The sequence below is a fragment of the Plectropomus leopardus genome, chromosome 20 (assembly GCF_026936395.1).
Source record: "Plectropomus leopardus strain MGB_pleo_1.0 chromosome 20, ASM2693639v1, whole genome shotgun sequence".
Classification (NCBI taxonomy): domain Eukaryota; kingdom Metazoa; phylum Chordata; class Actinopteri; order Perciformes; family Serranidae; genus Plectropomus; species Plectropomus leopardus.
The window spans coordinates 18,978,478-19,108,812 of NC_142195.1; the positions used below are offsets into that span (position 1 = coordinate 18,978,478).

Here is a 130,335-nt window from a genome sequence, read left to right on the forward strand (position 1 = left end):
ATTATAAAACTATCTTTATAATCTTTCCGAACTTAAAATGACTGTATCCCCTGCAATGTTTACCCTCTGAATTTGTGATCACACACTGTAGGATTCTAAACTTTTTCAGATATTTTAAACTGATTTCCGTGTACATTCATCTCAGCCCGGAGCACTGAATGCTGGCCTTTAAAATTCTCTTTGCTGTCTGAGAGGATGTCACGTACTCATCATCGTCAGGGTAATTCTCACTTTTTTTCAAAATAATGTAGTATCTTGCACTTTCCGCTGCATAATCTACGCTATTGTCTTTTCAAGTGTTGTCATTACTTAAGGACTTTTGAATTCTATGCAGATCCATTTTGAATATTCATAACGGAAATTAATGGAGTTTTTGGATCCTGTTTGCCCTCATCCTGTTCTTCAAACTGATGAATTAATTTTGAGTATGCACTGCTGAATTTTAAGCGCTGTTTAAATAACACTTAAACATTCACACGTTCTATCTACTGTGTCTCTCATTTTTAGTTTAATTCAAACGGATGCGCTATTGGTCTGACACACAGATTATATAAGTACATTACCAAAGCTGAGAAAATGAAATATATTAACTACAGATGAGATCAGTTATGTGAAATGTAATTCATTCAGTGTTTCACCCATTCAAGTAATAACTTTCAACTCATTATACAGATAAAATTGCTAATTCATTCTTCTCACTACATAAATATTACATTTTGGAAGAAAGTAAATTGGTACACTCGGGGTATACTTTCTTCACTTTTTTTTTCACACTGTTATGGGTGGTTCAATTCTGTCTCTTTGCCTTTGTGGAGAGAAAAAAAATTACACAGCCTGGCAAGTTTGCGTTTGTCAGCAATGCGCATATTTAGCGGTGAAACCTTGTCAGAGGGAGAAAAGATAGCCGTGGTTGCCAACAAGAGCAACACACTGTCATCAGCGAAAAAAGTCACAAAGCATGTTTGTTAAATGTGGCGCGAAAGCTATGACAGACCTGCATATCTGTTTCATACCCTCATGATGGATAAAGAACCTGGTGCTTTTGTTTCTAAACATCATTCATCATTTCACTGTGTGCATTTTTAAGAAAATTTCAGAAGATCTCTAAATTGGCATTGCCAGACCAATTTGCAAATGCAAATTAGTCTGGAACCTCTCAGTTCATTTTCGATCACCAAGGGGCCTTATCACCACCCGTCATGAAGGTGATAGATGGACTTAAGGTTAAAGCTAATACTTTTAATTGTCACTGCAGTGTATAAAAAGTTAAGAAAAGTCTAAAGGGGCTTCAGTAGGTCTATACAATATGCATATTGCCAGTTAAGGTTAAGGCAACAGGTCACTGATACTGATCTTCAGAGATTTGCTCTTAACTTTTAAAAAACACTTTTTAAAAAACTGCTCCGAAAGTTGTTACAGAATGTCCGCAACACACAGGAACTGGTTTGATGTCAATTTATATTTATAAATGAGCAGGCTATCGAAATCACAAGTTTAAGATGTGCATATTTAGGGCAACATGTTACTGATGTTATGGGATTTTCTGAGGGCTCTCCTTTACACATTAACAGGTATGAAAGTTGGGACAGGATGTCCAACACAGACAAGAACTGGTTTGATGTCAACATATTCATAAAAAGTAAGCTACAGAAATCACAACCTTGTGTAATCAGACTAGCTGTCATCACAGCAAAGTAGAATCTTCTTCGTGTTTTCTTTTTCTCTAGTCTAAATGTTTCTTACTATTCTACCTTGATGGAGGAAAACGGCATAAAACAGGAGAGAAAAAAATATGAGGCAAGCTCATGTAATCAATACTGCAGTGCTGAGAACTTTTTATCATTCATGGTGTCAACATCATCATCAACATGCTCGAAAACTGGGTGGGTGAAAAGGGATAGATGAGAGAGAAAGGAAATATGTCTTTCAGTCGAGCAAACAGCGGAGTGCCAAATCGTGATCACCGTCTCTTTTTCTCTAAGGGGGTCATTTCAAAGCTTCTCCCTTTAGATACTGAAATTCGTTCTTTTGCTTCAGATCCAACGCCCAACTGCCACATCTATGGAGACTCGCCCTGGAGTGAATACTGACACCTTTCCCAGGTGTCTTGGCTGAGCAATAAGCTTATTGGAGAGAGCACCATTTCTTTGTGGATGCCAATTGTTTCCCGCTCACAGGTTATGGAGAACGCCGTGAGCCTTTTTCTGATCTGTCACACACTAAATCATGGCGGATCAACATAGATTGAAATCATTTTTTTTTGTATCACATTCACTCCAAGCAATTTATGAAGAATATCCATGTCACTGCCTTGGAAAATATGTGCAAATTTAATGCAACTGTTAAAAAATGAATTTGGTATCTCAAGAATCAGCAGCAGTGATGGAATATTTATTTTGTTGAGTTTTTTTTTTTTTTTTGTCAGGTTGTATTCATATTTAGTGTGACTGTTCACGAGCTATGCCCTGTAGGCTTTCTGAATACATTAGTGATTACTATCAGATATTATTATCACGAAATACAAGTTCTCTCTCTGCTGTTCAGATAAAAATGAGCAACTTAAAATTTTGCCCCCCCCTGCTAAGTTGTTTAAAAATACTGGCATGCGAGCCTTCCCTCTGCTGATTTCCCTCCAGTGTCCTAATGTGTCACACGAAAAAGATTAGATCTGACAAGTAGAGTACTTTTGAGGATAGTATTTAAAGGAGCAATCAGTAATATTTAACAGTCCTGGTGCATCATGACATTATCAGGGTTTTGGGCTTTTTGGCAATGACAGTCAATTACTTTCCCACTTTGTTTTGACAGAAATGCTCCACAGACTGATCACTGAAAGAAAAATTAAAAATCCCAGAATTAAATCAATTTGAACGCAGTGAAAAAAGAACAGACACATAGTATCACCCTCTCTCCCCCTCGATGGGATTCACTGAGAGAATCAGTGTGTATCACCCCCAGGGTTTGTACATCCATATAGCTTTGAAGAATTTGTTTACTCTCGAGATCAAATGATATTTTTGACCTTGACTTATTTTTCTTTCGTACCAGACCAAGTTTGTATTTTCGCGTTTGTATAATCCCTTAGGGGGTCAGAGAGCTTGACCAGCCTACAGGGTCCTTATCTATATGAGTTAGGGCACACTAAGCTGCATGGCCATGATCCAGGACCCCTGTGGTTGTTTGGACAGCGGGGGGTGCCTCAAAGTCAGCTGGCAGCAGCATTGCAAATAAGACAGTGGAAAAGAGCACAATGGCAAAAGAGATTCATGATTTCTGACCCACTGCAACCAATGACCTCCAGCTAACTCTCCAGACTTTACCTGTAACTACTCCGACGAGGAGCAACAATATCTGCTAGCTTTGATGCTGTGAGGTTTCAAGAAAACGGGCTTATTTTTTGTCACTTGTGTGACCTTGCATGTATGGATTACTAAATGGGCCAACAAAGTGTTAAGGCCCCTTTGGCCTTCACCTGCAAAATATCACTTGAAGACACATGGACTGGCCAGTGGCAATATATACGTATGCCCCGTTATGTCCAATTAAATAAAGCTTCTTTTTATGACATTTATGAAATTTGAATCGGTCACCTCCTTTGCCTGTGTGCCTTTAAAGGTGATACTTCGCCTGTCTAAGCCAAAATTAGGAGATGAACACACTGCAAAGACTACAACCAATGGCCAACTGCGCCTCCATGGGAAGATGTAACTCCATACCAACAGCTGGCTGTAGTCCATGATTGCCATTCAAAAAGGGAAACCAGAAGACCGTCTTGATGCTAGTTAGCCAGTTAAAACATTAACAATATAATCCAGTGTTAAAAGAACAAAGTACATTTACCGTGTGCCAGTGAACAACAACACAGACCATCAGAAACTGTTTCTGCTAAAGGGATCAATGGCTAAAGAAAAACAATCTTACCTTTTATAACAAGTTTCTTTCCATCTTATTCTCTCCTCTCTCTAGTTTTTCTTGTCTTGCGCTTAGCTTAACTGCCAGTCAGAGAGACAGGCGACCATCGGCTTTGTGTGTCAGGTCCTTAAACTGGATAAAATTAATTAGGCTGATGTTTAATTAACATGCACTACATGGTTAGTGGCACATTGCTGTAGTATAGTTCAGTGCATAGTAAAATATGAGGCAATGTAATAAACCTCAAATGTTGTTCTATGTATTCATATAATAATTTGGTAAATTTACTTTCTTGCAGACACATACACTGGATTTTGTAAAATCAAATATCAACTGACTTTGAGGTTTGTTTTTTTGCATAAAGCATGAGCAGAGTCATTTGGTGTTCCCAGTCTCATTGTCAGTGATGAGTTGTTTTAAACTCAATCATCCATTTCCAATTTCCAATCATCCTTGTATTTTCAGGCTAATCATCAAGAGTTTCTGTAGACTGCACCTGTGAAATTTATAAGCCCTCAGCAAACTCTGGATGTGAATTACAAGTAGATTTCTTTGCATTCGGGATCTGACACTGCAAATGGTGGTGCCTGCTTTCTGTTTTTAAATTGTAGCCAAAGTGCACACGGTATTTATCCATGACACTTGATTTACAAATTAGTATCAACAAATTATGATACACTGCATAAGTATAAGAGTGGAACATTAACTCAGTGCACATACTCAAATCAGTTTCCAAAGCAGTTCTCAAATATTTACTGAATACATAGATTTCAAGTTTTGATTCTGATCAGAATGCAGAGACTAATGCCAATGTAATGAAGCAAGGGGACATTTAAACCAACAAAAACAGATAAGCAAAATTACATGGTATCTTACAATCCACATCAGTGCTCTGTAATTTAAATCAGTGTAGGAATCACTGTCATCCCCAACAAGACTTGTGTGCCCGGACCATGCAGACAGTGACCAGATGTCTACTAACAACAGTCCAGTGAGACAAATGATTAAATAGTAAGAATACCCATTTTAACTCACAATCTTACAGACCATATAATTGGTGGTTAATCACCTAGTAATGATTACTGAACTTTTCAAATGTGTTTTTGTTTTAGCTTGTGTAAGGTTCTATTTAAGGCCACTTTCACTAATCCCTACGAAAGAACAAGAACTACAGGAATAAGTCTACACCTACAGCTTTAGAAAAGACACTTTTTACTATCCAATAATATCCACAATATACTGCAGCAGAGACAGTGCCCTTCTTGTGGCTTTTTAAAGCCGTTGTGAAAGATTGATTTTAGTTCTGTTAACCCTGGGTACAACATTTTACACCATCTATCATACAATGTTAATGGACTGCCTTCAGCAACGAGTTGGTGTGGATGGTTCAGCACTGAATTAGATGAGTTTGCTTATGTCAGATGTAACATTTTCAGTGAAAGCAGGCAATATCTCACCCTCCTCAGCACACAGTCATGACACTCCCTTTTTGCAATGGCATTCATAGGTCATATATACACAGACATAATGCCTTTTAAAAGAGTGTGACCCAAAACTCCATTTCCATGCTGACCTGAACTGTTGGATACTGGATCTAAAAGCAGTTATGAATCGACCAGTTTGCGCATACATGCTGGTAAACAATCAGATGTGTCTTTTAGCTCATCATGGAGACTGTGCCCTGCAGTGGTTTATGAGGGCGAATATTGAAAAGCAGGTAGAGAGAGTAGCAGAATCATGTCTTTGACAAATATGTCTAAGAGCAATTTTTTAAAGGTTATAGATCTCATTGTAAATAAAACTAAAAATAAGACACTTTTACTCATGATCCTCACATACAAAAAAATGTCATCTATGCTGTTGGTGGATCTGATTAGAACAGTTCAATTGTAAAAAGGCAGCTACAGACTGCGTCAGCCATTTTTTTTTTTTTTTATATAGATTTTGAGTTTCTGTTTATGTTTTTTAATCTCTTAATTGGTGCTTGTCTTGATTATTGCTACATGCCATTCAGCTGCTGCAGTGGGGCACTTGTTTAGGTCGGGATGTGTGGACAGTTGAATGATTCCCCAACCTGAAACATGGGCAATTATAACAACAATGTAAGACGTCACAAAAAAGAACCATATTTGCAGTGCCAGTGTTAACTGACCTGATGGGTTCACATTTCACTGGAGTAAAATCTTGTATAGTTCTATGTGACCAATGACTGATTGATTGAGTGATTGATTGAGGAGACATGCCATGGTGAATAAGGACTGGTGTGACAGTGGGAATGTGAGCTGCTGTCCTGTTCCTGCTTACCCTGCACCACAAGGAGAAAAACACTGTAGGGCATTGCTGTCCAGAGGCAGCTGCCACTCCACCACATCGGGGTGGAGTGGCCTTAAACAACAAATGCAACTATACCTAAAAACTACATATAAATTACACCGCAGTCAGAATCCATGGATTACTAGAACAATCCAGAAACATAATCAATTACAAAGCAGCAGCCTACATTGCAAGATGAAGTAAAAAGGATTTAACTGCAATGCACCCGTTTAAGGAGCTCACAGAGTGTGGCAAATAAATGACTGACTCATTGATCTTTAATCTTAGTATAATTTGTGAATATAAGGATAATGGTAAAACAGCAATTGAAATATGATGCAATGTAAAGGGACTGAGACTTTCTGGAGGATATAAAACTCTTTCTCTGAGAAAAATCTTTGCTATGCTCTGCTTGTGCACCTCATATGGAAATGCATAGCTGTGACGACTGGCAATTCATTGGAAAATTCACTCACACTAAAAATAAAGTTCAAAGTCTCTCTAATATAAACCTCCTCCCTACCTCCTTGTGGCTGTGCTACTTACTTGATACCTGTCTTGTGAGCAATGACGGATGCTCGAAGCCAATATCTCCTGTGGATCAACATATTTAAATATCGGCACTGCAATATGGATAAGCATCTTGGTCTATTATCGCCTCCAGGGATCCGTAAACAGACTTTTTGCTTTCGTCACGACAGTCAAGTCGACTAAAATTAGCACTGTTATTGCATATTTTGGATGTGCTTACAAACTTTGGAAGGCACTTAGAATTAATATTTTTCTGGAGGCGTCAATCACTGACATTTTGGGGTTGTCTTACAGGTCTTTCAGGCTTATTGCACGTCTGAAAATATGTTTATTCACCACAGAAGACCTTGTTCTGTGTTCTTGTAAACCCGACGCCTCCGCCATATTCGATGGCTGCCTCTTTCTTTTCCTCTTTCATCTTCATCACATCCCCCTCCCTCTTACCGTGGATGTGTCCTTGATGATTTCCACTGCCCCTCCTCTCGTGTGACTCCTGGAGTCTTTGCTGCTTGTCTAACCAAGTAAATTATAGGCAAATTCACAATGGTGGTTAGCAGGGGAGTCAGGATCTAGGCCCGCTTAAACACCCGGTGCACATAATTCATCAAAATTAACATCAGTTATAACTCAGGAGTACCTTAACATTCCTAAATTGTTTGCTCTCTCCCACTGTCACACGCATATGCAAACACACACTTTGTCCCTATTCTAGTTCGGGAAAAAAAGATTACTTGATATGAGGGAGTTTGCTAGAGTTGCAAGGAAATTTATAAGTTATAGTCTGGCTCTGACATTATGAGTCTCTCTCTTGCGAAATGTCAGATGAGCAGCTGATACCAGGCAGCCTCATACATCAATGTTTCAGTGTTTACTCACCAACTAAAACCTGAGGCTTTTACCTCAGATAAAAAGCATTACCTCATTATATTTAATGCTGTCTTTGAGCTATGAAGATGAGGCCTGGATATGACTTGCATTTCATGCCTTTACTAAAGTGATAAGGTTGCAGAGGTGTGTCATTGTTTATTTTTCTCAATATTTTAGCTTCATAAATTTCCTGGCTGTTGCCAAGCTATGTAATGCTGATGTAACTTTCAATTGGCTCTGTCAATCTTCCCCCCCATTCACACCATTAACATTTTTATTTGACATGCATATAGACTGATGCATGCCATGTTGATGTAACCTCATCCGAGTCAAATTCTGAACACGCACACTCATTTCAAGCAGCGGCTTAAAAAAAAGTGAAACTTCTCTCCATGTTTAAAGCATGACAGATGAAATATTCATGTGTCAGACAGCATCAAACTTCAATCATCGCAGTTCGTGATGGCATTTTTCAGAATATATTTTCCATTATGTTGTGTTCTTGATTGATATTAACAGGCAAAGGTATGGCATAGACGATGAAAAAGTCACCTAAACTCTTCTCCCTCCAGGATATAGATTTTAAGGGAGTGGTTAGCCTCATGGCTTTGATTTTAGAAACATTGTCAATAAATGGCACCAACCTGTCACCTACAATGCCCACCCTTACTTTAAGCCTTAATGATATATCAAAGGGAGTATACAGCTGTCATAAATAGGGGAAATTTCTAGACCAAAACTGTTTGGGCATTTTAAAATGGGGATCTATGAGAACTGACTTGCTTTTGGACCCAGCCTCAAGAGGCCATCTGGAGAACTGCATTTTTTGGTACTCGGTGCTGGCTTCATTTTTCAGCCCCGAAGGTTGCCGCTTGATGTTTGGCTTTTTCGATCTTATACTGAAGTGAGATGCAAGGTTAAGGGGTTTCCAAAGTATTTCATTCTGAAGGGGACATGAATGTCTGCACTAAATGTTAAGGAAAAAGAGTAAAATGAAAATTAAGATAAGGAAAACTAAAACATTAAAGAGGGGCAGTATAACTTTCAAATATGCTTTTACCCTCCCCTTCTGTTTCTAAACTTAACTTTTGAACATTTTCACCCTTATTTGGCAGAACAGTGAAGAAAACAGGAAATTTGAGGAGAGGGAAGGGGATGAAATGTAATTTGATGCTGAAAAGTTATAGTTACGTGGTCTGCATCTTAGATAACAAGCCACTATGACACTCCAGTAATGACTGTTATTTTATCTCACATTTTATGTTTCCTCTCAAAATGTGCTTTTTAAAAACCACTTGCCACTTGCCAAAGAAACTATTGCGCTATTTCCTTCATTCATTGGTTCTTACATAAGCAGACAGCCTCAATGTCCTGCCCTTCCTGTTTCATTTCACAGCTTTCTAATCCCACATGCAGTTAAGCCGCTCCGACAAAGTGCTGCCGTCATAAAAACCTTTTTATTACAGTACGCAGCTCTTGATAGCAAATGTGGTTTCCATGGGAGCCTGCACAGACTGAAATTTTCTAAAAAGGTGAAAGGCAGCGTTTGCTTTCATTTGCTGTTTGATCTTTGACAACCTTGTGAGATGTGAACTACCCTCATTCAAATGACAGTTAACCACTTTATGTCACTTCAGTCATGAGTGCCAGGTGATTTGTTTTATCAGGGCCCTCAAAAGGGACAGGTCGAGTATGTCTCTAAAATAACTTGATTCGGTCCTTAACAGCTTTTATAAGGAGAGTTAAGGGGAGCATTGTTGGTTCAGCAGGCTTTTTCAGCAAAGTGAATGAATCAAGGGTACATCCAGCGGCAGACCTCTCAGAGACATTTACTGTGTGAGCAAAGTTACGACCTTACTTTGTAAAAACATATCATCAAAAACAGGACCCTAATGCAGTCTTGTTGGCCCAACAAACCATCTTTCATAGGTGCTGATCAGCAGACTATGATATTTATGTCCTCGTTAAGATGTCCCTGCTGCACAGTGCAGACGATAGATATCCAGTAACTCCCTTTTTAGGAAGTCGCCCACTTTAGCTGTAGTTGAACATAAGACAGTATTCATCATGTGAAGGGACGTTTGAAGAAAAAGCCTCAGAATTTTCTCAGTAGATTTATATCAACTGGCCAATTGTCAAGATCCATTCTTGAAATGTTGGACCGCCCACCATCAACATCCTTACACCTGCCAGCAGCCGGACGAGAACAATGCTGGGCTTTTGATCCTCGTGTTTACATTATATAGCAGGGCTCCACAGCATGGGAACAAACCATGATAGTATCAAACAAATAATTTTGGATACATTTAGGAGAATAAGTGCTCAGAGTATGGTTAGGTTACTAAAGATAGACACACAGTAACTGCTGTCTTGTCAGTGTGGTTTCACCCTAATTAACAGCTCCCAGGAGCAAACAAATGATGTATAACCACCAACTTAAAACCATCTTTTCATAACCATAACCCAGTTATTTCTGTGCCTAAATCTAACCACACCTTCACCAGAGCATGTACATGTAAGTACCTGCTACAGCATAATTTACAAATGTAACATATCAGTGGTTTGCAGTTGGAACTTGCAGGTGGGCATTAAGTTTTCAGGACAGCGTTATCAGCAATAATCACTGTATGAGCACAGTGCGATGGGGAGCAATTAGCTAGCCAGTGGAATACAAACACAGAGACTCATTGCAATGCACAGAGAGTAAGGATGACCTTATTCTCTGCTCAGGATGCCATTACTCCACTTTATCTTTACATAGCAAATACTTGTCTGCTGCTCTATTAATGCTCTGAATGTTGCATACAGCTTCTTCAAGGGCCAGAATCAAAGACTTTTGGGGAATTATTTGGATGTGACAGCAGACTGCGGGCTTGTGGTTGGACATTTTGTGAATAGGTAACACTTTTCTTTTACATTTGAATCATGGATTGTGCCTTTAAACACATATAAAAACATGACATGTGCTCACCAAAGACTGATTTCCTTTGCAGTCTCCCTATTTGAAAGGTGAAGCGATTCCTCTCTAAATCATTTCATCTTGCTGGAGCCTTCATGACCACCTTTGATTTCCTCCTGGCATTTCTACCTCTTTCAGCCAGTCTATCAGTCTCTCTCCCTCTCTCTCTGTTTTGTATTCCCAGTGGCGGTGAAGATCCCAGCTGCTGACTGCTGGAGATGAGGAGTTCTTGTGCAGTAATAGCCTATTACAAGTAATTTCTCAGACACACTGACACTGGTTCCCAGCCAGTCCTGTCACTCCGTCACTCTGTGAATGAAGCCATACAATCAACAGTAAATGGCCAGTTCTTCTGTGGGGCACTGAGTCCAAGACACACATAACACATAAATACACACTTCCAAGCAAATCGTTGACACACACACACACACACACACACACACACACACACACACACACACACACACACACACACACACACACACACTTCTGCTGAATTTGTGAATTGGATTTCTATGATCTCTCTTGTGAGCCAAATAATCCTCTGAAAATTCATCCGCCTCACTGAGGAAGTAGAAAGAAATCTATTATTTGCGAAAAATGCAATCACAACTGGTCATTCTAGTTCTTCAGAAAGGTCTTGGATATTTACTTTGTAAAAATTCCACAAATCTTTTACACTTTTGCCAAGACTTAAATATCTAAAAAATGAAATATGTATCGAAAGCCCCCTCACATTTAGATTTTTATCAATTATTCAGTTGTTTTCCCCAGTGCAAATGGAAAAGCAATATAATCAAGGCTTACACAGATTTGTTTTATTTATTATTGAAACCCCATCTCAACTCTCTTTCCTCCTACTGCTCTTTCTATCCGTCTCCCACCCACTCGCTCTCCCTTATATTTATTTCTTCATATTTATTCTCTTTGTTTCCTGCGTACGACTCCTGCCCCCTCCCCCCCTCCTCCCATGCACACTATAGATGTAATTGGACCCTCATCAGCCCTCAGTTTAGTTCATTGTTAATAAATAATTCAAATATTTTTAATGGGTGACATCCTACTCTGGTTTCAATAACATCTCCACTGACTCTTTTCTTAGGGGATTAAAGGGAAAACAAACACAAGCAACTATTTAAAATGTTTACATTTCAACAAATCAAGCACCCCGGACCCCTTATAAATATATTCAGCAAAGCCTCCGGGCCACTACAGTGTCACATTAACTCAGCTCTTTAAAGATGGTTACAATTACTGTCATGCAGCACAGTTTCAAAGAACAAATAGCTGCAATACCAGAGCATCTTGTAAAATATCATCACCCATTTCGAATTAACATTATAAAAAACGCTGTGACCTATCTTAAATTAACATCACAAAGACCATTATCAGAGAATCAGCGTTACAGAATAAAATACAACTCAGCAGAAGTCATTGCATTTGAATTTAATTTCCTTCTCAGTTCTGCCTTTATCCCTCCCCCTCCTTTTGTTCTCATGATGACTATTATTAAATATACACCAGCCTGTCATTATACAGTCATGTCAGTGAAGGTGCATTGAGGCTTTATTAAACTTCCCTCCATACTCTCTCAGGTGCATTTTCTTTACAAATTAAAATCTGTTGTGGTGGAATACCATTAGACTTGGATGAATAATTGCCCTCACTTTTCAGCAGAACAGCTGAGTTTCAGATGAACTGTATGAGTAGTGACGACTGTCCTCAACATCGTGTTTGTCTTTCACTTGACACTTAAAAGGGGACTACATCCACTTTAAAAGCTCAGCCGTGTTATTCCTATAGTCTAACACAGTATGGAGTGGGCTTGGGTGGCAAGAGCCACCCCTGAAACCTGATCGGCCAACCCAAGGTGCCATCCCATTACAATTGGCTATCTGTCCATTCAGTTTGAACTGTTTAAGCAGTAAACATACTTTTTGTTTAAAGATGCAATTAACCACCCTGCAGCCAGAAATTACACTGTTTTCATCATATTTGGTCCAAGGACATACACATAGGTGTAATAATTGGCTCCCTAGGGAATAAACACTTAAAAGCTGCTACATCTAAACAAACAGTACATATATATATATATATATATATATATGTGTGTGTGTGTGTGTGTGTGTGTGTGTGTGTGTGTTTGTGAATTATGAACTAGAATTATGATGTGCTAAATGGTCTCAGAGATTGAAAAAAATATATACGTATATAAAAAAACGGACGATAAAGCACGGTATGTTTTATGGTGTGGCTATGCTTTGGTTAAGTCACTATCACGGCACTGTCCTGAGGTTCTCAGTCAGATCCACCCCTTGCTCCTCCACAGCTCCAGCTTCATGTTGTAAATGGAGCTTTACAATGCTATTCATGAATTCAAAAAACATTCTGAAACACTATATATTTGAAAGCATGTAAAATGTATTTCTTCATTATTAATACACCTTCTTGACATTTCTGGGTGGCCACTTTACCACTGTATGATTATAATCAAGAATGACAAAAGGGCAGGCAGGTCAAACTGACAGACTGCTGCTGAAAATGAAACAGAAATTGTCTATTACCTTTTTTTGTGGACAAGAGGATAAAATGTAATGTCGACACTTGCTTAGCCCTATAATTGAAAAAGGAAATACAGGGCATGCTGAATAGAACATTCAATCAATCATATGTCATGAATTATGGGAGGATTCATGTCTTGTGGTAAATACTTGAAATTATGTTTCGCTTTCATTGGGTGTGAACCATAGTTGTCTCTGCCTGTATTGTGACACAATGACAGTTACTTTTTTTGTAAATAAGGAATACCATTTACGCTCTGATTTTTTTATTCCATCACAGGTCTCTAAACACTTTTTGCATGTTCTGAAAATTTGACATGCTGTGTCATCCCACCAAGGGCATTTGTTGACATCAGGGTAACGGGCTGCATCATCCTACCATGTGCATTTGTTGATATCACGGTAGCGGCATCCTGGAGCGTAAACAGCTGACACAGAAGGATAATTAAAACATCCTAAGTAGTCTCAAAAGGTCCTGACAGAGCAGCACCATGTGATGAGTTAGGATGAAAACATGTTGGACTATGATATGCCGCCGGGCAGTGTCAGCTTGACAGAACCTTCTGTAGTGTTACATCCACTGCCGGTCAGCACCTGTTGTGGCTGTATGATACACAGCTGAATGGCAACAGGTTGAGAAGCTGCTGATAATGACGCAATGTAAGTTAACAGAAGGTCCCACAAACCCAGGAATGAATGTTGAGCCACACCATTTAGTTTTTTTTCTAAACCTAACCATGTGCTTTTTGGCCTAAACCTAACCACTATATTTACATTTGTTGCCTATTCCTAAGCATGTGCTTTTGTTGTCATTCTAGCATTGGTTGCGGCATCCTGGAATGCCAACAGCAGACGCAGGAGGATAAAGTGTAATATGTAGACACCAAAGTCCACTGACAAAGAGGCAGTATGTGATAAATTTGGATGAGAACATGATTGTTTACCACAGTGGATGCTGTTTGGTTTTATGAAGCCAAACATTGAAAAGATAAGACAAGACCCAGGTGTTGTGACAAGTGACAAGAACACAGAGAGCTGGCAAGGAAGATTCTTCACCAATGTCGCCAACAGTCGGCCTCACAGTGAGACTGTTGGAGAAAAACCAACAAATAATGCCAACTCCTTCAATCCTTGAAAATTATAAAGGGTATTTGAGAGATAGAAAACCAATAAAGAGCAAGTTGGATGACAAAGTGGGCACAAAGATTGTTCCATCTCACTGGCATACCAGTACACTTATGTTGTTTATCAAGAAAAAAACGATCCACCTGAGGGACCTTGCTGAAAGAGTAACTGATGCTTCTCAAACAACACAACTGAGATCATAGAGTCTATGATCTCAGAGAGTCTATGTTCTCAGGGAGTTGTCTATGGCATACACAAAGGCAGCTGACCGACCAGGCTTTGACACACATTTTCTCATTCACACTTCTGTCTTTCTCCATCTCCACTTTCCTCCTTTATCTCTCTGTCTATTCAGAGGTCTCACTACTGCTGCGAGAGCAACCTCTAATCTCTTCATCTCCTTTTCTTCAATGGTGGAACAATGTGTCCTGACAGTTGACAAGACTCCGTCCTCCTGGGGGCATAAACAGCTGTGACTGGTAACCTGATTAAGAGGTCTAAGATAGCATCGCATGTGGAGATTGAAAGAGAGAGAGAGATTGAAACAACAGAGAGAAAAGATAACCGCCACAATGATAAATGACCACCAGCGCCAGCCTTTAGTTGCTAAGTCCCTGCGAACACCAGATCAACATGGTCTCTTGGCATTGACAACCAGGCTAAAGGCTCTTAAACATGTACAGAGAACAGCACGTGTACTATCAAAGTTAGTATTTTTTAATTACATGGTTACACATATTTGCTATTATTCTTTTTGCTTGTGTTTGTTCTACCTTGAGTGACACTTTATTCTCAAGGTCATGCACTGAGCAACAACAAAGACACTTAAGAAATGCATTTTTTTCAGGTTGACCTGAAACTGGTGGTACACATGGTTTCAGGGGAGTTATGCAACTGATCTAGCCTAGTGTACATTTTGACTGTCTGTGTACTGTCTGGTGCACTACATAACTTTAAGGTCAAAACACTGTTTTCACTATCATCTCCTTTCTTCCTGTTGCTCTGTCAGCCCTTCCTTCTTGGCTCCCTTTGAGATTTAGCAAAGCCCCCTCTCTCTCTGTTTTTCATTCTTTCTCTGTTCAAGGCTTTATTTTGTTCTCAAGTGTTTATTAGTAAAAAGCCTCAGAGGATAGAGACCTTGATAAAAGATGGAGGTGGTAGACCAGTAAGAATGAAAAATAAATCCTCTTCATTTCAGAGTTATGAAGCCAAACTGGTGTGACAATTTAATTACTTAAAAAGCAAACCACAACCATTAATATGCATAACAAATGCTATAGATTTCAGATGTATTAAGTCTATCCCAAAGCCAGTTTTTGCTCCTTATTCATTGTTGTCTGAAGCACTTGAGTGCAGCAATATAACATTGATGCTACACCTGTCATCAGAGTCATGTATCAACACAATAATCTATCCCAGCTCAGGGGATATTTGCTTTAATTTTTCTCTGCTCCTTGATTTGGAGCCTTTTAATTTCCATTTGAGACAATGTTATACCAAAATTCTAAATGTGAAAAAAGATATGTTGATGGATGTCAAAAGTTACTTTCAAAGTCATCAGCTCATCCTGCATTTTAACCAAAACTAGATTAGAATTTAATGTTTGGTTGGTCTATAGCCCCTGCTGTAGCTCAGAACACTAGGCTTCAAAGAACCATAGCCTTTTTTGACACCCTACTCATACAAAGAGGAAAAGACAAGACTGATACTCTCCACAGATCTAAAAAATAAAAATAGACAGCAATACTATCAGTAGTTAAAGACAAAAAGGCATTTTGAAGGAGGATCTTTCAAAGGACTATCTAGGCTGACAGACTTCATGAAGAAATCATTACACAAAGAGTATGAGGTCACTCTCGGAAATGTTGCCTCAACTAATATGGGGCTCCTTCATGTCTTAGTTGCAGGGTTTGGCCTTTAAAATTATATTAGACATGTCAGTGATGTGAAAAGGGCTCATGTTGTCAAAAAGTCTCACATTCATGGATTAAATAATTGTCTGTGCTGCACTGAAACTATATAAATGCTTCAAGGTCGAGGAGCCTATCGGTAATCATTACACTGCTAACTGGCTCTTTTGGATTAACATTTCAGTTCAGTACAGAGCGTAATGGCCAATGTTGTATTCTGATCTCATAATAGCTCCTTGTGTGAGTTTGCAATTGATCTATAGCATAATGAACAAGGTGTATTCCCACTTTTTTGAATATGTAAGAACACTGCATTCTTTTTTGTTCTAATGAGTTAACATAGAGCACAGCTCACAGAGTTGGAAAGCAGTTTTTTAAAGATTTACTACAAACTTGGAGTTTTTGGGCAGAGATTGAGGGTTTTGTCAGCTGATCAAGCTGCTGAGTAGACGAGAGCAGCAGGCTGGGATGTGGAGATGTATCCAAGCACAAGGAGACAAAAGATAACATCAGGAAATAAACACAGAGTCTAAACAAAACACTACCTTTGGCTTGAGCTACTATTGTTGTAGATGAAACAATCTGATTAGCACCCCGGACCCGGATTATCTGAAGTTTAAATTCATCAGATGATGGGGATTAGGTGTGCCAGCTTCTGAGTTTAGGAGCAGGAGTAGACAAAACCACACACACACACACACATAGACAGGGAGACAACAGAGATTTTTTAGATAAATTGACAGACTATGTCTCATGTCATGTTCAACATTTCTGAACTATAGGAATCCCCAAGGCCCATTGCTGGGCCCCCTAATTATTTTCTCTGTCTAACTCCTCCTGGGTTATAGAGTTTGGATTAATAATATATCCTTCCACACTTATGCTGATGACACTCTGCTTTATCTTCAGGTCCTATCAATTCTGATATTCTGGACACACATGATAATTGTTTATTAGACAAGTACCAGAAGCCACAAAGCTTCATGCAAGTTTTTATTGTTAAATCTAAGTTCTTAAATGTCAGACATTATATCTTGGCCTCCAAAAGCTGCACAAAATGGTATCAAATCCCAGGGTTGTCTTACAAATAATATAAATCCCTCTACCAAAACTTGCATATATTTCTGTCAGATATTAAATATCTGTCAGTCAGGATTATCAGGGAGTTATTCTTGCCATCATCATCCCTGGACAGGGCTTCATCTCTGTGCTCCTTTGCCTGCAACAACACCAGCTACTTTTTCAAATGAAGCAGCCAGACATTGCACTAAAACAGAGATATTTCTTAACTTTTTTAAAGCCCAATAATCTGCTCAAAACTGCTCACCATACTAATGTCCACAGTCAAAACTGAATACGTTGTTGCTCTCCTTTATGGAATAGCCTTCCTTCTTCACCTTCCTTAATATGTTGGCTTTCATTAATTTGAGTGTACTCTAATAGTTTTTATTTAAATTACGATCAATGTTTTGATACATTTTTGTCAGTATTTCTTTGTTTGTTTTTCTTTCTTATTTATTTATATTTGATTCCACGTGGTCCATATGGTTTATTTTTATTGAGCAGAAGTAGAAGAACTCAGGGTAACATGATAAGAGGTAATCTGTTTGTTAATAGTACCAAGTGCTTGGTTTTCACAATTAAAACATGCCATGGGAATTAACTGTTGCTTCATGTCCCTCTACTCAGAAATAACCAGCAAAGCAGTGCCAGACTTTTGCTGGCACAGAATGCCACCATGCATTACTCTTTCCAAGATCGGTCCTCTGAAGTGGGGAATCATGATTCAGTCGTGGAAAGGAATTTGACACTTTTTAATTTATTTAGTTTGCTTGATGGTAGGCCCGATCATCACTGCCAGCCAAAGATAATTTAAAAATTAGCCTGAGCTAATTATTTCCTTGTGTATGCAGGTGATCTCCCTGGCTGTTTTGTCAAAACCTATGTTTTTGGCCATCATTTCCTCAGCTTTGCCTTCTGTTTAACAGTTAAGCTCTGCCTTCCCCATATTCAGATCTTCTTGTAAGCCAACGGGATCCTGTGATGGGCAAAATGAGACTATGCTGGCTAGCCTGTGTTGTGTTGTACTAAGTCTGGAGACAGTAAAAACCTACGGTGAGGGCTCAGGGTACAAGGGTTCTGCCTCGCTGCATGCTATCATAGTAGTTGGTCACTAGCTGTTGTTACTCACAGTTGCAGTGTAGTGATTTTGCCATATTGTAGCAGAAATTAGTGGCGGAGCAAAGCCCTGCCAAGCCCAGGTGCAAACTGCTCCAAAGGGCCCTTTGTGCAAACCATGTAATTCCCTTTTTATAGATGGGCACTTGTGGCTCATGCATACAACAGGCTACCAATTCTAAAATGCAACCACCTTTCTCGGTGTAGCCCGGCTGGAATTCATCCGGAAAGATCCCAATACTAAGAAAAGTTGCCAGCAATAATTTTTGTAAGGTACTGGACACTGTTGTGGATGTAACATTAATAAATATATAAATCAAATAGTAAAATAATGCATTGCAAAAGCAGAAAAGCATAGATGTTTAAGTAGCAAACACCAGAGCAGCTGAAGGACTAACACATTAATAAAGCAAAGAGCCTGCACAATTTATACACGCGTTTTTTGACTTTGCCTTGTGAGTTGTTGAAGTCTCTAGTCACAAATCAGTGACTATTCACCAGTTTGAACAGCATTATGTGTGCCTTGCACTCTGCAATTTCTTCATCAATCTTCCATTTGTTCAAATTTTTTGCTAGTTCATTCTTAATAGACGGTATTACCAATTCACTCAGCTTCCTTAGTCCGATGGCACTCCTCTTTATGTTTTTGAGTTTGTAAAATGAGCACTCAACAGTAATAGCGGTAATAGGGATCTTCAAAAATAGCCATAGACAGTCTGTAATCACCTTACTAAGAATTCGTCAAAATTTGACCCATCATGAACATTTAACCAGACCTTGCAAACATTTGTTGGTTGTGGAATGGCATTGTGGATGTGTTTAATTTGCATCAGCATGCTAGCTGAGTAGTAGCATTAAATCAACGATTAATTAAGTACCCATAGTGCAGTCAGTCTTAATTTAATGCACTGATGCACATTTTTGTGCTGTTTGCAAAGTGCTAATTAAGTTTAACATGCCTGAGCCTTGAGCCTGGGTTTGTCTATACCCCTTGACACTTTACCACTGGCAGAACTGTTGACAAGATCCTTCCTTTGCTGTCACCTGTTGGTGGTCCCACTCCATCCAGCAAAAACAGTTTATGAGCGCTTACATACTTCTGGATGCCACTTCCAAATAGGCCACTGAGATGGATCCTACCACAGGTCTAGTCAAGTATCTGCATTATTTTCCTTTTTTCTCCCTTTGTTGATCCTGAGATCTTGGCCACCGTTTGGGGCTGTATGAATTAATAGGTATAGAAAATAGGCTAGAGAAACACCATAAATAATTTAATATCTGGATAGTAACAGTCATGCTTTTCCAACAGATCCCACCATCTTTCAGAAACCAACCAGTGGGAGTTGCCAGTGCTGTGACAAGGACATGATCCCTCACCAGCTTGCCATCCTGTCAGCACAACCAACACATTTGCATCCCCAGACGTCACATATTGCCACTTTGCAGTGAGACTTCCATGTCTACATATTACACTCCAGTTATCTTTATGCATCTGGTACGTTCTAGGATGCCACTACCATTATATCTAAACAAGCACATGGTGTGAAAACACTGCATTGGTTATGTTTAGGCAACAAAAGCACATGGAAACCAACACCCGGACATCAACAAAACACATGCTGCCACAGATGGTTAGGATTAGGCGACAAGGGCACAGATAGTTAGGATTAGGTTAATGAGGCACATGGTAAAGTGTAGAATAAAAACATTCCATTCAGATGGGAAGCAAACACTGGTCTCCTGCATGACTAAAAGATTTTGTTAGCCATCTAATGGATGGTAGGTTTAAAATGTTGTTCCTTAGCACACATAATGAAGGACAGCGTTGAGTTTTACCAACAATGTGCATACAATAATATACAATAATATCAAGTCTCAACGAAACAGCAAGCCTCCAGCAAATTTAAGATATAATATGTTATTCCTACCTAATTTGAAAGGCAGAACTTTCTTTTTTTCTCAGTTTATAATACAGGTTAATTATATGCTATAGTCTGAAAAGGTAAGATAAACAGACTACAAACAGTTAAAATGGCTAACCACATCCTGCACACAGCCACTGAATAGCTCACCTCCTGCATGTATCTCTGCAGCCTCAGACTGTTGGAGGGTCAGATTTGTTTCAAAGGCTGTTTGTTTTCTGAACTTCAACCTTTGTGTTCACCTGCTTTTAACTGACGCTGGCTGCAACAATGTTAGCAAATGTAGTAAGATCTACAGTAGAGCAAGAACAAGGATGTGACAACACTTTTTCAAATAAAAAAAAGGAGCTGCCCAAAGCTGAAAAAGGTAAAGCACTATGGAATAGCAAAATTGTTGGTGCAAGTCCATGTTTTTATTTTTTTAGTTGTCTATGTTTGCTTGAGTATTATCACTTTATGCCCACCAATAGAATAAGGAAGAAAAACGTAACGATACAAAGAATATCACCTCTTACTGCCCCAAGGTGTCTGAGCTGTCACAAGCAAGCTTAATTGAACAAACAGTCATTAAAGTAATATTTGTTCTCACGAATTTAATAGAATTCACATACTTACTGGTTTCTAATGGGGCCATGATTTTCTTTCAATGTGTTTTTATGGACACATCTGTTACAATCAATACAATTTCATGGAGATTGTTGGTTTTATCTAACAGCTGTGACTTAAACAATACCAAAAATCTAATTTCAAAAAGCCAAATTGTTTTTGTCAGTGTTTCAGACAGAGTTTTTCAGAAAGCTAAGCTTTTATTGTTTTTGTGGAAAAGGCACAATTAAGCAGGTAATACTAGCCTTATCACCACATCTCCTTACCTGTGGTTTTGCAGTGGATATTAACACCAGGTTAAAAGCAAGGCAGATCAGATGGCTAAAGGGCTGACAAGTCATGCAAACAGCTTTAGTAGTTAGGGACACAAAAAAGCAGGGATGGGGAAAACAATAGTTCACACATTCAAATTTGTGAAAACATAACTGAAAGAACATAAGAAGTTGCAGTTTATCCTGTGCACCATAGGTTGCATTTAGCTCTGTAACCCCAGATTTCTCTTTTACCTAAGGAAAGTTGTGGTCTGTATTTTTAATGAGACTGCCGTCTCATTCTGAAACTTAAAATTGAAACTATTTTGGCTCCTTGTGGTAAAAGTATTGACTTTCAGTGCTCTGAGTGGCCATTGGAGCCTTTTTTGAAACCCTCCAGAAAGCAAGTAAACCATGTTTGAATGTTGATGCTGTTGCAGTTTTTTTGAAGTTAAGACACTTACATCCCCTGTGGGACGGAAGGACATCAATACTACTGGATCTAACCCACAACTGTCTTGCAGCCCATTGAAAGATGAAGGCCCGAAAGCTTGTATTTTTAACTATAGGTCTATATTCAGTTAGAGAACACAAGAAAAAAAAAAAAATCAAAGGGATTCTTTTATCTAAATTTGTATCGTCCAAAGCAGCAGAGAATAAAGGCATGTAATACCTGCCTTGTAAACAGAAAACGCTGTAACTTTTAAATATATTGCAGAAGACGAGTGAAGACTCGACCTTTAAGGATGACACTATAATTTGACTATATGTATCAACAGTATTTGACATGGACTTTTTTTCTTAGTTACTTCAGGTACTGTTTGAAGGAAGCATGAAAGAAAAAGAGCCATATGTCCTAGTCTTTTTTTAGGAGTGCTTTATATGCTGACAAACATCCTTGACTGTATGTGCCAAGCTGTATGCAAACACCCTGTATCATATAAACCAGCCTATGATAACACAACAAACCCCTTGCAGCTCGCTCACAGCAAACATGGGTTGAAAACAGTGCTAAAAAATGCTCTATTAACTACTTAGTGGTGGTGTCAGTTGTTTTATGACTATGTTGATCTGCAGACATTATCAGACCTTTCGGGGAACAGTTTCCATGTCACTTTGAACTTATAAAAGTGAAAACATCAGCATTTGGATTATACAAAGCCACACAGATGGCAACCAGGGTCTTTGTTGTTGTTAACTCTCTTAAGTTAAGGAATTGACATTTATAGAAATTGGTTATGCTGCAAGGTTTCTGCTAGGAGAACTAATTCTTCCTTTTTAACAAACAATACTAAAAATACTCAATACTCCAACAATATACAACTATAGCAAAAAAAAAAAAGACAAATTTGCAGTAGTAAATAGCATTTGCTGGTGTGATACAGCAGAGTAAGCGCACAGTCACATAAGTGAAATAACAGGCCATTCTCATTCCAAAGTCATCAAATACCACCACTTTGATGGTGCTTTTGGCATAAGATCTGGACGCCAAAAGCCACCTTTTGCATCTCCGTGATATGCCCCTGAGCAGTCAGATGAGAACGCAGCTTCATCCCACCATGTGCTTTTGTTGGCATCACGGTAGCAACATCCCAGAATTTAAATAGCAGACACATAAGGAAACCTAATTTGTGATATGTAAATTTGGAAGCGCAGTGCAAAGTGGAAATGTGTGATGACTTAGGATAAGAATGTGTTGAAACACCTGATACTGTATGATGTTGACTGCCCTACAGAAGAGATACTGCCTAGCTCAAAGTGATTGGGAGTCATGCATAGAACGTAGGACAATAAAAAATGTAGGCAACCAATTATATAATTTTTCTCTCAAAGTATTAGCAAGTTAGCTATGTTACCTTTTTGAAAAATATTGGACACTGCCAATCTTCTGGTAACCAAATAGCTAGTAAATGAACCAGTGATTGTGAAGCATGAATGAAGCAGCTGTTGCTAATCAGCTAATTTAAGTACACAATTAATGCTTTGCCTTAATTAACCCTGTGCTCCATCTGTTGCTTGTTATTCACTTGTACCCAAATGTCAGTTTAAAGTCTAAGATGGGTGTGTAAAGCTTGAGTGAAACGTAAGCCGTTAAATGCCTTGTATACCCCAGTGTGTTGATTCAAAACTGCAACTGTAAAAGATAGCTGATGTGGGCAGCCTCCAAGCTTATGGGAACTTTACCAGTTTCCTTTTTGAAAATGCTGTTTTTCAGATTTGCTTGAGAAGCACTTCTTGATGACTTCAACATCTTATGGCCTTCAGCAGGAAACAGTTTGTTCACTTGGAATGGAGATGGATGTAAAGGATACTAGCGATGTCTTAGACTTATAAAACAGTGCACAATTTCTATAAATATTCTAGCTCCTACACATCTAGAGTCAAAGTTTTCATTGTGTAATGAGTGAATTATCATGTATACTAATGGCAATATTCATTTTTGTTCATTTTATCACAGAGCAATTTCACTATGAATCAAAAATCAAAAAAACTAATGTTAATTGCTGCTCTCTGGGGCAAATCTCGAAGCCATCTCACTTGGGGCTGCCATTAGACCTCGTCACAGAGGGAATTCTGCTTCAATATCATGTAAATAAGATGCTCATTTTCTTTTCTGGCTTCCTAGAGGGGTAAGCCCAGCGGGTGCTGCTCTCCAACCGCGCCTCCTAGTCATGGGGGGCGGTAGCTGTTTACAATTTACCATCAAGTATAGATTGGCAGGGGCTTTGGGATTTGGAAGTTGTGCAAAGGGAGTTAGAGGGTTTAGAGGCAGCATAGAGCGAAGAGTAAGCAGTGTTTGCTTATGTGAGGCTGCAAGTGACATGAATATTTAGAAGTGTGTGAGCATCCATATGAGGCAGGGCACGGTTGAGTGCATCTGTATCCTAATGATGGGCCTTTTCCCGTGAAACAGAGCAATGACTCCTGAGGAAGTGTGCAAAAAACAAGGATGAGCTGCAAGTTGAGCTATGATATAAAAAGGGAGGTAATTTTTTTTTTCTAAAGGTTGGTACAGATTGAAAGACAGATTAGACAATAATTGGAATGAGTCATCTCCTTATTTTGAACACATATCATATGACTTTTATTTGGAGATTGAAACGACACCTGGATTCCTTTTCATAATGTTTCCTTTCAAACAGCAGATAAAATCAGTGACAATTCTAAAATCACTTTCTTTCTTGCTTAAATTCTGCAAAAGTGTGAAGCAAGCTGATGCTCTATTTGCAGGCTTATTGGTGTATCAAACACACCTACAGTATACAACCCAGTGTGATGGATTACAATAACAGCAATGCCTTTGTGAACCCCACAGCTTAGCTTTTGTTGACATTGTGTAAGGGATTTGTCGATTCAACTCTGAGAACAAAACTTGAAACTGTAGCTCTGTAGGATCTTGTGCTGAAAGGGTGGTAGCAATGTTTGTGTGCAACTACGTTGAAAGGAATTCTGATATTTACTTTAGACTGACACCTGTCAGAAACAAATACCCCGCTGTGATGTAACTGACAATATAGCATCAGTTCTTTTTCCAAGAGAGATAGTCTGACCCAGTTGTTGAACCATCTCAGGCATCCATTTATAAATATTTGACTATGCCAGCAGAAATTTTACATTGCTCTGGTACTGTCAGAAGCATGTTCTGGCACTTACAAGCAGCGATAATCAGCATGGATTTACAGGGAAGACAGAACAGCTGGAAACTACAAAAGAACACATCATCATCAGCTCGATACATTACCCCCAACTCTCTCTGCAAAACAGGCAACCTGTGCTGCACACATTTCCCCGGGCCTCCATTTCTTCCTTTCTTTTTAGCACTGATGAGTGCACACACAATCAATAACTGCTCTCAGAAGCTATCCATTCTTAAGCTTGATTTTTGCAGACTTATAAAACAAAGTCATGTCTCTGTTTTGTATTTATGTGACAGTGAGATAGAATTTTTAATTTTGAAAAATTAAGTAACACCTCACAATACGTATTTTGCTCTCATAGTTTACATTTACTCAAAGGTTGTAATGTAATGTAGTATTAATACGATGGTGTATTGCTGCTGTTGCTCTGAAAGAAAAAGAGCAGTAGAAACAGGAGCAGTGGGTTTTGATGGTTTTGACAGGGCTGGTATTTGATGCCCTGTTGATGCACCACAGTTGGCATAGTGCCCCTCCATCAGCAGGGTGCCAGGAGGGTCATGCTTGTTTGTTTTTTGTGTGAAGGTTCCCACTGTTTTGTTACTGTGGCTTGAAGTCAGACCTTTTTATCAGCTGACAACCATCATTTTTTTTTTACCCCGCCTTGAGTCAGCTTTCTGCTCATTCCTAGGAACTAGTGAGTTACAGTGTGCAGCCAAGGGGTCCAAGGATGATAACCAATAGTACCTTATAAAGTATGTACTGTTGCATGCAGTGTGCACACAATGGAGACTTACTACTTCTTCAAAACACTGCACCCTTAACTTTGACCCTCTTTCTCATTCATACGTTACTATGGAGATGAAGCAAATTGCCATCCGCCAAACTCTTGATACTTTGCAATGTGCAACGTTTAAGTTATCACTACGTACATGGTGGACTCTATCCATAAATATACATATGAATATGAATTTCTCTATCATTATTGTTTTCATTTTTTCTTGTTGATAATCTCTGCCATTATTTTGTTCACTTAAATGATTTATACTCCTTATATAACCATTCGACTCAGTCACTTGAATGTGTTGTCATCCATCATTGTGGCTTATGTCAGCTGTCAATCAGCTGCCAACCAGCTATCAAGTTGTGACGCATCTTCCGCTGCACAGAGGATTGTGGGTAAGCCAGAACAGCATGCTTGCTTGCATGCTGCAAAATCTGACCTGATACAGTAGACCATCCTGGTGTTTTTGGCATGTGGCATTTGACATACTATTTATTGGGTGATACAGTACCTTTTTTCTTTTTCTTTTTTCCATACTGTACAATATGGTAGAATGGGTAATTGAATGGGTATAGTGCACTATATGTTTAGTACCAGGGACAGCGATTTGGTGCAGTTTTAGCCTAAGCATTTATGGGGGGATCCTTTCCAAATGTTCTACTGAATGGAAACATGAACCTGTGCATACCTGGGACTAGTTCCCTGATTACCCAGCCAGAGGCTTTAACTACCTCTCTCTGTATGAGCCAAATCCCTTGGCCCTCTTGGAGCCTAACATTGTTGAGTCCAGACATGCTGAGATAGGACACTGCAGGCAGTGGCTGAGCGCATGCTAATCAGCGAAATAAGGAAGAAGATAGGAGCTTTGTGTGGGGTCAGTAACCAATGATTCTTTTACAAAGTCTCTCTTTTACTCAAATCAGAAGTTCTAAAGTTGCAGAACACAGCAAAAGCACTTCAATTTGCCAGAAACACTGCTCCTTCTTTCTATTTCTTTCTCTTGTCTGTCTTAGACAGTTAACAGTAAATGACCTTGCTTTACAACAAGTAAGGCAAGTATGAGGTGGTCTATTCATTGGAAAAGATTGTGAACGTGTCCTTGTCCTTCTAATCTATTGCGAACATTTTTCATAATAGAACAATGAAACACCTGGGAGGTCCTCTAGGGATGCGCACTCCTGCGCACATACATACCAAATGCATACCACTTTATGTCTCTTAATGAAAGAGGCACTTGCAGAGGTGGAATTGAACATGCACAGTGCACCAAATAATGCATGTATTCTTTCTGTTGTTCAACAACAAACAAGTAAACAGGAGTAAAGTGATGGAGGAACTTCTCTCGCCAAAGGTACAGAACACACAATGATTACAATGTAAATCTCCTCGAAGCAAAGCAATTTTGTAAGAGCTCTACTTCAGAGATAAAATGTCTCGCTCACCTCTCTTACACTTTCTTTAAAAAACGCCATCCCATAGTTTCTGTAAATGCTCCAGCTGCTACTTAGATACAGAAAACACACAAATAGAGGAAGAAAATGAAGGGAAGAATCAAGGAGATATACAGTGCGAATGAGAGAAATGGCAGGCCACTAAGCCATAAGAAAAATAGAAAATAATTGTAAGAAAATAGCTGGATTGAAAATCACATTTTTTGCACTTCATACTCAATATGTGCACTGTCATACACGGAAAAATGCTGCTTCCTTCTGTAGTGATATGTTTGCCGGGTGTAGTTCCATAGAGAGAAAATAGTTCCTATATGAAATTGCTCACAACAAGCTCTGTGGATTTTCTTGAGTAACCAGGGGCCTCATGTACAAAGGGTGCGTACGCACAAAAACGTGGCGTACGCTCTTTCTCACGGCAAAGTTCAGATGTATCAAGAGTGAAATGACCGTGGAAATGTACGGTGCCTCACGCCAACTTCATAGCTGGCGTACGCACGTTTCTATAGCCGTTGATACTTTGGTGACACTGGTGACCAGGTGATCCTGGGAAACATAAAATAAACACATGTGTAACCAATCCGTCCTCTGAATGATGACTTAATGATGTGCATATCAGAGACACATGAACAATTAACACCAGTGAACAATTAACACACACACACACACACATACGTGTCTCCAATTACATGAGTGGATATAAAAGCGTGCGCAAAGTGGTGCAAAAAGTACCGCTGAAAACAATGGCAGCTTTAGCAGCATTAGAGGACATAGCAAATGGTGCAATTAGAAGAGAGCGTGTGTTTCGAGACAGAGACGATGTACTGGCACACGATGACGACTGGCTCATCAGCCGCTTTAGGTTCCCGAGGGCAATCCTCGTGGAACTGTGCGCAGAGCTGCGGCTGGCCTTGGAGCGCAACACAGCCAGGAGCCATGCGCTGCCTGTGCCCATACAGGTGCTGACCACACTGGGGTTCCTGGCAACCGGGGCATTGGGCACTGTGCGCGATGGGTGGCTTCTTGGTAAGTAAAGTTGTCGTGTAATTGTCCTAGTATTAGTCCCTGTGATGCGCATTGAGCATGTGCGCCCCCAAATCATATCCCGTCTTCACCGCATCATTACTAGTCAGCGGTTAGAGTTAGTGACTTGCTGTGTTTTGCTGGTTAAACTACAGTTTCAGATCTTTCTAACAAGCTCCTGTTTGTCACTGTGCGCAACGTACTCATGTTAATAACCCCGTGCGTAAAGTGTGCGTAAAGACTTATCAGCCTCACCTTCTCCCCGGCGCACTTCTGCACTAATTTGCAACAATAGTGTGTGATCCGTGTAAGTGTATAAACTTAATGAATGGAAGCTTAAAATCCCGTCTTACTCATCTTTTGTTTCTTATTTTCTGATCGTGAGAGGGGAATCTCAGGTGCAGGGCTTATTTAAATATGATTTGGGAATGTGCTTGGATTCATGCGTGCGCACAGATTCACACATCAGGATTTTTTTGTGCGTACGACGTTTTCTGGATTTGAGCGTACGCCATGTTTCAGTAGGAAATCCACGCAAGTCTTTGTACATGAGGCCCCAGGTCATTAGTTTTGGAAAGAAACATTGCTGTTGAGTTTTTCAAATGTATTTTTGGCACTTTGAGCACCACAAGCCGAGTGCCATCTAGTTCCATTATACTGAAAAAAAGACAAACATCTCTATGGCGGATATCCCCAACACTCAGCAGCTCACGCCAAAACAATCTTGATCAAGAAATATCATGACAGGTAAGAGGAAAAATGTAGATATTTGATTTGATGGTGAACTGTCCCTTTAAGATAATAGTAGTCATATACAATACCTGTGGTTATATAATCAGCAGTTTATTGTAAATAATAATATGTAATAATTGTAAATAGCAGTATACTGTAAATACTTCATAAATGTTTCATGATAGCAACAAAGCTGTAAAGATACAAAGTATTTAACACTCCTGCTCTAATTAAGAAGTCAAACAGTACATCATTAAACTGCGTTGTATATCTTTTGGCTTTTTAACCCCTACACAAATGCAAAAATAGGTGGCTCTGTTTCACATTTCCATAATACATGGCAAGATTGAGCTATTTACGAGACTTAATTACACCATCAAAACAAATTAATATTCTGCTCTCCATCTCCAGTAATGAGAGGTGTGCCTTCCAAAAATACATTATTGACAACAGAAGGAACAAATTGACTCATAAATCAGCTTGTGTGGGGGGCTGCTGCCATGTCTAGCTGCAGGCTGGATAGTAAATAGGAGAAAGAACAGGACAACAGGTGCCAGACTCACAGCACAAAAAAAGCCATGCTTTTAACGATTATAACGATGATGTAGATGTTGATTGTAGTGATGGAAGTAGATGGCCCTCTTTATTTCAATGAATATTGATCAAGGGAAGTCTGACATCCAACAGAAGAAGGTCTTCTGTTGGATGTCATTATCAGCAGGCCATGCTTATAAACATTTCCTCTTTCTGCTCTCTCCCCAGATCATCTATCAGATCTCAGACTTATTAGGTGTCAAATGCCATGTGTTTAATCATCACTGCTGGTTATGTTTTCTCTGTGTCATTTTGACAAATGAAAAACGGAAAATGCAGACCTTACTTTATTCCAGGTGATTAACTTTGTCATTGCTGCTTTGCTAGGCTCAGGATTTGCTGACTGATTGACTCCCTGTAGGCAGTAGTGATTACAGTATTTCCACTGTTTGCTCACTCATTACATGTGCATACTTCACCTCTTAACTGTTTATCACAGTGAAGCTAAAACAAAGGGATACATTTGTTGGAGCTTCATCACTTTTCTTCTGCTGCTTTAAGATGCCTTTCACAAACATTTAAACCTTTGAACCCTAAGCAAATCAATGCAATTTCTTTCAAAAACATGGGAAATAAGGCAGCAAGCAACTTGGTAAGAAATGTTCCTAAAGGCTGTGACATACCAAACCAACATCTGAGAACTAGTGGGGACGATAGCCAATTGCTGCGTCGCCTCACATCATCATGTCTCACACCAAACCAAACTAAATTCAACAAGCTGAATCGGCTGAAAAAAGTCAATGAGGTTCCAACGAGGGTTAACGAGGGTCAACGAAGGCCAAGGGTGCAGGACACACCACAGTAATGAGGGCCACAGGCCGACCTGCTGTGTCACTGCCTTAAGATTGTAAGAAATTAGAAGATTCAGAGAATTATTTTTTAAAAAGCTCAGGGGAAAAAAATCTAGGAGAAAACTGCATACATAATTATCAGAATTAAAGATTTACAATTGTTACAAAAATTATTATACGTTTTAAGCACTTTCAAGCAACCAGGATGTTTCCTTGTTTGTAATTGTGTCAAATTAAGCCAATTTGCTGAGGTTTGAAAAGGGTTAATGTGGACGATGGCAATATTTACTCTCTTTTTTACTGTCATTCGAGAGTCCAAGATGCTAATTTGGTGCAAATTGGTGACGTTCTGTGTCAAGCATACATCGAATGTGCATGTATCATAATCTACTGTAGGAAATAGACGGTGCAAGGAAATGTAGCTGCTCCCTCCCTCCTCCTGTAGCCCTGAGCAGATGCTGCTTCTGTTGCCTGTGGGTCCAGACGGAGCCTGGGGGGTGGGGGAAGTAGAATCCTACAAATGCTATTATTTCTTTTTCTCTTCTCCTCCTTTCTTCCCTTCTCACTCCAGCTCTTTCCAACACAGGTGGACTGTGGAGGAATCATATCCTCATTACCCGACTGTCTATACGACGCCTTGCAGCACCCAGCACCAATCCACACAAGTGATCATTTCTCACAAACTGCTGGGGAAGGAAAAACAGGAGAAAAAGGAGGAGGAGAAAATGAGTGGAGATGGAGATTTAATCCTTTTCATCTGTGCCCATCAGAGCAGATAGAATAGAAAAAAGTTGTATGCTAACTCCCTTATGCAGCAACACAAACAAACAGTCAAAAGTGTTTCCACTACATGTGATTTAAATAAAGTTTTTTAAAAAAGTTTTGCTTAAGCTAATTGTTAATTTGCCAGATTTCCAACTTGTCGTGGTCTGTTGAAGATTTCCTTTTAGAGGCATATTTAAAGGTGTGGAGTTTTGATTGCAGTTTTCTTGTCTTTCAAAATTTGAACCAAAACGAATTGTGTGCATCCTTGAGGCATAACAAACACACCGAATGCCTTTCCTAGCTCATAAAACATTTGTAAAGCCTTTGTTGTTGTTGTTTTGAAACCCGCCTTGTTTACATCAGCTTGCAGTCGTATTCTTCTCCTTTTATTGGCAAATTAAAGCATTTTATGACTCATTACTGTTGACAAGCATTGTGCTTTCTGCAGACAACCAAAATATGTATCACATAACCTATCAATCCTAAAACAGTGCTTTGCCACTTACTGTTCAGTATCTCCATTTGTAATTGTTGACCTCTGCTAGCACTATCGAGCAGTTTCTATAAGGGGATCCCCTTTAATTGACCGTGAAAAGGATTCTGAACAGATGTCCAAAAACCAATGGGTGACATTTCGATGGCTACGTCCATGGGCGGATTATGTCACATTGTCTCAAATATGCAAAAGACCCCACCACATTTCCTCTGTGATTGTTTCGTGTTACACTGAGGTATATCCTCTGTCTTTTTGTTTCTCTTTGTTGTGATTTTGTGTGTCCTTGTGGTTACTCTGTGTCTTTTTGTATTTGTGTGTGCGTTTTTGATGTCATTTTGTGTCTTTTTGAGGTTAATTTTTTTTTGTCACCAGTGGTTGTTTTTTGTTTCTTAGTCATTTTGTTGATCTTTGTGGTTGTTGTTTTTTTTTTCTTTCTGTAGTTGTTTGGGTCTTTTTGAAGTAAATTTGTGTCTTGTTAAGGTAATTTTGTGTCTTCTTTTGGTCAGTTTCTGTCTTCAGTGATTGTTTTGTGTTTCTTTGTTTTCAGTGTGTCTCTTTGTGGTTATTTAGCCTGTTTTTGGAAATATTTTGTGTCAATTTTGCAGTATCTTTGTATCTCTTTGTAGTCTTAATGTGTTTCTTTATGGTCATCTTCAGTCTCTACCTGGTCAAAATGTGTTGGCGCTGTGCCTGGTAGGCTCATGCAATAATCCATCTATGACTATGTCTTGTATGTATGGTTTTTTTTTGGGGGGGGTTTTTCCTGAACAGTCTAAATGATGAAGGTTTGAAACTGTAAAGAAATATGGCTTCATATGAGGACAGCAATGCATTAAATGCATTTGTAAGATCTACATATACATAATTGTTCAGAACACTGAACGTGAAGACGACTTTTGTTTAGAAGAAAACTTTTTTTTTCATCCTGATGCCATTTTGTTAATCAATGTAATATTGAAAGGGCTAGTCAAACCCACTAGATTAATCAAAATCTAATCAGTGATATGTGTTTAAGTCATATAATTGATAGACAAGCAAGTGACTGATTCCAAGGTCCCCTTTCAGATCCATCTTCACAAACAACAAATTACACCAACCAATGAAAGACATGATCATGTATGACAAAGTATGTTTGTTGGCAGACTGGAGTTTGAATAAGACATATTGTGTAATAAATTATCCAGAGACACCAAGCTCTAATTTGCTCTATAGGGTGACAATAAAAAGAAGTGGATGGGGTTTTGGACACTATGGGAAAAGAACAATTGGCTCCCAATTGTTTGGCTCTAAACAGGGACCTCATTACATCTCATATATGATTTCCAAAGAGACAACGCAGCCATTCAGCCCTTCTTTTATCTTTTTTAATCTTTTACACTCAGGTATAAAACAAGCTCTCAAGCCTGTCACAGGGAGTCAAACCAAAGTGGTAAATTAATTCTCCAACAAAATATTCCCTACAACAGCACCTGTGCAGAGACACCATATGTTGGCTGCTTTATACAAACAGTGTAATGGAGTGTGGGCGTAGGACAATAAATCATTTTCAATGACACTTTCAACAGGTAGCTATCTGGAGATGCTTGTGGAGGAGGCCTTTCTAGTCTGTGTGTGTCCTCAGAGGAAGTACAGGGCTATTTTTATGGGTCCAATATGAGGGTTTATTTACAAAAACAGATGTCTCTGTTTTCATTTAATTTCCTAAATCATGTCTGTGTGTGTGTGTGTGTGTGTGTGTGTGTGTGTGTGTGTGTGTGTGTGTGTGTGTGTGTGCACGTGCATGCGCAAACCAGGGGATATTAGTAAAACTTGTATTGTTTGTTTTAATGAGATATCTCAAACGTTTTAAATTTTCATAAATTATGTTTTTATATTGCACACTCAAAGGAATGGCAGTTGAAGTGGGGGTTTGAATGGCTCTTATCTGTTTTTGCAAATGAACACTTACATTTCTGGCTGTACCCTTCTCTTGACAGAAATCTACAAAACTTTTACTTGTGTTTTTTGTTACCCATGGTGGATGGTACTTTGTCTTTATTCACTGCGTTTACTGTGAAATAGCTGATTTTGAAAAAAAAAAAAAGTGCTAAACTCTATCTCTTCCAGACACGCAATCACTACCTGACAAAGGAAAAATACCTGAAAATTAGCGCACTCACAAAAAAAGAAAAGAAGCAGGAAAATTTAAAAAACTTCAGAAATTACTTGAAAAAATGTCTTAAAAATAACAATAACTCTGAAACAAAATTTTCAATATATTATTATGCAAATTATAAATATAGTTTTCTGGAAATGTTCCCTAGTTTATTATTTTATTTTATTTTTTTGATTTTCTGAATTCGCTGTTTTCTTGCTATTTGTGGGACCATTTTTTGCCAAGTTGCCTTTTCCCATACTTTTGGAAGAAATCAAATCCATTTGCTCAGGGTTCAAAGGTGTCTAAGAGCAGCGTAAGAAAAGTGATGTCAAAGGGTTAATGCTTTGTACCTGTTTATAGGAACCTGTGACGATACAGAAAATACCAACAACAAAGCACCAAAGTAAACACATTCAACTAATTTCAGCCACCACTAAAGTACTTTATATGTCACAGATGAATTACCTTTTAAGCTTGTTAACCACTTGCTTTTCCACTCAGCAATAGTGCTGCCACTTTGTCACCACCACAGCAAGGGCCAGCAAGTGAGCAGGCTGTGATTTTTAGCATTGCCTCTACTAACATATGTTGATTAAGATATAAACTGAGTGATTGAATTATCCTCCGTGATGTCCAGTATTTGAAATATGCCACCGCTCTGCCCTCCAGCGCTCTCTCTGTCAGACACTGTCACGCTGCCATTCCATTAGACTCAAACCAGGCCAAGATGAGGAATGAGCCCTTTGCAGTGCGCTGACCACAGACCAGTCAGTGCCATTGAATTGTCCTATTTATCATTTGGAAAGGCTCACAGTTTGTTTGTTTTTTTTTTGCCAGTATCCGTCTGCTGGCTGCCCCAGTCTGTTGATCACCTTCTGAGTTAACTCTCTCTCTCTCCCTCTATTTATTTTAAAGCCATTTTTTTTATTTACATGTAAAGCTTTTTAACAGAGGCAATCCTTGATCTCTTTCTCTGATTCTGCATCTGTGTCTCTGAAAAATATGCAACTGTGTGATAAAAATCAATTATGCCCCATGATTGATTGTATATGCAGGCGGTAATTATTCGCAACAATCAATACATCCCAACAACAATTCACAGCATAAAGCACTGTGTTTTGGCACTCTAAAGAGTAAATTAAGGCTAAACAGTTCTCAAACATATTTATGACTTTCGGTTTGTGTATCGCTTCTGTCTCTTGGGTTTCATTAAAACAAAACAAAACACACAAAATCCCCATATGAATGCAGTGCTGCTAAGTTTTAAAGACAAAATAAAGTCCTAAAGTCATGCTTCTGTCCTATCTGATTTCAGACCTTCTGTCAACTTCCTGACTATAACTGTAAATTTGATTAATTAATCAGCACTCATCCTTTCATGCCTGTTTCTGTGTGTAGAATGTACAGACTGCTGTCATGGATGTGCAACATGTTGCTAGGATGTCTCCTGGGGTGTCATCTCTGGGCTGTTGTGTTGTTATGTCTCATCTGTCTGTGTGCTCTCCTTACTCGTAATAACAACGGGGAACACCTGAAAGTGCTTTAGGTTATTTAAGCATGTGTGCAGCTTGTAACTGGCTCAACCTCCACTCTGCTGCTGCATCTCCCTTCTCTGGTTTGGTAATGTCTCAGTTGTTCCTTAGCTTTGCTTTTATGCACCTTTACAACACATTTTCCACTCGTGCGTCAGACACACAACTGACTTGCATACTCCACACTGTAAATATTAAGTTTGATATTATATAAATGTTGGTCTAATTTTGTTTAATTTGGTTGAATAAATACATGTAGCTCATCTTTGCCATGGTGTGTCTACCTTTTTGTTTTGGCCTTTGTTTTTGAGGTGGGTCGTAACAGACATTCAATTTTAGCAATGGGGAGTTGGAGGAACTAATCCTGTTGGTGGAGGAGAGGAGACTCCACCTTTTCAGGACATCTTCTCAATTATTTGAATTGCTGATTGATTCCAAATAATTAAATGATTTATTTATTTTATTTTATGTATTGAAATTTAAAGTCATTGTACATTTTGAATAGGCTATCAATCATTATATTTTGGTGCTCATGTTGTTCCCCATTTTCATTGCCATACAGACCAAAGAACAGCACTGATGTTATTTTTGGCAGTAATTTTGAATTTGGGACAGGGTCCTAATTTGAGAAATCCCTTAGCTTGGATGATTTTGTTATAGCCAAATTTCTATTCTAAGATTAGAGCTGCTTTTCTGCTAACACCCGCCAACATCTGGCTTTTTAATGTAATGGAAATGGTGGTAATCGGCACTCCCGTCAAGTAACTCTGCGTAAGTTACAGGTATTTTTCACTCCAATCTGCATTGATAGAAACACAACACACAGGTGAACACACTAATTTTAGCCCATTTAATAGCGAGATACAATGACAGGCTACTACTAATTACCATATGTCCCCTCCTGAGCGAACATCAATCCAAATTAGTCTGCACCAAGTTTGAAAGAGAGACTGAATAAGTAAGAGATGTAAAAAAAAAAAAAAAAAAAGAAGTGCTGCGAAGTTTTCACAGGCTTACATCCATGCAGCTTTCCACTTCACTAACATATTGCCTGTCTGTGAAATCTATGATGACATGAAAACAACCCACACACACAGAAAGGCAAACTCATCTGCTGCAGAGCGGTGTACACAGCTCTGCTCTACTGGCAATGGGGAATGAGTCTATAGGCTGTTTTTTGCAGGTATTTAATTTCTTTTTTTTTGTCCTAAATGCAGTTAGGAAACATGTTTCTCAAACACCAAAAACCTTAAATGTCACCCTAAACTGAGATAAGAAAGGATTTCAGACCAAGGAAGTTTCTGAACCCCCAAACACATGAATGCAGTACAATAATTTTGCTACAAAATGACTGAAAAAGTCCCAAAGCCCTAACAGATCATAATCATCTCATGCATTTAAACTCCAATTTGAAAGCAAATTTCCATCTCTCTTTTTTTTTTCTTTTTTTTTTAAAGATGACTTCTGTCTGACTTTAATTTAAAGCAGAGCAAAGCTTTACTCTGGTGCCTGTTCTATGATTGCAGCCAGCTGAGGTGTTTGGTCTCCTCTGCAGCCACAGATACTTCCTGTGATTACATTTCTTGGGCCTGCAGCTCAGCCAGTGAAATGCCAAGTCTGAGCATCATAGAAGCATCTATATATTCTGAGACAGTGGTCAGGATAAAATGGGCTTTACTCCGTACTGATTTAATCCTGCCAAGAGCTGCTGTCACACAGCATTTCAATTATTCATGGGAAAAGGCCACAGGAAAAGGTCAATTTACTGAAAGAAAGCTTCCATTGATTATTGAAATGTTACCTCTAAATAGTTTAAACAATAATAAGTTTTGATCAGTCTCCAAATAAAACTTAAAGTTCATGTTTAAGATCTGCAGTATGATTTAGATAGATGCCGATCTGGATTAAATTGATGTATCTGATTGACTCTGACTGTGGAGCCCAGATGGGGCCTGCATTCTGAGCCAGAGCCAAGAACTCGAAGCACAGAAGTCCTGAAAGAAATGATAGCTCTTTTGATTGTAGTCTGTAATTTCCTTCTATCAGGCAAATATGAAATTGTGGGACAAAAACCATTAGCATTACTTATGGGTCCTTGCTCAATCCAATGGCTACTGCTTTCCATAAGTTAATTGAAGTGCAAATATTGGTTGGTAAAATTAAAACAACTGGATGACAATGGATTCTGAGCCTCAGGCCTAAATGATCGCATTAACTGAGGGGGAGCAGGTCTGAGAACCCAATTAGGAGGAAGAAGCTTCTTTAAAATTATCAACTTATTAACTTCCTTATAACAAACTGAATAAAAAGTTCTGCCTGACGATGTTGGAAAGTTGGAGATGAAAGACAGAAACTTGGCACAGAAAGTTACACTAAAATAGAACTATGGTCTAACAAAGGAAAGTCGTATTAAAGAGACTGTGGGAAGTAAATGAGAAAATTTAAAATACCTACACTTACAGAAACACATCAGTGTATAATAACACGTTTAAGCCACAGCAACTGCCGTAGATTTTGGGCAGGACACAGAAGACACCCTCAATAAACCCCTGCGTGTCATTTGACAATTATTTTGCGATTGACTTTTGTGATTGAAAGCAACTGTCATTCAATATGTCACATTTACCCTTCAAGCCATATTAACTCACAATTAAATCACGACAGAGATCACATACCAAAAATATTAAATATCAATCCATCACTCATGTAATTTTCACGGCTGCAAACAATCTGCATGTAATCCTGCTGAACACGTGCATAAGGCATATATGTTATGTTGTATACATGGAGGACTGTATTTACTCTACAAAAACAAAAAATACAGAGCAAATGTGTGATATATTGATTCATCCTCTCGAGAGTCGTCTCATCTTTCTTATTTTTCATCTTCTCATTATGTGTGAGTTTATGTCTGCGCACACATAAACATGCAAGAGTTTCTCTGCGTGTTTGCGTACACACCGTGAATCACATAAAGACAAATCATAAACACCTTTATGACAGACCTTTGTGGCTAATAACAGCTAAAATGTGTTTTAGCTAAGCCTTAATCACTACATTAATCACCCAGATATTGGGAACAAAGCAGATAAACAGCCCTAAAGGTGCTGAGCTCAAAATATCTCATATGCACCATTCACACACACAAAAAAAAATCCTGATGGATTAGCAGGGCCTCATTTGAGAGGGCCATAAATATTCATAAATTAATTTCATACTTTGTTTAACCCCACCTGGAAGGGTTGGCTCTGTGTGAAATAATGATAAGAGCCCAGGGGTCCCATTAAGCCTCTGACTAATCCCAATAAATCCACTTGCCTCCACAGCACAATCCAACTTGACTCGTCCGGCTCCTGAATGAAAGTGACAGCTGCAAGACATTCGTCCTTGTTGCCTCGTGTCTTGTCCAACCTGTCACTCCTGAATGGCATCACCTGGATCGATCGCACGACCCTTGACATGACGAGCGCATGAGGCATGTCTGGTTGTGTGATGCAGCATGAAGCAGGTGATGAGGAGAGTCAAGGGCCATTTTTAACAGCGTTCTCTGACATCTGACTGTTAAACATGGAGAAGAGCTGACTGTGCTCTCAGCAGTCGGACATGATCAGTAAAACAATCCACACTTATAAGGATCTGTTCAAAAGGCTGCTGGTTGTGCTTTACTGCAACTATAAATTCAATTTTCTATTCAGCGTTTTTATGCAAGGCTGTAGATTTTTCTTCGCTGTCACCCGAGTGAATCTTGACACATTGTGCCAAGCATAACAAGAAAAAACAAAGTGTCTAAATGTGGAGTGATTTGCATTTTTCATTCATGCTGTCACACAGTCAGTTATGGATCTCACCGTCGGGAACTGGAAGATTTATACATTTCTCCACAGACGCAAATCTATCTAATATGACACTTTAATCCTCTCAGAGGACTACTCAGCAGGATCAAAGAATAGACTTAAAGCAGAGGTGCCCAACCTTTTTTGACCCAAGATCTACTTTTCAAGTAGCCAACCTCCCGAGATCTACCAGTCCAGTGTCAACATCGCAAACTCACACACATCGTTTCCAGCCTGCAGTAACTAATCTCACAACACTTTTTCTTGTTGTCACACAACCACTAGACATCACATCACAAACTCTCAAACACACACACACACAGACAAATTCCCCTCACACAGTTGCCAGTTTGCATAGTGCGCTGTAGCACAAACCCGCTCTCTCTGCTCCTCTCTCTCTCTCACACACACACACGCCAATCTGCATGATGAGCAATAGCCATAACTGACCTTAATATGAACCAAACAGAAAAATAAACCAGGTACAAAACAGGTATATCTCTGCATTTGAAAAAAAAAAGGAAATCACTTCCTACCTTAATGGGAGACCTGGCACTGGGAGGAGGAGGCTAGCTTCTCGTAGTCAGGAGTGTAGGAGCTGGTTGCAAGGCGTAGGCAGGCTGCAAGGTGGTCATCAGTCATTGTTGATCTGTCCTTGGACTTGATGATTTTCATGTGCGAGAAAGCAGACTCGCACAAATAAGTTGATCCAAAAAGAGCTGTCAGGTTCAAGGCACATCTTCTGAGATTGGGATACATCTCCACCACCAGTAGTTTCCAGAACACCACATGCTCTCCAGGTTGAGCGGATGTTGATCTGGCTTTGATCTCAATGTCATTTTGCAATGTCAGAATCTCATCCTCAAGAGCGGAGCTTTCCAAGTCGAAAAGTGATTTGACTTTGGCGGCAATGTCACCAACATCAATACTTGCACCAAATGGATAACACATATAGCTGGCTACAGGCTCGATGGATGCAAAGTCAGTAAAAGGCCTCTCAAACTCTGACGAGATGCTCTGAACATGCTCCACATAACGTGCACTGTCAAGCTGTGTCACACCTTTACCATGACGTTGTAGTCCTGCTTGCATGTGAGGGAAGTTGCAAAGGTTACCACGTCGCAGCCTGCTTGACATCAGCTGTAGCTTGCTTTTAAACGTGTTCACTGAACTCATCATGTTGATTACATCTTTACCTTACCCTGCAGCTCTAAATTCAATTCATTGAGCTCGCCAGTGAGATCAGTGAGGAAAGATAAATCTAAAAGCCACTGGTGGTCCTCTAGCTTTGTATGGTAATCCACATGTTTTGAAAGCTTCAGGAAGTCCTTGATTTCAGGCAACAGCTCCGTAAATCTGGCCAAAAATATACCTCTGCTTAACCACCTAACATCCGTGTGAAGCAGCAGGTCTGTGTGCTCAGCATCATTCTCCTCCAAGTGAGCACGGAAAAAGCCTTCTCTGCAGACTCCTGGCCCGAACTGAACACACAATCTTCATCGCAATATCCATCACTTCATCATATTTAAAATCTTTCCACACAACGCTTGCTGGTGAATTATACAATGATAATTCAGGATATCCGGGAAAGATTCACTTTCTTTGCACAGTGCAATGAACCCACTGGTGCTGCTGGTCATAGCAGGCGCCCCATCAGTTGTGATGGAGATCAGCTTGAAGAGTTTTCAGCAGTTTTGTCTCGGTAACAAATCCCATGAAAGCATTAAAAGCATCCTCACCTCTGGTGTGTCCTTTTAATGGCAAAATGGTGAGTAGCTCTTCCTTGGCGCTCATGTCTTCAAAAACCATCCTGATGAAAACACACAATTGTGCCACATCCACCAAATCAGTCGACTCGTCAAACTGGAGGGAAAAGCACTAACACGCGTCAATATCCTTCCTCAGCTGCTCCTCCACATCCACAGCCCTTCCCTCACAGCGCCGTGTAGTAGTATTGCGGGAGAGTCGCACTTCTTTAATGGCCTTCACGATCTCTGTTTTATTTTTAAAGTCGTCAAAAAGGCTATCCGCTGCCTCGAGAAAGGCTTCCTTCACAATATCGCCGTCTTTGAATGGCTTCTTGTGTTTAGCAAGGACGCGACTGACGCGAAAGGAAGCAATAGTTGCGGCCTTACTCTGGGTCTTTGGTTTGGTGAAGATTGACTGCTGTGCTGCAAGCCGTGCTTTCAAATCCCGCACTTTTGTGGAGCGTAAAAGCGTCTTTGCAGGGAAATCCCTCTCGTAGCTCCCGTGTATCGTTTTAAAATGCCGCTCCAGATTCCCTTTCTTTGCCAACGCCACCGTTGCACTGCAGATCAGACAAACAGGCTTTGAATGAGAATACACAAAAAAAATAATCTTCCTCCCATTCAGGGTGAAAATGGTAGGTCTTGGCTCGTTTCCCCTCAGCCATGTTAACATTTAGGAGTGCGTAACCGCTCTAATCGCTAGCTGCTAGCTACTGTTGACAGCTGTCAACTTCCTGTCACGTGTCACGCGCTACCGTAGGTTAAAGGTGACTTACTTTTTTAATCTTTTTTTTTTTTTAATATTTTAAAAAAGAGAAAAAACGTGTTTAAGAGACTGATGCATAGGCAATGACTCATGATAGGCTGCAGTGTACATTTAATACAAAATATAACACACACGCACACACACCCAAAAAACTTTTTTTTTTTCTTTCATTTTTTCCTACACCCCTCCTGGTCGACTTGGGATCAGTTGGGCACTCCTGACTTAAAGCATTCAAAGTTTCCTCTTGTTGTTGCTGCAGTCTAGTGCCCTAATTCTGAGAGGTGATTACAGAGGCATCTGGTTGTAAAATGCTATTCAGGAGACATTAATACCATTGTTTAGATATATTCTTTAAGTATTTAATAGCAACATTTCCTCGAAAGCCATTATGCAGTAAAATCTGATATGTTGATTTTACTTAAAATAATTTTGGAAACCAAATGCCTTGAAAAACAGAAAGTAAAAATAACTGCATCTTAATTTACTTTATATCTAATTGTTAAGTTTACTCAAAATATATCTGCATTTACCTGAATTTGTGATGTTTTGGCAACTTAAAATTGATAAGTGGAACTACCTTGTTCTTTCTATGTATTAGCAACTTCAGTAAACTACATTCATCTGACTTGATCATCAGATTTTACCGATGAGGATGTTCGGAGATCTGCAAGTTCTGTTTTGTTAACATGTTTAGGAAAGTACAAATACAACTTACTAGTTTGCAACCAGCAGAGTACAGATATATAGCTCAGCTCTATGCTTGGTAAACTGAAGTTGCTAAAACTCAGAAAGACTGATTTAATTAAATTTGTCGTTTTTAAGTTGCAACCACTTCACAAATATAGGTAAATATACCTACATTTTAAGTGAACTCACCGATTAGATATAAAGTTAACATAAGTTAGGAGTTATATTTACTTACATTTTTCAAAGTTACCTTGATTTTTTTTAAAGCAAAATCAACTTGTCAGATTTTACAGTGTATAGATTGTGCAGAAAGACCTACAGTATTTGGGATGACAAATGAGATTACTTTGAGACATCAGGTGTCATGATAAATTCTATATATTTAATACACAGAATAATGACTTTGTATCTGAGCAGTTCTTTTGTCTTTTTAGTATGAAACTGTCTACAGATGACAGAATAAAAGAAAAGTGGATGATGCAGGGATCTTTTTACTGATCATCTGAGAAATATAAAGACCTGTAAAGAGAATTTTTAAAGTTTTTCTTATTCCCAGTTCTCACTGCAGAGCCTTGTTACTGAGGCTCTGTAGGCTGACTATAAAGAAGAGGCACTTGGCTGAATCCTGAAATCTCACTGTAATAGCTCCTTTTGAACGGCACCGCAGGGTTTAACAAGAAAGAATGCCATGACTGAGATCTTTCATAAATACGTTTTGTTTTATTTACAATATGTAAGATACGATGCTGTAATCCATTGTGCTTCAATATACTATGTGAATTTATAGGGCCACTTCAGATCTCTTATGAATGATGCATTAAGCAGCTCAAGAAAACTATAGATATAAAAGTGTGCTGTTGGACCATCACACATGAAGCAGCAGTGTGTGTGTGTGTGTGTGTGTGTGTGTGTGTGTGTGTGTGTGTGTGTGTGTGTGTGAAAGAGAGAGAGAGAGAGAGAGAAAACAGGTGAGTGAGAGGCAAATTGTATAGTAAGCACTTTGGACAGTTTGGCAGAGTACACAATTTTCTCCCAGTCAGTCTGCTTTTTCTGCACAGAATGGAGCTCTATCTCAGCACAAAATTGGACAGATTATGTTTATTTACACTGTCTTTCTATCTTTTCTTTGCTAGTCTGACAGGTACACAATGAAGGCTAATATATCATATTTACTGCAAGGGTTAAACAATCAAAATAGCCTGCTTGTTTTCATTTACACAGAATTAGAGAGGATACGAGAAGAACATACAAGGAGTGGATTATATTACAATAAAATGTAATTAAAGTACAATCCTCCTGCTGCCAAATTACTAAATATTCAATTTAAGATCTGACCATTGAGCTGTTTGCATCTGGCTATCTTCACAAGTCCATATTATAGTGATACAAGCCCAAAGAAAGAGGGAGGCAGAAGGAAGAAGAGGCATAAATTATCCACATAAATACCATACGTGTAGGAGGGTTTTGTTGCTCAGTTAAACATCTGCCTACCAGCCTCCAAATGGCTCGCTCACACTCCTGGTTTGGCCATCTGTGAATACAACTCTTCAAGGTATTTAATTACCATCTAGTGATTAAGAATGTGCTGTTACAATGCCTATGAAGGAAGCCCAGGCATACACACAAGCCAGCACTTAAAAGATGCATGTTCCACCAGTGGTAATTAAGGCTAATTTGTGTTACTCTGGTTTCAAACTTTCAAATGTGAGCACACTTTTAATGAGTATACTAAACAAAACATGTCTAGTGTTATAGATGACTGCATATTAATGACTGCTAATCTTAAACAGCACATGAAAGCACATTATAAGTATCAAAATCACACTGCTAGCATGGTATTATGGCAGCAATAACATTTTATTATTTTAATTTGGAAAGATTTGCAGCTATTTTTTTTCATAAAGCCTTCTCTTGTTTTGTTTTTACGAAGGGCACAGCTCACACACCAATTCACTCAAATGACTTGTATCATTTATTTTATTTCAGTGCTTATGATGCTGCATTAATATCAAGTACATTTAGCTAATGTGCAACTGGAGCCATGTAACAATAAAAATTCACAAGGATAACTTAGTCCTCAACTGTTAATCACCTATTCTAGTTGTACTGATGAGAACTAACTAACAATGACTTTACCAAGCTCCAGTATGTATTTGTGTAAGACACACAGCTGTTTCCACGGCACCACTGCAAACCATCGTCTGAACACTTAAATGCTTTCTCGTTCTCTGTCCTACTTGTTTCACCTTCTGCTTCCACGAGTGTGTTCGTCAAAACCTATGGACAAATTTTTAACAAAATACAGCGAGGGGTTGTAAATAATAGAGGGGAGGGATAAAAGCTTTGTGGTGAGGGCTACAAAGGCAATCTGCTCCATCTCCTTTTTGGGATTGTGGTGTAACGGCTCAGCTGTGAACTTCATTAGGCCTAATGAGCCAGTCAGGCTTTATGTGATAAATAATTTGACGCTAAATAGAACTATTATTTGTGTGCATGCAGAAAAACATTAACTATGGCATAATAATCTGAGTATTTCTCATACACGCATATAAACTTGTAAGAAGAGAAACTTAAAGAGACAGGTGCTAAAACTAAAAACTGTCTAAATCATGGCTGTAGCTATCATGATGTTACTCATAGGTATGTGGACTGCCGTTTTAAAGTCTCGAGTTCAGCATTTCGACTGTTGCCATCTTGGCTTTTTAGGGCCAGAAGTGACCATAATTGGACGAGTGGGCAGAGCTGTGGAGGAGCGAGGGGTGGATCTGACTTACAGACTGTAGCAATGCCTCGCAGACAGCCTGTCACTTAAATATACATAACTTCAGGCCTTACTAAAACGTAATTTGGTGAGTTATAAGAAGATTCACCCCCCATACAGTTGTCATGAATGTTGAAATTACCTGTAGAGACCTATACTGTTTTTTTTTAAATTTTTAATACCAGGCTAAACATGGTTATTTCTGCTGTAAAGTTGGACATTTCATCATGGGGGTCTATTTATTATATCTATTTATGATTATTTGACTGACTGTTTTCGAGCCCGCCTCAAGTGGCCATTCGATGAACTGCATTTTTTGGCACTTCCACACTGGCTTCAGTTTATTAACCTCAGAGGTTGCCGCTTGGCTCAAGCCAAGCTCAGACATACCTGCATGCTCTTGCACACATAGAGTGTGGTACTTAAGAGCATAATGTGGGACCCTTAAACTTGTTTTATTATTTGCCAAATTAACACAGGTCAAGCCTAGGGACCTCTTGAGCTATGACTGTTGTAAAAAAGGTGGTAACTCTTTACACAGTACTGATACCTGCAATCCATTTTAAACTTATGTAAAGCTCATAATTTTCATGATGCTGTAAATGATATTATCAGGTTGTGTGCTGAAGTTTTTCTCTAAAGAAGAAAAATTAAATTAACTGCTCCACTGTAATTTTAATTATTAATACACACACTAACTGTTTAAATGTGATGTGCAGGGTGGTGACCCAGACAAAGAAAGTGCAAAACTTAGTAGAACCAGAGTGTCCTCCTTGCTGCTGATGTGCTTTTTGAAGCGTTACAACAACAAATTGGAGTCTTAATAGAAGTATAGCCACTTCAACATGTGACATACTTAGTATGCTGCGGTATGCTCTGACAACAAGCTAAGCTGAATTCCCACTGTTTAGACAACTGATCTGAGTTCACCTTTGGTATAAGTGCACCTCACAGTCACTTATACAACAGACCAGAATGAAGAGATAGACAAATCAATAAACAATTAAAGCTTGTTTTTGCTTTGTTTGCAGTGGCAGGTATTAGAAATCATATTGTTTAATTTATATACTAATTATCATAATAATTTACTTGCTAATTTACTTTACTCTCACTCAATGACCATTATTTTTAAGTGTTTGAGAAATGTATGTAATATATACATGCAGTACATTCACTCACCTCTATTAAGTGTGATCATTATGAGCACTTATTCAAACTCTCCTCTGTCACACATCACCTTTACCTGTGTGGGTCAGATGCTGTACGCAGGTTTATCCAGGGCAAGCTGTTGTGATGGAAAAATATTTAAAGAATAAATAAAAAGTGAAAAAAAATCCATTTATCCAAGTCCATTGAAATGATATGGAGAGGCGGGTTTGCACAAGTGTTCTCCAGTGTGCTATTTATTCTCAAATATTTTTGGCTACATTGCATTCATCAGAGAAGACAATAGACGATAAGTGTTTCATTTCCACCAGCTGTGCTGCCAGATTTGCCTAAGAGATTATTGATACAGTTGCATGCTTGAAAAGGACATGAACAGATCTGGGAAGGCTAAAAAATGTTTTCCATGGCTAGATCTGAATTTGCCTGTTTGAAAATAAAACTGGAGATGGAACTCAGTGGTTTACTCCAAATTAAGGACACGTCTAAATTATAAGCTAGACAAATCTTGACAAATCCTTCTCCAAATCCATGTCTGCTGCCAGAGTTACCTTAATTAAAAAAATAAATGAATCATAAAATCAGCTTTTAAGGTCAGTTTTTCCAACCCAGTTGCTAGAATAAATGTTGGCATTGTACATTTCTGCAAACCACAGATATGTAGTTTTACATAATTATGTGGTTGATATGTTGAAACTACGTTTTTTTTTCATGTTTAAACAATGGTTGACATGATATTATGTTTAGACAGAAAAACTACAGGTTATGGTTATGAAAAGATCACATTTTGGCTTAACCCTTTGAATTCTGGATCGACATCAGTTTTCTTGTGCTGCACACATTAACCTTTCACAAGCCAGTTGACCCTTTTATAACGTGAGCAAATTGGTTTGATTTCTCTCAATAACATGGGGAATATAAGGCAATGATCAACTTGACAAAAAATCTCCCACAAATTTCAAGAAATTAGTAAAATATGACGAGAAAATAACCTAAAAATCTAGAAATAAAAAGGGGAGAGAATGATTGGAAAATGATACAAAAAATATAGGGGAAATGTCCCAAAAACTACATCTTTAATTATAAATCATTTTATATTCAAAATCACATTACAGAAAAAAAGAATCAAATATATAAATTAATACATTTTTTTAAACATTTTCAGCATTTCTTAGGTGATTTTGTATATTTTCTTCTGTTTATTTTTTACTTTTTTTGTTTGTTTTTTGTGCATATTTTCAGGTATTTTTCTTGAAACCATTTCTTTTTTCAGGTTTCAAAGGGTTAAACTACCCAGTTATATATGAGTAAAGTAAACTCATATACATGTAATCAGAATATGCCACTTTAGAAACATTGACATGATAGGTATGAAATGTACAATCAAAACATATGCATGGTTTGCAAAAATGTACAATGCCAGTACTTTCCTCTGGTGACTGGGGTGATATTTCTCAATACAATCTTGGTTCCTTCCACGTAAACAGCATAGTTTGCACTCTTCCAAACTTTTCCCAATATTGATACTCTTCAGTAATCAGAAAAGGTAGTCTAGCAGTCTGCTGTTCTGTCTGATTAGCTCTCTCTTCACTGCACCATCACATCTGTATCCACCCATATCTTTTCTCCTCCAGAATATTGAATTAATCTGCCCAACTCAGTATGGAAGAGTACCCTGTGTGATTTGAAAAAAAACCAAAAAAAACCAGACAATTTTCTATCAACTGCACCTTATACCTAGCCATGGAGGTGTCAGACAGCCTAAATGTATGTCTAATCCATGGCCTCAAAAGCAGAGGCTTCAACATTTTCATGACTCAAGAAAAGGAGTTTTGTCTTCACATTTATTTTCTAATCCTGATGACTAATAGCTCTCAATGTTACAATAAGCATGTTTTAATTTTCTGCATGCTGATAACTTAACTAGCCCACTGACATGAACGGACACCATGCTGCCTAGAAAAAAACAAGCATATTTTTAATAGTGGATAAAGTTTGAAACGTGGCAGTCCATTAACCTGCTCACATGGAGCACAGGCCAATTGCCTCCTAATGTGCCCAGCACACCAATAATACTCTTGTATTACACATGAACTGTTGTAGGCGACAGAAAAAAAAAAAAGAAAAAAAGAATTCTACTTTGACCTTGATCTTAAAATAACTCGCTTAAATGCATACTTCAAAAATGGCCATTAGTATTGGCTAACAATAACCAACAGCGTGTTACCTTTCGTCCTGAGGCAAACTTTGTTTTCCACCTCCACGATGAACAGAGAATCCAAAAAGGTTAACATTCTTCATAAATTAAAGGGAGGACATGTTTAACATCAGCAAAACCATATCAAACATCTCTTACTAAAACTTGCAGTCCTGCATTTATCCAGTTGTATTTCAGTTCTTTTCAGACACAGAATTTTGCTTAAACATTTAAAAAACATATTAGTACAAAGAGTCTTGTGCATGTGTGTTTTATACTTATAACATTTTAACAAAATTGCATAATCAAAGGATAATCAAAGTTTAAAAAAAAAACCAAAACAATTCAGTGGCCGATACAAAAATTAACAAATTATGAAATAATGACACAAGTAGGTACAAACCAGATAAATAAAATAAAATAAAATAAAATAAAATAAAATAAAATAAAATAAAATACAATAAAATAAAATAAAATACAATAAAATAAAATAAAATAAAATTAAATTAAACTAAATTAAATGTACACAAGTATGAACACTGGGTTATAAATTAAGTTTGGGTTATTTTTATTAGACATTTTTAAGTTAGATGTTGTTTTAAGATATGGATCCAGATCTTTTTTTCCCCCTTTTTTAATTAGAAAGTGGTATATAAGGGGAGTTTCTTTAAAAATGCTGCCTTATGAATGTAAAAACTGGCTAAAAATAATTATAAAATAGATTTTTCATTCTTGGAGAAATTTTGATTATTTAATATCAGTAACATGTCAGGTTCTTTGAGTGAAATTGCCTTGCCTAAATGTCTTTGGAGATTCGACTGAAATCAGTCCAGAAGACAGTCATATGTACACATTGGAAAATAAGTGTGGTGATGTGTCTATTATATTGTTATGAATCAGATTTAATGTTAAAATGTAGCCTCGCATTCATGCTGGGTGAGTTTAGTGCGCTCAGTACAGCTGCAACAGCCCAAAGTAACAGAGGTTCATTTATCACCAGCACTTTCGGCAAAATTGAAACATTCACTGACGAAAAAACTGCTTCTTAATGCCATATATACATTTTAATTAAAATATATGGCCTAAAAGAGTCATTTTACTTAGGAATTAATACATTTCACAAAAGAGTTGGTTTTAATAATTCAGAAAAATCGTCGTAAGTGCGGACCGGAAACGCAGCTACATTTACTCGCTTTCCAACATGGCGACAGACAGCACGTAGAATTTTGTTTTGGGGTAAAACATCACGGATTATCGCCACAATTGGGCAACCTACAAGCTATTTGGTTATCAGATAACCACTACTATATCTTCATTGTTACTTTTATTTTAGTCAATTCGTTTTCACGAGTCATTTGGAGATGTATCGTCGCGGACCGGCAAAGAAGGACCACAACAACAAACCAGTGAAGAAGGATGTGAGTGACAGTGATAAATACGCCGACCTCTTGGTGTTCGGATATGCCTGCAAACTGTTTCCAGACGACGAAAGGGCTCTTTACCACGAACATGGAAAACATCTTATCCCATGGATGGGGGACAAGAGCATCATGATTGATAGGTCGGTTGAACAAACTTAGACCGAAACATTATGCTAACCATCTATGCTGTCCGTTAGCCTGTTTCAAAATTCAAGGGACCACTTGGAGTTTGTCTTGCAGAAGCTCGGAAATACCTGCAACTGGCGACGGGTGTTTTAATTTATTGCCTGCTAACTTGTTTTTGGATGTGCTGAACTGACAACAAATGGCATCTAAAGTTTCTAGAATAACATGTGAAGATGCAAATCCTTGCCAGTTTTTGCTAACATTAGCCATGATGCTGGAGCGTCAGTATGCACTCAGTTGCCAAGTTGGTAGCCACACCAGAAACTACTGCGATGCAATACAACATTACCACAAAGGAACTGGACAACGTTTATTAAATTAACCCTATGAAACGCGAGCACATTGGCTTGATTAATGTCCAAAACATGGGAAGAATGTAATGAGCAACAAATGAGGAAAAATTCAACAAAATTGTAAAAAAATACAGTTAAAAGTACAAGAAAATTACCTGAACATTTGTTTTGAAAATGAAAAAGGTAGATGAATGATGATGGTGACAATTTTCCAGAGCTTTTAAAACGTATTTTTCATCATCTATAATACTGTGCAAAAGCTTTAGGCCACCATAAACTTCTTTATTTTAGCAAGGTTATAATGACCATACATATTTATTTCTTAGTGGTCTCTTTACTAAAATGCAACCAAAACATAACGCAAATATTTCAGAGTAAAACAACCTGAACATGCTAAAGTAACAATCAAAATAACGTTACAGTCTTGGACTCCCTTGGGCAGACAATATGAGATTTATAATGCTAATCCTCTGGTATATTTACACCAGGTTTCATTCAAGACATGTACAAAGCTCAATATTAATTGTTTGAGCTACCTTTTGTTATGTTTGTACGATTCCCTGTGTCATACTAAAAGTTCACCTCAGTCTGAAGAAACCATTTTCTTCTGACATTGTACGCTATCTGTATTTTTTGTTTGTATCTTATAAAAGAGACAAAAATAAATATATATTTCCTCTTTAAAACTTTGCTAAAACAACAAATATATGGTGGCCTAAGACTTTTGCACAATGCTAATGTCTTGCCATTTGCAGAACATTTTGTTGCTTATTGCATTTTTTCCCATGTTTAAAAAAAATCACACTAGTTTGTTTAATGCTCAAAGGTTGAAATGCATCTGAAAGCAAGTGATGTCACTCTAAGTTTCAAAGGGTTAAATAAAAAGGAAACATCATTGATGTATATAGGTTCTGTTGCAGAGCTGTTTTTATTTGAGTGCATTAGTTGTGCTGTGTACCTCCTAAACTGGCAATGGAGTGCATTTTAGAGATAACAACAAAGCTTTTAATTTTAATTGAGACCACAAAGGTTAGCTTTTAGGTTGGCTTTGCATCTTGGCATGTTGGAAGAATTTCCTCTGGAAACTTTTACTCCAGGCCTATATTATAGTAGAATACAATGGTAGTCAAAATGCAGTATGACACAGAAGATGCTCCCTTCTTTTTGTCCTTTTCAATTGAGATTTGCAGAAAATACCAATATGTGCACAAAGCAAATGACCTGGGTTTTTATGCTGTGCTGACATCCAGAAGGCCAGAGCAAATTCTAACCAAGGCTAAAGTTACAGCACTTAAGGTGATTCAAAATATCACAATGCCAATGTGAAAGTGGGGCTCGACTAACTATGAAAAAGATTAAAGGTGCTTTCTACAAAATGTTACTTTTGCGATGAGGTAATGTTTTGTTGTGACCTCCATACAGAACATGTATTAAATGACTCAAAATAATCACTCTTAAAATAGTGCATTTATTCTTTTGAGTCACCTTGATCTGCAGTGGCCCGACTTGTGTTTCATTTGTACAGCATTTGTATGTGTGTCTTTATCACATAACCCAGTTTCTTCCCCAGCAAGGTAGGCTAAAGGGGTCCTGCCAAACCCCGAATGCCAACCACAGCACCCCATTTCTTTGTCTTCATGAAGAAAACTGCAACTGAGAAGTGGCGTAGAGGGACGAACCCTGGAAAATGTCGTCCATTTGGGTTCTTGCGGATAGGTATTTATGTGCTCGGGTTTGTGTGAATGTAACTCTCTTTGCAGATGTAGAAGTAATGATGAGTGTTACAGGGGGGAATTGAACCCTGTAAGGTAAGAGGCGAGTTGCTTTGTTTGTTTCTCTTTTGTTTTTGATGTAGGGTTGTTGGTTTATAAGACTTGTCCAAGAAGAAAATAGCAGCAGAAAGCTTGCTAGGTATCTTAAGAGCACTAAGGCCCAAGGACTTAATTAGTGCATTAATGTGATGTCTGTATTATGAGAAATTTGACAACTTTTAGTGTTATACAAGTATACTCCCTCATGTCAGACTTACAGAGGTAGACCATTTTTGATGTTGTAAATTTTGGGTTTTAGGTCCCCCCTCCTTTGGTAAGTAGGTCCATATTGTGTATAAAAGGCTTTGTCGATTTCCTTCTCTCTAATCCTTATTATCATCCAACAGATACGATGGGCGTGGTCACTTACATGACCTTTCAGAGTATGACAGCGGGTCATGGAATACATCTTACCAGCTGTCAGAGGAGGAGGCGAGGATTGAGGCGTTGTGCGATGAGGAGAGGTACCTGGCTCTGCACACGGACCTGCTGGAAGAAGAGGCCAGACAAGGTGGGCATGGGGTGCCAGTTAGGACACTTAACACACAAATCTTAATGTGAATTTGGCTTTAGTGAGTCATGCTGATTGATAAATAAACATCTGCTTTCATTTCTGTATTTCTGCATGCACCTTAAAAGATATTAAATAACTTAATCACACACAATCATGCTATGGTTATTTACCTTGTAATATTAAAGTTAGAAATTCATAGGTAGGTAAATAAGTAAACGTGACAGAATTAAGTCAGTTTTTTTAAACTGATGTGCTGTTTACTGTGTACAATATGTAAAGCCTCTTTCCCACTGTTCAAAAAACATACTAACACATGCTAACGTGTGGGAAAGGTTACAATTGGATTCAGTCCCGTGTCAATTGACTTTGCAGGAGTCACTGGTATCTATTGTTAATGCAGCACCTGGGTGTATGCAATTATTTTAGCCCATTTGCCGGTGCGATGTAATCATGAACCACCTCAAAATACCATCCGTCTCTGTCTAAGCAGAGCTAAGATATCATTACAAATTAGTCTGCATTGAGTTTAAAAGAGAGGCCGAATAAGTAAGAGATATAGAAAAGAAGTAGCCACCATTACATTTTCACTGGCCTCCATGCTGCTTTCTGCTATTTACTAACTTGTTTTCCGGCCCATCCGTGACGTTAATATCCTTTATATAAATCAAAGGAAAGGAAGGAAGGGCTACTGTTTAAAACATAACGGAAAGAAATGTTCCTTCAGTCTTGTTAAATTGCTGCAACATATCTCTGAGCTGTTTCAGTGGCACATGACAGTAAAGAACATTTGCAGCCAATTTCCTGCTGGCATAAATTTACACCACTTAAAAACTGCTTGATGGTTGCATTCCCCCAGCAGATATTAATTCCCTGTCAGCAGCAGTCCTAACCCTTGTATTTTACTGGCAGATACTGAACCTTGCAGGCAGCTCTCACTTAGGCTTAATAAGTTTGCGGCAGCCAGGGTTGCAGGGCAAGTCATAACTTAACACAAATACTGCCAACATGGTGCAGCCACATGGCCTCAGTTACACTGAAATGCTCCCAAATCTTTGATGCTCTGTGGTGTTGATTTCTGCCTTTATTACTGATGTCTTGCCCTACTTCAGAGTTAAAATCTTTACTCTCTTCATAGACAGTCTGTGTCTGAATTGGTGTCCTGAAATGATTTAATCTCATTGCCCCCTTTTTTAATACGTTTCCTACAAACTAACATCTAACACCAATTTGACAGACAGAAAAGCAGCGACTCTGACAATTGCTCTATACTGCTATACATCTAGGCTTCTTGGCAAAATCTGAATTTTCAACATTCCGGTTACATCCCGTTCTAAAGCACTTTCAGCTTTCCATCTTTTTAAAAACGACTGGCTTTGACTCAGAGCTCAACAGCTGCCATTTCTATGGAAATCACTTTCAACTCTTGGATACTTGCATCTCAGTCGTTTTACATTATAATGAAACAGGCTGTTTTGATGACAAAGCACCCTTCTGAAAGACAGACTTAATGACTGTAATTGAATTAATAAGCTACAGTTTTATGTGAAATATGGTGTCTTATGCCCAAACTGACAGGACAGAACGAGTCAGCTAATGATTTGTGTCACACGCACACACTTACATGCTCACTGCAGAAGGTTCATACCCCAGACTAGTTTGCCCTTGAATTTGGAGGCCTGACCCCATTCACTCAGGCTATTACCCATCTGTCCACTGAAGGGACAGCAGGATAGCATTAGAAATATTGATATTTTTAGTGGCAATTTTGCCCTTGCTTCTTTAATAAAGATATAGTTCGCCATGAATTTCAATAGAAGTGTGTTTGTATCTGGGGCCAAATTACGATGTAGGCTATATTTATCTAGCAATTCCTTTTCTGTATTTTAAAAAAAAAAAGATTAATGTGCTTGTAGAAGGACTTGCCAAATACAATCTCTGTCATATATAAGATGTATAGCATCAATAACATTGTCATTATTACTATATAGTGACTATAATCAGTTATTATAATAATGAATGATTGTTAACCTAACCATTTAAGCGATTTTGTCAAATCGTCAAATTTGGCACTAACGCCCGCTTAGACTCAACAATGAAATTTGTGCAAATTCAGTGCAAACGTCCGCTTTGAGTCAAGAATGAACTAATTAGAGCATGATGGTCAAAGGTCACTGTGACCATTTGTCAGTCTCATTCTTTTAAACGTGTTTCTCAAAAAAAGCTTCAGAGAAAAGCAAAAACTGATTGGACTTTGGTGGTCAAAGATCATTGCGACCTCACATCGCATCCATGTTTTCACAGACGTGATTGATTTATTGGTCCTGCTGGTCGTAGTAGTTTTTGTTGTTGTTGTTATTATAATAATAATAATAATAATAATAATAATTAGTAAGATGCTGTATAAATTAGTCACTCTCTGCAATGTGTGTTTTTTTTTTTTCCACAGAGGAGGAGTACAAGCGTCTGAGTGAGGCTCTGGCCGATGAAGGCACCTACAACGCAGTGGCCTTCAAATACAGTGCTGACTACTATGACCCCTCTCAGCCCACTGAGGAGGAGGATGCTAACCGGGAATCAGGTGAGAGCTCATCACTCAATAACTTGCCTAAGAAGTCACGTAGTTAGTCACGCTCAGATACTCACAAATGGACACTTCTGTAGAAAGAATGTTACAAAACCAGGAAAGCAAAACACCTAACACAGCTTATAATGATTCATCTAACAATGCAAAGGACACAACCTTGCAGAATGGTGCTTTGCAAATTAAACAGTGTCATTGGTTATTCAAGGTAATCACATGACTGTATGCATGAACATGTACTGCTTGAAAATCTTGGGTCTCTGATATACCCTCTCTGTCCTTGACACGCCTGTGGGGGGATCTGTGCCATGTGTAGCTGCTTAACTTCTGAATGTTTTTCCTGCTGTAGCCTGCTGTGAAGAACACAGCAGGTCTGTCTAATCCATTTCTTCTTTTTTTTAACTATTCTAATCCATACGACCATCTGCAGATACACACCCTCCAGGGGGCTGCTGACGTTGAATTCTTGCCTGCAGAGCACACGGTGAACGTGTCAAACATATTTGGAATTTTACATATTCCGCCCTGCAGTTGTGGCATTAAGAGAATTTTAAAATTTCAGCCATGAGTGCAAGGAGGTTTGACATTTAGCCTGCTAATCACCTGTGAACACCAGCATCAACTTTGGTTGCCTTCCATCCATATCAGACTTAACATGCACAGACACACACACACACACACACACGAGCACACACACTCCTTCAACTTTAAATATTTGATGTAGAGTTTGCTGGAAGCACTTTGTCCCAGTCAGCCAGTGGCCTCATAGTAAAGCAGACTAGATGCCTCTGTCTCTGGGGAGATTATAGAGCTGAGTTCAGAGTATGATCTGCAGTAGAATTTGTCCTGTGGGAATAATTCAATAAGGGTCAAGTCACAGTGGCAATTAACAGTCTGAACTGCAGAATTCCTGGCGCAGTTTTTTATTTCTTGTCAGGTTATTCCCTTTTCTTGTTTTAAGTCTGTGATGGTATCACAAATACGAAATCATGAAAAAGTCGCCCACCACAATGCAAACGGAAAGCCACAGTGAGAGACCGTTTGGGTGGACAGTTACAGAATCACATAATCATAATATTGATCAAACAAGTGTCACCAGTGTTCGCTCCTAAATGAAAGCCAAGTAAGACAGGAGGCTAATTGCAGTACAAGTTCCTATCTGTTGTCTTTCTTAACATAATGACAATGTTATTCTTATTGTTTAACCTCCCTGTATGACCCCTCACTATAGTAACTGTTTCCCAGTCATTTCACCCAATACACCCAATAATTTCATATCCTGTCAAAAAAAGGAGCACTTTTTTTCACACAATTTGAATGTGCAGTACAAGTGAGGCGATACCAGGCAGGATAAAACCTTTATATATATATATATATATATATATATATATATATATATATATATATAATGGAGATCATGAGTTAAATAACTCAGCAGCCTGATATAAAGTAACAACACAAGAGAACGTTAACAACATTTACAACAACCCATGTTAGCTTTCTCGCTTTAGTGTCTTTTTATCTAGCTAACTTACAGACATGAACACAAATTTTGTCCTTCCCCTTGCTTGTTGAACGTGTGACCAAACAAATGATTGCCGGTGAAAAATGCACCGTTAATGGAAGTTATTAAGCTGGAAAGCTAGCTAATTAGCTGATCAGCAGCAGCCCATTAAGCAGCAGCTTATGAATTTACCTGCTAATGTCCCTCCATTCAGATGCTGATGGGGCCCTTACTCTTTAATATCACTGCTAACAATATACTGTTCCTCTATGAATTGAAAGCAACAGCCAAGTTTGTTTACTTCTTCTTTCCTTCCATGTTACCTGTGGAGCTACGGCTCAATTAACAGCTCTATAAACAGCCCTTTTAATTTTTGTATCTTGTTGTCCTTGAAATATTACAATCTTTCTCTCTGATTCTACAAAATAACATTGTAAAAAATAAAAAATGATTGGCTACACATTAGCAAGACAGCAGGAGAATGTTAATATTGTATTCTAGCAATGCTTGCGCTGTTCAGCAATAGCTGTAGTTTGCATGGAGGCACATTACTAAGACCAGGCTTTGTTAAGCTTACGTTTGATGGGCACAACTGATGAAAGGTCAACAACAAAGAGCAACTTAGCAGTTAGGCTTAGTCGAGACCAGTTGGTGCAACCTGCTCCTGAATTCCACGTATTTTCTACCTATTTGGGACTATTGCTTGTCCTACACACCTCTATAAGCAAAGTGCCCTATTGTCTGAGTCAATATGTGGTCATGCAGTAGCTTTGAATAGTGAAAAGTTTGTGACTTGGTGACAGAGTAAATGGGAAGAGTGCTGGATTGCCTTTAAAGAGAGAGAGTGGATCCATTTTGATGGGTTAGTTGTAATGTGTGATAACCATTAAGTTTTACATAATATACCACTTTAGAATTAGCGGCCAAATACAAGCTAGTCGACCGTGATAATAATCCTGTTATATAACTCAAGTGATGATTAAGAGCATGTCTTCTTTCAAAATTGGGGCACTGTTTGGAAAGCCATTACATTGTCACTGAACTGGAGTTGAGATGTGACATAAGATAGAGTGAACATATGAACACTGCGTAGCTTTCAGGCTCTGCAAAAAGTTGGTTCCAAAACTATATGATGGCACAACTTACATGACGAGCCAAGTGAACAGTGTAGGCAGACTGGCTTTATTTTGTCCTGCAGATGCTATGTCGTAAATTAATGGGCTTCTCTCTTTTATTACTGTGCAAACTCCTCACAGTACAACATTAAAAATGTTAATCTACTTTCCACCTGGCCTGTACATTTTTATCAAGTGCAGAGGAAGGAATGTAGATGAAAAGTGTAATATTACAGTGATACATTTGTATAATGGATGGAAAAGTTACTGCTCACCTGGGTATATTTCCAGCAGGGTGTATTTACTTTCTGTTACAAATGACTAACAAGAGTTAATCTCATTTGTTCTGTCCTAATGTCTCTTCACGTACATAGAAGAGGCAGAGCCGGAGGAGAGTGAGGAACCGTTTGTGGCTCCCCCAGGGCTTGCTATCCCTCCTGATGTGGAACTGGTGAGTATTAAATATCCAGATGGCTTACTGTTGTTGATACCCTATTGTGCTCTTATACACAGTATATAAACACAATAACTGGGACATTCTCTTATTGGCATCTTGTGACCACTCCCAAATGAACTGTTAGGTGTGTTCTGAATTAGTCAGGCCTGTGCAGAATTGATCACTGTGCACACAGTACATGCTGGTTCTGTTCGACATCATCTCAACTTGCTTTGACCTTGTGCAAATATAGGCGATGACTAACTCACAAGATCAGGACTCATTTATATGTCGATTAATTGCTAGAATTTTGTTTTTCTGTCTTTAGATTTTTTTGTCCTTCTGTCTGTAAGTCAGTAAAGGTTAATTCTGTTAACAGAAGAAATGTGTGGTTGATTACACTTAATGCTTGAATAATTACAAACCTACACAAACTTTTAGTCCCAAGTGCGATGCGAAAATTCCTATAATGATGTGTGTGTATCTGACAAAACGATAATGGAAACTGTGTCACATTTCTGTTTTTCCTCTGTCTGAGTATTTTGACTGCTGAGTGATGGTTTTCAATTTTAAAGGAACAGGCCCAGTAATCCAGACCAGACAGCCAATTTATATGCGACAGCAAACTGATATGGTGGCATGCATTACTTAAGAATTCCAGCCTTTCTAAAGGTATATGTGGGATAAGTGAGTAATATGGAGGTAAAGCCATGAACGCGGTTTTGATGATCGCAGGTAGCTTATGCTGTGTTTACCCCCAATTAACTGTCTTCCATTACAATTTAGTTTTGTTTTTTTATTTATAAGGGGCACAGGTAACATGTCTTATATACTCCCTGTGATTATAATAATCCAATTCATTTCCATGTGTGCATTTTGTAAACACTTTGTGTTAGCACCTTATTTTGAAAACTGGATGCATACACATATGGTCCGATTCAGTGCATTTACCATAAAGCTCAGAATATAATTGCACTCCAACTTAAATGGCTGCTGGCTTGAATAAATCCTATAAGCTCCTGTGCTTCTCTGGTGATCCAGAGGCAGCGTATACATTGCCTGGTTGATGGTGTTTGTCTCTTTCAAAGAAATTAAAATAATTCTGCGATGGCTTTTTGCCAGACATTGTTCACTTCTTGGAAATGCATCATGTCGCAACTCGTATGCTACAACTGGAGTGAATAATGCATGCTTTTTGAAAGATTAACCACAATGAAAAGTTAATCCATCTAATAAAAGAATAACACTGCAACATTCAGAAGTGCAATACTTGAACTATAGATGATTAAAGGACATTATTTTAACCTTACATATCAAGATTATTTATAACATCATGGCATAAACAGTAATAACAGTTATTGGAGACAGATTACAAGCTGAATGGATTGGGATGAACAATAAGAACAGGATGTCTAACAGGATTTAAATATTTCTGTAAAGAGTTTCTACCAGACATTGTTTGAGGTGGGAAGCCACCCAGATCCTGACACATCTTGTCATTACATGACAGTCTAATCAATAGCTATTCAAGCATTTCCCACGTGAAATAGCATCTCTTTTTCTTCCCCCTAAAAATGAAAGGTTTCTGTCATAATGGTAATGGTACCACAACTCTGCTCCAAAATGGCACATACTTGCTGTATGCAGAAATGTACTTTTATACATATAGGCAATGCTTCACATTGACAAAACAACATTAAAATAACAACAAACAAAAAATAATGGATTTATATGTTTTAAATACTTTGCTGCTGCTTTGTTCCATCTGGTCTTTTTATGTTTCACAGTCTTCCCTTAGAACCAGACTAGTCCACAACCCGAACTCTCAGCAACCCCTTTTAGCTGCCACTTTCTTATGCATGAGTGGAAAGACAAGCTTTAATGTTGGCATGTACTGTGTACACATTCAGTATATAGCATACTGTGTATAAAAAAGCCAAAAGACCCTGGTGCATACATAGAGAGCATAACATAACTGCTGTACATGATATGCATATAATATTAATGTCTGCTCCCTAGATTATGAGGGTATGTCCTTCTCTTTGAAGACATTTCAATGTGGTGTATATGCTTGAGCATTATCACTACACAGTACAAAAAAGGTGATATTCTTACACCTGTTTTACTTTTTAAACAGAGAAAACACAACAATACACCTTCTGAATTCATGTTTCCTTCTTTTACCAAAACTAAGGCTTCTGCATTGCGCAACCTGTTGTTAGCAGCTCTGCAGCAGTGTTGCAACAACGAACGCTTCCAGTGTGAATACACACTGCTCACGCATGCAGTGTGGCCAAGGTGTAACCTCTAGGGCACGTGATGCACACTGCATGCCAAACATCCTCAATACAGCCTCTCCAGTGTGAAGTTAATAGAAAGATAAGGGTCTGTATTTTTGAGGTTATTGAAAATCCAATATTAGGGTTTCTGAATACCCTGGATACAGTCCATGTCTAGTGGACAGAGGATGCTTTTAATTATGCAACTGATTCGTTCCATTCCGCCACTTTTTAAATTTCTTCGTTTACTCATATGGTTGTATCTTGCTTGAATTACACTACTACTGCTCTGCTTTGGCCATATCCATAAATTTTAAGAAAATATGGACGAAATGAACACAGAGTAAGAACAGAAGGCTCTATCTGTGTCTGTATCAAAAACTGAGTATAAATTAGCCTTTAATGGGCATGCACCTCACTTGATGGGTTCAAGATGAGTATTTTTTTTATGTGCTTACTCGAGATAAGAAATGGCTGTAAATCGTACGTCATACTCAGGGCACTGGCATGCTTTATGACTGTTACACGTTAGTTATGTTTTGCTTTGGGTCTATGGCGTAGACGTGGCAGAGGATGCTTTGTATGAGTATATCACATCGACATAAAACAAGTATTACACACACCCTTTTTACCTAATGGCTAAGTCCATAAATTGGAGTGTGAAAGGCCCTTGTATGTCAGGAAGTCCTTGGCAGCTCAGAACACAATAATGGTCTGTTAGTGTTGGACACTGGCATCTTTCTGGCCGGTGTCCTGAAAGGTAGTATTTATTATGACTTTCATCTTGATGAGGTATGTGTGGTCTTTTCAGAGATTTCTGCACTTCTCTGCACTCACAAGGTAATGACAATGGTTAATCATTAAAAGCACACAAGGGGGACAATAATGAATGAATAATGGACCACTTCTTGTTCCACTGATTTCCACCCCATGTGTATTTTAAGAATTAATGTCATCACAATGAACATAAGAGTGCCTAGCATAGAAATGCCTCAGAGACAAAATGGCTTGTGTCCTTGGTATGAGGAAGGCCTTTATAAACTGTGCTTTGCATTTTAATGTTATGTTCAGCTGTCAGGTTCACTAACTCTTATGTGTGATGATCCCTATTTTTCACTTTTGCTTCCACAAGCGACATTTCCTGTTATTGCACTTTTTTATAAGAAATCAATAATGGTCATGAAATCAGTGCTTGCATTCAGTCTGTTCAGTTTAAAACATATGTGTTCCTTTCTTCATTTTTTTTTCCTGGTAGCCGGCAACCATCAAGACCCATAACATCATCGAGAGGACAGCCAACTTTGTGTCTCAGCAGGGGGCTCAGTTTGAAATAGTCCTGAAAGCGAAGCAGTCTGGTAACTCCCAGTTTGACTTTCTTCGTTTTGACCATTACCTCAACCCGTATTACAAACACATCCTGCGGGCCATGAAGGAAGGTCGATACAACCTCATCTCCACCAAGAAGCAGGAGCAATCGCAGGGTGAGTTATGGAAAGCAGTCACTGAATTCATAGGTGTCATGTTCCCACACAGACGCTACATATGCAGAATCAAGAATATCATGTACTGCAGTTAATGCAGAAATATTGCATCTGTTATACATGAGCAATCGAAGAATACATTGAGAAACACTGCATTAATTATATGCTACAAACTTGTTCATACATACTGTATGTTCACTACTTTTTCCTTTTTTTGCCTTCTTGCTGCAGAATCCCACTCTGACGATTCAGATGACGATGGAGATGGCAGTTATCTCCATCCCAGCCTCTTTGCCCCTAAAAAGTGCTCTCGCCTGGAGGAGCTTGTGAAGGTAATGTTAATAGAATGTAAGCCACCCAGTGTGGAGCTTTACTTGTTGGTTGCTACTTTATATTGTGATGCTGCCCTGCAAAAAAGTATGTACCTAAAAAACTTTTTAATGAGCCAAGAAAAACAGCCCAGGTTTTGTCTTCAAGCATTTTCAGGCAATTCGATGGGTTTTAAAAACGTTACATAGCTTTAAGGGTAACTTAGGTATGGACCCTATTTTCCCATGTTTTTGTGTCCAAGTGACTAATGGGAACAACATTTTTTGAAACTGGTCTAGCATTGAGCAAGATGAAACAGGCTGCAATGAAACCACTCAGGGCATTTGTACAATGTCAATTAATGTTCTCTTAAAATGCTTGGTTTTGTAACTGATATGTTCAGACTACTAGTCTTAAGGCTTGGACACACTTTTTTGCATTGAATGTCTGTGGACAACTATGGTCCCGCCATGCATGCATGGTGGTATTCATAGCACCATGAATGGCCCGTATCAGCCCCCGGCAGTAAATGGAACGGCTGGGAGGCGAACTTACTGTCCTACTGCCAACTCAAGTGAAAGTGAAACTAAGTAAATGGTGCTGGATCTGCAGTGGAGTCTGTCAAATATCCAAATTAAAACTATTTTGGCGAGGCAGCTGCAGCTGGCTTGACGGCAGTGTTCTGGACTAGACTGGAGTGTGGAATAAGAGATTGGAGATTGCTTCGTTGGTGCACTTGCTATTCTTAGTCTATGCAGCCACAAAAAATGGGCTGCACAAGCACATCCTGAAAGATGCAGGTGAATGACTACATTTACGTCTGGCAGACATGTAAACTGTGAGTTGGCCCTAATTGTCTGACAACATTATAAAAAGGATCTTCAGAGAGATAGGTCTTTTTGTAAAAGACAAAGATTCCTTTTGTTTAACCAGAAACAGCCCTGAATTCGCCGTTGTCAAACCCACCAGACACTATTTAAATAAAGAGTAGTTTTATCATCATAAAACATACTAAGTTTACAGAAACAAAATAAAACTAACAAAAAGCTGTTTTGGTTTATCCCCCACTGTTCCAACAATCACCAACTCTGGTTTGGTTAAAATTAACCCTTAATTCACACAGTTCTATGTGAAAAGATATTGGCTCTATGCACACTAAAATAACTTTTTAAAAGCTGTTTATGGAGTTTATTCTTTAACAGATACGTCTATGTCACTACAAATATTTCCATATTGTCAAGCACTTAAAATAATTAGCTTGTTGGTGGCAAAACCAGTACTCGTAGTAGACATAGATTAACAGTGCACAAATGCCCTGAGTGGTTACACTGCAGCCTGTTTTGCCTGTTTTGCTGCACTCTCAATCAATACTGGACCAATTTTTTAAAAAAAATGTTGTTACTTAGAAACAAAAACATGGAAAATCAAGGTCAAGGCTGAAAAATACAAAAGTTACCCTTTAAGGCATATGAGAGCAGGCTGCTCATCTTAAGGATTCAAACAGAAAATGTATAATCATGCTTTATGCTGCAGTTCAAACTGGAAGTTGAACACTGCCTGCCATGTGAATAACTTTTACATGCTGTTAGTTGTGCTCGTGTCTGTTACTGCATTCTCTAATAACTATATTCTGTTTCCTTGTCTTCATGCTGTTACAGTTTTTTGTTCATACTTTCATGTGCATTGTCGGGAGAACAGCCATTAGTCTTTAACAGAGCAGCAAGAATGGAAGCATGTCTTTTTTAAAGAAACATAATGAGCTCTTTTAATAGCAAGCTGTCCAACAGTTGCCTCCCATCAAGAGGGCTTTCCTTTTCAAATCAGCCACTCTAATTTTCTACTAATGATTCATATTTCATATTTTATGGAGTTAACTATTAAATTCTGTATGCAGTGCTTAAATATTGCACAGCATTTTATGGTTTCTGACTTCATAGAGGTTTGAATATTTATGTGTTATATTATGACTGTAAAATGGATCTGTCTCCTCGCTTGTGGTGTGATTTCAATAGCTTAAGCATCCCTTCACAAAAATAATAGACAGTTTTTACAAACTGACCTTCTACTTCTGCAGCCTCTGAAAGTTATGGACCCAGACCATCCTCTGGCAGCACTTGTGCGAAAAGCTAAACAGGAAAGGAATGGCACAGCAGCAGTAGTAACTGAACCAGAGGAAGTGACGGACCCAGCTGCATCCAGCACACCAGCTCAGTACACCGCTGACCGTGAGTATAGATTTTTAGGCCTGCACCTAAAACAAATAACAAAAAAAAAGGAATGATCAAAAAAAATGCTTGGTGTTTGAAAAGGTGTTTGAAAGCAGCACTACAAACTTGATGTGGATCCAGGTTTCAAAGGGTTAATTGCCCTCAGATAGTCTGAGCTAAAATGGTACTGAACGTCCCAGTGTGCTGAAGTGCTTGAACCACAAATACTTGTGCATTGCAGTAGTGAAGCTCTTAACAGCTACTTCATGAAATTACATGAATTTGACTCACATTATTGAAGCTAATGTAATGCCTTGATAGTTGAAGTATATAGCCGGTCTGATGAAAGTTCATCTAAGATTATATATATAAACTGAATGAAAATGACATTTGAACAGAATGAACGGCGTGAAAAAAATAGCACATCTGTTAAATTTAAAAGAATGCCTGGTTCGTGTACGCACTGTATGCAAGAACATGTGCGTATTCATCCATGATGAGTCACATCCAACACCACTCCACGTTATTCATCACACTCAACAGTAATTTGTTCCTGTATGTCTCTACCCCCTCTGGACTGGTTGCTTAAATAAACCCGCGGTCATTGGCCCCTGCTGACCCGTGATTGTTTTCTTGTCCATTACTGCAATTTATTCATTCCTAAGACAGTTGTGGTGGGTGTCCTTTGGTCTGTTCTGTGCTTGTGGATGACCTAGCTGCTTAATGCCGCTGATATGCATTGCTGCTCATAACGGGGGCTGTTAATTTGCTCATCCATGTAGCTATGCTAGGCTTGGTCCAATGAGAAAGCCTTCTCTTGTCCTTTGAACATTTTGTTTTACTACTTATGATGTAAATACAGGGTGTGGATAATAAGTTGCTCCATTACCTCTTTTGTACTGGATTTTATCCCTTAATTTAGTGTATTTAATCACTCCCTCTGACCCTAATAGATACGAGACCTAACAATAACAGCAGCATCAAAAACACCAGTGTACTTCAACATAAAAGTCAATTTATGAAATCTATCTACTGATCTGATCATCTATCTGTGTGACCCTCTATCTGACCAACCATTTAAGTAAATTTCCCTTTTGACCTCCCACTTACAAATCTTAAATCTAAGTCTTCATCACAGCTGTAGCACATGTCAAGTTTGTAAATGAAAGCCCCTGCTATGTATTTTTTTTTCTCAGACTAAAGAAAATTGAAAAGTCAACCAGCTCAGTGACTAATGTGTTAATATCACACTGTCTCCACTTTGACATTGACCATTTATTTTGTCCCTGTCCCCATACACCCCCCCACTCCTCTTCCCCTCTCTCTTTTCATTAAGGAGGCTTGGTAATACAAATTCACTGATAAGGGAGATGACCCTTTCGCACATAGGTTACATCTTGATTTATATGCTCTTCAGTCTGCTGATTTAAATTAATTACTGCGATGGACATATTAAACACAACATAAAAACATAGCTTGACACTGAACAAGAAAGCACAGCACACAAAACAACCACAACACAAAGCAAGCTTTAGCAACAGAAGGCCAATCATAGCCATATAATGAACACTTCTACACCATTTCACTCTTAAAGCCTGACCACACTAATGTGCTTCTGTCCAGCGGCCAATACAAATGCAGTTGCTTACACGTTGCCTCCACTCTTTGGAATTATTTTAACTATGTCAAAGCAAAACAAAACAAAACAAACAAAAAAATAGATTGTACAGGGTTCACACAGTCATGGAAAACTTGGAAAAGGAATTAAATTTTACAATTACATTTTCCAACCCTGGAAAAGCTGTGGAATTTTTGAAAATTATTGAAAGTTTTGGAAAGTCATGGAGTTTTGTTGTGTGTAATGGAATTAATTGCTAGTCACTACCTTGTGTGGATAACCTCGTAAGTATTGTAACATAATGGCACATTTATCTTCTCTATCTGTCAACGTAACATACCTTTAAACCTTTAAAAACCTTGGCAAAAAAATACTTTCTAAAACATTAGAAGAAGGCAATGAGCCACACACGGAAATGACCCCAAGAATTAGGAGAAAATTAATAGATAGTACCATAAAATTATCTGAAAATTAGTGGAATTAATATTTTAATTTCTTGCAATTTGTGGAAGATTTCAAGCTGCTGGTTTGTCAAACTGCTGTTTTCCACGTTTTTGATAGAAATCGCACCAATTTGCTAAGTGGTTCAAAGGGTTAATATGAGTTTGAGTTTGAATATGATATGTTTAGAAAACATAGGGCAAGTGGGGCAATATATATATATTTTCTTATTATGGGTCCTTGAAAAGTAGTTTGGTCCATGTCCTATTTACAAACGTTGAGTAGACAGGGTTTATGATTGAGATATTTTGGCTTCACATTTAGGGAGCTGTCATACCATCTGTCTTTATATGCAGTCACTGGTCAAAACTAAGTACAGGAAACCTTAAAGCAACCTCCTGCAGTCGCACTTCTTGATGTGTAAAAAATGCACAGTGTAGCCAGTGTAAACAATCCCCCATAAACAGCTCACATTTACTGTATATTTACAACAAAAAGAGACAAACCATTGGGTTTGGGGTCAACTTAATACCTTGCAAGAGAAAAATTATTGCGGTCATAAAATGCTATATCTTTGTCCAGTTTTTCCTGCCTTGAAGATGTAATTTCAACGGAGAGTGAGCACAAATGTGGCATTTCTGTTATTAATAGGCTCACTAAATAAGCCTAGATTCTATTTCCAGTGGCAGATGACTTTCCCCTGACCTGTTGATGTTCTTCACCAAGGTCGAAATAGAAAGACTCTGAAATGAATTAGTAAATCATCCCGTAACTCTAGTGAAAGCACCATAATTTCACATAACGCCTAAACAATTGTTTCCTGTACTTCCCACTTTTCAAGTCAACTGTACAGGGGATTGACACAAGAGCTATACACCATAAAGCATTACAGCATTATACCAAACAATTGCCTTTCAGCTCATAGCAGAGCTGAGTCAACAGCTGTGACTGCCTCAACAAAAATTGAACATTACAATCCTCTCAAAGCCTGTCTTTATTGTATGGCTGTGGGAAAAGGTGGCATTATATTATGCAGTTTATGTTCACATGAAGTAACAGGAGCTGTTTGTACTTCATCAGGGGCCATTCAAGTATTTTTGGAAGGAAATTCATGTACTAATTTCCTCCTTATTTCTTTACAGCTAATGCTGCAGCAATGTACTACGGGTACTACATGCTTCCTGATGGGACTTTCTGCTTGGCCCCGCCTCCTCCTGGGATCGATGCCAGTGCGTACTATAACAGCATGCCCTCAGCTGTCATGGCTGCTCCTACCTCGTCTGAGGCTTTGCCTAGTCTGGGAACTACACCCACCCCTCCTGAAACTATCGCTATGGCACCACCAGCTACAGTCGCCTCTCAGGTCACCAGCTCTGCTGCTCCTGTGGTTGTACCAGAAACCAGGTAGGAACTAATGGTCATCCATGTTTCATATAAAGTTTTACTGTTTTTTTTTATATAGTCAACAAGCTACCAGCAATAAAAGATCACAAATGCCATGACAGTCTGTACATTAAATTGTGAGCTGTAAATGTACAACTTCTGAGCAGAAGAGAGATCGTGTTATCACGGAGCCTTACATTGCAAAGTGTGTCTTCCTCTGTGCCGCTGCATCGCTGCAGCCTTGACCAAAGGGGAGAGTGAAAGTCAAGAGCGTTCACTCTACAGCAAAGTCTTGGGACCAAAACATTCCCCGGGGGCACACTGTGCAGCGCACTGACTGGCAGAGAAACCAAAAAAATGACTGCTTGGCTTAAAGTTATCTTAGTCGACTGAGGGGTCTCTGACTGATGATTCAAACCTACTACTGTCAGGGAGCAGCCCTATCCCTGTGTGATACTAATTTATCCTGATAGTTTCAGTGACATTTAAAACATGATTGATATTTTTTGTGCTTTTGGTATTTTTCTCCGTTAAGAATTTAATACCATGAACCTTTTGATTGAAGTAATTTTATTGGAGAACCTGATCAAAAACTTCTTCAGCTTAATCAGTGTTTTTAATTAAAAAGCTTAATTTGCTCTAGGCATAGGGTGTGAGTAATCACTTAAATTAAAGACCGTAATTTAATAGAGCAAGACCCATGTAAGAACAGATCACACCTGTTTTAATAGCTGAAACTTTTCTATCAGCTTAACATCTTTAATTTCCCCCCCAAAACAGTTTGAAACCCGAAGCTCCAGTTTCCACACCAGCAACACCAGCCATCATTCCCCCTCCGCCTGACACCCAGCCAGTCATAGACAAGCTGGCTGAATATGTCGCAAGAAACGGTCTTAAGTTTGAGGCCAGTGTCCGTGCCAAGAATGATCCACGGTAAGTGCTCTTAGCAGAAATAAATCTCCTATACCGATCACATCTTGGTTTTAGGAACTCTTATCAGTAACTTTAAGTTCAGATATTGTAGAGCCCCTTCATCATCCTCTGACTTATCGTTTATGAGTGCTCCCCTCTCATCTTATACACTATGTGTTCTTCCCTCTGTCTACTGTAGGTTTGACTTCTTGCAGTCCTGGAATCAGTATAACACATATTATGAGTTTAAGAAGAATTACTTCATGCAGAAGGAAGGAAAATGCTTTTCAGAGGTATTCCCAGCTTTATTATTATGAGTGTGTGAGCGTGTGTGCTTGAGAATCATGTAGACCTCCTCTAGCTTCATTTTATATTGCTGTCTATGTCTTGACACCTTAGTTCAAAACTTGTGTATTTGACACTTTGATGTGTTTGTGTTACAGTTGACTAGTAAAACTACTGTATTGCTGTGAACTTTTGTGTGGTCCATAGTTAGAGAATGCTGTAGATTATGATGACGGTACTGCTACAGTTTATTCATAGCTGCTAAGATAAAAACTCCTATGTGAAGCCTTAAATAGGTTAAAGAAATACTTTAGCCCAAATGGCCATTTGTATATCAATCACTCATTCAGTGTTACCTTGAAGGGATAAAAAAAAGCAATTTTTCATCCCTCAGGTGAACGAAGAATCCAAAATAGAGAAAATTCTTGATGCACTGTTGCAAAGGGGATCATGTCAAACGACAGCAAAACTTGATCAAAACAGTTTACAAACTCTCACACTCATGCGGTGTAATCCAAGTCTCATTTATCCAATCATTTGCTCAGTACTTCCAAAAAAGACAGTACCCTCCAACAGGGAACTAAACTGAAAGTGAAACTAATCTATGCTCTCATCAAGGCCAGACTCCATCGAATTTAACCTCGCTAAACACAGGAGCTGCTGGTCTCCAGCTGCCTTGAATAGTTTTTGTTATATTGTTTGACCTTAGTGTTTTAGACAGTTAGTTCGGAGTTTTAGAAAGTTAGTTTGAACATAACACAAACAAACAAATGGATAAAGGCAGTGGTAGACCAGCAGCTCAAAGGTTAAAGCAAGGTAAGTTTAGTTCTCTGCCAGAAAGGGCTGTCTGTTTGGGAGGTACTGAGCATATGATTGGATAAATGAGACTTGGATTGTACTGCATGCATTGTGTGAGAGTTTGTAAACAGATGTTTTGATATAGTTTTGTTGTTGTTAAATGCAGTTGTCTATGACTTAAGTTCATTATGTGAAAAAAAAACAAAGTTTTCTTCACAAATTCAACTAAACACAGGATGAGTCATTGATATACAAATGGCCATTTAGGGGGTGACATAATCCTTTAAGCTTTGCAAATGGCACACGATTAACAACATTGCTGTCATGGATATTGTTGAAGAAGAGTTTTACAAAGCCGGATAAGTGCATTTTCAGAAAGAAAGGTCAGTGTAATTAGTCCTCTTATTCTTCAGTAAAAACAAAAAAAAAAGAAAAAATACAGTTACAACCCACAGAACTAAAATTGCATGCAGGGCTGAAGAAATAAAAATGATAAGTTTGTGCGCAACGTGATGGCAAAGTTGTTGGAGAACCAGCAAGCATGTAGAGAATCAGCAGGAATGTGTGGCTCTAATGAGTGCTGGGATGGAGACAAGCATCAAATTAAAAATCTAACCCTTACCTTTATAGAGATATATCTGTAGACACAATTTTAAAAATTAATCATTGTATTTTTTTCTTTTAATATATTTCCTTTCATTTTTCTTTATTATATTATATTTGTGCTCTTTTCAGTAGATGTTGGGTATGAGCAGATCAAAGCTCGGTGAAAGCATTATTAATTCTCCCCAAAAAATGACCTTCACACTTATGAGAAACGCTGTTCTCCCATTTACCTCCTGTCATCAACCTCACTGTTCTCCACACCTGTACGTAATTGTGTTTAACAGCATTTGCAGCCACCACTTAGACATGGGAAAAGGTTGTCTAAAGATTCGCTGCACTTACAGTCAACCTTGAAATTAGCTGCTTTTTGCTGCTGATAAGCTAGGACCTGCCATGCTGAAATTTGAGGCATCCTGATCTAAAATATTGAAATGAAGCATGAGAGCGACACAGAGAACAAGGAAGAGATTATCTGAAAAGCAGGATCCAGCCTCCTTACAGGGCACCACAGCGATACGCTGTAAAAATCCCTCTGTCTTAAACAGTTACCCAGTCTCATTTCCAGCATCATTTCTGCCAGTGAGGTCATTCAAATTAGTATCCCTTGTTTTAAGATTTTTATAAAAACACATAATAATTAATTAATTAATATCTATAATATTGAATACATAACAGCTAACTGTGTCACTATCTAAACCTAAAATTTCAAACAAGTTGATTGGTTGACTGCCTATTTGTGGTCTTTTCCGTTGTTTCGCTTGTCCAGCTGTGCCTTTGCTAAAAAAGATTCTATACCTATTGTCTATCACTGTCTGTACACCAATATCAGAACTAAATCTGTGATGGTGAGGTCCTCAGTGACATTAAATAGCAGCAGTGCTAACAGACATGCATCACTTTTCTGGCTCTTCTGGCTGTCCTGGCACCCAGTGGCACATGCCTTATGCTGGGTTCACACTGGACGCGCAAGCGCCCCGATAGGTTAATTGTTGCGCAGCTGCCCGTCAGCAGTTACCTGGCCGTTCACACCAGGAGTGCATTTGTCTGCGCCAGTCAGCAGCAGCCCTCTTTCTCTGAGCTCTGTCTCCGTCTCTCTGTCCTTACAAGCCTCTATGTCTGTGGCTATGTATGTGTCTGTGAGTGAGTGAGTGTGTTTGTGTGAGCGAGTCCTTCAGTGTTTGTCCGCTCGCCTCTCTCTCTCTCTCTGTAGACTTAATTGACAAGTATTGTGGAAGCACTGGATGCATATTTTATCCCTTATCATGATCAGATCATTCATATCATATCTGATATAGCAGTTATATAATTCATAATAGGGTATTTAGTGTATTTTCTTGTCAGAGTCACTCACGTAAAAAAAATAGACTAAGCGCTAAAACTATTGCTGTAGATCATCAGGGGTGCAGAAAGCAAGTGGCCGTCACAGAAAAATCGGTGTTTTGCGGCTGTTCCAGTGTGAACCCAGAGTTGTATGTCGTATGGTGTGTTGGTTGAACAGTAAGTGTTGCTAACAAATTCATCTTGGTTAGGCAAGGAATAATTGATTCCTGGTATATGTTTGCCTTGGTTTTAGGGTGACCCAGAATCTCACAATTAATCATTAACAACAAACATTAAGTTGGGACGGGCTTATTTATGGTTCTTTCCAAGAATTTGAATTCATGCGTAGCAAGTTGCAGTTTTTCTCTATCTTCCGGTGTGGTTCAACACCTGTCATTTATTTAATATTTATTCATGACAAAATTATCTTGGAAAATTGTTCTGCTGTTTTCCAGTTATTCCAGGACATACTGGAACCTTGTCCAGAACTCACAATTGTGGAGGGACAGTAACACCAAGAGATATTTTATCCTAAAAATAATTTGGAAGATACCCAGTTTTATTTGGTTGATTGCTGAAGGCTCATATTAGCTCAAGCTAAACTTAAGGAGGCAGGTTTGGTTGCTTTAAAATTAACTCTACCGAAGGGACCACTAATACAGCTTGTGAACAAATGCAAGGACAAGTGATGCATCACATATTTTCTCTGTGCTGGTGATAAATGTTACACACTGCAACAAAATGAAAGCAATTATGAACTCAACTCCTTCAAAGCACAACCTGTTTTCCTGCCAAGGTCCCTTTAAAATCTGATCTCATGACACCACTGAAGATGAATGGACTAATGCACGTTGTAGCATATTCACCAGGTATTTAAGTAGTGTCAAGGTTTTAGAAAAGTGGTTTGTCTTTTTCACAGGTCATTTACTGAGAGCAAATTCACCTTTTTTAACAAGAATCTGCAAGCATTTGTGTCTCAGCTTAAGTGTTTTTCAGCTCTTATAGCTGAGCTTTGGTGTTCAGTGTTTGGTTATTTTCACAGAGTTTATAAGTTTCCATAAAGCCATCATTGCTCACAGAAAACGGAATTTTATGTGATTTGAGCAGTAGGATAGCTAGGTGGGTAGATAGATGGATAGATATTTCTTATGCACATATATGCATGCGTGTGTATACCCTCATATTCAAGGTTTGTTGAGTCTGCTTTGTGTCAGAGTGAGAGAGGAGAAAAGAGAGAAGTGAGCGAGAAAGTTTTGTAAGGAGCAATTTGTCTTCTGACGAATCAAATCCATTAGCTTGTCAGAGTGCAGAGGAGTGTGGCCCATTATGACACAGCTCAGGCTGCTCCAACAAGCGGCTGCTCGGCTTTTCTATCAAGAAACCTGCCTCGTGTTTGTGATTTGTGCCGTGGGTAATGGGATGCAGATATCGCTGCTCTCAGTCAGTGCTATTATTTATAGTTTCATAGTTAATGAAAAAGCAAAAAAGGGCTAAAATCAGTCAAATCAGACAGCAGCAGGATGAGGGGCTGCCAGTAATTTGTTTAAGCATCAAAAAAATCTTCAGAATGTGGCACTTTTGGAGAGGATAAATAAAACTGTTATCTAAAAAGGGGCATTTTGTGAATAGTCTAAATCATCGGTAGATGTGTGTGCATCCTGTTTGAAGAGCTCTGCCCATAAGGTGTATAGAATATCTATGATTCATGTTGCAAGCTTTAATTTGCCCACCCAAATTTTCAGTTCTGATTATCAAACACATTCTTTTACCAATTATAATGTTTTCAATCTGCTCTGGCATCTAATAGAAATCCTGTTCCACCTTTGGGAACCACTCGCTATTTGTTTTGTTCACATTCAGCTGCACCCATGTGGCTTATGACAGTGTGTTTGTGGCTAGTATGCGAAGGAAAGCATCAAAAAAGGATTGTATTTTAGCCAGTGAAAAATAAATAATTAGCTTATGTGAAGTCTCAAATAGACAATTGAATTTGGGCTCAGCGCAGCAGTTTTCATCCCCTTTGCTGTCAGATTATCCCTGAATAAGACAATTTAACACATAAAGTACATTGTTCTATTTTTGGCTGGGCCTTTTACTATAGTCTGACAAAGGGAATGATTACTGTTGATTTATTTTTAAATTGAGCTGACAATTTAATTGTGTTGGGAGCAAAGTAGTTTTTGAACAAATCTGTAAAAAACGGGAAAAAAGTAGAAATCCAATTCACAGCAGTATAATTCATCTGGAGAGGGGTCAACCACAGGCTGTGTGAAATTATCTGTTCATCTACCAACATGTAGAGCTGCTCGTGGGTCAGTTATTTGTCATTTACATTTTCTGATGTGCAGCAAGCATTTTTATTTTTCCATTCTGACGATAGCTGGGGTCGGAGACATTATGGTTTTGGGTTGTAATATCCCCCCGTCAGTTCATCTCATTCTTATATCTCAAGAACACCTTTAAGGAATTTCTTTTTTTTTAGCAGAAATGTCCACATGGACTTAATAATGAACTGATTAGATCTTGGTGGTCAAAGGTAAAGGCCCTTGACCTTGCGTATGTTTCATCCCGTGAATGCAATATCTCTAGCATGACTTTCGGGAACTTCCTGAAGTTTGGCACAAATGTCCACTTCAATGAACTTAGGATGAACTATTTAGAGTTTGCTTGTCAAAGGTCAGGGTGGCTGTGACTTCACAAAATATACATTTATCTTGACAACATTTCACACAAATGTCCAACAGAATAACAATAATGAAGTGATGACATGTTTGTCCAAAAAGGTCAAAGTTAAACTTTGCTGTGACATCATGTTAAGCAAAAAAAAAAAAAAACCCAAAAAACCCCAAACACTTTTATGGCTATTATTCAACACCATAACTCAGGAACCACAGGGAAGATATTTGGTTGGATGCTAAATCGGAGACACTAATCTGGTGTGTTCATCTTTAAACTGTGCTGATCATATAGTTCTTCTGGGCTTGCATGTTAAAGATGTGTGTGCATTGTCAACTGCTAGGCTGCATATGAGTCTGGATAGACATGGATGTTAACTGCAACCTGACTGAATAGCGAAAGCATACAACAGTAAGGCATAAATTTTAGTTCATTTTAAATTCTCATTGTGATCTTTAACCAGCATGGGTTTTGCAGCCCTGCTATGAAACGCTGGTGCACGTTTTCATTTAGAGTTGAGGAATGTTACTTTCTGAATTGTGTTTTGCAGCAAGGCATGTGAATTAAGTAATCCAAGGATTCTAAAGGCTAAGCTAAAGGTGTATATGTGAGCACAATCAAATTCCTGCAAACTCCAGCTGGTAAGGTCTTACGGCGAATTTCCTCTTGCTTGTTCTCCTGTGAACTTTGATTTTAGAGTTTTTTTAGGAGTTGAATTCTCCCGGGCCTCGGTGAAGTGCTATGACTGAAAGCACTGTTCAATTACAGCTGAATAGTAGGAAGCTGCATTTGAAGCATTCTTCAAACATGGTAAAATGTACCTCATGAGGTTAGACGGTTTTTCCTCTTGTGGCATTGGCTTCATCTGTGCTTTCCCTTTCATTCCATCAGTAGTTTATATTTGGGATTGCTGCTAAGAGCACTTGGTCTACAGGTATTACTACAGAGGGTTTCTGGTTATCTGGCCTGTATTCATGCTAACTTTAAGGGCTTTGTGAAGACACTTTGTTGAATCGACAAGTGATAGCTGTTTAAAAAGCTGTTTAAGCAATAACTAACACTGAAATTAATTAATCCTGATAAGATATGTACAGGGTCATTCTGTGAAATAATGGCATTATTTACATGCTGACATGTCTAGCCACCTCCCTTAACCCATGTACAATACCCATATCTCCTACTGTAACTAATCATGTTTTAAAAGTTAACATATTGTTGAAGGTATACTATGCAGGAATGTTGGTTACCATTTGTAAAAACACTTGCCGACCAAAGCACAAGTAAAAACCAACCCCAGATTCACTCTGGTTGGGTGTTTTGCCTAGCTTTATTTTGAAAGTTGGTCTCTTGGAAGCCTGCTGCTCGCTACCCTTTTACAAAGCCCTGATCTCACCTGTGAGCTGTGGGGGAACACACCCATAAATATCCAGAACATAGAAAATTAGAAGAAAATAAGAAAATACAGGCAGAAGGCAGAGTCTCTGCAGAAAAAAAACACCTCCACACACTTCTAGTCATTCATAAGTGAGAATTGAGAGGGATTACTTATGTATGAGTGTAAACTTTGTATTGTATGAAAATCCTACATTCAAGTCTTTTTACAGTTTGTTATTAAATTTCTTTCTACAATTTTTCTAACAAAAAATCACAAAGCTTTAAGCATGGAAAATGTCTTGCTTTAACATGGTGGATTGTTTTTAGAATCTTATTTTATTCTTTCAGTAATGGAATTGCATATTAAAGGACCAGCGTGTAGGATTTAGTGGCATCTATTGGTGAGGTCACAGAACTGAAACTTCCATGTGCCAAGCATGTAGGAAAACTACAGTGGCCAGCGCCTTATCTAGAGCGAGTGTTTGGTTTGTCCTTTATGGGCTTCAGTAGAAACAACATAGTTGACTCTGTAGAAGAGGACCTGCTTTGTCTATAAGTATAAATGGCTCGTTAAAAAAACAAAACAAAAAACAACGAATTTCAGTTTCAGGTGATTATAAACTAATGAAATAGATTTTATACCATTTTTGCCAATAGATCCTCATAAGACGTACCTTAAGTTGTTATAGCTGTGCACAAGTTTATAATTACCATTGTCTGCTTTTTTCTTACATCCCATTAATGTTTAGTGACAGTAGTTGGGTAAAAAATAATAAATAATAAATATGTTAGATTTCCATCTTACAAGATTAGTTCGACTCTAAAGATTCTTCTGCTGGTGTTAATGGTCTACTGACCTTTCCTATCCTGCTCTGTGCTTCCACTATAGAAGTTAGAAATACCGAGAGATTTCTATTAGGCAGCAGCAAGACTTTTCTGTTCTTCACAGTTGCTGTGAATTTGTAGTAAGGAGGCAACTTCAGAGGTGTAAACCTCTGAATGACTTATACCAACTTTTTGCACATATTACTGCTATACTTACAAAATCATCATGGAAGAACATAATGTTAAAATCAAGGACAGCAGGTTTCCATGGAATCTCATTTTCAGCACCATCTGTCTCTGTCAAAATCCTACTGGTGTACCCATATTGTGGAAACACTGTTGAAAGACACAGTCAAGTTTGGATGATATGTAGAAAAATGATATGTGGCCTCTGTTACTGCTTTATTTGTTGACCATGTACACTAAATATATGAAACTGATTGTGAGGAGTTTACTGTTTCTTTTCTTTTCTTTTTGACTCTCTCCTATCTTTTCCCTCACCCAGAGTGACACAGTAAATGATGATGACAAGCTTCAATCAGACACGTCAGTCAAAGACTCCAAGCTGACAAAAGGTACGACACTAAGAAGAAAAAAAAAACATATTCCAGGGTCATAAAAAAACTGTTTTCCTGGCCTGAGAGAGGTTTGGAATTCATAAAGTTTTCAATATACATTGTATTGGCTATTGTTTTACATGTATAGATGTTCAGATAAGCCATATATGTCTACAGTGTTGGGTCATTGATCCATTTGTACGGGGGAAGACTCATGATGGGATATTAATTTATACAGCCTAGCATACATAGTATAGCATACTTTAGGTTCAAGCAAGGTCACAAAACGACTATTAGACATGTCTATATTGATTGATTGATTGATTCGTTTATTTAAGTGTCATGCACTTAATTGTGTCCAGCCCACATGGGCTTGTAAGACACTGACGATAAGGTTACAAAAAACAAATACTATTGTTTTCATAATATGCAAACCAATAATAAACAATTATACCGGATACAGGGTTTTCTGGCGCAATGTCCATGCATTTTCAATAAATCTGTCTATAAAACAAAATTTTATTGAACAAGAAACAGCTTGCCAAAAGTAAAATCCAATCAGACCCCGAGTTTTATTGACATCTCTCTAAAAAGGAGGTCACCCTTGACATTTTGTGAAGTGCACCTATGTGTTGCTCTGATCTATTAGTATTAGCAGCTATTTTGGTGACAGGAAGGATTGATGAACGAGAAACATAAGCAAGTGCTAGCATTTTGCTTCTCCGCAAATGCCTGGGAAGTGCATCTTAAATCGTGTATGGCTGTATTGCAACATATGCCTACTCGTTTTAAACTACTAAGTCATGGAAATTTAGTAAAACATAATGAAAAAGTTGTGTAAAAGTTTTTAAAATTAATTGGTAAAAATATGTGGAAACCTTATACTACTTTCATTTCTTTATTTCTTTCGTTCAGTAAATGAGATATAAAGCCTTCGGGTAAATATGTATATATGTGAGCCCACACACACACGTTTACTGTGTGTGTATCATATGTTGGTGTTTACGCACAGCTGCCTTTGAGTCTGTTGGTATTTATGCTTGCAATTTCATTTGGTGATATTTGGCTGGAAATGTTTATGCAGAGATGAAAGAGTGCGCTTACTACAATGCTGGCGGAAACATGCACATATATGCAAATGAAGGCATGCATTCTCACAGACTATCGGAGGGCGACAGGTCACGGAGCAGGCCGTGGAAAACTAATAACGAGCCGGAGTAGAGCACAGGGAAACTATCCAGCCTTTTACAATAAAGATCAAGGTCCTATATTAAGGTCATTTCTTTAGGGAATGAGACACACTGTGTACTCTTTCATCTCTCCCAGAGCAAACACTTTTGATTACAAAATAAAAATCAATGTGACACACCACTGCTGCTTAATATCTAAACAGTTTTGGGGCCAACTCTTTCAGTCCGTCTGTTTATTTTGTCAGTCTCTGTGTAGTTCTGTTTCTTATTTTGCGAATTTTGTCAAATTTGGCACAAATGCCCACTTGGACTGAAGAATGAACTGATAAGAATCTGGAAGGTCAAAGGTCAATGTCAGGGTGACCTCATGAAACAGATTTTTGGGCATGACTCAAGAACTTTGTGCGCCCACTTTGAAACTGTGCTAATGGTAAAGATCTAATGTGTGTAAAGCATCTATGTTTTCACAGACATGGATGTGAACTGTAAGTACAACTTGACTGCTGTGCAGAGGCATACAACCTCGTGGCACTATATCTAGTTTTTTCTATTTCTCCATCTTTCTGTTCTCTATTTCTGTCCATCTCTCTTTTAATCTATCATCTGGATGCTCCTTTTCTCTTTGTTAATGCACTTGTCATTATCAAGAAGCAGCCTAATTGCTTTAGTCTACCTGTCATGAATATGTGCTCTTCTGAAATCCCTTTCTTTTCTCTAAATCACGTCTCCTCCTCTCTCTCTCTGCCATCGCAGCCTCTTTCGCCCCCATCTGTTTCGCCATCAAGGCAAAGGAAAATGACATGCTGCCGCTGGAGAAGAACAGAGTTCGATTGGACGATGACTCGGACGAGGACAAGGTCTAGTTCAGTTCTATCTATTTAGTGCACATAGATCTAAGGTTGATTTGTTATGGATAGAAAAGTGATCCTTGAAAACATATTTTTGGAACCTAGACATTAACAATAAATTATCATACATTTCTGAAGTTGCTGGAGGAGCAGGGGTTGGAATCTATAATGGGTGGAGCTGAGATGGCTGACAAGGAGGCTGCTCCTGCTAGTGCGCCAGAAGAGAAGAAACCCTCCCTCACCTTGGAGGAGTTGGAGGCAAAACAAGGTAACTTTTTTTAAATGATTGTTGGGAGATTTAAAAATGCTATTGTAAACCATATTTATCATGCACTGCTTAAAGATCAGGAAAAACCAAAATAAATATGTGAAATATGTGTCACGCCACAGAAAAATGTGTCCTTAATTACCAAGCCGTGAAAATGTGTGGGAACCCTGTCTAAGTGTTCGGAAATCTGGTCCATATCCATAGCCAAATTAGCCATAAAAAAAAAAATAGCGTAAACCCATGTTTAGCTCTGACTGCTTACTTGATAGCAAATGCCATTAGTTTGGTAGCAAAAGCCATTACGACAACAAAGAGGCAGAGGACGCCAGTGCACTTCAACTTAACTTTGTTAATTGTCTTCAAGTATAGAATGTCATGTTTCAAATTGAATCTGACAGTGTTTCCTTTTTTCCGTCCATCAGTTTGTGTATTCAGACAATCATCGGCCTCATTCTGCCTGTGTGATAGACAGAATGTTGATAAAGCATCTGATGATGGATTTGACAGTTGTTTTTTTCTCCCCTTAGCTCTGTGGCTATTTGAAGTGGGTTGCTAGAATTAAATTCTTTTGTCAGCGTAAAAGTACAGGTGCTGTTACTTTCTGGGAGGGTTGAAAATGGAGGTAAAACGAGGGGAAGAGAGGGGATGAGTAAATCCACTGAGTCTGAATTATAAATTTTCTCAACCGGGTGTACCCTGCAGTAACACACGAGCAGTGTAGTACAGCAAACAACAGTCATATATCTCTCCAAAGGCCTAATGGAGATGTATTCTCTCTATTTTTGTCTCTCTCTTTTGTTCAGTCATGGTTGTAGAATGTTACACAGTGGTTCTCTTCAATCTTTCCCAAGCTAAAGTGATGCATCAGTGAGTCTGCACTCAAACACTTGACAGTTATACAGGCATACTCATTTACGTCAGAATGCATACACGCACAAAAAGCTTTTTTTGTCCTGCAAGAGGATTACAGTCCTTTTAAATACTGTTTAAAAACAAAATCAAATTCAGCTGATCTAATGAGATCACTGTGTGGTTGGTGAATGATTTTTTTGCAAAAGGCTTCTCTAAAAAGGCTGAGAAAAAACTTGCCTGATGCATGTTGCCAATTTTATTTTTAAGGTTAGAGTCACATTGCTAAATATTCATATATTCTAATGTATCAAAAGTAATATGCTTTTTTTGACTGGAGGCTGGAAGCTATTGTACTTGAAGTTGATTCATTGCGTCTTGTTATACTTTTACAGCCCCCAAAATATGCAATTGCAACATTTTGGCTTCAAAAAATTGGACAGCTTAGCCTTTGTCTGCGTGCGTCGTTGAATGATCACAAAGCAGATGAAATTTAAAATGACATTCCTGAGAGACCTTTTCAAATCTCTGTCAAACAAAAACTGACAGCTAGCAGACACTGATGCAGTTGTGGTTATCAATAATCCATTTGTTCTTACCTGTTAACCCGATGCACAATCCTTCAATGTCAAAGGTGTGAAAAGTAAGAGTTGTACTCATCAACTCACAAAATAACCATTTTATATCTGGTAAACATGCTAATGCTTTATCATGTAGTACAGTAAATCTTTTTACCCCACATACTACCTCATCAAATTTACCAAACTATGACCAGCGTTAAAACATAGTAGCGCAGGCATTCTCTATTCAGCTGATGGAAATATTCTCCTGATCTGCTCTTTTCTTCCTAGTAGCTGTCATTTTGAGGTCCGGATGCAGTGTTTTTAAAGCACTCATTTTATCTGCACTTACTACCTTGCCATCAAAGCTTGGCTCGTAACTAATCATGGACGCATGTGCTTGCTGCATTCATGAACGTGACTACGTAGTCGGCTGATATAGAAACAAAAAATTGTTACAGGAAGGGCAAAACTTATTTTAAATTACATTTTAGGGATCTCATAGTCTAAAACTATTTTCATTTTATATATTGTGGTATTTTGACAACATTAAAAATGTTTGAATTAATGTATTGAATGAAAAAAAAATAAAATAAAAAAATGTCTGTGCACCACTGACAGATGCTTGTGCACAACCAGTGGTGGTTTTCTGGACCATAGTTGGGGAATCAGTGATTTAGTATGTTAAGGAGGAAAGAGACAAGTTTTTTTATTTGTATTTTTTTAAATCTTTTATTTATTCTCAAACATAGCACTATAAATTAAATGTTGATCACGCAATGTACTGATACCATCAGTGTTACGATTGGTTTTCTAGAGATTTTTAGATTCATATTTTTGTCTGGCCATGGTGTAACCTCTAATAGCTTGTATGTCCCAATATTTCCTATAATACTACATTCTGTATTCTGATGCAGTGTGAGGTTACCTTGCAGAGACATGATTGAGGTGCCAATGCACGAGTCAGTTGTTCGGCCAATGCCCTCAAGGCATTGTAAGTCTTTAAAGATGCTGATTTCAGCATTTCATGAGCTCTCAAAGGGCATGGCGAAAGTGCAGGAATCTCCCTTAGACCCAAAAATAGAAACTGGAAAGATGGACGGACAGAGAGTTAAGACAAATGTGCTAGTTTTCAGCGTCAAGGGGGCTGACGGGTCTCGTTTAGGTTCAGTGGAACAATTTCAGACTGTTCATGTTCTCTTTCCAAGCTGACAGACGGCCAGAGAAAGAGGCTGGAAAAGCCTAATAAATAGCTGAGTGAATTGGCTTTGCTGTGTGGCAAAGTGGCTGTCAGTCAGCAGGCCTAACTTGATCAGATAGCAGGAGAATCAGTGGCAGACAGCAGAACGCTAATCTGTATTGATGGACTGGAAAACAGCCACACACACCAAATGCAGTTTACAGTGATAAATACATGAAACATTTAGGTCCAACATTTCCTAGTGGATATTTCATAATGGTGGTAGCAGACTTCAGAGATATAAGCTAATGTAACATATACTGTAGGTTACACACACACACACACACACACACACACACACACACACATATATATATATATATGAAGCATAACCAGTGCTAGCTGACATGGGAGAATGAACGATTAAAACTGGCCCAGTTGAAACAAATTCCTAAAAACCTTTCTCCATTTTTCTCTCTTAGATCGGTCAGATGACCAAGATTACTTTTTTGTGTCTATGTCATAAGCAGTCCTTCTTCTCTGTTTCCTGGCACATTAGTAGAATGAATAAAGCATAGCCTATACCACCAACTTCTAATGAAATTTTGCTTTGTACAGCCTATTCTGTTCGCTCTAAATCAGTAGAGGGAAACACGACAAATTTGCATTTCTAATGTGTTAAATTTGCCTGACAATTTAATGGAAAGAAAGCTACAGTTAGCAACTTATTGCTGAACTTGATGGAGCATTTATCAGCCAAAGGTTTCAGGAATTGGTTGAGACCAAAAGCAGAGTTAAAAAGAGAATGAATGCTGTAGGAGCTGATATGTTAATGTCGTGTTCACAGCTTGTTTTCATTGCCCCTTAAAGGCCAAAAAAGACTGTTATTGCAGGTTTAACTTATGATTATTTTATTTATCAATTTGTTGAGTACTTTTTTGATCAGTGGCTTGTTTTTTTTAGGTGTAGACATTGCTATACTATCAGGAGACTGCAAATTCTTAATTGAGAAGTTGGAATCAGAGACTTGTTGGCATTTTGCATGATAAATAACTTAAATGACAAATTAGTTGTGAAAACTGTCTAGTGATCAATTTATCAGTCATCAGTAAATCAGTTTATATATTACTGGACAAAAAACAAACAAACAAACCAAAAAAAAAAAAAACCAAGGTTGTCCACCATGAAAAGTTATATCAAATTAGTCTATTAATACAATATTAACACTTAGCCTGGCTAGCACTGTGCATTGTGTCACTGTCTGGGGTACAGATGGATTCTGCTCCACTTGGCTATTGTTCACACTATACTCAAATATGATTTGCCTCGGCAGCTAGCCTATTTTTAACCCTGAAGAGATAACAGTAGCCCCAGCAGTTGCATAACTTACACAGCTTGTTTTCCACAAGCATTTGCTTTGTACTTCATTGTCTTGTCTTGTTTCCTTTGCCGGCTTCATCCTGTTTCTCTCTGTGACCCATCTCATTCTTGTGCTCTACGTACCTATCTATCCCCCACCCGTCTCTGTAACTTCATCTCCTTTCTTCATCTCTCAAAACCATGCATATTTTCCATCCTCCGTTTTCACTCAGATGTTTGTCTCGTCTTCTCCACCCACATGTTCCCTCCTACTTTGCTATACAAACCTTGGATGGCATGAAATAACCTACTACCAGAGATCTTATACTTTCTGTCCTGTTGGTCTCTGATATTTTTGTTGTTTCTTAAACTCTCATGTCTCACTCTCAAGTGCCTCTATTTGTGTTTTTTCTCCATCTTGTAGTTCTTAGCCTTTTAGAGATCATTTACTTGTGGTCAGGAATAAGTTAGCTGGTTAAAAAAATAGAGCATAATTACTCTTTCCCTCCTTCTCTCTGCCATTTCAGTCATTTCCCCCTCACTCATAGCACTGTATTAGATGTATATCTTGCTGCATTAAGAACAGATAATGGACTATCATTATTTTCATCCTCCTCCAACCATATCTTACCTGTTATTATCCCCTAATTTCCCTGCTTTTAGCCAAGCAGAAACTGGAGGACCGTCTCGCAGCTGCAGCCAGGGAGAAGCTGGCCCAGGCATCTAAGGAGTCCAAGGAGAAACAGCTACAGGCAGAGAGGAAGAGGAAGGCAGCACTCTTCCTGCAGACCCTCCGCGGCCCCTTTGCTGGGGAACCTGAGGCCAAGAGAGCTGAGCTTGACTCAACAGCACAGTTTGAGGTAGGTGAATGGTTGATAAAGAGGGATCGGTATTTGTCATACATTTATGCGTCTTAACATTTTAGACGCTCAGCCAAATCACCCTTACTCAACTCGTGTTTGAATCCCAAGTATTTGATTCCAAATAACAAGCAAGTTTGATGTATCACATATTGAAACAGGCACAGTGTATGGGCAGTATATTGCATTATCTCGAGAGTGCTATAATGTATGCAGAATATATGCATTTAATGACTCCCATTACTGTAGGTCCCTGTTAATCTCTGAGACCAATTGTCTGCATTAATTTAGACATCTGTTAGCCAGATACAACACTCAGGCAATAATAAATAGCAGGGATTCAAGTTGCATTGATGAATCACAGTCTAGGGAGGTTGTGACTCGACACTGTACAGTTAGTGTGTATAACTTTGTGAAAGTATACTGTATTAAGATTTACACACTGCAGCCCCATTATTTTAATTTCTCAGTCTGTAGACAACATTTCTGGGCCCCAGATGCACTGACTGATATACATATGGATATAAAATTCCATGTTTAAAAGAATCATTTTGCACCAGGCCAATAGAAAGTTTTATCCAAAGTATTGTTCTAATATTTTAGTACCAAGGTGCTTTATCTTAAGCCCTTTTTACATAGAGATACCACAACACTACAGCAACAAAGAACCTTCATGAAACCAGCCATGCTTTTTTACACAGAACCAAACAATGCAGGCATAATGTTGCCCCAGTGTGTGATTTTAAATAGCATGCTAGGCTTCTTCTAATGTGACATAAAACTTAAACATTGGGCAATGCTCTCTAAACAATTGCAATGGAATAACATGGCAATAGGAGCTCCCGCACCTCATTGTCTTCCCAATTTGAGGACATTTTCAGTTGTTCTCCTTCATCTTTGAGTTTGGTGCCAGCTTACTGCAATGGGTGTCATGTAAAATAAGTCATCAAAACATCACACCCTTCTCATCGTGCCGTTTCACACTTTTTACACCAATGTCTATTCTGTGCTGTTTCTAGTCCTGCTGCTGACTTTAAGACGGAACAACTCTTTCCTTTCTCCTGTGTTATTACCTTTTATACAGAACAGTGAGACGGAATAAAGGAGCAACATACCTGCCCTGAACAGGCAGTGTAAAGAGGCTTTTGTCTGCAGTTTTGGACATCAAGAGTGAACTTATTTTGGGCCTCACAAATGTCACAATTGTCTTGTAAAGGGAGACAAATTCCCTCTTGGTATTACTTTTCCATCTGAAAAAGGGGCCAAACTGGGAGCTGTGAGTCACATTTTGCTAACTGCAACAACCTGCTGTTAAAACACAAATAGGGGTAGCCAGTGATGTCTGAGGAAAGATACTGTGTCCATTGATTGCACATTTGCATTTAAGGTTTTTTTTTTTTTTCATCAAATTGCCGCTTGACGTTCAGCGTGCATTGATTCAGTTTTATTCGTAAAGGTTGGCAGGTTCATTCTTTTCCTCAATATGCAGAAGCATGTAATTTTAGCACAGAGCATGCCAGCGTAAACAAATATTTTGAGCTGACATTCATACAGAGTTCAGAGACTTGTTATCCCTCCTTGATGTTTCTCCCTTCACATTTAATATTACCTGCAACTCTGTATATAAATGTATTTTAATATGTAGCTGGATAATTCAAGGTAGAAAAATCACACCCATGAAAGAGAAACGTTTGTCAGTACAACTGAAACATGGAGCCTGACACATAAAGTTGTAAGAGCTACACCCCTGGATGGACCTGTCCACCGTGAGGTTAATGGCTAATTTTTGTTGGCTCTGTTTTTTCTATTCGGCCTCTTATTTTTGTTGAACTGCGGTCAAGTGGATGTTGAATAAAAGGTACAGCCAGCTCTGTACTAAAACAGCCTCAGTCTTTATGGGTGAGTAGGATTTCAAACGTGTTGTTACCAGATGGCATATTGTGTTTTCTTTTCTATGATGGATGATTATTGATTATGTACAAATGAAGTTGCAGGCGCCTACAGCAGTAAGTACCTGTCTGCATTTGGCAGTAGTGATGGCAGATTTCAGCTTATGTGATCGTGCAATCACAGATGAAGAGATGAATGTTTCTTAGGGAATATATTCTTGTAAAAAAAGCCCCACATATCTGTGAATGCTGGGACACTGTGTACATTTAAAGGTCAGCTATATGTGACAGATAAAGTACATCACACGTTGTTATTGAGATGTTGTTGAGCTCAATCTGCGCTGAGGCTAAGCTTAGACTGATTTCCATGTATGAGCAGCTTCAGGCTGGGCTGTGACAGCAATTCCAATCAGTCATTGCTTAAAAAGGATGTGGGATTTGTATGCTGAATAGGTTGTTCACTATGCAGCTGTTGGCGTTGATACTGAAGCGTACTATCTTTTTGTTGACTCATAGTGTACTGTTTTCAACAAAGACTGGCCCAACGGCAGAGGGCTGAATCCTTCCCAAGATCTAAAAAGCTTTTGTTGTTGTTGTTGTTGTCTTTGTTATTGGTATGAATTGTTGTCTTTTTGGCTTTCATCCCATAGATATTAGTGGGTTCATGTAAAGACTATACTGTAAAGGCTGCTGTATTTATCCATACAGAAACAATGCAGAGTGGGCGCTACGTAAAGCTGGTCAGTGAACATTCCTGAAGGCAGAAGATGGAGGAATCTTTTTGTCTTTTTTTTGCCAGCAACAGAAGATTTTTTTTGCTGTTGTTGTTTAAACAGTGTCTGAAATATAACTTTTTGACTCAATATTGAATGTGACAATAAGGTATTACACTGAATTTAAACGTCAAGAGGAGGCTAGACCAAAATTTGAAGCCAAGATATTTCAACAACTCACCACCACAGCCTAAACATGTGAAAAACTGCTTGTGAAAGGAAAGAACAGAAAAAAATAAAGCTATAATGCTCAGGTAGCAACATCCAGGGCGGAAAAATAAAGCCAATGTAAGAGTTTCAAAGCTGCAGTTCCTCGAAGGACCATTTGAGACTGTCTCAAGAATCTAGTCAATCCCCATGTTGCTCAAAATGCACAACTTTACAGCAGAAATAAATATGTTTACACCCTGGTACAAAAAACGGTTTTGGTCTGTATAGCTAATTTCCCCTTTCATGACAACTGTAAGGAGGTAAATTTTTGTATATAGCTCATTTATTTTTATATTTTACAGCGTAAAGTAACGCATAATTAAGAACAGGGCTGCTAGTGTCCTCACCTTCTCATTGAGATCCATCCTTTGCTCCTGCACAGTGCCAGCCATGCACCCAAATATGGTCCCTTTTGGCTCCAAAAAACCTAGATGGCAGTGGCCGAAACAGCAGACTTCAGTCCATTAATAAGTCCATTTTTTTACAGTGTATAGTAATGCACTCCTGTTGACTATATGGGAAACTGAAAATCTACTTGCATTTGGTGCTTGGCGGTTTAAATTTGTACCCTATGTTAAAACTTTCTGTACATATCCATTCTTGTAATTATCAAGAACATACCACCTGCTGAGATAAGTTGGGCAGATGTGGGCACACCATAAAATGATCAAATCAGCACAGGCTCAGAGCCCTTTGCTACATGTTATTTTGCGCATTCATTAAGATCCATGGCATTATTAGATGAGCATCTGAAGAGAACTACAGAGGAATCAGAGGTGGAAAGTGTGGCTCCTGACAAAGAAAGACACAAATTGAATTGTAGAAAGCTTTCTTTCTTCTGTTGCACCTATTTCCCTGTTTTGGTGCCCCAGAAATAATGCAGGACATGTCTTTTTAAAAATTCAAAGCTTTGTTCAGTTTCATTGTAGCGCTGCAAAAATGCAATTTTTAAAAGCCTTTTGTCTGTCATATTAAACAACAGACAGGTAAGGATACTTTATAGTGTAAATAAGACTCGTTGGTGGTCATTTGATGTGTAGATTTCTTGTCCATTTGATGGGTGTTGCATGTCAGCTCCTCCAAAGTGACGCGTGGTGTACTGGCCTGTTGCCAGTTGGGCCAGGTGGCGGTGGGCAGGTCCCTGTCACTATAGCAACAGCTCTGTCAGTCTTCTCCAGATGTTCTGTGGCTTCTGCTGTGGCCATCAGAGTGTACATACCCTGAAGGAACTACCTATACCAGGTCATTGGCCTCCTATTGAATAAATGTATGTTGTCGGTAAATGTGTGGGCAGTTGGAGATTGTGAACCTGTGTTGGTTGGAGCAGTGTAAGTACTGTATATCTTTAAGGACTTTACAGAGAAAATCAATTGTGATCCAATCAACACTGGTAATTGTCAACATTGGGTGGTCCGTGTTAAAAATAGACTTTCCATCAGCATGGATGAGATGTGCTGGGGAGAAACAGTAAAATGGACAGCAACATGGACAATTACATAAAAAGATTTAAGCAATTGCTTTGAGCACAGTGTTCTTCCTTTTTTTATTCCTTGATTCTATTAGAGGGTATGAGGGGTACAGAGACAATGCTAAAATTTGATAAATAGGACAGAACAAGACAGAAGAAGTGCTTTGAAGAGCAAATGTTGCCTTAATTTGGGGAAAATGAAGGGAGAGCAGTGGGGCTGCCCCCTTGAAAGTCGATTGAGACTGGAATCATAAGTCAGAGACCCTTAGTCGACTGAGATAACTTCAAATCGAGCATTTGTTTTTCTCATCGCAATGTACTGGGGATGTTTTGGGATGTCCCCAGATGTGGCTGCCGAGTGATTACTCTTGACTTTCACGCTACTCTTTGCAGCTGCAGACAAGGCAGCGGCACAGAGGGAGAGAGAGACCGCACCATAAGGTGAAGAAGTGGTGAAATTACAGCTCACAGCAAGTAAATGTGATACAGTCTGTCTTTTGTTAATATTAAGTGTCTGCAAAAAATGTTGTTGTTGTGCGTTTGTGAACTATTGTATCAATGGAGTCTGGCTTTGAAAATGGCATAGATATGTCTAATTTCTGTTGGAAAGGGCTATCTTTTTGAAAAGTCTATGTGGATGCCTGTGACTTCAATTCATCAACAATTTTCTCCAGTTTTAAACTCTTCGTTCACCTGAGGCATGTGATAAAAAAAACACTGGTAATATGCGGTAAGTAATTCATATGCAAATGGTCATTTTGGGGTGAAGTATTCCTTTAACTTAGTTGTCGTGAATTTACTGGCAGCAGCATTTTATAAGTTGATGCTGCATTTTTGGAGGCCGGAACAAAGGATGATGCAACAGCACAGTGTGTCGGGGCTTTAGATACTGAAGGTTTGAGGACAAATGTGAATGCTGATGCCATGCTGACTTGGATCTGTTGTTGTAAGCTCACAATGTTCCCCACAGTGCTCATCGTGTTGTTTATGCGACAGCCCTGTAGTAGCTGGAGTAAGCTGTCATGAGCAAACAGAACCCAGCAGTGAATAAGCTTTACAGGCCTAGACCGCTTTGCTTTTGTAAGCGACTCTTATAGTGATATGATTGTGTAACTTTTCTGTCTCGGTACATTTTGGCTCATCATGCTGTGTCGGAGGTGGTGCAACTGCTTTTTTCCCTCTAGGGTTTCTAACAGACCAATTTGATTTCACACTGGCACTGTCTTGAAGGGGAAATCTACTTATGTTATTTAATAAAGTTGGTTTCCAGATTTTTGGATGGTACAACAGCATATGTGTTTAAAAAATTTTTTTAAAAAAAAGGGGGCTGAGCAAATTCAGACGCTGAAGTGCCCATAAACTGCAGTACATCAAATGGCCTCTTGAGGCTGGCTCCAAAACAGACCCAGTCCCCATAAACATGTTTGCAGCCTGGTACAAAAACAATTTTGGTCTTCATAGCTTATTTTATAGCTCACCCATTAACATTTTATTTAAGGCCTAAGTTTTGCATATTTCAGGATGAGCTGTTTGCGTGACAGGCAGTCTGCGAGGGTTCACTACTGTCTATGAGTCAGATCCACCCCTCACTCCTCCACAGCTCCAACTCGAACATGAGGCTTCAGAACGACAGTCTACAAACCAATAGGTGACATCACAGTAGCTACGTCCATAATTTATACAGTTTATGAGTCAGCTCCAGGTTGGGAGGTAGACATCGAGTTTGGATATAAAAAAAAAAAAAAAAAAGGCTGTGAGGTTCAAAAGCAGTGAGCTCATCAGACTCTTTGGCTCATCTCTGCTTGAGGCTATAATGGCTCAAGGCCACAGTACCCTCTACTACCATAACTCAGCCAGATCCAGTGGTGGAAGAGCTATTCAGAGTAAAAGTACTAATACGAACCTCTGAAAATACTCTGTTGCAAGTAAAAGTCCTGCATTGAAAATGTTACTTAAGTAAAAGTATGCAAGTATAATCAGGAAAATGTACTTAAAGTATTAAAAGTAAAAGTACCCAGTGCTGACAAATATTTAAATGAGACCCCCAAACCTCAACAATATAAAGAAAAAAACCCCCAAAAAACCCACCTTACATCTCAAAATTATGAAAATAGAGGGGGAAAAAACACCCGCAAAATCAAATTAAAAAAAGAACAAAAAACTTAACGTTTATCAAAATAGTTGGTGATTAATTTTCTATGAGTAGACTGATTGATAAAACCACTAACTACAAAGATGTCAGATAAATGTAGTGAAGTACAGTTCTTGAGTTAATTTACTTTTTTACATTCTACCATTTACCAGATCTATTGCATCATGGGTAATGAAGGCATCATGTTTTGACAAGAAAGAAGAATGCACTGGAAAAAAAGAAAGAAAAGATACCTCCAGTTCTGCTTCATCAATCTAGATAATTGTTTTTGAATAAGAATCAATATGGCACTCTTTCATATCAACTTCAGTCATGCACATTGCTTCATCTCTCTATTAAAGTGTGCTTTTTTGTCAGTCAAGCCTATGTGACTTTTACATATATGTTTCTCAAGTGTTCATTCAGACATGACAGGACAGTTACAGAAGGAGCCCCAGCGCTCAGCAAGGGAGTGGTGGCACGGCTGAGAACAGCACTGAACTGGAGAATAATGATCTGAAGGAATAAGAGTGTTCTCTGTTCTCTCACAGGCTGCCATCAGTGATGGATTTTTGAATGTATTTTCTAGTTAAAGCTTTAATTAATGTCCATTGTGAGTGTGAGGGAGGCTCGCCTGCTTCTCACAGCGAATCTCCTAAAATATTTTCTCATCAATTTCCTTATTAATTAGATAGAGATTTTTTTAGATGTTTAGGACTAACATGAGAAGAATCTCCATAACAATGTAAAATTGTCTCATTCACTGTATTTCATAGTTAAGGGATTTTATTTTCTTTGAGCATGGGAGATAATAATCAAGTGATACATTTATTTCTGTACTTTTAATTAGGCCAAAATGTGTTTAATCTCTCTATGTGGATGTTTTAACTTGTGCTAATGTAGTTTTTATGTAAATCTGACAGCATTTCTCCTCTCCTCTCCTCTCCTCTCCTCTCCTCTCCTCTCCTTTACTCTCCTCTCCTCTCCTCTCCTCTCCTCCCCTCTCCTCTCCTCTCCTCTCCTCTCCTCTCCTCTCATCTCCTCCTTTCCTCTCCTCTCCTCTCCTAAGCACTGCAACTTTTAATTGTTACTCCTCTTGCTGTCTGAACTTCCGTATCTTGCCTGAGCAGGTGTGAGAGGGGAGACATTTCCTCCTCCTGGTGTTGGGATAAGCTTCCAGTATGTCAGTCCTAATTTTAAACCAAACCCTACTTCATATCGTTTCATTATCTCTCCCTTAGCCAAGACACCAGATAGTGTGCAAACAGAAAGGTGTAATAAATATTCCTCCTCTTTCTTCCTCGCTGGGCATTTTTAGATACTCATTGATTGTCTTCTGTCGTGAGCACTTTCTCTTTCTTTGCTGCCTTCTTTACCTCATTTGCTTCCTACTTTCATCTTCTTTCATCATCATCCGCTCCCTCTCTGCGTCTTTCTGTCTGTCTTTTCATGCTCCACCCATTTCGTACCAATTTTAGCAAATGGGTAAGAGGTGGAGAGATTGAATTGGAGAGATTGACGCCACAGCCCACATTCATTTCCTTTCCATGTTCATCACGTCTCACTGGGGCGGTCATTTATGTTAATGTTAGCATATAAAATATGCCATTTGATGTCTTTATCCAAGTGCCCTTTTAGCAACATGAATGCATACATATGTAACACGGCTGACCCCAGGAGCAATCTAAGACTTGACCCTGGAAGATAAAAGCTGACCTTGGAAGATTTAGTGTCATGTTTAATCCACTGATGGACTGAGGCTGCCTTTGCAGTGGGAATCCAGCAGCAGGCCGGTCTAATGTGAGCAGACAGACCCACATTGGGGTAATTAGAGGCACTTTGCAGCTGACAGTTGTAACTCAGCGTGCAGCCAGAGGGCTGACTGTGTTGTGTAACCCACACTTTTTAATCAGCTGAGTAAGGATTTTCTTTCCTTTTTTTTGAGTTAAGAGTGCAAGTAATGATTTCCCAAGAGAGTAAGGGACTATGACTTTGCCTATAAGACATTTTGTGTTCATCCCATGCCTCTTTTAGTGCATGTGTGTACCTTTTTTTTTTTTTTAAAATCTCCCAATGTAGATATTTTCCACCAAATTGCTTTCACTGTAGCTACATCTACAGTGCCTGTTTAAAAGAAGAAATCACGCACATATAATGCTTATTTTTACAGGGTGTCTGCAGCTCCTTCAATGGTCTTAAATGTCTTTTATAGGTATTGGGCTTAAAAGTCATTAAATTACCTTAAATTTAAATTTCTGAAATCTTATTTGTCACAAATAATTCATCTAAATTAATTTTAATTAATTAATAAATATTTACATTTCACAAATACAGGATTAGAACAAGAACCCAAACACTGTTATGTTCTCTACAAGACAGTTTCGGGAAAACATGTTCCTTAGCTTCTCTGCAGGTGCTGCTTATCCTTTCTCTCATGTCACGTAAACTAGATGCTATTCTTTTTTCTAGATTTTAATATCCACCTGAGCAGAATCCCTCTGTAACATCGACAGCGATGGACACGGGGGCATTGCATAAATAAATTTCTGATCTCTATATACAGCCAACCTTGTGCATCTTAGGAAGTTGACACGCCTTTGTATTGATTTTTCACAGTTGTACTGAGGGATCAAGCATTTGGGAATTTGTTCAGTGTGCCTAGTGTCAAAGTGTCTGTTTAATATAATCAATACTTTATTTTTTGTTCCTCTTATCTTTAAGCCAATTAAAAAGAGAATGCCCAGTGTGACTCATGTTTTTTGCTCTCTGTCTTTTTCTGTCTACTGTCTACCTTTTGTCTGTAGCTGCAAGAAGCCCTCTCTGTCCTGTCTGACCCTGCGTCTCCCCAAGTGTCCTCTGCACCAGCTGCGTACCCTCAGGATCAAAGACTTGTCGTGGAGAACAAAGGAGCCTATCGCAGCAGGGAGGCCCCATCTTCTTCGTCCTCCCACTCTACGTCCAGAGGAGCCGCAAAAGACAGAGACAGAGATAGAGATAGGGACAGAGAGAGAGACAGAGAAAGAGATAGAGATAGGGATCGAGACAGAGACAGGAACAAAGGGAGGGACAAAGACAAAAAAAAGAAGAAACACAAGAGAAGGTCGAGATCAAAGTCAAGGTCAAGCTCGAAGAGCAAACACTCCCTTCCCAGTGCCTACAGGAGAACCCGCAGGTCCCGGTAAGACACTTTGGCAGTGCAGAGGTGTCAGTGGCAGTGCAGAGGATCTCAAAGGGCCTGTGTCCACATCGTGTTTTTCTTTGGCTGAAAAGCGGTGACAGGGTGCTGGGGAGCACGTCATAAAAATGTGCTTGCAGCATTTTCTTTAAGTGATGTGCCATAAATGGGTATTGTTTTTATGACAACATGGCATTAATGTTAAGCAAGGTAGCTGACATAATGTTACATTAAAAGAGTGTTACCCAGTAGGGTTGTCAACATATTAGAATAGAAAAATACACTGTGCATGTGCCCTTTCTCTAGGTGGTCACATGTGGCTAAATCTGCTCTCTCATTGGGAACAGTTAAAAAAGGACGCCAGCGTTCAGAAAGAAAATGTGGACACAGGCCCTAAGTATCCAACAATTTAATCTGATCTTGAATCAAGGTGATGTGATTGGATTTCACATACATATTTTCTCACTTTATGACTGTGTCAGCTCAAAGTTTTGCAATTCAGTGAGAGAGATTAGTCTTTTAGTCCTGACAGTGCACAGTGTAGCTGTCCAGCTAAGATCTTTATTGGCCTCTGCTGCTGGTTGCCACAGACACATCAACTTAGTAGGAGCACTTATTGCGTTTTCTATTTTGTTGTTGTGTTTTTTGCGCTGCTTTGTTGCAGAAAAAATCATAAACTGAATCGTCTTCTTTGAATCAGCTTGCTTTTACCTGGGCAAATAACACATGCGGCCTGTATCCTCCATAATCTCCTGGTTTATGCAATTTGGCTAATTAGAATTTCAATGGGATGAGTCAAGAAGTTATCTTAAAAAAACCCCAAAACTTTTCTCTAGATAGATATGAAACTGTTCAGAGCAGTATTTCTGTGACTGGTAGAGCTGCGGTTAAACGTATGAGACATTTAATGTCTGTGAACATAATCATTAATCACCTCCTGTTTAATATTCCGTTTTAGCTAAACATTAAGTATACAGCACACTGCTCCCATATGAACAAAAAACACATCCTAATGTATTACTTAGTCTGTATTTCCTGTTATCCTTTCATTCCCTTTCCTACTTCTTTTGAAAGATGAAGAAAAAAGGACAAATGTGAAATGAATCAATGGAACAAATGCAGGGGTAAAAAAGGAGAAATTAAGAAAAGGGGAGGGATAAAATCATTTAAGAGAAGGAACTATGGCAAAAAGAGAGTAGAAGTGATAGGCTGCTTTGTTTGGTCGTTTATCTGTCAAGATGGACAGTATTGACCTGGCCGCTTTGTTTAGCCACCCCAGCACGAGCTGACATTTACTCAGCTGTCCCTTCATTCCTGGTTTTGTTTTTTAGAAAACAGTTATAGCTTCACTCTCTAACCCTGGCTGTTTCATGTCTGTAAATGGCATGCATGCTGTGCATATGAATTGGTGGAGGAATTTAATCTAGTCCTGCCCTTTATGCAAAGAAATGTGAGAAGTGAATTCATCTCTTATATCATACATAAATATTTAATTGTGTTTCAATTCCGGCTAGAGTCCATGTGATATAATATTTATTTAAGGAATTTACACATGTGTATTTCTCCTTTGGCACAATATTTAGACTTTTTTAACTGTCTTAATGGGATCTGCGCCACATTCAGGTCTTCAAATAGTCCAGTGGAATCACTGAAAATGTTGCTCAAACCCTCACTGGCTATTCCTGGTTTCAAATCCCGTGAAAAACCATCCTGATAGCTTGCTTTATTTCTGTCTGTTATCTCCGCCATTCTTGTTCTTCTTTCAAATGCATCAGCTCATCTACTGGCTCTGTCTCGTGTAATTTAATGGCATTTCTCCAGCTTACATTTTCTTTGTCCTCCCGTCTGGCCAGATCCCGCTCACACTCCCCGGGGAGAAGGGACAGGCGGGGCTCCTCATCAGAGAGGAGACGAGAAGAGAGAGAGCGGGATCGCTATCATCCCAGCAGCAGCTCCAGCCTGCCCAGAGGGCATTCGAGATCCAGGTAAGCCGAACAGCAGGTGTCATCAGTCTGAGGTGAGAGGATGAATCATGGGGTCTCCACGTACAGCTGTGTTTATTTTGTCACTGAAAACACTGATTATTAAAAAACAATTACACAATAACGTGTCTTGATAATACTGTGTGTATATCCACTATACATTGAGCAATGTTTAGATTGTGTCCTTAAGAGTAGATTTAGCAAGCATACCTGCAAGACACTTAATCCCCCAAATGACCACATAATGCAACAGACAGCTTGTACTTGAATTTAAAGTAGGGCTTTTGCCTCCAGACAGTATTCCACGCCTTTGATATATTGTGTGATGTGATTGCCTGAGTCTAAAATCTTTTCTTTCTTGCCCTCCCCTTCTCACTCTTGTCTCCCAGGTCCCCTCCTGAAAAAAGGAAGAGCTCCTTGTCGTCCTCAGGACAGATGCAAACTGTGGGTTCCTCTCTCTCCCCATATTCCTCGCCCTGCAGAGTTTTGTCCCCATCAGCTAGCCCCGCCTCCAGCCTGACCCACTCAAGGTAACCCTCAACAAGCATGTCAATCAACCATCTAAGCATTTAGATTGCTCTCCCATGTATAAGTGAAAGTCTCTTCACTAAAGAAACAAAAGGTTGTAGAGAGGACTTGTGCTTAAAGCGGGTAACTGAGGTTACATCCACAATAACATGTTTTTGCTTTAAAAAACATAACTGTTACTAGTTTACAGTGATTCAGTGATAGCCATAGCTGGGGGTATTATGTTTTCGTGTTGTCCGATACATGAACGTGGTACCTCAAGAACGCCTTTAAGGAATTTCTTTAAATTTATCACAAATATGTACATGAACTCACAATGCACTGATAAGATTTTAGTTGTCAAAGGTCAAGGTCACTGTGACCTTGTCTTTCTTTCTTGTTCCCTTGAGGGAATTTTTCAAATTTGCCACAAAATGTTCACTCGGACTTACAGATGAACTGATAAAATTTTGGTGGTTAAAGGTCAAGGTCAATGTGACCTTGCATCCGTCTTATTCTTGTGGACGCATTATCTCTCTCACCTTTAGAGTATTTTTCAAATTTGGTACAAATGTCTACGTGAACTCAGCCATGAACTAAAGGAGAGACATTTAGTCAGATACTGAATTGTGTGTCAAGCATTCACGTTTTCACAGACATGGATGTTAACTGGAAGTGCAACATGACTGGCTCATGGAGGCATACCACTGCACGGCGGTTATACTAGTTCTACACCTAGCGTCCACACTAATGTGGTATTTTTGGAACCCCTAAAACAGAGCCCTAAATCTGTAACCGTCGTTGTAAACTGCATATTCGCTCTGTTGAGTGGGACCTTTCTTAAGTGTAGCAACAGTAACTAAATGTTATGGGGCCTAACAATGTCTCATATGTTTAGTGTGCCACCATTCATTACCGCAGCAGTATCATGCAAAAAGATATGTTGAATGCAACTGTAAGACTAGCTTTATGAATGTGAAACTCTCGTCGGTAAAACAAAGCTCAGGCCTTGTCTGTTGTGTCCAAGAATTTCTAAATCCAGTATGCATGAGAGAGACTTCAAGCATTAAATCTGAACAGTCACTGATATGATGGATACAAGCCAACGTCTTTTAGCTTCAAGGTCGTATGGCACAAAAGCATTCATGGCAATGGACACAGTCTCTTCTGAGGATGTATGATTGTTGGTCTGCTGTTGAAAATATTTCCAATAAAGAACTGCTAAATAAATATGCAGCTAAATCACTCCTCGCCTTCCCCTCCCCTCTGCCGGCTGTACCACGGGAAAGAATTAGGGCAAGCCATTTGCAATATGAGCGAAGCCATCCTTTTGTATGCACCAACAAAGAAATCAGTCATGTGTTTGAACATGACAAGTGAAGAAGATTAGGTGTAATTCATGCTTTTTGACTCAAATCACTTGTAGCTAAAGCTCCATTTCTGTACCAAATCCAGCAGAGTACTTTCAAGAGAGAAGCCGTGTGCAGAGTCTTTCTGTACAGTGTGGAATGGTCAGCACGCAGAGGCAGTGATGAGCTCGTCATCAAACCAGCAAAGAAAGCACAAAAGTTATCAGGCTGATGGAGTGCAACACAATAGTGCTGCCCTTCACATTGCATTGAGCCACATCACCGCAAGCAAATGTCAGTGTTAATTCATGCAGCTCTCAAGTCGCTTCACATCTTGAAGCAATTAACTTTCCTACTGAAGCAGTGTCAGATGTTAGATTTGAAATGCATGTCAGTAAAATTGATTTGTAAGTGCTTGAATATCACCAATATGTCATGCATTAGGTGAAGTAGTCCCATAGAAAACAAAAAACATTCATTTTCTCATTTAATCCATGTGGTTCAGCTGTATAAATACAGTAGCTATCTCTGCATAACAGTTAACTTACAATGTGCCCTCTCTTGGAGGGGCGACAAAATCTTTTCAGAAACTTAGTGTAGATCTATGACTTTTATTCACATAATGACAAGCCATTGCACACTCAAGATTGAAGTGTGATTAGCAGTCTTACATATTGTAGTCCTCGGTTATTGTTGATTTTGATTTAAATGAGCTAATTTAATGATTACAATGTATGGTACCATTAGACCAACCCGTAAATACTGGTGAGCGAGCACCTCCAGCTTGTGGCATTACTGTCGTGCCAATAACAACGGTAAAGCACACCCTCTCATGTAATATTGTTTAAGTATAATATGACACGACACGACACGACACGGTACAGTACGATGTGATATGATTTAATACAACTTTATTGTATATTTTTTACACTTCATTTTGTTTTCTCAGACAGCTCCGTTCATGAATAGAGTGAAACAAAGATAATCAGTTGTGGTATTCAAGTATTGTAAAACTGAAATCATGCAATGTTTGAGTGCTGCCTCTCCAGATTATCATAAAATCATGAATATATCTGGTATACCAATTTTAGAGAGGAATGGATTTGCAGGATTTAACTTCCTATGGCTGTGTGTCGTGACTGGAAAAAAAAAGAAAAAGCTTTAATATTTCAACACATTCTATGAGATCAGCAGAAGATTCTTTGGAGTACAGGCGAGGCGTTTGTAAAGATGATTTTATAATGCTTCATTGTTCATGTACAAACTGAACAATACAAAGTCTTGAGGACCTCAGTGTCATTGCATCCAAATGATTTTGCAATTCTCAAATTATTTTCACCAGTTTATTTAATTTTCTCACTCAAAAATCAGTCTACGGGAGAAAACACAGAGTACTTACTTTCCAACATACAATAAAATATATGTAAAATATCAATACCACAAGATCAGTCCCACCCACCATCGCCTCCCAACAAAAGAAATTTAAACTACATGTTTTAGTTATATCACAAATGTCTTACAATCAACCCACAACAGACTGAGAATTATTTCCCATGTAACTCCTGACACCAGAGCTGCAGCTACTTTTTTCTGAAGCCATGTATGAGGAGATTTCCTTAAGTCACATAGAGACAGAGGGAAAATCTGCTTTTTCAATAATAAAGCAATCAATTTATTACCAGCAATTAAGGCCAGTTTGATGAACAGCACCTTGTTTCTTTTGGCAAGAGAGATGTCAGATATGTTGCATAGTAAGGCTTTTTAGGTGACCAGGGGATCTCAAACCTGCAAATCCCTTTAAGAGTTTCAAATATTGAATTCTTATAATGTTTAAATTTATTACATTTCCAGATAATGTGAATAAGGTTACCTGTCTCTGTTTCGCATCAAGGGCAAAGATCTGATATTGATTCATTCATCCTTGCTGGGGTAAAGTATGTCCTGTAGATAATGTTAACCTGCAAAAGTTAATGGCAGCTGTTATATGAGAAGGATTGTGCTTCCTTACATATGGATTACCATTCACCGTCTTTAAAAGTTTGTTCCAAATCTCATTCTATATTTCACTGCTCCAAAGTCCCTCCCAATGGACGAAAGAAAATTTGTCCCTCACAAAGACTAAAGCCCTCAACACTAGGACTAAATGTAAGAAAGTTTGGGAATCTGTTGTGCTACCCAGAAAAGAAGGGAAAGTGGTGACATGCAGTATTTTCAGACAAAATAATCAACAGAAGTACGGAGGACCCATTAAGATCCGAACACTAGCCACTATAGGTCCCAAAGGAGGATTTAGGGGGGATTTATGTACTTAAGGCATGGCTGGAAGCCTGGACAGATTGGATATTTCATGCAAAGGAACAGTCTCTTTTGAAAGTGCTGTCAATAAAATTGTTCCACACCTCTTTATTGATGTCATCTGTCAGGTCATGATGAAGTGGCTCAGAACAACAGGTGTCGGACATCTGGCCATTGATTCCATTATCATATTATTCAAATGACAGAATAACAAACAGATCCTCTTTTATCAGTGCAGGGAATAATCACATCTTTTCTGAGATATTTCGCCGATTTTCAACCAGCTTTGTTTCAAAACAATGTGGGAGTTGTGTGTAAATGAACTGTGGTAAAGTTCCCTCCATCTAACCAGTACCTAGATATCTTTCCTTCCGCCATGGCAAAACACTGCCAGATGCTGTCATTTGGCGGTGTTTTGCTTGCTTTTTGGGCTGTTGCTCTAATAACAGGCACTGTTATTAGAGCAACTGTACTTCCACTTTTTCGTGCTGCCCGCCAACCCTGCCGCCAGCACTAAGTATTTAAAGAATACATAGCTGATAAAGAGACACACCTGCTATCAGACTTGGACTGAAATTCTATCCACTGAATTTCAGTGGAGCAAAGACATTTTTTAAGTGTAGTTCCATGAGGTATTTGAGAGCATCTGCCTTTCATGCATAAAGATCAACAAGAGGAGAGAGAAAGGTCAAACCTTCACAGAGGAAGGACTCTTAGTCGGTGTCGAGGCTTACACCTGAGATGTTGATCCCAATCTGTTCCTGTAGCATTCAGAGTGGCAGAGGGTCGATAAGTCACCTGATATCTTGTGTGCCCTGTTGTGCCGTCTTCTTTGCAGACTTTCTGTGTGCATGGGACACTGTCTTGATGTAAATCTCTGTTTGGATCCATGTCAGTCATATATAGCACCATAAGTAAGATGGCACCTTATAACTGTGCTCCAGGAGCCGTGTTCACAAATGCTCTGAAAATACTTTCAAAAAGTATCTTGGCCTGGAAATTTCTAGCAAGGAGTCAGAGCTTAGGAGTGATTTAGAAATGGTCACAGAGCAACTTTGAGCTAGGAAGAGACACAAACATTTATCTTAGTGAGGAAGTGTGGTTGACCCCGTTGCTAGGTATGATGCATTCTTTTAACAGATGTGATTGGTTGTAACAGACACGGCCTTTTGTGAGCCTGCAAGCTGTGGACACCCAGTGTAAATTAAGTGAAGTGCATCACAATGTTGGACTGTGAAAGCGCTGATTTTGTGATCACACTGCTGCACTGTTACATTTTCCTGCTGCCAAATGTCTTAGTGTTAGTGCTATCTTTCTGGCATTAAATTGATACGCGTTGGGTATCAATCAAACCACAAAAATTATCCCCGCATCATATAATCTGTGGCTCTAATCTCTTCTGTTTAAGAAACTCTTAAAGTAATAGTTTGAGATTTTTGAAGGGGGGCTGTATTAGATAATTATTAAACTCTATCAAAGTTATAAATATTGTTTCAGAATATATACTCTAGCAGCAACTCTTAGTACCAGGAAGCTTTGTGAATACGGCCCCAAATCTCACCTTAACAGATCATGTCATGCATTACTGTTTATAAATTATTTGCATACACTGAACGACCACAAACATCTTCAAGCCAAATGTATTGCTTTATAATAACCCTTTGACAAACGTAGGTGTAACTGATTCAAAGAAATCTTCAGCAACTAGGAGACAGAAGCTGTGTTTACAAAGTTTTGATTTATGGAACCCAGTGTAACTCTAAATAGCAGTTTTTTCCCTAAAACATTTTGAATGATGGCACACCATAGAAATATTTTTTTTTACTTGTTCAAGAGAAAAACATATAAAGGCTTATTTTTGTTAAGGGACCATTTGCTTATAACTAAGGTATTTCATGAACATCAGCTGCATGCTTTTAAAAGCAACAACATCTAACATCACTAGTATATCAACCAGGTGATGCCCTTTGTTAGGATGAGAGTGCTTTTTTTCTTTTATTTATTTGAATTGTGTCATTGTGTTTGTAGTAATTTTCTGTCTTTTCAGAGAACAGTTATTGAAGCAGGAACAACACCCCTCCATAAAATGGATTTTTCAAGTATTCTGCTGTCTAAAAAAATGTATTTTCTTTCTACAAGGGATGGACGTAGAGCAGGGCACCATAATAATTCCAGGTTATGCATTCAAAGAAGTGTAATACCCAAGATTGACTGACATACACAGAGACACACGTCCCAAATTGTCCCACTTTTTCAGTGGACTGAAGCGGGAAAACTCCTTAACATCAGCAGCAGTCTGCTTCTTGTCACCTGTTGTGTTCAATCACCGTGATGCAAAAGACGTTTTCTATTTTAAAAATCTCGATGAATTATGGAAGTTAGACTGTAGAGACATAAAAAGCTTTGGACAGAGCTATGAGGTTGAATTTGAGGCCTGTGATTTTGGCCATTTTGCTGTCTTTATGCATGTTTATATACTTGTCTGAGTTTGACATTGTTGACATGTTTTTACAGGTCACATGCCATTTCTCTTTCATGTATCTGTCTTTTCCTTCTCCTCTTTCTTCTACAGCTCTTAATGTCTGTCTTTGAACTTTGAACATTTCAGAAGATATGAATATTGTATAGGCTCTCCTGTTAACATGATTGGTTTTCTCCTCTCTCGTCTTTGTTTCTCTTCTTTCTACAGGGGCGGTTCTCTGGAGAAAGACAAGGCAGTGTCCTCATCCATAGTATCCTCTGTTCAGTCCAAAATAACTCAGGTATTGTTCTTTGCTTTTATGCCAAATATATCCTGCACTTTACAGCCCACCGAATACAAGTGTTGTTCTCTTTCCATCATGCAAAGAGGAAGGATGGAAAAGTGCTGCGTTGGTTGAATTCATTTTTTATTTTATTTACATATTCTGCTTTATCTGCTGTTTGTTTGCACAACAAACCCATGCATTATATTTTATTTAGCTTAACTTGTTTGAACCTTGAAGAACTCTCTGTCATATCTTAGATTTAGAAATGGTATAGCTGTCTCATCTGCATCTTGTAGATTAGCTAAACCACGACCTGAAGTCATTTTCTACTACACTAGTTTGTGTGTGTGTGTGTGTGTGTGTGTGTGTGTGTGTGTGTGTGTGTGTGTGTGTGTGTGTGTGTTTGTGTTTGTGTTTGTGAGAGTCCTTTTCATAGACTACACTTACATGCACTATTATTCCAAATGTGACAACATTCCAAATTTGATACAAGTCATGTCATGTCATTTCTGAAGTAGGCCTCATGCCAAATACAGAATTTCTGATTAAGACTTGTGGTGTGAAGGTATTATTTGGGTTTTAATGGTGTTCTTTGGGCATGTATAGAGTCAGTTCAGAATATGCAGTACATTTTATTTGGGGTTTTTACTGCAAATTGTGACACATGGCTTTACCTGTTTACAGTCAGATCTGTATATTGAATTGATCACTGAAGAAAAAGAAATAAAAAAGAAATCATTAAGTTAGAAAAGGTTGTTTTCAGACTGCAAAATAATGACACACACCAGTTGCAAAGTACTTGCTGTCAGTAAAGAGAAGAAAACAATCCAAGACTTAATTTGTTTATTTTTTATTTCAAACCGCAGCACTTTGCTGTATGTCATCCCCTCTATCTCCCACTTACACTCTGATGTTATCTTGTAAAATAAAAGGTAAAAGCCCAAAAAAATACCCTTAAAAAGAATGTATTTGAAGGAATGAAAGACGGTGATAGTGTTCACACGGAGGCAATATGGCATAAGTGGCTTCAGCTGTTCCACTTTTCCGTATTTTGAAGTGATAAACGACATGTTAGGGGCCATTAATTAGTGTGTGTGCAGCTGCATGTAAACAGGAACATCAGTTGAATATTCATTTTCATTAGTCATGCAAACATCATAGAAGGAATATTGTCTTTTTGGGAAAGAGGACAAAAGATGGAATATTTAGACATAGTGAGTTGTTGGCTGTGCATCTTTGTCTGTACTATAGTGAGTTTGGGTATTCATGTCCACCTGTTTACATTTCATCTGTTTGTGTGCATTTGGGGTGTGTATAGTTACAACATATATTCAATGTTAATACAACAAAATCTGACACATCACACCTGCAGTTGACATCCTTAGTGATTTTAAGCTTGAGTTAATCATTGCGCTTTTAACCCTTTGAAACCTGGAGTGACATTACTTTTCTTGAGATGCTCCCAGATGCCTCAACAGTATACTGATTTTGCTGCAGCACTGTAGGTGCACAAACTTGCCATGTGTCTGTGTACTTTTCAGACTTGTAGTCAGGGTTGACTTAAATATGAAACTCTGAAAAACAGCTGATCGGGATAGTGTAATTTGGTCATAAGGAAGGAAGTAAATCCTGACTTGAGACTGACTTTGAACTGTGTTAGTTGATGGTACTTCAGGCTGTAGTTTCCAGTGTTGAAAGGTGTTCCCGGTATTTTGTCTACCTCTACAGAGTAATATGGTTATCATTACTTGTATTCTGACATTTCAACACACTGGCAAAAAAATCACATATTGCAACTGTAACAGCACATCCTGGCTGAAACTGCATTTCCACCCCCTAAACTCCTTCTGGGAGCAGAGCCAAGAATTTGGAAAGATAGACTAAATATTGGTTGATGCCAGTTGAGCGGTAGGTGAATGTAGAGACCTTGGAGACCTTGCTCCTGACAAAATCTGTGTCTTCTGATGTGGGATTTCCGTCTCTACTGAGGAAGGAGGCAAAGCTAATGTGTTGTCTTCTAGCACTTGTTAATTCAGACAAAAAGGGGAAGTTGCCATGTACCGGAGCTTATGTTCAATAAGTTGTTTCTCCCTAAATTAAAATGTCTTAAGCGGTCAACCTCTCCTGTTCACAAAGGTCAAAAGTTTCAGCATTTCATAAAGTGTGTTTTGCCTCTAGACTGTGTGCAAGTTGTTTTTACTTTTCTTCAAGCAGCTCCTATCCATATTTTCATCCAACAAAAACCATCAAATGATAATGAAAATGTGAAAGGGGTCACTTGTACTGATTATCACCTGAATCTGAACGGTATTATTGAGCTTTATAGTGAGTTCCAGCTCATTGTTTATCATTCCAGCTGCAGCTTCACTGTTTTGGTTCACTCTCATAGTGTTGTTTTCTTGCTCAGCACTAACAGGGACCGAGTAGCTGCTAGAGCCAGATATTCTTCTCAGGTTGGTTAACACCAAAAACAGAGCTAAAATAGAGTGAATGTTAGCATTAAATTTGCTAGATGGCCAGAAACTTGACTCTAAATGAATGCTTATGTTGCTCTGTAACTGCTGGATGTTAACCATAGACTGTATAATGAATGTAGCTATCGAGCCGTCACCCATGGATTTGTGAGGTGCTGTTTTGACACCTTGAGTTTGGCATTTCGGCCATTGCCATATTATTTTGTTATGGGGTTGTTGTTTTTTTTTTTGTGTGTGTGTGTGTGCGTGTGTGTCTTTTTGTAGCAGGCTGCAAACATGTTTATTTCTGCTGTAAAGCTGGCCATCTTAACATGGGGATCTGTGAGGATTTACTCTATTTTGTAGCCAGCTTCAAGTGGCAATTCAAGGAATTGCAGTTTTTTTTGCACTTCCGCACTTTCAACTTATCAACTTATCAATTTAACGTTGCGTGTTTACAACTTGTTTCCACTGCCCCCAAGTGTCCCAAAATAAGTTACTTTCTGTTTAAGAGAAACACAAAATTGTTATTATCTGGATTACTATCACATTTGTCAACAGCTCAGAAGCCGCAGTCTCCCATTGAGTGTTAAAGACAGCATAGACACTTGCATCCATAAGATTACAGCAATCACACTCTGAGCTCCGCATGCTGCCACTTTCTCACAGTTGTCTCTACCAACTGTCAGAATGATAATGCTTTCTGCATTGCCACATCAGTAACGTCACTACTGCACTTGCATTTAACAGTAGCTCAATGCAACACTTGAATTATTCATTATTTCTGATGCAGTCACACTGTTGTTGAGGTGGCACAGGCTTGAAAAATGGCAGCCATCCTGTCATTTTCTACAGAGGACATTGGTTACACAAAAAATATATGGTGGTGTCACATGCGTAATGGAATGAGTGGGTTGCATGTGACACAATAAATGTAGCTGTCTGTGTTTTTTCCTCATTTGGGTGCCAGAGCACACAATAAAAGGAATACTTGTGTGAATAAATGGTACACGCACATTAGTCACCATGTAACCTCACACACGCCTCCCCAATAAATTCTGACATCCTCCCTGTTCCACTCTGTTCAAAATTACAAGGTCCAGTTTATGGCTGTTTATCATGCTGCTTTCAGAAATGCACCTTAATCACATGCATGCACACAGACCAGTTCTGGAAGAAAAATATGCTGTAGGATAGGATAGGAAGGAAAGCAGGATATTAAAACTGCAAGATTCATTTTTTTTTTAGAGAGTTTATTTTCTCACCTCAATAGGCTTTTTTATTTGTTGCAAAAAGGCTCCAAAGAGACATTAATACAAGACAATTTTCACTTCAATCACTTATCATTGGGACAAAAAGTCTTAGTCTGTTTTCTCTTTAATTTACTGTTTAATTATTATTATCATTATTGTCATTATTTATTTATTTTATTTGGTTTGCCTCTCTGCCAGCACTTAAGTGCAATATCGCGATATACTGTTTATTTATGTAATTCTGACTGCTGCGGAAACATGAAGAAACATCCCTCAAGACAAATTTCAAAATCAATTACCCTGATTTGCCTAAAGCCTTAAATCAATTCCAAGATGAAAAACCTTTCTGGAAATGTCTCATGATTTAACTTATATGTGCTTCTTTGCAATATTATCTTAGACCGCCATCTTTGATTAATACTCCTGTGATTTTATCTTTACTTTACATGCATGATGTGATGCAGTGTGTTGATTGATTGATTCTTATGCAACCTCTGTGCAACTGCATGCGTTTAAACACGGAGGGTAGAGCCCAGCGTGCAGGTGTAAATGTGATCAGTAGCCTCCGTTATATTTTGTAGCTACATTATTTAACACTGAGAATAAAAAAATGATGTGTAGGTGTAGGAGTAGTTCTACCTACGAGCAAACAAGTGTTGCAATGAATGTAGCGAGGCTGCAGTCAAGGCCAGAATCCGAGAAGCACTGGGACTCGAGCTAATGGAGGTCAATAGAGTGTGAATGGAGAAGCAACACTGACTATTTTGTAAAAACACTGGTGCAACTTCAGAATTTGGAACATTTTCTCTCCTCTGGCCATCAGCCACTGCGTGTGTATGTGTGTGGGGGAGAGAGTGACAGAGCGTGTCTCAGAGTGAGTGTCCGCTGTTTACAGATTCACCACAGACACAAAACCACGCATTTCATATCCCTTGATGCTTCAACAAAAACATTTCATTTCTTTCTCTCGCATAACAAAAACAGAACGTCTCCTTGTGTCTTCATCTCAACATACCAATATAAGCGAGCTCATGAAAACATGTTGTTCGCTGCTGTTGCAACATGCACAGATTCACAGCCACTAACTACTTATACCCCATCTGTGATGTTTTACAAACACATATTGAATAATTCAGCACATCCTCATCTGCCTAATGGTCTCCTCTTCCCTGAGGGTGCCTGGTTGCTATTCGCCTCAACCCGTCTCTCATTTTCCTCCTGTTTGTCTTTGTTCCTCTGTCTCCTGTCCTCTCTGCTTTACATTTGTTGTGCTTTGCTCTATTTGATAGATGTTTGGTGCACTCTGAGAGAAGCTTTTATAAATTGGTCTTTTTTTTTTCTTTTTTACATTGTAGTATTTATAGTTTAGATCTAAAGCAGTATACCTGTGTTTGTTTGTTTTTCTTCCTTCTTTAAAGTTAAGATAACAGAAAGGCTAAGTCCAGTCTTAAGTTGTCTTCAAGCTTGACAGCAGATAAAGAGAAAAGCTGTGGAGAACTTATCCCAGGCAGGTGTGTGAATGTGGGTGTGTAAACTGAATAGAAAACTCAACATGTTGCATAGCCCCCTTGAGATATTTCTAACAGTAGATTATAGTGTTAATGTTAAACCTTGCAGTGTGAATGTGTTTGCAATTAGAAGCAAATCTGTGAAATGCCTTCTTAGGTCTTTGATGCAAACTGTTTTAAAATTATGGTTTTATAACTCCTTCCTCCTGTCTGATTTTGTGCTCACAGTTTTTGGAGCTCCCAGACAAAAGCCCAGATCAAAGGCAAATCGGCGTTGGTTTCGGTGCTCAAGTGTTCTGTTCAAAGACCAAGTGTTCTGTTCAAAGACCTGTGCCAAAAGGCTTGCTGATGAACTGCAGATACTCCCCAAATATCTAGCATACTAAATATCTGGACCTGTTGGGAATGTGAGTGTTGGTTTCTTTTAGTATGGCGAAGGTATGACCTGCCCTACTCTGCCTAAGGGGCTGTACCTCTGCAGCATGATTAACCACCTGGAAAAAATGAGGTCAGACACTTGGTGCTACTCATGTCCACTCTGTTCCAATGTTCATGAGCATGGGGGCACGTTGTGTCAGAGGTTGGTAAGCAACCATAACCAGCACTGTACCGTATCTTCCTACCAGGAATCCTGAGTGCATAGCCGATCGTCCTCCAGAGGTTTCTTAAGTGTGTATTGGGCCTAAAATATTGTCCATTGAAGAGATGTAATCCCTGCATTAAAACGACCAACTTCTCCTCCCTGTTTATTAAAGACTGATATTTATGGAAGTAAGGAAAGATATCTGCTGGCTGTGGCTGGTTGTTCCTTGTCACATGACAGGCGGTGCGTGCTGTTGCGTTCTAAAAGTTGAATTCTGTGTATCTCAGTGCGTAGCCGTCATGCCTTGAGAATTAGGCAATTTGGAATGCATGCAGTCAGTGCTTATGTGCGTGCCTGAAGCACATCTCCATTAAAAAAAGTAAAAATGAGATGAAGAGACCCACCCGCCCCCTCCTTCAGTCTCAAACTCAGACTAAACCCTGATAAAACAGTAAAACTAGGCTTATTAGATATAAACCCTGAGATTCTGCTACTGTGTTGTCTCTTTCTCAACTAAAATGTCTTGAGAAACTCATTTTTGTGTCTTGTTCAACCATAATTGCATAATTGAGTTGGTAAACAGGAAGTGGGCAGCATTCTGTTTCCTGCATAGTGAAAACGTAGGCCGAAAAAACTCAGATAATGCTGTAAAACTAAGCAGTGTTGATCAAATATAAGCAGAGGTTCTGTTACAATGTCAACATGTAACTGTAACATGAGTTTTTTTTTTTTTGTTTCCAACCAGCCGCCATAGTGTCAAATTACAGAGTCTGCATTAATTTGCCTACCAGCAGGAGCTTTTATTGGTCCAGTGCGGCATAGTGCATTCTGGTAGTTGTAGATTCTTCCCTGTGAGCAAAAGAAAGTTCCATAGTCCTTTTTCTCTGTTTTTTCTGGTCATGTAGCATCAATTCCAAAACTATGCTTACAAGTGAAATACTTCTTTAAGTATTCCACTGCTGATTTACTGTGTTGCATTAACAGATCAGGAGAACGTTGTTTGTCTTGTCGGGTTTAGCAGGCGGTGATGGATATGTATTCTTAAACAGTTTTCAAATGTAAGCTTGTATTTATGTTTTATAAAATGTTGGATCAATATTTATGTTAACATCCTATGCATTGTTTATTGGAATATTTAGTTGTAAGTGGGTTTCGTGCTTTTTCAGTATTATGTAACCATAGCAGGCTTTTCCATGGGTGACAGCTGTAACGTGTGATGATCTATTAATATAATACAGTTTCTGCTGCACTTTCATTTGCCAAAACAAGAATTCAGCTGTAGTTTGAACAACTTTCCACTCAGTTATTAATAATTTGGGGCATTGTCTGTTTGTCACATTCGTGAACACTTCTTGTGTGTGTATGGGTGTATGTGTTATATTTGGATACACCAGGGTTTGGGGAGAAACAGCCTTTTGAGTGATTTGATATGACAGCTCCTTCCCTCTGTGATTACAGCTGTTAATTTGTCTCATCTGTCAGGAGAGCTCAAGGGTGGATATTTGTCCATGCGTGTATGAATCACTCTTGGGATGCAAATTAACACCTCCTATTCAGCAATGCAAGCATTTGCCCCTTAGTCAGCAGAATTAGCATTTCTACCTGAAGAGGGGTGGCATGGAATTTGATATTTTTGCAGCTCCATACTTGCTTCAATCTACTTTATAATTCTCTCTTTAGCCCTGTTCTCTTGCAGGCAGCTCTGGCTTTCTGAGAATTGTTTTTACTATCATCGTCTTTTCTTGTTTACATAATACATTTACTTTTGGCCACTGAGCAGGTCAGCTGCTGAAATCAGGGATTATGTGACTGTAGATGGAATGGTTTAGGGAGGAGGTAATATGCTTACAGAACATTATATTGTAGTTTAAATGTGTCATGTGTTTAAAGGAATTACTAATGGCTCAAGGGCAGAAAGCATACTCCAAAACAAGCCTGAAAATACAACAGTATTTCAACCTCACACGAGGGGATTGCTCATGGTGGTGAAACAAAACTGAGCTAAACGCATCTGAAGACTGCAGACTGAGAAGTTGATTCCCAGTAAAAACAGCACTACAAGAAGAGGTGTCATACATTTTCATTACAATACAATACAATATTATATTGGTTCTTAGGACAACAATACGATACTGCAAAGTCTGTCATGATTCAATATTGTTTCAATTCAGTTCAGGGGGCTGCGACTGATATGAGAAGATATCAGTAAACATATCATCGTTAGCACTTTTTACAAAGAGATCGCACAAAAGGACTGCTACAAAGTCCTTTCTGTACACCGCCTTTGTTTTTTTTAACATAGCATAACATGCGAGTAACAGTCATTTGCTGTCAAATAACGGTTGATCTTGTACTCTGCTTGAAGGGTAAGGAGCTCCAAGACCTCATCATTTTCCCAATATGCAATATTTTATTCTTCTGGTAACTGCTATTTGCTGCTTTTTTAAATCTCACAAAGGTGGGTCATACACGTCGTCGAAACATCACACCTGTCTCGTTGGTGGCCCCGTCGGTAGTCCCTTCAGTGGTCCCGTCAGTGGTCCCGTCAGTGGTCCCATGCTGCTGGCTGATTTGGCCACATTACTACCTCCGGTGCGGGCTCAAAGTCGAGTCAACTCTCTCCACCCATTCTGCGAATGTACATTTTATCAAGATGAGCACAGCGGAATAACGTTGAACGTTAAATAACGTTAAATTGCGGTTCTTTATTGGAGGGGCGTATAACAACTCCACAGTCACAGCCACATTCTTGTTTTAGATCAAGTTTTAAGTTTATTCCCAGTTATACATCGACACCAGAAATATGTGTGAAGATGTGTGGTAAATTAAATTAATCTCTTCTTCTCTCTTTGCAGGATCTGATGGCCAAAGTGCGAGCCATGCTTGCCACCTCCAAGACTTTCCAACCTCCTAATTCCTAAAGAAGACATGGCCAATCAGTGATTGGCATTCCCTGATTTCATGGAGATTTATTTGGCCTGGATCTGTTTCATCTATGTGTTCATCCTTGATTTATTATTTCATGTTGATTTGAGCATTGGCAGATTCAGTTTGGCTACATTATGTCTTCTGCAGTATTGTTAGAGTGATGTAAAGGCACTCATTAAGCTGAAATACCTGGTTTCACACCTGACCTGAGAAAACAGCTCACCGGCTCAGAGCTCATGACAGCAGTTGACATGTTTTGGTGCAAATGTGGAAATAAATCCCTATGTTAATTTGCATCCTGTTTTAAAACACTTTTCTCCCACGTGATGAGTCATTCTTTGCAGCATTGCGTAGAGCTGCTGGAGGTCCGTATTCTCTCCTTCTATGAAGGGTCGTGTTGTTTTGATAAATTCAATTCTCTTCTCCCTCATCTACTATTCTCTGCTGTTGTTTTCCTTCTTATGTCCGCCCCCAGCTGTCTTTTCCCTTCAGCACCTCACACGTCTGCTTGAGAAGCCCTTTTAATTTTCTATTGTGTCCCTCAGTTCTAGTGCGTGGCCTTCTACTTCTGTTCCTGGTTTGTACTGTAATGGGATTTAATGCAGAACACCTTTCTAATCCAAACTGTCAATAAAGTTTCAGTTATGATTTATTTGTGAGTATTACTCCTTTTCTTTTTTACCTTTAGATTTGTGTGTGCAAATACAAAAGTTGATAGAGTAATAAAATAGCTGAAATTAGGGCAAAAGACTCAGCCACCCTCCCAGTCCTCCTCTTCTCCGTCCTTCATTTGGGATACACTGATAAGATGGAAAAAAATATGTTTGCTGGCCCAAAACCTTCACCTCCATTGACTGTACGGAGTTTAGCATCACAGGAGCATTGCTGATAAACCCGATAAACATAACTGTAGATCAGCTGATATCCTCCAGGTGTCTGCTGCCGCGGCTAAGATGGCTCTTATAACCAATTTCTGTACCTTGGCAGTTAAACCTGGATACAAAAACTGTTCATGGTCTGTTACATGCTCGTAAGGGATTAAATGTTTGGGAAAGATATCGCTGTCAGAGCCATGTAGAGGCTGAAAAATAATCCATAAAATGTAAAAATCAATGAAAAGACAGCAAAACATGGAAGATATGGTCATCTCCCTCTACTCACATATATAGTTCTGCTACAGCATTCTGAAATAATGGCATTCTGCTGTGCAAAATAATGGACATAGCCACTGTGACATCACCCTTTGGTTGTGGACTCTCATACTGAAGCCTTAAGTTTGGCGTTTTGGCGGTCGCAATCTTGGATTTTTGAAGTGGTCATATTTGGATGAAAGGGTGGAGCTAACCCTAATGCACGTGCCTATCTTGGTTGGCATGGTGCATTTACAGCTATGGCCAACTGTAAGAATGGTCTTAAAACCGTTAAAACAGAACATGCCTCTCAGTAAAACCAAATATCTTGACTTTTTAGTCTATGTTTTAGAACAACCAAACAATGAACAAGCCCTTCTTAGGTGACGAAAATGTACTTTGAACTAAAAACATGCTGAAAAAGCAAAGCGACATCTATACCTATCCCCTTTGAATCTGGGGTAAAGCCATGTTTACGTTACCCAACCAACACAGTCGCCGCAAAACTCTTTTTGTGCTAAACTTAAAACATGTTCATTTCTATTGAGATTTTCTCACTTTTTGAGCCAGCCTCAAGTGACCATTCAAGAACTGGCACTTCAACAATCGTGTCCTTGCTGTTTGGTTGAGGCCTAATAATAGGTCACGCTTAGGGTTAGCTCTTGTGTATTTTCAACCAAGTTTCTCTAGTTCTTTTGGTTGATCAAGGATAAAAAGGAGTGATTATGTTTCACACGAACATTTGTGCAGAAAGAGTTTAATTGCAAGGTACAGCAGTACATCATCAGCATAGCAATGTCTTCAAATGCATATTTGGCAAATTAAGAAAATGGTTGGCCACATCAAGTGCAACTCAAGGCGTGTGCGAAATCCTTTCAGATAAAGTGTTCTCTCCTGATTGTCATCAAATTAGATGACCATTACCAATAATGATTTACATCATGGCACCTGGACAGAAATTGTCTCTTCAGTGTCAGTGAAACTTAAAAGGTCTTTCATTCATAACAGTCTCCACTTCAGAGGATTTTCAGTGAAAGTAGTCAGAAGCCTTGGAGTGTGCTTCACATACAAACTTATGACTAAAAATAGTAAAGAAGGTGCACTGACTACTCATCCTAAAGAAAGTCAATACGCTCCTGCCCTCAACACCTTTTTACAGATGCAACATCAAAAGCATCCCAACTGCTATGCTGACCCCAAGGCTCTACAGAGAGAAGCTCAAACCTCCTCTCACTACAGCAGTAGTCACTTCTCCCCCTTTCACCATCAGGGAAACTCCACAGGAGCATTAGGACCTGCAACAACAAAGTAAAAAGCTGCTTCAAGCCTCAGGCTATGAGAATGCTGAATATTCCCTCCCTCCTGACAAACGCAAACAGCTGACACAAACACAGTCTACTTTTCTGTGGTTCTGTTTTGTTTCCACATTATTATATTCCCACACTTTATTGACTTCCTGTCAGCAGCCTACTTGGCGAGTTAGAATTTAATTATTATACTCTAATTCATACATCACTGTACTTAATTTAACAGCTTCTAAAATGTTTTCCACTAATAACAGTCCTAAGTTTGGTCCATTTTATAGTGATTAGATGGAAGTGTAAGACAACTCATCAGTACTCATGCACCAACGAAATCAAAAATCATTGTCACCACTAAAGTGCTACAAAACTACTACTTGATGAGCCTGTAATGTATGTGGTAAAGGACTTAACGCAAACACATCTGACCTTTATCAAATGAGTAATACCATCAAAAAGAGGTTTTCCAAGAACTTAGCCACCATAAATGTTGAATGTCTAATGTTCGTCCCTCAAACTGAACAAAAATATGGTTTAAAAAATGTTCAGTCTGAGTGCTGTGTTGTCAGAGTTGCTAGATGGAGTGGAAAATTGGATTAGATAGGTTGCTGTTTCATTCTCCTAAATTGGACTACTTTGTCTCCACTAGCAAGAGCAGTAGTTGGACACATCTACATGAACAAGAGAGAAATATAATTATCTGAGAGAAGTATCAATAGCAGGAGAGGTCTTACATTAGATTGCATTGCACTTTGTCTGCTGGACAAAAGAACAGAGACAGTTCAAATAGTATGTTTTTTGGGGTTTTTTTTGATCAACCACCACAGTTCTCACTCATTTCTTTACTTACTTTATAGCATACAGGTGATTTATTTAAGCAATGTCACATGAGAGGGAGTGATGTTGTATTGTATATTATCACTCTTTTTATCACTCTCGTTTTATCTTGTGTTTGTAGACTTGTGTGCGGACATGTAAGGATTTGGTAATATGTCATGTTTTTTTTTTTTTTTAAGGGCATAATATTTTCCATCAGGAGCATGATGGGAAATAATCTCAAGAGGAATCTAGCTGTAGTCTTGCAAATAATGACCCTGCAAGATCCCCAGTCTTTGCAAAGTCTTAAAGTGTGTGACTGAAACTCACACTGTCTTTAGATGTGAGAGGGTATCAAACTTAAGTCTACTTTCAAATACTTTTCAAGTCATAGTGTATGGTAGGCATTGCCTGTCTCCCAGATGCTTTCAGACTAATTTCAGGGCCTGTCACACCCATGCGCCCTGCAATCACCTCATTCTCCTCACCTGGGCTGCCCCACCCGTGTCCCCACCTGCACTTGATTTTCTCATCAGCCCTGCAGCACATATAGTAGCTCCATTCCCCCCTTCAGCTGACAGATTGCTTCTTTGTTGCCATGTTTCTTCAGTTTTCAACCCCATTAAAAAGTTAAACTGTCCCTATTTGCCTTTGCTATCTGTGTTTGGGTGCTCGTCCTGCTGCCTCACACTCACCTGCCTGACAGCTAAAATAAACCTGTGGCTTATCCAGCATCGGTAAAGCAAAGATAGCAGCATAATTACTTAAACATGCTGACTATAAAACAAGAAGAAAACTATTAAGGGACTCATTTTATTTAGTTCATTGATTTTCTTAATGCGACTGCAGTCTTGGATAACAAACCTAATAAACAAACAGCAGGTTGTGTTTATATGCAATGGCGTACACGCTGTATCATTCACACCCTTAAAAAAACGTCTTTAATAGTGAAGCCACAGAAGGAGAGGGTTTTTTAGTAGACCAGTGAAACCTACCCATAGGTTGTTTTGTTTTATTCAAAGACTGCTTTGTACCATAGTTGTTGTTTTTTTTTTCAAAGATTCCTTTGTAACAAGGCCTTAAAAGGATTTCATTTTCCACCAGCTGTCATAAACAAAACACCTGCTTCTACATCGCTGGTTATTGATGCATCTAGATTTGCAACATTTTTAAAAAGTTTTAGTGGAGAATGTGCAGCAACATTTTCCTGCTGTTTAATGTGGTTTGTCTTTGTCACGCTTAATGAAGTGTTGCTTGAGACATTGATGAGCTAAAATGTTCCACATATGATATATATATAAATAAATATATAAATAAATATATATAAATATATGTATATAAGTCATGTCGCAATTGTACAGCTTGATGGAAATAGATGGACTGATGCACTTGGTTTTTTGCTTGCTAATTTTATACTTATTGTAACAATAAACGCAACCGCAATACAGATTTACCACACATATATGCATGATGATGTGCTTGCCTTGGACTCCCCACCATCAGATGAACTGATGAAGCACCTGCATGTTGAGGTCACATGGATGAGTGGTTTCTCTACATTAAACATTTGTGACTGCTGGCCAAAGCTGCTTTAAAAATGAATCCATCTTTTGGTGTACAGTACGACTGCACAAATCTGTTGGAACCCTCCATGATAAGTTTATGAAGAGATAAATAAAATAAACCGCATTCTTGGCATTCCTTATTCCTATCAGTGAGTGTCTTGCCTTGATACCATGCGACGTATGGGTCAAAAATTCAGCAAGCAGTTCATCTGGCCGATCCAGCGTGTGTGAAAAGACACTTATTTTATTATTTTCGGCCTTTATCTGTCTGTACAGCTGCAGTGGCTTTGATAAGGCAGGCGAGTGATGCCTTATGCAGCATTTTTCAACGGGTAATTGTGCACTACCACTGAGGAATAGATAAGTATGAGTCAAACAGAGTCTAGTGAGAAAGATTTAACTGCGGGATGAGCGCATATTCCTTTATTACCAAAGCAGATTCAGTAGCCTTAGACTTCTTCTAAGCACCTATGAAGTTTGTGTAACATTCAGCTCTTTTAGTCTGTCTTCCAAATGTCAAAAAGAGATGAGGGAAAGGTTGTTGATTCAGTAGACCCGTGTTTGCCTCAGCATATCTTACCCGCGTACTCATTTCACATGTTTAGCATCACAGTTGGTGGAGTGCTGATTATTCTTTTGTAACTGCCGCTATAAATCAAGGCTAATGGCCTACAAGGTTAAAATATGCATGTAGGGTTAATTATTATATACGGGCAGAAGGCTGTAGACACTGAATATTTTAGAAATGGAGAAATATGGTAATCCTGACATCTATTCTTTTCTTTGGGAACTTCAGTGTCATTTTAGCCCTTTCAGTTAGAGTGCAGCGATGATAGGCAGAGGGAATCAAAAGTGTCAATTGTTAAGAGCACGACTTGAGGAGTCTACTTACGGAGTAGTTTGATACTTATGGAAAATACTCATTGTAGGTGGTAAGTGTCCTTAAAATCTTATGACATCTAATGACTTCTAAAACATAATGAAGTTTAGGTCAACAGTTTAACTGCAGGTATCCATAGCAATAGCATTTGCCATAGACTTTGCTAGAAGTTCAACTGAAGCAAACATAAAACATAATGGAGCATTTAGCTGCTCGCTCTAACAGCCAAATATTCCTTAAGAGTTAGTTGAAAACTAACAGAGAGCTTCCACATTCACCAGGTGGCCAGAAAAATGTCAATGTTGCGTGCTGGATGTGTCAATATGTTCATCACACCAACTTTGAGCTGATATGTCAGTGTTGTGTTTGTAACTTGTTGTGTTGCCCCCGGGTGGCCAAAAAATCAGTTACTAAAGGTTTATTTTTAGCTGCACTGCTAGGTACAGTAGATGGGCGTACTATCCTTTATATTCCAAATGCTTTTTGATAGGTGGGTATACTGTAAACAGCCCCAGAAAGAGGTGGGTATACCCTGTATACCTGCATATACCCTCCACTACACCACTGCCCCACAATGAGTGACCATGTTATAATACACTCTGACATGCTCCATCATAGAAAATAATAGCTTTTCCTCATTATCACTTCTGAGAGCATACATCAAAATGAACTGAACCAATTACTGCAATACAGTTCATCCTGACAGCCACAAAAACTGGCGGAAACATCAAAGTTCATACAAAAACACAGTCACTCTACGCCTTTTGAAAGATGCACGAAAAACCGAAACAATCCTGAAATAATTGTTGGAGTTGTTGTTAATACACGATCAACTAATCTGAGGTCATATTTACTTTGTAACATCTCACAGCTTTAGAAGACAATAACAGACTTCCGAAGGCCTTTAGACCAACCAAAGTGTAACTACTATATTGTTATTACCCGACACATTAGTGCCAGTGGCCCATCAAAATAAAAACACAAAACAAATAAGTCAAGTGAACTGCTGCTTCCGTCTTGCCTTTTCATTTCCCCTGTCAGTGGTGACTATAATAACCACAATGCCCCAACCAAACATTAAATCACAATTTTATATGTAATCAAATCAAGCTCATCACATCTGCACTGATTGATTCTAGACTAAATTGCTGCCTGGCATTTGCAATTTCATTAACTCACACTGGCAGAGAGAGATTGTGTGTACGCGCATCTGTGTGTGTGTGTGTGTGTGTGTGTGTGTGAGAGACACTGAAAGCAGAGCGAGCCAATGCAGGGCAGGGGGAAAGTGACTCAGGCAAGTAGTTAGAGAGAAACATGAGGGCAGGGGAGTGATTTGTTTGTTTTACGGGACCTGAATGCATTGTAATTCAGGGAGACATCTAAGGGAGATGGGAATAAAGGAAGTTTTTTGTTGAAATGCTGGGAGTTCCATTCCAAAATGCAATTGATGTTTATTAAAAATAATAATACTCTATATTCATGACTTTATAGCTGAACATTAGGATGATTAAATCCTCAAGTCTATTTTTTTTTTTTTTTGTGGGCTCATACTGCAGAGTCGACTGATTTCACTCAGGTGACACAGCCGTGATAGGATGTGACACCATGTTGATCCACCTTATGATTTTCAGTGCGTGGCTGTAGAAATACTGCTGTACCGTAGCATAAGCATGGTTCAGGGCGCCAATATATTTCACAGGGTTCTGAAGTGGCTTTGACAGATGTGGTCTGAACGCCAACTAGAGGACCTGCTGCACATGGAGTGAGGGCACCTTGGCCACAGACCCAGACAGAGACACAGTGGTCTAATTAAGACATGTGGCAAGAAGGAAGAGAGCAGACTGGAAGAGGTCCCAGTGGTAAACAGAGACTAGGATGAGACAGATGTAGAGATTTCCCCTGTGTCTGTCTGTCTTCTTGTCTGTCTGTCTGTCTGTCTGTTTACCACTAGCAGGACCGAGAGTCCTACTTTAAATTCCTCTCTTCCTTGTCGCCACTGGTCTTAATTAGACCACTATGTCTTTGTCTGGGACAGAGGTGCCCTCGGTCTTCACTTAATGTAGCCGCTATAGTCGTTGGCTTAAAGTCTGTCCCGCTCAGCAGAGGAGACGATATGCTTCATGGCCTCTCCGTCAGACCAAGTTAATATTTTCCCTGTCCTTAACGCTCCTCATGCGTTCAGGCCGGTGCCCTACATACTCCTCCCTGATGGGTTGAGCTGAAATGCCCATTTTATTATGGGTTGACCTGCTGCATGGTGTCAATGTTTCGTCATTACAAAGGTTTATTCAAACCATGAGTGGGTTGTGAGACAAAGGGCCCCTAAGCACAGACATGTAAAGGCCCTGTGGTTCTTTCTTGTGAAGCACATTGGGTTACATTTCTTGTATGAAAAGTGCTATAGATATAAAGTTTTTTTATTATTATTATTATTGTGTATCTCTTTGTAGTTGTTTTTTTTTTTTTTTGCTTCCCTTAGTTGTCATTTTGTGTCTGCATTTTTTATTTTTTATTTTTTTATTTGTGTTCTGCTTCTCTGTTGTTATTTTGTGTCTCTTTTTTGGTTTTTTTTGCATCATCATTTTGCACCTCTATGTCTTAGGCTTGTCTTAGGCTCTATCAGTAATCCATCCATTATTAAAAACTATGCCTAATTATTCATTTATTTTGGCATTGCTCAGTCACCAACTCTTTTGGGTTTGAGGTAATCTGTAGTCCACAGATTCACACAAACCTGCTTGTTTTGAGATGATGGAGTGCAACACCGCTGATGCCATTTTGGCATGAAATGTCATCTGCGTTTTCATGCTTGCTGAAAGCACCTCACCTCATCTCAACCATGCCACCAATGAGATAGGACATTGACTGCTGGAGTTTTGGTGTAATTCCCGTGCCTGCCACTTTCACGTTCATTTTATAGCTTTGTTTGTTTGCTCAACTTCTCTCTTGTGTGAACTCTATTTTCTCTCTCCATCTTACTCTCACTCATTTTTCTACTTGGTGGTGGTTATTCGTGTGTTGAATGAGGAGAGGAATGCAGACAGTAGAATCACAACATGTGACTTTTAAAATGCATGCATACCTTGCCTGTCACATGCCACCCTGTGTTATTCACTGCTTCTTCTGTGTGCATACAGTTCTAGTGTCAAGGTGTAAATTACTATTGACATAGCGATATGGACCATGGCTTCAGATTAAGTACCTTATAATAGGTTATTAGACTAAACCAGTCACCTGTGCTCACTCAGCCCTCCCTCATTCCCTCATCAACCTCTTAGTGCAAACAGAGGCCAGTCTTTAGTGCCACTTTGCCTGAGTGTCTCTGTTGTCTTCATGCATTTTGCATTTTAGCAATAACAGTCTGCTATTGAATACCTGTCTGAGACCCGTTTTTTAGTCTGACATTTTAAGAAGATCTTGACCAACAAATCTAATTCAGTGAGATAAACTGTTATGTTAACTTTTGTTATTTGCACATTGCAAATCTTAAAATTGTTTAAAGTCTTTTCTGAGGAAAAAGTCATTGTGTGTAGCACCGGGAATTTTTGTGACTATGGCAACTATTAGTGCAAGAATCCAAAATAACACAAACGTCTTAAACAGCACAGCATGCTAATTGCACATTACATTGCAACTGCATTCCACCGAGACAAATGAGGTGAAATCAACACATAAGCCGCTTTCCCACTGGACAAAAATCCCATTAACACCCACTAACATCTGGCTATTGTTTTTAATGGGAAAGGTTACAATCAGTATTCAGTAAGGGACAAATGACTGCAGTAGTTACGGGTGTTTATAAGCTTCAGCTCTGATCGGCAGAGATGGAAATACAGAACCCAGGTGAACATACTAATTAAGCCCCTTTTGCCGGTGCGATGCAATGACGGACTGCCACAAAATACTGTCTGCCTAGGTCCAAGCATCATTCGAACATTGTTCAGAATTTACTCGTGAGACTGACTAAGAGATATAAAAAGGGAGAAAACCCTGTAATTTTTTTCACTGGCCTCCATGCTGCTCTCTGCTGTATATTTTTCTGCAGTCCATTTGTGACATTGAATGTGGCACATGTGAAAAAAGACAAAAGAAGAAGAATTTTCTGCGTTCTGCGTTTCTACTTTTCATAATTTCACTACATTTTCCAGATTACACTACTTTTACCTAAGTGCCATTGTCAATGCAGGGCTTTCACTTGTAACAGAGTATTTTCAGAAGGTGGTATTAGTACTTTTATTTAAGTAAATGATCTAAATACTTCTTTCATCTCTTTTCAGTAAACATGTAAAATATAAATAGGCAGATAAAAAGTTTAAATTTCAGTTCTTTTGCAGGCTTCAAGACATTATGCAGTATTACAATGTTTGCCACGTTTGGCTGCTGCCAGGACCTCACCTCTGTGGAGGCTATTGAAAGAGAAGTGCTCAGGAGTAAATGGTGGATTGTTTTGATAGATAAGGATTGCATTTTGCTTTCTCCAGACAGATTTTCAGACCCACTGCGACTGCCACAGTTTAGCCCTGCTTTGGGACCCAAAAGCAAAAGGCCCGTTGCACAATACAGTGCCTTTAGTCTGAGCCACAGATCTGTTGGTAGAGAATTTCTGTTTCGGTGAAGGTTAATGTAAAAAAAAAAAAAAAAAAAAAGGATATTATTAACACCTTCTTTTCTTGATAAGCAGCAGAGTTTCAAATTTGTAGATTTTGAGTGTGCAACCACTTTGTACTGTATTTGTCATTCACTAAAACATGAGTAGAGACACAAAAGTTTGTGTATATTATGTATTTCAATACCAGCAGTGTCACAAACAGTAGGCAACAAACACACCTGTCGTTACTCCATTTATATTTAGTCACATCACATCCCTGTCTCCCTGCAACAACAGCAGAATAATAGCTCCTGGGATCTGAAAGTCAACAGATCTTTTTTTCCCCCCACATAGAAGAATCAGAAAATAGACAGTAAAAATGAGTGTGTGCCAAGAATCTCAGTCAAAAACTATTCTTATCTTTGAATAGGGGATTTGGAGGACAGTCATCACTGACATACTTGATTGCACGGCGTAATCACTATGACTTGAATCGTGTCCGATCTAATCTTGGCTTCAGTGGAACAGTTAGCAGCTATTGTCCCCAGTGACATAAGGTTATTACAACTCTGTTCTCACAGCAGCCTGAATGCAAACTGGAGCTGTTCCCAAAAAAGTCATCATCCAAGTTTATGCTACCACCTAAAATTATGATGTACTTGTAGATAATGACATGCTATGTTAAAATTGGTTATTGTGCTTTCCATAAAATATAATATAGCATAGCACAACAATATAAATGTATTATACTGATTCACTATAGACCTGCTTAAAGGGTCTGATCATCTTAGTGTCAAAACTCCATATGTTTCCTTTTGCATAGAGTGTTGGAGATATCAGCTGTAGAAATGTCTGCCTTCTCTCCAATATAATGCAACTAGATGGGACTCAGCTTGTGGGGCTCAAAGTGCCAAAAATACAAAAGTCAAAATCGTGACCCAGTTACTTAAGATAATCCACAGACCTTGCTATAAGCAGTTTCATGTAGGAACTATTTTCTTTCAATCGCTGAGCTAGATAACGTTACAGTTCAGCGAAGGTGGATAGCGTTAGCTCTACAATAGAAATGTTTTGGTCACTAAGACCCACCTCTTTTTGTTAATTGATTCAAGCCTGAGAACTTAAATTGATTTTATCCTCTGTTATGCCCCATGCTCTTTTATGCTGCAATTTGCTTTATCATCTTAATTTTCTCTTCTGTTCCTATTGTTGTTTACTTTGGTATATATCTGTTTTTGTATTTTATGACTGTTAACTACTTTGGTCAACTGCAGTCGTTTTTAAATGTGCACTACAAATAAAGTTTAATTTGACTTGACTAATTTTTACATCTTGTGCTGTTACGAGCACAAGCCTTTCATCCATGAGTAGAAGCACACTTCCTTCTACGCAGTCACACAGATAACTGATTTAGTTCTATAAAAGAAAATTGTTCCTACATGAAAACTGCTCACAACAAGGTCTGTAGATTATCTTGAGTAACTGGGTCATGATTTCTGGAAAGAGGCATTGCTGTTGAGTTTTTTCAAATATATTTTTATCCCTTTGAATACCACAAGCCAAGTGCTATCTGGTTGCATTATATATTGGAGAGAAGGCAGACATCGCTACCGTCGATATCTCCAGCACTCTGCAACTCAAAGCAAAACTTTCTAGATTAATAAACAGCGCTACAAATAATAGGGAAAATATGTGTTTTTGATTTTGGGGTGAACGGTCCCCTTAAAATCTATAATAAGTAATCCTATAATAAGTAAGTAATCCTATAGTAAGTAATCCTATAATAAGTCCATGTCACCATGTCATAATCCTGTGGTTATAATAGAAACATGTGTTGTCCATGTCATACCAAAGTTGGGCAGCGTCACATCTTTGTAAAATACAAGTCATTGTTGTGAAGCCATTTCGACTCTGGGTCACGGTGTGAGTCTGAAGGAGAAAAGAGAGTAATGAAAAATCTGACTTTTAGTGAACTGAATTTTCCAAAGGGTGGAGTCGGTCAACAGCCTTTTGTTTTTGTGGGCCAAATTTACATTTCAATAGGTTTGGCAGAGGTCCGAGTTTCAGAGAGGTGAGACTGTTCAGAGTCGATGAGCAGGACGAACACTGGAGATTTGCCTCTTCTGCTCTTTGCCCACATTTTATTGACAGCAAGCAAGAAACCAAGCACAGGATTAATTCTGTTCAGCCGGTGTTTGACCTTTTGTGGTTTAATTTAAAGTCTGCGAAGAAGTATCCGTCCAGGCTGCCATATGTGAGGCAACTGAAAGATACAAGGCGGACACTCTCTCTTTGCTGACCAACACTCAGTCCCCATCTGCTGCAGAAAAACTGAAACTAGCACAGAGATATTGAGGACAATTTCAGTCCCATTTGCTCCTGAAAGACACAGAAGTCAGAAAGAATACTGGTGTTTACCACAGAGAATATTTGGTGGTGGTAATGATGCTTGAATGGAGAAGATGAAGGGGAGTCTTCTCCTCACTGCTGAGAGTTGAAAGTTGTCAATGAATATATAGTAGCCTGCTGTGTGGGAGATCGGGATAGCACAGAGAGCGTGAGTATTGAGGTTGGCCAGTTTCTTATTTTCTTACTGCGACTTACTGAAATTACAGTATGGATTTTGTCATAAGATATCATCAGTTTTTGTCAGTGCTTTCTTAAAAATTCACTGCTATTATTGACAATGAGATTACCATCCAATGAACTCCCATTCTTACCTTCCTTTTTGAAGTGTCCTCCAATGTGGGACATTTCCACACTGTAACATTAGTACAGTTCATAACACTGTTGTCTGCAGTTTAACATTCACATGAGTAATTTCTCATTGTTCTGTTAATGACAGCATTTTCAAAAGGTTACATGATACCAGAGGTGCAAACTTGTCACCTTTGGGTGAAACTTGCAGTTTTGAATACAAAGTTACTTTGTGGGATTAATCTGATGAGTTTTTGAAAATAGTTGTGGGAGGAGGCTTGGGCTGTGAGGACAGAGTTACAGGGAGTAAATGAGGTTAGTTTGTCTGTCCGCATGTTAAGAATCTTTCACAGTTGCATTATGAAAACCTTACCTGGCTCATACAACAATGAGTCGAGCTTGGAAATGTCTGGTTAATGTGAACTATTAGCAGCCACTAAAAAATAACTGTTGACAGAGGTAGTATTAAGATACATTGTGAGAAATTAGTATGGGGTGAAGGTAAATATAACGCACAAATCTAAGCCCTGCCTTTTTTGTCTTTTTATTGCCAAGCAGAAATTGCGATAGCTGTAAATAGAAAAAAAAAACACATCAATGCCCCCCTTTCATTAAACTTGTAGCAATAAGATCACATTAATCTAAGGTGGGTTTTTTCCTATATTCTCATGTTGAAATCAACTGGAAATCCACATTTCAAAGTTGATATTTTAAAAAAGAATTCTTCCCGGAGGACCATGCCAAAGAGGGTTCGCATCATTTTTACCTTTTTCATCCTGATGAGTTTGCACCCTTGTGATATGTCTGAAATCCCATATACTGTTTATTTTGTTGGAGACACAGTGATGGATGAAGTACTTTCCTGTAAAAAAAGGGATCAGGCAGTAGAGTGGTAGTCAGAAGGTCGGTGGTTTAATCCCTGGCTCGCAGTCAAAGTGTCCTTGTCTGATGAGCCAGTGGCGCCTTATATGGTAACCTTGGCCGCCAGTGTGTGAATGTTGGTGTGAATGGGTGAAGTGTGCTTGTGCTGTGAAGTACTTTGAGTGGTTGCTAGGACTACAAAAACACTGTGTAAATGCAGTCTCATTTAAAATTACTCCCTTACAAGTAAAGCTCTGCTTTCAAAATATTACTGAAGCATCATCAGCAAGACGTGCTTAAAGTATTGCAGTAAAAGTTCTCGTTCTGCAGTAAGTTGTCCCCTGTGAATGAATTATTTTTTTAATTATGACATTATTAGATTGTTAATACTAATTAATCAATATGTGAGCAGCATTTTACAGTTGTAGGGTGTGGAGATTGAGCTAGTTATACTTGTAGCCAGCCTGTTTTTATTTCCAGGGCTATCGGCTATGATATCGACACCAAAGGCAGCCTTTGGTGTCTTTGTGAGATGCACTGGGTTTTCAATGAAGTCCGTTCGCAGCAACTGAGGTAGCATACAGAGCAAGAAATTTGTTTGAACATAACATTACATCACTCAGGTACCTACGTCCCATGTAATATGATAAGTCAATGTTGTTTTTATGCAATGTCATGCATTTTACAGAAGGTCGTCATGCGCTGTTACATAACAATCATTCTTATTTAACAGAAACTCTCATCTTTTTTCGAAACCTAACCAAAGAGTTTTTTTTGCCTAAACCTAACTGTGACCATTTGGCAACATTAACAACATGTTACAATGGGTCTCTGTGTGGCCCCTCAAAGGGTCACAAGAAAAATCTGAGGGGTTGAAGATAAGATGATTCATTAACAGGAGAGGAAGAAAGAAGTTCTGATCTACAAATCTGTATTCATTTATTACAAAGAACTCCAACCTGACAACAAGGTTGGGAACACCTGATTAAACCTTTAAAGATGCATTTTATATTATAAACTTATTATATGTTTTTAAATCTTAATCATAGAATGAACTGGTAAAGTAAAAATGTCAGATACATAACATACAATGCTCCCAAGGATTTGTCAGATACACAAATGCCATCTTATTCCTCTGAACTGTACTGGACTACAAACATCAAAAACCATACAATTGAAATATCCAGGTAAATGTAAAAGTACACTAAAATTGTACTAAAGTAAGTTACCTAAGTTACTTTCCACCACTTGGAATACATGTGGGTCGTAACATTTTAGTATGTTGGGGTTATGCAAAACTGCCATATATGTAGAAAGATGAATGTGGTGTGAAATGTGTATGAAAATGATAATATATAACACCGTATCTTCACATCAAACATGTATAAATTGTACCTTTAGAAGTCACAGAATAATATTTTTTGCAATTTCATCAAAGTTCTTTATGGGTGACTGATAAAGTCGCTCTCTGAATATACAGACAGACTTCCAGTTCCAACACATACAATTATTTAATGCAGGTTTGTGTTTCTGCAAAGTGTCTCAGCAACCCTAGTCTCCACAGAAAACATGATTACTTTAGTAGGAATATCTGATACAAACCATACATCCCTCTACATCAAAGCTCTGACCCTGTCTGTTATGCAGACACATACACACATTCTCATGCTAACCACATTTGCACACAACAATAATTTCAAACAGAATACGTAAGTGAGCAAGCTGCACTCCCACACCAATTGTTGCTCTGATTTCAGAGGGGACTGCTGATTGCAATGCAGAGTGGCACCTAATTTCACCTGAGAATACAACAGCATTGTGTTTTGGCATTGATTTCTCTTCCTTTATTCACAAGTGATGATGTAGAAAAAAAGGAAGAAACAGAAGGAAAAAGTCAGACAAAAGCAAACATAGGGGGTAATAGACATACAGTGGCACCACAATGAGGATCTAGGGGTGGCACACTGAAACCAAAAGCCATAATTGAATAATATTATGCTATTGTAGTATATAGTGTAGTTGAAAACCAGCAGTGATTGTTTCAGGGTGCCCAAGCCCCACCCCCACCAGCTTCTGGATAGGCTACACAAGACAAGGAGAGAAATGTTCCAGACATGGGAGAAAGACAGACATAAAGAAAATATACCCTTCATTAGTGTTACATTAGGCGTATACTGTACCTCATTAGTCAGAATCAGCTTAATGTCCAGCAAATGAATCAGAATCTGTCTTTATCAGTGCTGCAGTGGCTCTGACTACGACATTAGTGCTGCATTACAGGCTTCCAGGAAGAAAGGAGAACAGCTATATAGATAGACTATATGTATACAATGAGGAATGAACATAACAAATACACCTTACAGTATAAAGCAAAAAAGTACAACAGTATGAAAAATTAAAAGCTCCAAAAACCCACCAGAAGTAACTTCTCTCTGACTAAAAGTGAATACTGTGAGCCTCAAACAGGCTCTAAGTGAAATCACGTACCTTACTGACAGAAATAATAATCTAAATTGTTAGAGTCATAAAATGACTTTATTGTAAGTATCACTCCAAGTCCAAAGAGTTTGCGTTCAATCGCAACACATTTTGACTTCCTGGAATCTTGCAAGGACACTTTTGGTACCAATGCAAAATCCAAATGCCATCACCATGGCGTAGTGACCTTTTAATGTTTAATAGTTTCCTTGGATTCTTGTTGTCACCATGAGGTTGCCACGCAACCAGTTCCAGGATTTCCTACCCAGTCTCTTATCAAATATGTGTTTTTATGGATCCCACTGCTTTTCCTAGCAAGTCCCACCCTACTGTGCTGTGATTGGCTTGCACTAACCCTAACAATGACCTCCTTGACTTAAACCTAACTGTCGCCAACCATGACATATTGACATGAGTACTAGCCAATCGCAGCAGGTATACTAGCCAATCACAACACATTAAGGCAGGACTTTCCATGAATAGCAGTAGGACCCATAACAGGGCACCAGGTACTTGTACATGGTATCTTCAAGCCATCAAGGTGATCTTTTTCTATCTATGGACATATTTTAGTTGCCTAAACTTTACCAGATCAAAAACTGTTCCAGGAGGTCATTGAGATTATTTCAGGGAGCCACAAAAATGTTCTACATCCAGGTATGCTGTGTTGCTCCACAGGTATAAAGTGAAAGGATTTGTATTGCTGCCAGGACATCTGCCTCACCTGCCCTCCTCTTTCCTTACCCTGTTGCCAAGGCTTGGCATCTTAACCAGCCCCCCATCTGAAAACACCTCGGCTCTTTTCCCACTCCTCCGAGCTTTGCCAAAGTACCACTACGAAATCCCAGCTAACATATTGACGGTGAAAAGGTGTTGACACAGCTGCCTGAGGAAATACCAGAGTTCTGTGTAAATATACTATAGTGTTAAAATCAATGTGATAACATACAATGCTCCCAAGGATTTCATATGATTTTCTGTAGTATAAATATATTTTGAATTGTTGTTTTCATTTGAGGCTATGGGAAACCTGTATAACATATAAACCTAAACTGTCGGGCTTTTGGCCTGCAGGTCACTGTGCATCAAATCCTCATGGGGAGATACACTGAAAACAGTCTGAGTCATAAGATGTACTAAACATAGACACACACACTCTGTTGCACATGCACACCCTGATACACTTATTTATGAGAGTACAGCGATGGGCAGCACTGAGCATTATCTACTTTTTTTCCCCTTTACCTTCTTTCTATTTTACAGCCGGCTGAGTGCCTTCAAGTGCATGCTTCAATTGTTTCACTCCTTTTAGTGGAGCTACACAGCAGGGAGACGTCTTCCCTAGTGATGTTAAAACCACTTACCAAACTTGTGCACTCTGTGAGCACAAGTGTAGCACTTGGATAGCTATTAGTTGTAGTCCTCGGTATTTGTTCTCTTAGCCCTCATTATGAATGAACTTTCCTTTGTGTCAACATGCTCTGAACCTTTTCCAACTTTTGTTTTTCTTTTTTCTGTCCCTTTTTTGTCCTTGTATTCATTTATTTTACCTCTTTTCCACCAAAACTACTTTATGCGCATGTTTTTTTGCTGAAAAGCCAGATGTTGGTGGGTGTTAACATTTTTTGTGCAGTGGGAAAGGTGCTTTTATGGCACTTTCACTCTCATTACATTCTCTGTTTGTGTCTCCACTCCTTTGTAATCTCAAGGAGTATTCAACCAAGTCCACCTAAATGTGATTATGGATTAGCTGAGTGTTTTTCATTTTAAGGGTTTCATCTAGATGCAATCTTGCTATGCATCTTTTGTTGTCTTTCTCCATCCTCTCTTTCCATTCCCATGCAAGAGGGCTGATCCAACTGTGGGAGAACACAAGGGAAGGAACACTTGGGTGTTTGCCTGAGTGCAAAGACATCAGCAGCAGCAGCAACGATACTGTGCCTGTTTATAGCCTACTTCTATCCTCTCCTGGTGTGTGTTGCAGTCTCTTGGCTGCCTCTCACAGACAAACAGTCCTGCTTCTCTGGACCCCACTCACTGTAGAGCAGCCATTGTTCCCCTAGAAAAACAAACTCCTCCATATCCATCCTTTCAGGCCCTGAACTCTGGAACATGGGCCGAGCTGTCCAAACAATGGCCGCTGAGTAAGCGTGACGCTGGATGTGCAGAAATTTCCACTGTAATTGGAAAAGACCTCTAATGAGTGAGGCTGAATGCCGGACCATGGGCCACCAAGCCTAAAGCCTGGGACTTTGTATTGTCTTTCTTCTCTGAGGCTTTGGATAGGACCGTTTTGGCATTGTCTGCTCGCATGTGAGGCTTTGCTGCAGAAATATTCATTTGGGAGAGCAGGTCATTCCCACAGTGCACATCCTATCCTTTGGTCTTGCCTGATTTGCATTCACTCTAAAGGCAGCCTATACTCCTATTCACTGATCTGCTCTCTCCATGCATCCTAACTACCTTTCTTGGAATGCAAATCCTTTTTTTTTAA

At 38.8% G+C, this 130,335-nt stretch overlaps 1 protein-coding gene across 2 annotated transcripts; it reads left to right on the forward strand.

Annotated features, from left to right (window-relative positions):
* Nucleotides 1-49,408: 49,408 nt before the first annotated feature.
* sfswap (splicing factor SWAP) lies at nucleotides 49,409-112,177 on the forward strand. Of its 2 annotated transcripts, none has more exons than XM_042508985.2 (19): nucleotides 49,409-49,789; nucleotides 52,287-52,450; nucleotides 54,900-55,031; nucleotides 58,028-58,104; nucleotides 61,624-61,849; nucleotides 62,081-62,181; nucleotides 64,233-64,383; nucleotides 67,567-67,828; nucleotides 68,588-68,740; nucleotides 68,919-69,012; nucleotides 77,109-77,178; nucleotides 79,104-79,207; nucleotides 79,337-79,466; nucleotides 84,078-84,274; nucleotides 93,550-93,923; nucleotides 95,774-95,905; nucleotides 96,292-96,432; nucleotides 102,743-102,815; nucleotides 111,453-112,177. In XM_042508985.2, the coding sequence occupies exons 1-19, from the start codon at nucleotides 49,590-49,592 to the stop codon at nucleotides 111,516-111,518; spliced, it is 2,847 nt and encodes a 948-aa protein (XP_042364919.1). In that variant the 5' UTR covers nucleotides 49,409-49,589; the 3' UTR covers nucleotides 111,519-112,177. The 2 variants fall into 2 exon arrangements, with proteins under 2 accessions (XP_042364919.1, XP_087927003.1); XM_088070877.1 differs by having other exon boundaries at nucleotides 49,652-51,844.
* The last annotated feature ends 18,158 nt before the right edge of the window (nucleotides 112,178-130,335 follow it).

Excerpts from the sequence above, each read along its gene's own strand:
- sfswap (XM_042508985.2), top strand. The coding sequence starts at position 49,590 with ATGTATCGTCGCGGACCGGCAAAGAAGGACCACAACAACAAACCAGTG. Across the intron at positions 64,384-67,566 it reads AGCTCAGTACACCGCTGACC|CTAATGCTGCAGCAATGTAC; the intron begins GTGAGTATAGAT and ends ATTTCTTTACAG. Across the intron at positions 79,208-79,336 it reads ATGACTCGGACGAGGACAAG|TTGCTGGAGGAGCAGGGGTT; the intron begins GTCTAGTTCAGT and ends ACATTTCTGAAG.